General features: G+C 37.0%; 1 pseudogene; it reads right to left on the reverse strand.

Moving 5' to 3' along the window:
• Positions 1-58,980: 58,980 nt before the first annotated feature.
• On the reverse strand, positions 58,981-59,786 carry LOC127543990 (aldo-keto reductase family 1 member C1-like; annotated as a pseudogene).
• Between the last annotated feature and the right edge of the window lie 84,393 nt (positions 59,787-144,179).

Here is a 144,179-nt window from a genome sequence, read left to right on the forward strand (position 1 = left end):
ACGTATGAATATTTTTCCTATAGTTTAACTTTGTAAGTAATTAGAATTTTTCTTTCCTCATGATATTTTTTACCTTTTAAAAAATTAATTTCTTTTAATTCAGAAATTCTTAACATTGGATCAATGCAGTCCCAAGTACCTGTAAATAGTTTTATGGGGATCTGTAAATTTGGGTGGAGAAAAATTACATTTTTATTTTCATTAACTTCAAAATGAAATTTCCTTCACTTATGAATATAAAAAACAAACACAGTTAAACATCATTCTTAGAAAAGGTCCATAGGTTTCTCTAGACTGCTAAAGAGGTTCTTAAGACACAAAACTCGTTCATTCCACATTGAGATTTTTGCATTGTATTATATATTTGTGCACGAGTATGGTGTGTTTCCTTCAGATTTGTAAACCTGAAAAGGGCAGAGACCTTAATTTATTTAACTTCTTGTTACCTTTTTTTGTATCCCCTACCCCTGGCATTTAGCACAGTACTTTGTATGTAGTAGGTACTCAATGAGTCATTGTTGAATGGAAGGAAGGAATGAATGAATGAACAAGGCAATTACTGAGAAGGCCCATTTGAGGAAGCCAGGTTTCCTGAATTTTCTTTTTTATCTGATGGAAATGTTTGCTTCCTTCTGTGTTCTGCAAGTATTGCCCAATATTTCTTCTTCGAAAATGCCTTGCCATAGTCAAAGCCATCTATTTATCAGGAGGGGAGTTCATTTAAAATGCTCTCTTGGTAGCTGGATGTGGAAACCTGTGCTCCCTCTTGGCCCCTCGCCTATAGAGAAGGGAGTAACTCATTGCTTCACAGCCTTCCCAAGATGCCCCCAGTCATGTGCAGAAAAATTCTAAGAGTTGGCTTGGTAGTGAATAGATTAAAATCATTTGGACCTTGGAAATCCTCCCAATTGCTTCTCTCTTGAGGCAATGATTCTCACCCTGATTTTGTGATGCCCCGAGGTATTTTCAATTATCTCAATGGATCTTGTGCAATTTACACATACATTTAGACACATAACTCTCAAAATAAAATTAATTTTAATTCACTTAACTACATAGTATCATATAACATTTCAGTATTATATATCTATGGAGAACATAGTGGTGGGAACAGAATGTCAAAAAATCAAATGATGGTAGATTATAGAGATGAAAGACAAGGAATTATTGCTCTATAAATTCACAACATTTCAAATTACTGGGTTGCATTTTTGTGCCTATGTATAGTTATGCTGTGGTGAATAGATGCTCAGTGGTACTTGAGGGCTGGGCAGGTAGGTTGCTTGCTATATTTTAAGCAGGACAAGCTAAGATGCTAGACTTGATGCAGGATAATTGGAATAGGCAGCTAGTTATCTCTTGCTTGTGATGGAAAGTGATCCATAAAGTCTTCTTGCCTTGGCAAATTTCTTCCTATTGACTCTGACCCAGAATATGAAATTCATAGCAGAGATCTCCTGCCTTTTGATCAAATTTAAGTACAGATGATAAAGGAAGGGAGGGTCTTGGAGTCAGGAAAATCTGGGTTTAAGCCCTGCTTCTGACTCATACCAGGTTGGCTCTGGCCAAGTCACTTATCAACCAATCAGTCAGCAAGCATTTATTAAGTGCTTATAATGTGCCAGACACTGTTGTAAAAGCATGGATGTGAAAAAAAAAGGCAAAGACAAGGTCCCTGCCCTAAAAGACTTGCTGTTCCAAGAGGGAGACAATGTGCAAATAACTACATACCCATAAAATGAAGAAAACCTCGGGGAAAGCACTAGCAGCTGGGGGAGAGGAGATCATGGAAGGGCTTTTTTTTTTTTTTTTCAGAAGATGGAATTTCACCTGAGTCTTAAAGTCAATGAGTCATTTTTGGAGAAATCAGGAGAGAGAGGTGAGGAATGAGAATGTTTCAATACTGAGATTATTTAGTACAAAAGTAAAAAATGGAGTTTGAACTCAGGTTTTTAAACTCCAGATTGCTAATCATTATACCATATTGCCTCTCATATAATAACATTTATCAAAAGGGGGGAAATATTGTTTCTATTTCTTTGCAAGATATAAATTATTTCAAAAAGTGGTGGATTGTTAGCTCCCTGTGAGAAGGAGTGTTTCATTTATTGTTTTAGTATTTTTAACTCCTACATTAAGTAACAGATGCTTAAAATAGCCTTGTTGATTGATTAACCTAGAAGAATGTTATCAAAAAGCCATTAGAAATCCAGAAGATTAAAGAAAGAAGAAAAGATCCCAATTGGTCACAAACATATTTAGTAGATCTTTTTTAGATCTAGAAAAAGATCTATATTTAGATAACTAGAAACTAACAAAAGTTGCTTTTTCTTTCCACTTTTCTACTTGGCTTGCATGGAATCATAAGATCAAAGGTCTAGAGCTGTGTAGAGCCTCAGAGGCTACCTAGCAAGCTATTCTCATACACACCTCTTCATTTTGCAGATGAGAGAAATGGGGCCCAAGGAGTTATGTGACTTGTCTAAGGTCATACAGATCACAGAATCATAGATCTAGGACTTGAAGGGAACTAGAAGTCATCATTTTTGTCCTTTTACAGATGAGGAATCTCAGACCTAGGGAAATTTATGGAGTACTATATAGCAAGAAATGATGAAAGAATTGGTTTTAGAAAAATCTGAGAATATTTGTATAAACTGATCCAGAGTTAATTGATAGGATCAGAGAGAGGATTCAATCCATGTTCTCTAACTGGAGTTAGTGATTACTGTTGTTATTGTTGTTTTTTGCCCTTTGTTCTGAAAGAGAACATGACATCAGGGAGATAATATCATGAAGTATAAGTGGATTGGATTTAAGTGAGGGGGGAGGGCTGTGCAAAATCACCAGCCTCACTTTCCCTGAGTCAGCTTCACTCAAAGCTTGCAGTTGTCATGAATCAGACCGGGTGCTCTTGAATTTGAATCCTCTTTCCTTTGCATGCATGAAGGCAGAATCCCAAACTACTCATCTTTCCAGATGAGATCCCATAGTTGTAAATGCAGGTTTAATTCATAACACAATAGTTTTTCCAGACTGGTGGCTTTCATATTAAACACACTCACCCTTTATTCCCTTCTACTTCCTTCATAGTTTGGGGTCATTTTTCTTTTTAATTAAATATTTTATTTTCCCCAATTATATGTAAAATGATTTTTAATATTTGCTTTTAAAAACTTTGAATTCCAGATTCTCTCCTTCTTCCCTCGCCCCATTGAGAAGGCACATGTGAAGTTGTGTAAAACATTCTCATAAAAGTCGTATTGCAAAAGAAAATATAGATCTTCCTCCCCCCCAAAAAAAAGCTTAAGAAAAACATTTTTAAAAGTGTACTTCAATCTGTATTCAGACACAATCAGTTATTTCTCTGAGTATAGATAGCATTTTTCGTCATAAGTCCTTCAGAGTAATCTTGGATCATTGTATTGCTGAGAATAGCAAAATCATTTACAGCGGATCATCCCACAGCATTGCTATTACACAGTACATTTCACTTTGCATGTGCTCATGGAGCACTTTCCAGGTTTTTTTTTTTTTTTTCTGAAAGCATCCTGCTCATCTTTCCTTATAGAACAATAATATTTCATCATAATCACATAACACAATTTATTCAGCTGTTCCCAAGTTGATGGGTATCACCTCGATTTCCAATTCTTTGCCCTGAAGAAAAGAGTTGCTATAAACATTTGTGTGTGTGTGTGTGTGTGTGTGTATACATATATACATATATATATATATATATTTCTTTTTCCTTTTTCCCTTTAAAAAATTTTATGAACTACTGGGAAATAAATTAATAACCAAAGAATAAAAGATGAAAAAGATAAAAGAAAAACTCTTTTTCAGGGATTCATGTCTGTTAGTAGTATTATTAGGTCAAAGGGTATGCATGATTTTCCAAGTGAATATGACTTTGAAAGATTAGACATTATTTGGAACATAGAGATTGTATGATTATAGCACCATTGTTTTACATACCAGCTTCTTAAACTGTAGGTTAAGATTACATATGAGATCTTGTAACTGAATGTGGGGGTCACACAATTATGATTTTTGATAAGTAAATGTTTTTGTATGTATGTTTTATATATTCATATACTCAGGATCACATTAAAATTTTTCAGGTAAAAAGAAGTCATAAGTAGGAGAAGTTTAAGAAACCCTGTTATAGAGGAGGCAAGGATATCTGAAGAAATGGAGAAAGAGGAAATTCAGTGGCATGATATAAATGCAGAAATAGAAACAATAGAAGGAATCTGTCAATAAGCAAATTTAAGCTTTAGTGAAAGGGAGCTCACTATCCTGGGAAGGAGTCCATTTCACTTTTGGCTAGCTTTCATTATCATCCAGAAGTGGAATGGGTTGAAAAGGTGTGCTACCTCTCACTAAAGCCTAACATTTGCCTTTTCAAAACTTTCACTGATTGCTTTAGCTTCTGTTCTCCTATGATCATATGTTCTATATTGTGCCATGACTCCAGAGATTGTAGGGATACAACTATCCCTAGGACTTGGTATAGTTTAAGTGAAGAATACATAGTAATCACTTAATAAATGAATTTTCATCCATCCATCCATCCATCCATCCACCCACCTATCCATGCAATGTCTTCCAACCTCTACAGAAGGTCTTTAAGAGCAGACTGGTTGACTCACTTGTTGGGAAGGATATAGAGATAATTCTTTTTTGGGGAGTTAGTTAGACTTGCTAACCTTTCTCCCCATTTACCTCTGCTTCTGACTTTGACATCATGCAACCACATCTGCCTTTTTTCAGCTCCCTTCTGTGAGCTATCTTTCTCCATTAGAAGCAAGTTGCAGGGTAAAAACTGGGTTTATTTATGTTGTTATTTGTATCACTTTCATTTACCCTAGTTCTCAGCACATAATAGGTTCTTAATAAATGCTTATTATCTTGTTCAAGCAGTGGTTAGGCTAGATGGCCCCTTCTAACTTTGAGATTCTATGATTTTGGTCAATTTGGTATTTAGTACAAGTATTTGTATGAGAATTTTGCTGTTTTGGGAGCTATTGCTTCTCCAAGTCCTCTCTAAGCATTGTGAACATTTTTTTTTCAGACAGTGCTAAGGCATTCTAGACTCTGGGCAAGAAGATCTACTTTCTGAGGAAGTCACCAAATGGGAAAGATCTCCAGAGATGGTAGTTGCATGTTGCCTTGTTCTAACCTAGACTCTTGAATATAAGGAAGAGATAGAAATTGAGATTAGGAAAAATCTAGTTTTAATCTTTTGGGAGGAGGTGAGAGTAGGAAAAAATAGATTAATAATGGGGATGATGAGTGGTAATTCCAGGTTTTCCATGGTGTCACAATCTTTTCATGAAAGGTTGAGCAAGGCAGGGCTTATTCTCTTTGGACAAGAATATTCCATTACCAGCCATGTTTGAGTTGACAGCTCACTGGAAATCTTGGAGTGATTCCATTTGGATGCCAGTATAAGCCTTGGCTATAATAATGAACAGATCCAGATCACTCTGAAATGTATTTTTAAAGGTTTTGATTGGCCATGGGAGGGAGGAGAAAACAATCCCTTGTGTTAAAATTAATCTTGTTAAGGACTTGAACTTCTTCCATTCTCTAGACTAAACAATGTACCCAGTAGGTTCTCACTCATGTCAAGTCTTCTATAAGGAGAGGCTTAGTTCTAGGTGAATGTATGTTCATTTTCTGTCTCTGAATGACAAGGGTAATAGCTACACATGAAGTCAACAAGAGTCTGTACTATCTGCCAGACTCTTTGTGAGGTTGACATTTTACTGAATAAAATAAATATATATTGATGACTTACCATTTTATCCTTCCCTATTTGCTACCTAATTCTAGTCCCAAACCTTTGGAGCCAAAGAGAGATGGACAGCAAGATTAAACAGTCTCATTTTAATTGCTACCTATTTTATAAGGACTTATTTCTCCTATCCAGGAGAGAAAAAAAAGGCTGGAATGGACTTTGAAAAACAATTTAAATGGTCTGCACATCATTTTTCATAAAGTTAAAAAAAGAAATGTAAAAACCCAGCAGGCTTGAAAAAAGGTTTATCTATTTTAAAATACTTATAATTTTTAAATATGATGTCAAATTTAGTGAATTGTCAAGTTCTGGGAAATTCCACATTAAAATGAACTGCAATCCTCAAAACTGATGGGAAAAAAGGAAATTAAGCAACAAGATTTTTTGGGCCAATTTCAAAGGTTCCCCCCCTTTTTTCCTGGTATATGATGGTTACAAAGGGCACCATGACAATGAGCTACAGATTAAGTTAACGGTCTTCAAAGTATAATCTGCCAAATTGCTTAGTTATGCTAGGAGGCATTCTGGCATTTTGCAGACAATAATGAACTAAAAGTTCAGTGCTAGAATGAAATTCCTCATTTTCTGCCCAAGCTTGTCCCTTCTTCTCACTCATTTATTTCTGGGCAAGACATCACTATATTCACCTAGATTCACGGTTTTGAAATCATGGAGAATGGCCTCCAAAAGCTAAGGAAGAAATCACTAAAGTAAATCTGTCAGTCTTTATAAGGTGTATGATATAACATAATAATATAATATATAATGCCACCTAACATATCACAATATAACATAATACTATATAATAAACCTTATATATGATATTATATGACACAATATAATTATATAACAATTACATGTAGCATTTTATATATAATATATATTATGCCAACATAATATATTCACATAGAGAATTATGAGTCTTAATAGAGAGATTATAATTATAATAGAGAATTATGTCTATAGTAGAAGAAAACTTGAGGATCACTTAATTCAACTCCTCAATTTTTCATTTTCCATCCCTTTCCCCTTAATCTATCAGGTTACTAAATCTATCTCTATAAACATCCTTTTCCCCCTTCCTATCTTCTCACATGGCACCATCCATTTTGAGCCCTTATCACCTCTTGCCTTCCATCTCTTTCCTCTGATTCTTGTCTCTTTTCTCACTACTTTATTCTTTGCATAGTTGCTAAAATAATCTCCTCCTGACTGCTTTGTGTTCTAATAATGCTGGTTTTTCTGCAGTTCCCCATATGAACCTTCCATCTTTTCCACCTCTGTGGTTTTGTAGAGATTGTTCACCCTGTCTAGAATATAGTTTCTCATATTATTGTTCTATAAGAAATGGTCAACAGATTGATTTCAGAAAAGCCTGGAGAAATTTGGATGAACTGATGCTAAGTGAAGTGAATAGAACCAAGAAAACATTGTACATGGCAACAGCAAGATTATATGATGAGTAACTCTGATGGACTTGTCTCTTTTCAACAATAAGGAAATTCAGGCCAATTCTACTAGACTTGTGTTGGAGACAACTATCTGCATCCGGAGAGAGGACTATGAGGATTGAATGTTGGATCACAACATAATATTTTCCCCTTTTTGTTGTTTTCTTGTTTGTTTTTTCTCTCATTTCCCCCTCCCCTTTTAATCTGATTTTTTTGTATAGTGTGATAAATGTAGAAATATGTTTAGAAAAATTGCAAGTATCTAGGGAAGTTGGGAGATGGGGAGGGAGGGAGAAAAATATAGAGCACAAGGTTTTGCAGGGGCGAATATTGAAAACTATCTTTGCATGTATTTTGAAAAATAAAAAGCTATTATAAAAATGAATGTACACTATTGCCCGATTCTTTTTGAATAGCAAAATAACTGTTTGGACAGGTATACTAATATTGTATTTAATTTATACTTTAACAAATTAAACATGTATTGGTCAACCTGTCATCTGGGGGAGAGGATGAGGAAGGAGGGGAAAAATTGGAATAAAAGGTTTGGCAATTGTCAATGCTGTAAAATTACCCATGTGTATAACTTGTAAATAAAAAGCAATAATAAAAAAAGATAAAATTCAAAAAAAAATGAATGTACTTCTCCTTTTTTCTATTTTTAAGGCTATGGATCTCCTTTCAAAATTCAGTTCAAATGCCCCTTGCTACACAAGATCTGTCCAGATCCCCTATTAGTATTCTACTCTTCTTGAAATTACTTTGCATTACTCCTCTGGATATATGTTGGATCTAACCAGTAGTAAGTAAGCATCTGAGGGCAAACAGATTTCCCCTTCTGTATCTACAGTGCACAGAATTGGCTTTTAATTGGCTCACTGAATTGAATTAGTTCTGACCTAAATTTGGGTTTTATCTCAAGCTTGAGCTGAATCACCTTGAATGAGTTCATAGAACTATCCTGCCTCAGTTTCCTCACCTGGAAAATGAAGGAACAATTCCTTCCTTTCCTACCTCCCAAGTTTGTTGGGAGAGGTGGATGAGCCTAGATAGGAAAGTTTCTTTGGAAAAGTCCAGTGTTTGACAAATCTAAGGAATTATTAGATCACATTCAGCTCCTGGTCACATTTTATCAACGATACCCATGGTGTAAGTGTGAGATCACCAGCCATGAAATCTTGCCATGGAGTTAGTCAGCTAGCCCTGAAAACAGCTCTCGAACCCCCAGGCCTGGCTGTGCATAAAGGCTAGCTAATGGGAAGTCTGCTGCATGGCTCCAAAAGAAACATATTGGACGAAAGCCATACTCAACATGCCAACTGTTAGTTCAGTGAAAAAAAATCTACCGACAAAGTTATTTGGCAAACAGAGACCAATAGCAACTGGGATTTTTATTTTATAAGCACTTGTGTTGGTATCATGTACAAAACAACCTGGATCTGATGAGGTATCACACCCAGACCTAGAAGTATATGGTTAGTGGAGGACTGCAAAAAATTTGCCCTTGGTCCAGCAATTAGTTCAAAAAGCCTTTTTGTACACACATTTCATCTGGAAAGGATTGTTCATCATGTGCCGTTGTCTTTCATGGGTTCTTCTAGTTCCAGTTTCTGTTTGAGGATCATGCTCCTGAGAACGTTGCTATCTGTGGTGACCTAAGGGACTGATGTGGGAACAGAAGGTTTTATGTTCTCCTATACTGGAGATGCAGATGCTACAGAGACAAGACTTGAGTTTTTGCCACTAAGGAATATTTACTTACTTTGCTACTCCCACGGTGATGTTTCCTATACTTTCTTGAGGTTTATCCAAGCCTTGGGATAATTTGGAGGGCCTGGTTCTCTAGCTGGGGTGGGGTGAGGTAAAAACAGGAGTAGGAAAGGGTTTTCCCTCCCAGGTTTCAAAAAGACACAGTAGGAGTTCTGTCCATGTGGGGAACACACTTCCTTTCCTTTGATGAGGGAGAGGGAGAATAATGGAAATCAAAGTTTCTAACTTGACTGGGAATAAGGACTGGGAATTGTTGGTGAGAAGGCCAAATTAGCCCTTCCCAGCCACCTGATTCTTTTGTGTGCCAGTCTGGCGGAACTATGGGTATGATTGCAAAAATATGCTTTTACTCCAGAAATTAGTCTTTATGTATGCATATTTCATATGGAAAGGATTTCCATATTTCACATGGGAAGGAAACAAAAGAACTGGAATGGAAATGTATTAACTCGGCCAGTGGCATGTTGATCTTGGTTCTCTCATTATGAAAACATTATAATACTTTACCCACAAAGACAATCAGTGAGAAGCAGATGGGTGTGGATGGCAGTAACAGAGGTAGTAGCTGTATGTCATTGGGAGTGGTGGTGTCCTATTGGTGGGAGTGATGTCCCATTGAGACTGGTGGGATCCCATTGGTGAGGGTGATGTCCCATTGAGAGTGGTGGGGTCTCATTGGTGGGGGTGGTGTCCCATGGGTGGGAGTAATGTCCCATTGAGAATGGTAGTGTCCTATTGGTGGGGGTGATGTTCCATTGGGAATGGTGGTGTCCTATTGAGAGTGCTGGGGTCCCATTGGTGGGGGTGATGTCCCATTGAGAGTGGTGGTGTCCCACTGGTGAGGGTGATGTCCCATTGAGAGTGGTGGTGGCCCATTGGTGGGGGTGACGTTCCATTGGGAATGGTGGTGTCCTTTTGAGAGTGGTGGTGTCCCATTTGTGGAGGTGATGTACCATTGATAATGGTGAGGTCCCATTGGTGGGGGTGATGTCCCATTAAGAGTGGTGGGGTCCTATTGGTGGGGGTGATGTCCCATTGACAGTGGTGGTACCCTATTGGTGGGGGTGATATTCCATTGGAAATGGTAGTGTCCCATTGAGAGTGGTGGGGTCCCATTGGTGGGGGTGGTGTCCCATGGGTGGGAGTAATGTCCCATTGAGAATGGTAGTGTCCTATTGGTGGGGGTGATGTTCCATTGAGAATGGTGGTGTCCTATTGAGAGTGGTGGTGTCCCATTGGTGGGGATGATGTACCATTGAGAGTGGTGGGGTCCTATTGGTGGGGGTGATGTCCCATTGAGAGTGGTGGTACCCTATTGGTGGGGGTGATGTTCCATTGGAAATGGTAGTGTCCTATTGAGAGTGGTGGTGTCCTATTGGTGGGGGGTGATGTCCCATTGAGAGTGGTCTGATCCCATTGGTGAGGGTGATGTCCCATTGAGAGTGGTGGGGTCCCATTGGTGGGGGTGGTGTCCCATTGGTGGGAGTAATGTCCCATTGAAAATGGTAGTGTCCTATTGGTAGGGGTGATGTTCCATTGGGAATGGTGGTGTCCTATTGAGAGTGGTGGTGCCCTATTGGTGGGGGTGATGTCCCATTCAGAGTGGTGGGGTCCCATTGGTGAGGGTGATATCCCATTGAGAATGGTGGGGTCCCATTGGTGGGGGTGATGTCTCATTGACAGTGGTGGGGTCCCATTGGTGAGGGTGATATCCCATTGAGAACGGTGGGGTCCCATTGGTGGGGGTGATGTCCCATTGAGAATGGTGGTGTCCCGTTGGTGGTGGTGATGTCCCACTGGTAGTGGTGGTATCCCATTGGGGATGGTGGGGTACCATTGATGGGGGTGATATCCCCTTGTTAGTGATAGTGTCCCTTGATGTTGGTGGTGTCCTATTGGTAGTAGTGGTGTCCCATTGATGATAGTGGTATCCCATTGGTAGAAGCAGTTTTCCATTAGTAGTGGTAGTGTACCATCAATGGCAGCAGTAGCACTAGAAGCAGTGGGAGTCCTTCTGGTTGTGGTAGAATATCACCAAGTATGAATCAGTTCATACCTGTTAATACCAGAGATGTGGTAAGTGCAATGAAAGACCAATGAGGGACAAAGCCATGAAATTCAGGAACAAGCACAGACCTTAATCTTTTCTCATGAGGACTGTGTAGATCTGGGGAAAAGGAGTCAACTTTCTAAGATTCTTAGTTCTTTTCCTGCTTGGATTGAATTCAATCCCAGGATAGTAATCTAATGATAGGAGAAGAAACACAGAGAGAGCCAGAGTCAGAAACATTACTGTCCAAAAGACAAATAAAAATACAGACAGAGAACAGAGACAGATGAAGACAAAAGGTCAGCGATATGTCAACAAAGGAAGCAACAAAGGAAGTAACAAAGGAAGTTATCTCTGAGAAACAAAGACAAAGAGAGAAACAGAGAGAGGATGAGAGAGAATAAAAGAGAGAGACAAAATTGAGAATTGAATAGAGAGCTGCCCTTAGAACTAGAAGATTTGCTTTCAATTCCAATTCTAACTAGTTACAAGCAGGTTTGTACAACTCCCTATGTTTTATATGACTTTCTAAGACTATAAATTACAGAGAAAATGCTAACCAGTATTGATAGAGAAAAAATTTTTTTTTAATCTGGAAGCTTCCTACACTTAGAAAATTCCAGGATCAGGTCATATTTCATACAATTGGACTAACTGTAAAGAAAGTTCAAAACTCTTTTATTGTCAATAATATGCTTGTTCAATAATAGAAATTCTTAGTTTTGTGTCATGGACCCTTTCTCAGAAAATGAATGAATTAAAATATATAAGATTACAAATGGAGCCAATTACATCTAAATACAACATCAAAAGAGAAAGAAAAAATATCACGTCCACAGACCCCAAGTTAATTCCTAATTCTTTAAGATCATGGTTTGTCAAGGGATGTACAGTGGAGTGGGGTGCTGGAATACAGCAGGAGATCTGGAAAGAAGCCAAATTCAGATGTTCCTAAGGGAAAACAAACCAAAGACAACTATTAGTGGTTTTATTTTTAAAGTTGGGGGTAGTGTTGGTAATGTAAAAAAAGTAAGAAAATAAGTTATTGAAATATTTTAAAAATACATAAAAGAACAGGTGCATAGGGAATAAACAAGCTGTGTGGCTTTAAAATTAACATCGTGAATTTTCATATGCTTTTTAAAGAAAGCAGGCTATTTATAACAGATTCATGGTTTTATATGCAATATTCATTTTCTGTTCTTCTTTGCTTATTAAAATGGCCATGTAAATTCATGTTTGTCCAGTACAAAAATAATAAAAAAATGAGAATTGTTTTTTAAGCAAAGAGAAACCTTCAACACTGAACCCAGTCCTTATGAAAGTAGGACCGAAAAGTACTGAACTAAGGGATTTCTGTGACCTCCTTTGCTTTTCTATCTTCCCATTTCTACAGAATGGAGCTCAGCTCCCCAGAAAACAAAAGCCTCGAGTAACTTTCTCAGTTGGGTTGCTCCTACTTCTCTTCCCAAAAGCCATTTTAGTCTGTCTATTTGTCCAACACATTTCTATTTCCATAAGGAACAAAATTCAGACAGCTTTTTATGAACCAATAACAATAATCAACACTTCAGCTAAATAAAACAAAATTTGTAGATTTACTAATTATCTTTTCCTGTTTGGACTTTAATATATTCTTGATTTTAATATGATTGATAAGCAAACTACACATTCAATATGGAGAGAAATTGAAATTAATTTTAGGCAGCATCTCAGCCTTTACTTTCTCTTACATAAAAATAGTGACATTGTTAGCAACTCTTATCACATTCATTTTTTTTAATAGGAGAGGTTTTTCACTATTTAAACTGGAAATTATGTGTTTTGGCAAATATTGGCCATTGAAACCAGCCATATAGTTGTATTTTAAAGTCACTTGATCTTTGTCTAAACTTGTATTCTTAAGGGTGAATTTAGAATTAACATACTTTTTTCCTAAATTTCCCTTAATTTTATGTATGTGAAAAATGACAGAATGTCATTCACAATACTTAAAGTCGAGACAGACAGTAAAGACAATGAGTACAATTTAGAAAGACATTAAAAATGCTTACTTTCCCCCAGGAGATAGTAATATTCCTTAGCATAAGTAATAATTAAAGCAATTTTAGATAAAACATTTTGTTCCAGGGTGGCAAGAAATGAGAATGCCAAAAGCAAGCTTTCATAACACAGAGAATAGAACCCAGTGAGACCATTCTAAAAAGGAACATTTGTTTGGTGAAAAAAACAAATAACAAAAATATAACCATTGTTTTTTCCCAATCCCTTCTCCTTGTGCTTATCCCATGCAATTTGATCTGTTGGTAAGCAATATCTTTTTCTTACAATGTTAGATATTTGTGTTGTTTTAGCTAGAATCTAATCTTTATAGTGGATTGATAGCTTTTTGAGATGGAGATCTTGACAGACTCAAAATTTTGGTATCTGTCTCTTGATTAACACAGCCCACTCACTGCCCTGAATCTCATTGTAATCTTCATGTTTCAACTCCACTCGCTGGGTAATTCCTGGCTGGAAGCATATTTTCTTTGAAAATGACTTTATCTTATGTGGTATATATTTCAATAGAAATTGCCTTCTATCTGCATAGTAGAAATGTATTTTCATTCTAGAAGCGAGTAGGGTTTGAGATTAGCAACAGAATTAAGATCAATGAACTCAAATATTGAGAAGCAATGAATTTAGATATAAAATGGACTACAGATAAATACTGACTTTATTCTTTGGATAGGAACTTAGGATAGACAAGGTCTCTATTAATGATATGAGGCAACTGTTGTCACTTGTCCTTTGTTTTCAAAGAGCACCACTGATATCAAGGGATGATGTCTTGACTTGCATATGAATTAAATTTGTGAGGCAGTATTGCACAAAGTTGTCAGGCTCAGTTTCTCTTCCAGAGTCATTGAAGTTTGGAAGGACAAAAGTCAAGGCGACCGGTAATGGCTCTGGATGCATTGGATAATTGTGGTTCTTCAATGTCTGACCAAGCTTCAGCCACCTTCATGGCTATTGTTACCTTTGTTCTCATCCATCCATTCCACTAGGAGAAATCATCATGTACTTGGGGTAGACAATCCCTAACTCACCACTAGGTTTGAGGATTATTGTTTTCCCTCAGCCTGATAGAGCTCAGCTGCTGAGGTTGTTTGGAATAGTAGATAGAATGCTAGGTTGGAGTTAGGAAGACCAGAATTCCTATTTGGCTTTGGGCATTTACTTGTGTGAGCCTAAGTCATGTATCTCAGTTTTCTTCTCCATAAAAAGGGCATAATAGTAGCACTTACCTCCCTGGGTTGTTATGAGTATCAAAGGAGATAATATTGCAAAATACTTAGTACAACCCTTAGCACTTAGTAGGTGATATGTATAAATATATATATATACATATATATATGTATATGTATATGTTTTTTCTTTCATTCAATAATATGAGTCAGCTAGGTGATTCAGTATATAGATTAGTGGATTTAAAATGAGGAAGACCTGTGGTTAAATCTGGCTTCATGCATTTACTAGTTGTGTGGCCCCAGGCAAATCACTTAAATTTCTTCATCTGTAAAATAAAGATAGTAATAGCACCTTCTTCACAGGTTATTATAAAATGAGTTAACATATGTAAAGCACTTTGTAAATCTTAAAGTTCTATGTAGTTTTTATTAAAATTTAATTTTATTATAAAAGAGAAATTATGTTGTTTTTTTCTGTTTTGTTTAATGACTAGTGTTAAAAGAATATTACTTTGCATTTTTAATGATCATCTGTAGTAGCTGAATTTTGTGGGCTAGTCTAGGAACTTAAATACTATTTTTAATATTGTTTCAATAGGAACATTTCAGATTCCAAAATTGTTAGGGAGCATAATGAAACAGAGCCTGATTGATTACAAGGCAAGATCTGGTCCCTTGTGTAGGATATGGAGGAAGTATTGTGAGTAGAGTGTTGGACTTGATGTCAGAAAGTCTTGAATCAAATCCTTAGGCAGACAGTATAAACTAGATTAAATCACTTAACCTTTTCCTGCCTCAGTCTCCTCATTTGTAAAATAGGAATGTCACCTACTTCACAGGATTGTTGCAATGGTTATTTATAAAAAAATGCTTTATAAATCATGAAGTGTCCTATCAATGCTAGCTATTATTATGACGAAGACAGGTTGGACATTCAAACAGTTTTTATTAACAGTCATAAACTTCTGTGAGGGTTCTATGAAGGATAAAATAGTATATAGCTCACACAGACACTAAAAACTGGGATGTCCTCAAAGGACATTTAGTCCAATCTTTGCCATACCCCAAATCACTTCTATAGCCTCCCTCAACAAGTAATCATCTAGTCTCTGCTTGAATACCTTCAATAAGGGAGAACCCATTGGATAAAATTCTTTTTGTACATCCAGTCCAAGTCAAACCCTGTACAACTTCTACTCTTGCTCCCAATTCTTCCCACTAAAACCAAACAGAATCAATATAATCCATCTTCCACATGATAATCTTTCATGCTCTTTCTCCCTCTACCCAAATCCTTACCATCCCAGTCTTCTTTTCTCTATCTTGCCTGGAAATTCTAGATGTGAAAAAAGAGAAATCTGACTCATTAAACAAGATTAGTTGTAAAGCCAAGATTAAAGCTTATATCTCTTGATTATCAGACAAATAATCTTTCTATGATATTATGCAGCTTCTCAAAGTTTCTCAAACCTTGAGGAAGGAGCCAAGATAGTGGAGTACCAGGGAGAAGCTTAAGTAGACCTTCCCCGCCTCCATCCATTTCTTCCAAACTTATCGAGAAAACGCACCAGACTGAATCCTGTTTGAAAAATCCATTTTATTCTATTTTTTTTATTCTTTTGATTTTGTTAGATTCTTGATATCTTATAGAATCATAAACTTCCATTTGCTTTTGATTTTTAATGAATTATTTTCTTCATCTAGCTTTTCTACTGCTTTTCCCCATTTGACCAATTTAACTTTTAAAAGAATTATTTTCTTCAGTGGATTTTTTTCCCATTTGGCCAATTCTATTTTTTTTAAGGAGCTATTTTCTTTAGTCATTCTTTGTGCTTCCTTTTTCTAATGGGCTGATCTTTTTTTTTTCATAAATTTCTTGCAAAATTCTCATTTCTTTTCCCATTTTTTCTCTCTCTTACTTGATTTTTAAAATCATTTTTGACTTCTTCCAAGAGAATCTTTCTAGCTTGAGATTAATTCACATTCATTATTTGCATTTTTGATTTTCTTCCCGAGTTATTTTTACCTTCTGAATCCAATTCTCCCTGTGCAACAGGAGAACTGTTCGGTTCTGCAAATATGTATTGTATCTAGGATATACTGCAACATATTTAACATTTATAGGACTGCTTGCCATCTTGGGGGGGGGGTGGAGGGAGGGAAGGGAAAAAAATCGAAACATAAGCCAGTGCAAGGGATAATGTTGTAAAAAATTACCCTGACATGGATTCTGTCAATACAAAGTTATTATTAAATAAAATAAAATTTAAATTTAAAAAAAAAGAGATTAATTCACATTCCCCTCTGAAGCTTCACATGTAGGTATTTTGCCATTGTTGGTCTTTTTCTGAGTTTATGTTATGATCTTTCCTATCACCATAGTAACTTCCTGTGGTCAGAGATCTTTTTAGTTTAAATTGAGCTCTGCTCCTAGGGCACAGGAGACCCTGTTCCAAGCTTCTTTTGTTGGAGTTCAGGAGCCTTAGAGATTGTATTGGCTTGCCAACCTCACTAGGTTGACCTGGTCTAATCGCATCTGTTGTGTCAGGGTCCTGGGCCGGCAATTTGCCTTCTGTGCCAGGGCTGAAAGCCTCATAGCTGGCCTGATGAACCACTGTCTCACTGAGCTAGGACCAAGGGGCCTCCATTGTTGATCTGTGTTTCATGGGCTAAGAGCCTCTAACTAGATTGTTTGTACTCTGCCTGTACTGGGCCACTTTTACCCAAGTGAGACAGATATTTGCTAGAGTCCTAAATTATCTTAATCTGGAAAACTATTTCACTCTGTCTTTTGTGGATTCTGTCACTCCAGAAGCTTTTTAGAGGCTTGATTAGTATTGTTTTTGAGGGAAGCCAGTGAGAGTTCAAGAAACTGGCTTCTTTCTACCATCATGGCTATGGCTTTGATTGAGAAATCTAAAAAAAAATTGCAGTGTGTTTTCTCAGCTCCATTTGTCATAAAGAACTTATGGGATCAGAAGCACACTCTAAACCCCTCCAGTTCTAGAATGGGGACCTCTTCTTCCCCTGTAGCACAGTCTCTCTCTAACTTTGGTACATCTCCGTATGTTTCATTTTCCATGTTGACTTCATTTCCTCACTCTGCTGTGTCTCTTGCTATCTAATGGACATTTCTAATGTTTTTAGATTACAGCTAATTGAGAGAAGATGTCTATTTCTTCAAGGGGACCAGAAACTATTCCACTGCTTTGTAGCAGGACCCAAAATATATATTTATGATTTGATGCACTTCATTTACTATGTATAGGCCACCAGAAATCTGAGGCTTCAGCTCAACTGTGTCACATTGTATTTTCTTCTACTATCCAATGCCGATGATGTCCTCATAAGAGTGGGAAGAATCCAGCAAAGCTGAGGTATAAAGCAAGATTCTTTGTGTTTCAAGATTCTCTTTCTGTAGGTCCAACTATCCCTCTCCTGTCTCTTTTGCATCCACATCATCCCTAGGAACTGTAGATGTTACCCAAATTTTTGTCATGGGGCTCCCTCTCTTTTTGCTCTACACTAAACTAAATTAATAATTTGATAATCTCATTATAGGCTCCTTTATGAACTCTATGTGATGATTCCCAGGTCTATATACCCAATCCTATCCTCTCTCTTGAACTTCATTACAAATTAACATCTCACATTGGATGTTCCACTTTGCAGTTGTTCAGTTATTTCAGATTTGTCTGACTCTTCTTGACCCCTTTGGGGTTTTTGTGGCAAAGATACTGGAGTGGTTTACCATTTCCTTCTCCAGCTCCTTTGACATATGAGGAAACTGAGGTAAAAAGGGCTAAGAGACTTGGTCAGAGTCATACAACTAGTAAGTATCTGAGGTTAACTCAAGAATATAAGTCTTCCTGATTCCAGGCTTGATGTTTTATCCATTGTTCTACTTAGCTGCCCCATGTTATCCAAACAGATCTCATTGTCTTTTTGAAAGATTCTCTGTCCCAAAACAAATCTCATTATCTTCTAAAGTTCTCTTCTCTTTAGAAATTTTTATTCTTCTCTTTAGAACTGTTATTGTCAAGGGCACCACCATTTTCCCCAGCCACTTGATCGCATAACCTCAGTGTCATCATCTCCTTACTCTCCTATCTAATCTGTTGACAAATTTTGTAGTTTCTATCTTCACACCAACTTTTTGTATATATCATCTCTTCCCCACTCAATGACCACAGCTCTAGTTCAGAACTTTATCATCTCCTCCTTGGACTATTGCAATTGTATTCCTTGTCTCCAGGCTCTCCTCATTTCAGTTCACCTTCTATTCAGCTGCCAAGGTAATTTTCCAGAAGCATAGGTCTGAATATGTTCCCTTCCCTTTCATCCCAATCTCAATGAGCTCTGGTGGTGTTCTATTGCCTCTAGACTAAATATTAGCTCCACTGCTTAGTGTTGAAAGCTCTTCACAATATAGCCCTATCTGATTTTTTTTAGCCCTTTTACAATGTAGTACCTTTCTTTCATTTACACTATGAACCAGCAATTAAGCATACTTGCAATCCACAAATATTCCTCCTGTCCCCATGTCTTTGCTTTTAGTTTTCTCCCTCCCTGGAGTGTCCTGTTGCCTCACTTCCACCTTTTAATCTCCTTGTTACCTTCAGGAAGCAACTTTAATCCCTCATCCTGTTGGAAGTCTTTCCTTCTCCTTTTAAATCCTATCATCTTCCTCTCTCAGATTTCATTCCATTTCCTCTGTAACTAATTATTTACTTGTCTCCCTTATTAGACTGTGATCTTCTTGAAGACAGGGACTGGATTTTGCCTTGTTTTTTTGTATTCTTAGAACTTAGTTCTATGCTTGCCACATAGTGAATATTTGTTGCTGATTGCCTGATTGATTTATCTTTAGATAATATGACAAATTATCAACAACCAGCATTTTAAGTATTGATAGAAAATTTATTCTGACTTGGAAATGTAGAAGCTGGATAAAATGAGAAGTGAGGAGAAAGGGAAGAGAAAGAGAGAAAAAGGTGTATCTTTACAAAGATGGTATCTTAAGAGATCATTTGGTTTATTCTCTGACCAAGGTGCTAGCCCAGACAGGTAACTATTTTCTCCCTTTCTTAGAAATTTAAAGAGGGATGCCCTTATTTGGTGACCCTTCCATTCACCTCAGAACTCCTTGTATTGTACAATTATCACTGATTTAACACATGAACCCTCTCACAGTTTATTACTGAGGATTCAAAGCAACAATTAGCAGGCAGATGCTAAAAGGAGTTGAGAAAATTAAGCATGTGAAACCAATGTGAACAAGGCATATTAAAAGCAAGCAAGCTTAGACTCAGAGAAATTGTTCTCTGTAGTAGCTATTTTTAATACAAAGAATTAAAAAATGATTTTATTCAACTCTATCACTCTCCCCCAATGGCAGTTCCAAACATTCAACCTCCTTAGTATCCAACTTCTTCCTGACCAAATTCCAGGAGAAGAATTACTTTCTTTAATGAGAAGATGTGACTTTCATTTTTGCTCTTTCCATTAGCTTTCTCAATCTCTAGTTATATCTCTACATTCCCTTTTTTTACTTCTTTTTGATGTTGGCCCTTTCTTCTGGGTTCTCCCATTTCTCAAATTCCTGATCCTGGCATTCAAAGCTTTTCATAAGATGTTTCTTGAAGCCTTATTTGTGCCACTTCCTTCTTTGGATTATGCATAAAATTGTATTGTTGGTCATCATTGTGATCCTATTTAATAAGAAGAATTGGGATTTGGGAAACCCATGTTTTTCCCCAATTGAATGGAATTGTCAAGCTCTCGATGGTTCTCAGAGAGTACTCAAATATACACTCCCTAGCTCTTCTTCTCTCTGAGTGGCTGTGTTAGTTCACTAGCTCAGGTGGTATAACTAATGTGGATTTTGCCAGTCAATTAGCATTGAACCCTATAGCATCCAAAGTTCATAATCCTAGAACTAAAAGAGATTTTATAGATGATGGGACTGAGGCTTAAAGAGGTTGCATTTCTTATAGTCATGCAGGGAGCAAATATCAGAACTGGGACTTAAATTTGTTTTTTTTAAAAATTTAAATTTAATTTAATTAAATTAAAAAATTTTTGGGGGGGAGGGGGGGACTTAAACTTCTTTCTCTTGACTCCAGAACTAGTATTCACTATACTCTATAAAAACCCTTCTCTTCGTTTCCAATGTCCATGAGTTGTATTCCATCCCTCCCAGTGTCTAAGTCCTTGATCTTATATATTTGGCTCCCTCATTGCCACATTGCCCCCTGCATGCTTCCTCCCTTGCATTTGAGTTTTATCTTGGGCATTTACTGTAACCTTCAACTTCTCCTCCTCAGTCTTCTAGTCTGTAAAATGGTGACAATAATACTATTTACTTCAAGTTTATGCTGAATAAATGAAAGAACATTTGTAAAGCATTCTGAAAACTTTAAGCAGTAAGAAAATAGTAGTTATCATCATTATTACTGGGCATTTTCTCTGTTTGCCATTCCTATAATGTTCTCCCTGTTTATCTCCATCAAACTGGTTTCTTTAAGACCAAATAGGAATTCTACTTTCTATAGGAAGCCTTCCCCAACCCCTCTTAATTCTATTGATTATTTCCTATTCTGTATATAGTTTGTACATGGTTGTTTGTTATCTCTTTATTTAGAGTGTAAGCTCCTAGAGGGCAGGAACCATCTTTTGCTTTTTTTTTTTTATATCCCCATCATTTAGCACAATACCTAGCACACAGTAGGCATTTAATATATGTGTTTTAATGGAATAATTACTATGCATTTAATATATGTGGCTTAATGGAATAATTACTATGATTCTTAGATTTTATTCCAGTGCTAAATGAATCTATCATCTCACTGGTAACCAAGGTTCTCCCCCACATAGCAACAGACACCTGGCCTATTCTGGATCTCACTTTTCTTCCTATCTTCTCCTGCTACTTGTTTTCATTCTTTCCTGGAATGGCTTCCACCTGCTGTTTATATCCTTTCCTTTTTCCAGATACTGCTTTCTCCTGAATCCCTCTTTCTCTCTCCTTCCTGTGAAAGTCATCTCCCTCCCCTCAGCTGCCTCACACAATTTTGTCCTGTTTTCCTTTGGCACTTGTCTCAGTCTCCACTAGATTGTATCATGAGCATTTGAGTATTTGTAAAGGGAGCTGGGATGTATGGGGTGTTCTATGAGGACTAGAACCTCTGGTGTGATCTTGCTCAATCTTTGTCAGGACTGTCCATCTATCTCTGGTATCCATCTTTCACCAGTGTTCACCTGGAGCTCCAAGGCTTAGTCTGCATAGGGGCCACACTCTGGTAAACTGGGCTACAACAGGTTGAGGGCTTACACTCTTTGATAAGTTAGGGGGATTGCTGCCTGCTTTAAGCTTGTGAAGACTTTCCCTGTTATGAATGGATAAAAACGCTTTGTTTCTGGTGGCTAGAGTAGGCATTGTGGAGTGTTTAGAGCTTGGCCAAACATCTGGGATACTAAGGACATCCACTGCATCCTGGATCATGGCCAGTCATCCTGACTTTTGTCTAGCCACTAAACTTACAAGCGCAAATGAAGCTGATTACTTTGTGCAACTCTGCCTTACTTAAATCCAATTCATTTGCAAGTCAAAACATCATCCCCTGATGTTACTGGTCCTCTGAAAACAAAGGACGAACAACAACAGAAGAGAGGTATAGGGGTATATTTAGAGGGTTGAAGAGGGAGGGTAATGGAGAGATCATTAGGCATGATCTTTTCAATAAAGCCAGGGGACGATAATTCATTTGTCCTCCTCCCCTGCCACATTTAGCTTTAATCGGCTCATAGCATCACAAAGTTAGGGGTGGTGAGGAACTCAGAACGAATTTAGCCTGGAGCAGCTAGGTGGTTAAGTGGATAGAGCACTGACCCAGGAGTCTGGAGGACCTGAATTTAAATCCCGATTCACACATTTACTAGTTATATGACCCTGGACAAGTCATCTGGTTGGGATTGCCTCAAAAAAGGAAAGAAAGAAGTAAATTTAGCCCCATCCTCTCATTTTTCAAGTAAAGTAATTGATAAGCAGACTGATATGCTCAGTCAATGATATTGAACCAAGATTTTGATTCCAATTTCCTATACACACTAGGCACTCAAGGAACAATTGTTTATATCCTCAATGCCTGGTGTAGTGTCATATACACAGTAGGCACTTTATAAATGTTCATTGTATTATATCATACTGAATTTTCTCCCATCTCATTCAGGATTTTGTTTCACTCATTTTCTTCCTCCAGAATCTTTAGTCTCTGATAGTTTCTCTGATAGTTCCTTTCTTTCTATCTGCTAGCATCCTATTTCTCTTTCTTTTTTTCTGCCAAACTTCTCAACCTTCTACCTTTTCTTCTCTAGGCAGTATCTCCTTAATAATCTGCAATTGCTTCCACCTCCCCTGACTCCCTTGCCTGGAAATGCTCTCTCTCAAATGTGATCTATGACCCCAGAATTGTCATACCCAGTGGTCCATTTTCAGTCTTCTTGCCTGCCTTGTAGCCTTTGACAATATTAAACAGCACTCCTTTCTCCACCCCTACTAAAATTGAGCTCCTCCCTTGCCTTCTATCTCAATCACTCTCTTGATTCTCTTCCCACATTAGTGTCTTTTATTGGGTTCTTTCTTTCCCCACCTTATCCCTCAAATGTGGCACCTCCCTGTGACTCAGTCCTTTGCTCCTTGATCTAACTTAAAAAAAATCTGTAGAGATTTGGCCAATTTCTGACTTTCAATATCCTACAGAAACACTCCCAATTATGTCTCTCCAGCCCTGAACACTTCCTGAGCTCCAGCCCCACATTTCCAACTGCCTCCCAGACATTTTCATTTGGATTTCTTCCCACCACTTGAAATTCAACATGCCTAAAATAACTCATCACATCTCTCTTCCAATCAACTCGTTCTCTGACAGTCTAGAATCAGAATTTTAGAATGTTAGAGCTGGAATCAATCAATCAGCCAATCAACAAGCACTTATGAAGTTCCTTCAGTGACCTCTAAGTTTCTCATTATAATGAAGTCCTATCTTTTCAGTCCTTTTTTTTTTTTTAACTTGTGTTGCCATATGGCATTGAGACTTGCAGCACCATTGTGATTAAATAGCTTGAGGTGGGTATCATGCTGAAGGCAATGGTCAATGTGAGCAGGCTGAAACATCTGAGGAGATGACTTCCCAAGAACAGGAACAAAAGGATATCATCCTACAATTATGATAGGAAGAGATGGACTAGTCAAGTTGTGAGAACAGGAGATAGATGGAGGTTTGGAAGGCCCCATGGGGAGGTTCCCTTATGATGGTTGGAAAAAGCAAAGAGGGAAGACCTAGTGTTTGCTGCCAACCTTGTGGGGACTTTTTGAGAGAACAGGATAGACCAAAATCAAGACCAAAATCAAGCAGTCCCAGCTTTTAAAAATTTTATGTCCTTCTATTAGAGTGTGAGCTCATGGGGTTCATGGTGTGCTTCTCTTGTTGCAACAAAGAACAGCAAAAGAAAACTCTTAACTTGCCTTGAAGGAGCTTACATTCTAATAGGTGAAAGATAAGCCCCAAAGCAAAAAAGTCTTGACTAATTTAGCTGGGAGAAAAACTGGACCCTTATTATCAACTCATCTTCCTCCCTTGTTCCCCCATGGGTAGTAAGTCACTAGATGATGCTGGCTGCAGCTTGGTCATACTTCTCACCATTCATCCCATTCGTCTCCTTTCCATTTCTGCCACTAGATCCCTAACTACTCCCCTCTGCCAATGGTCTGACACTAGAGTGATACTGGGGCTGGGGTGGTGGGAAAGGGAAGGAAGGAAGGAAATGAATGTAAGAGGCATAGATTTCCAAAAACCTACTGGACTCATTTAATCTTCATACTGTCATCTCCTGTTTTAATTGAGCCTTGGGGGAATTACTGCAAGAAATCCATTGGAAATACAGGTCATTGGTGCCCTAATTCATCTATTTTGTAAGTTAGTATTCAACTACATTTTTCAATTCAATTAAGCAAATACAAAAAACAAAATAAACCCTGCTCTCAGATGTTTACATTAGTCCTGAGGGGATATAATATACAGATGCACATTTATATGTACATATGCATGTACACATATATAACACATACACACACACACCTCTACACAAGGAAGCCATGTAGCATAGTGGAAAGAACTTTGGCACTGAAGTCAGGGGTGCTGAGATCAGATCCTGTCTCTGATACTTAGTGTTTGTGTCACCTTTCACAAATCACATCACCTTCATGGGCTGATCAGTTTCTCCATTTGTAAACTGAGCAAGTTGGTTAGATCAGGGCTTCTTAAACTTTTTCCACTTGTTCCTCATCTCCCATCTGAGCCGACGTATTTCTAGCAGCATTCGTGCATGCAAAGTATGCATGTTGTATGTTCATAACCAAGTGAAATTGCAGGTGCAACATGGGCAAGTACTGCCAGAAAACCGAATTTCATTATGCATTTGATTTTGAATTCAGTTTTGGTCACTACATTCAAAAACCTTTGACTGTTGCCAAACTTTTTGCAACTCTCATAGTCAGTATATGGACACAGTTTAAAAGTTTTGGTTTAGATGGTCTTTAGAGTCCCAGATCTATAATATTAAATGAATGCAGAGTATTTTTAGGGACAGACCTGCCTTTTCATTGGTACCTGGAACTCCTCAGGGAGGCAACTCCCTCACTTGCAGCAGATCAACAACTAATCTGCAATTTCTAAGCATAAGGGGGTTGCCTAGAGTTAAGAATTCAAGATTTCCTGCCTCTAAGACTGGCTTTTTAGTTGTGACATCAGGCTTCCTCTACTGAGTATAGAGTGCAAAGGAAGTAACTTGAGGAGGTACTAATCCTTGCACAAATAACTCATTTTCTTCATCTGTAAAATGTGAGAGTTGAAGGAATTAGGAAAGCTTTCATGTATGAGATTGTATCTTCCCTGTGCTTTAAGGAAAGATAGTCTTTTTTTTTTTTCCTTCCATAAGTAAGACACACCCATATTCTGCAATATGGAAAAAGAAAAAAAAAAAGACGGGATCAGGATTGAGAGAGACTTAGCCTAGTTGAACTGGTTTCCTAAATCCAGTCCAACTAGGCTATAACTCTTGGGGCTGGCCTACACAGTGGGGTGTTTAAATTGGAGGATTTTTAAAGGCAGTGGGACAACCAGTCCAGTGTTGTATATGGGACGGCTCCACTCAGCACCTAGACAATGAGCATCACTCACCAGAAGAAGCACGTTAAACCAGAACTCAGCAAGAAAACCTCAGTGGAAAGTTAGCAGTGGTCCAAGAAAACAGCTCAGCCAGATGCCTGTCGCCTCCATCCCTTGTGTGTATGGGGGCTTAAGTATCTCCTGTTTGATTTTTTTTTTAAGTTAATGAAGGCTGGTGTTAATGAGGGCTGTTTGTCACTGTTCAGTTCCTCATGTAATCACCGCAGGCTTCTCCCTGGAAAACATCCCTCTGCCTCCACTTCTCCCTCTGATTTTAGTCTTTGATAAAAGTTAAAGTTCCCTGCCCCACCCCCTGGGTTTCTACCTCATATTTATCCACTGAGCAATACTTGGAAAGCTGATTTAATTGGTCTGAATATTTCAGAAATGCTATCTGCTGATTAATCAGCACACCGGTGTGGAGTAAACCAAGCTGATCTTGATTTGATTTGGGTGTTTGCAAAAGAAGCCAAAGGGAGAATAATTCTGGACAGGGCAATGGATGGACTCGATGAATTCTCCCAGGTTGACTGCAGCCCATGTGAAAACTGTTAAATGCTGCTTTAATGGAACTCAATCTGCTAAGAATATGATAGGGGGAGCTGAATGGAAAATTCTGTAATTACAATCTTCATATTTCATGCAAAAACACAGTCAAGATTAAGTTTATACTTTCAAGCCAGGGGATATGCATCCAAGTGGTTTTTTTGGAGGGGGGAGGGCATTGACTAGTGTGGAAAGAAAGAAGAATAATTTAATTATGTGGGAGAAACCATTTTCACAGAAGTATTTCTTGCAAAGGCCAATTTCAGATTTTGGGTTTTATAAATCTGATGCCTTTGAAAAGCTGTTTTGGATGTCATCGGCAAAGCGAGCTGCTCATGAACACAAACCATTAGATTACACACATTTACTTTGAGGTCCCATGGAATCCACTGAAAGGTGTGTGTGTGTGTGTGTGTGTGTGTGTGTGTGTGTGTGTGTGTGTGTGTTGCACTGTAGGTGAAGGCACTGGTTACATTAGTAGAGCTCCTCAGAGGGTTTTGCGAGTCACCCACTGGATCTGGAAACCAGGCGATTCTTCTGAAAATATACACAACCTAAGCCACAGGCAGAGCATTCTGCATGTTGTAAACATTCTCACAGTGTGGGCAAAAATCTCTTCTCTTTGATTCATCGCCTGCCAGAGCTTCCACTGAGGAATGACCAAAAGGAGCAAAGAAGTACGGGGGAAGGGGATAGACAGAGTCAGAGACAAACGGAGAGATAGAGACCAACAGAGAGAGACACACACACACACAGATAGTGACAGAGAAACAGCAAAAGAGAGACAGACTGACAGAGAGACAGAACTAGAGACAGAGACAGAAAGAGAGAGACAAAGAGATATAGCGACAGAGAAACAGGAAAAGAGAGACATACTGATAGAACTAGAGACAGAGACAGAAAAGAGATATAGTGACAGAGAAACAGGAAAAGAGAGACAGACTGACAGAGAGACAGAACTAGAGACAAAGACAGAAAGAGAGAGACAACGAGATATAGTGACAGAGAAACAGGAAAAGAGAGATAGATTGATAGAGAGACAGAACTAGAGACAGAGACAGAGACAAAGAGATATAGAAACAGGAAAAGAGAGACAGACTGATAGAAACAGAACTAGAGACAGACAGAGACACAGACATGTTGATAGAAAGAGAAACACAGAGACAAAGAGACAGAGATAAAGTGACAGAGAAACAGCAAAAGAGAGACAGAGACTGACAAAGACAGAAATAGAGACTAATAGAGAGATAGAGAAAGAAACAAGAGAGCAAATGTGAGAGAGGAACAGAAAAGAGGAGGAATAGGAAAAAACAAAAGAGTATATATGAATCAACTTATTAAGAAACTTGATTTCTTTCAGTACCCAGAAAGGAAAGAGAAACATCTCTCCCTTTTGAGAGCTTCAATGGTATCAATTTAAAGAAAGATCTTCAAATCATGTACAATTTCAGAACTTCTGTGCCATTTGGAAGAGCTCTGTGAAGTTGTGCACAAGTTCTGTCAATAGGGCAGCTGGGTTCCATGCAGACTTCATTTCCCCTCTTTTCTGGACTTTAGTTCTTAAGGATTGCATGAATCTGGAGATGAAATAAAGCCACAGCTGGCAGGGAATATGGAATTCCCAGCAGATCTGGGAAACTTTGGCGTTTTCATTTTGAAACGCGGGAGTTTCCAGGATTTCATAACAAAATCCTTAATGCAGCTTGCCATTTTGAGGCCAGCTCTTAAGTGTTGTCTCTTATAGAATGAAGACCAAGAGGGAAAATGCGTCCAAAAGAAGTGATGTTGATGATATTTTAAGTAAAGCTAAAAAAGCCCCCCAAAGCTTCTGTTTAATTTCATGACACTTTTCATCATATTACACAGATCTCGGAACAGCTCAAAGCTTTTGACAGACTTTGATTCAGTCACTGAGGTGGGCCTTGCTTAAAAGCAATTTGAGAAATTAATTCATTCAAACCAAATGAGGAAGATCTGTTTTTATTTACTTTCTCCAGCAGTGTTTGAATGACCCATCCAAAGGCTAGTACAAATGAGAAGAGGAATCAAGGCTGGTTTTAGTTCTTGTGACCCTCGGAATATTAGACACTCCATAAAACAGGCATAGTTCTATCTCAACCAGACCCCCACACTATTTGGGGAACCTTTGAGGACACTTGGTGAATTCTTTTTTTCAATAGTATTTTTTCCAATTATATGTAAAGATAAATTTTAGCACTCATGTCTACAAAATTTTGACCTCCCAATTTTTCTTCCTCCCTTCCTCTTCTTTGCCCTCTTCATAAAACTGTAAGCAATTTGATATAGGTTATATATGTGTAATCATGTAAAATATTTTCATATTAATCATAGTTGTGAAAGAAAAAACAGACCAAAAGAAAAAAAAATAAAAAGTAAAAAACAATATGCTTTGATTTGTATTCCATCAGTTCTTTCTCTGAATATGGATAGCATTTGCCACCATGAATCTTTGGGAATTGTCTTAGATCATTATATTGCTGAGAAAAACTAAAGTCATTTATTGTTGATTATCATGCAATGTTGCTTTTACCAGGAAAAATGTTTTCCTGGTTCTGCTTATTTCAGTTTGCATCAGTTTCTACAAGCCTTTCCAGGTTTTTTCTGAAATCTACCTGCTCATCATTTCTTATACAATTGAATTCATTACATTCATATAATCACAGCTTGTTCAGTCATTTTCCAGTTGACAGGTATCCCCTCGATTTCCTCTTTTTTTTTTTTGTCTCCACAAAAAGACATATTTTTGTACATGTAGGTCACTTAGTGAATTTTTGGGGACTTGGGAGCAGCCTACATGAGAAATCCTATGGGAGGTTACTGAAGGGACTCAAATGTAAACTTGCTACCCACAATTTTTAATATGAAGAATCTTCTGTTTTAACTGTTAAATCTGCTTTTACTTGGATAGTTGGTTCTTTCATTTGCATTTCTAAGTTTTTGTTACTGTCTATAATTTATAAACTATTCTATACTAAATATCTTTGGATTGAATAGGTCATTGTATATATTTAAATAATATTCATATATTTTAAATTCATTCAATATATTTAATTAATATAGATCATATATATTCATTTGATAATATTTCCTACCTATAAAGAGGCAGCTATGTGGCACGGTGGATAGAATGCTGGATCTGGAGTGAGGAAGATTTGAATTCAAATTCAACCTCATATACTTACTAGCTGTGAGACTCTGGGCAAGTCATTTAACTCTGTTTGCCTCAGTTTCCTTATCTGTAAAATGAGTTAGAGAAAGAAATGGCAAACCACTCTAGTATCTCTGCCAAGAAAAATCCAAATAGAATCTTAAAGAGTCAGAAATGACTGAATAACTACTGTTACCTGATTAACGTTTACCTATTTTAGCTCATTTGAACCTTCCAATGATCTTGTGAGATTGGTTCCATAGGTTTTACAGAGGAGACACTTTGTCTCATAGACCTTAAAAGATATGCCGGTGGTCATGGAGTAGTAAATGACATTCAAGATCAAAAAGCAGAACCTTCTGATTCCAACTATTACATTCTCTTATCTGTATCACATTCCCTCGTGCTGATTTTGTTCCCCCTTTGTCTTAGCTGTATAAAGCAACCTGAATTCAAATTCAGTCTTAGACACTTACCATCTATGTGACTCTGGGAAACTCACTCTGTTTGACTCAGTTTTCTTATTCATCAAATGGGGATAATAATAGCACCTGCTTCCTAGGATTAAATAAGATAATAATTGTAAAGTACTAAGCACAGTGCCTAGAGCATAGTAAACACTCTATAAATGCTAGTTATTTTTGTTATTATTATTATCCTTCATGTGGCTGAGTAGTCTCCCTTGCAAGATGGAGTTCTGTGAGGGAATTTTTATCTATCTTTGTAAAATATAAAATATGGAATTATATACAAATAAAAATACCTGTGATAAGTGGCAGTTTTCTTGTTTATTCTGAAATGTCTCCTAATTTATTCCATTTTATCTTGCCGCATTTCATACATGTAGGTCATACTTCTGGATTCTATATATTTATTTCATGCCCCAAGGTATCCTCGAGATTAAAATATTTGGGAAATTAGTTGAATAGTACCTTTATAACCTTTTTTCTCACATTTTAAATTACCTAATCAATTATATATGAAATATCTACTTTGGACTATCCCACTATACTGGGAGATGGGGATACATGACAAAAAGCTGCATTCCTGTCTCAAGACATAGAAAACAGAAATTATAGAAAAAAATTTTTATTGTTTTGGAAAAAGATAATGGGATTTATCCTGTTCTTTGTGGGGGGAATGGAAGGAGGAAAAGAATTAAAATTAGAGCAAAAACATGTCTGTTGCTCTAAAAACATTCTTATGGAAGGACTGTGTGATAAATATGGTTTAAACTTGATCTTATCTGATCTTATCATCACATGTGGCTGACAAATTCCTCCTTACACACCCTAAAAAAAGCATACCCCAAAAAAGAAGGAGCAGAGTAGATTCCTGAGCATCAGACAATGCCTCAATACACACTCCAATGACAAATAGTCCAGCGTAGTATAAATATTTGCTGCTGATGTTGTAGGTTGGACAGGACATCCTGTTGCCAACCAGCAATGGAGTTTCTACATGTGTGGGTTGAAGTTGTATTCAAGTTTCACCCTCCTTTGACCATCATCAATTTGTGTCTTTGTAAGATGTCAGGGAGAAAAAAATTCCTATTTTTCTGTGTTTTTAATTTTTTTTTCTTTTTTTGTTGCATTGGGCTGTACGTTTATTCAGAATTATTTGACAATCCAACCTCTTGGCTGCTTGCAGAGAATTGGAGAAGCTGGCTCTCCAGAGATCTGGCTGACATTTCCCTCTCAATGGAATTTCCTTTTCTGCAGAACCCATGGCAGGCACATCATGCTGTGTGCAGACTCTGCAGCTTCTTGGGGAAGATTCTTCCTCAAACTGGCCTCCATGAAACAAGAGTGAGAAACAAGGCCTTCTGTCCTTGTAAATGTTTCAGGGGCAACGCCAGCGTCGGGCAAAGCTGCTGCGCAGTGTCTGGCTACAGATGACAACTTGTTTTTGTCCCCGAAGGCTTCAAGGAGCTGAGGGATGGAAATTGCTAGCATGAGTCATCGGTGTCCCTTTAAATGACTTGCAATGAATCAAGTACAATGGAGAAAATCAAGCTGTTAAAGGTATCTAATAATAGTAATAACAACAACAATAATAATTTTTTAATCGATTGTTTAAAGGTAGTTCTTTATAATCACAGGGAAAAAGACTGGCATTAGTTTCAAACCCTTCCCCTAAAGCTGGCTGCCATGACATTTGTGGAAATATGTATGGAAGAATTGCATATATTTAACATATATTGGATTACTTGCCATTTAGGGGAGGGAATGGGGGAAAGGAGGAAAAAATTTAGAATACAAGATTTTGTAAGGGTGAATGTTGAAAATTATCCATGTATATATTTTGAAAACAAAAATCTTTAATTAAAAAAAAAGATGCACAAAGAAAAAAATAAAGCTTGCTGAATGTGTGTCTAGGGGTGAGTCACAACATCATTAAATTCAATTTTCTATATAATTTTCCATAAAATGGGGGTGCATGGACTAGATAGGTCTCTCAGTTCCTTTCTAGCCCTACATTAATGATTTTTTTATTAAACTTTATTAACAATTAAGGAGTAGACCTATTTCAAATTCATGAATCAGAGGATCATAGATTTAGAAACCATCTATTTCAGGCTTTCCATCTCACAGGTGATAAACTGAAGCCATGAGGAGTGAAGTCACATAGACAATAAATAACAGACCATGTATTTGAACACAAGCCTTCTAAAATCCATGATCCTTTCCAATATTAAATTGCTTCTCATGAAAGAGGTTCTAGGATGGGCAGACTGCAATGTGTTGTGATTTGTATTGTTAGAGGCTTATCTATAACAATAAATCACAAATTCCTTGGTGCATCAGAGTCTATCCATCTATCCATCCATCCATCATCCATCTCTCTATTGACCTATTTATCTATCTATCCAGCATCTATCCATCAATATATCCATCCATTATCTATTTACCTATCCATCCAACCATCCATCCATCCATCCATCCATCTATGTATCTATCCATCTACCCATGCCTCCATCCATTCATCCATACATTTATCCATCTCTCTCTCTATCCATCTTGTATGTACAGAGTATATATTTTATATATGCTATGTATTTATAGTCTTTATATATAGTTACACAATATACCTATATCTTTATGTGTATATATTTATAAAATACATCAGTATATATTATATATGTTACATATCTACATATTTCATGAGTATTTATAAAGCACCTACTATGTGCCAGGCACTTTATTAAAGACATTAATGAAGTCATATATCCATTGTTTTATTGGAGCATTCAATTATACACACATGTATACATGTACATGATATGTAATACAGATATGTACATCAGCAAAAATGATATATATTTACCTGTCTTATGTTCTTGCATATATAGCATGCATGTAATATATATTTGTGTGTAAGTCTGCAAACATATTTATGTGATATATATGTTGGTGCATCCCATAACTAGTGGAGTCAGAGACTAGCTTTAAGATTGGGGAAATGAGGAGGGCAGTATCCCAGATTACTGTACAGATCTGCCACCAGAAACGTTTCCCCTTTCTCTCTCCTTTACCACCTGCATGAGAATTCAGCTCTTTAGATCCCTCTCACTTATCCATTCCTCTGGAACAAGGAGGACACATGCAGGGATTGTAAACTGACACCTCAGCATGGCCATTTTCATGACTTATGGGCGCTCATCAGACATGCAGTTGCCAGATTTGCTGAGCATCCTGCTATGAAACGAATTTTTCTCTGGACCCAGCTGCCCATGTGACCAGAAAGTAACCTCAGGCCAACTCCTCGGTCACTCCAATAAACAGACCCGGATCACCTCCTCGGCACATGCTTGATGGCTGGGGCTTTTGGAGGACGTCTGGCTTGACCCTGTTAATCCACTTGGTCATCCCTGTGCCAGCTGTATCATGTCATTCACTCTTTCTGTCCTTTCAGACTGGGAAAGTCTTCCAGACTGTTCACTAGGCCCAAAGAAAGTCACAGAAGCATCAATGTTATCCCTAAGAGCAAAGAGCTGAGGACCACGTTATCTGAGGCACAAATGATGGGTAACTCAGTGATGACGTCAAACTGATTCTTATGACGTACTTATGGTGGTATAATCCTGGGAACAGTTATCCTCTGTGTGAGTCAGTCAACAAGCATTTAATCAGCATTTTACAAAAGTTAGGTGCTGAGCTAAGGCCTGGAGATACAGGGAAATCCTGCCCTGAAGGGGAGAAACAATATGCAAACAACCATCTTCACACAAGTTATAAGCATTGTAAACATGAAATAATCTTAGAGGAAAGACATGAGCAGTGTGGAGGAACAGGGAAAATCTTCCTGCAGAAGGTGGGATTGCTGTCTTGGAGGAAGCCAAGTATGGAAGCAAAGATGGAGAGGAAGCGTCTTCCAGGAATGGGAGAAGCCCACGAAAATGCCCAGAATTGGAAGATGGAGCAATTTTGGGAGAAAGAGTGGAGAATAATCTCTATCTCAGAGCACAAGGATGGAAAATGTGGAAGGACTCGGGGATTTAAATGACAAATGCAGCAGTTAGTAGGGAGTCATGGAAGTTTATTGAATGGGGGTGATGGTGACATGGTCACTTTAATGAGAGGAGGATGGGTTGGAATGGAAAGAGGCTTGAGGCAGGGAGGCTAACTAGAAGGGTCATTGGGAGGATGACGGTGCTTAAAAGGGGACAATTTTGGGGAAAAATAATGAGTTGTTTCAGTTATGTTGAAATTAAGTTGCCTTATGGGACAAGCTGTTCAAGATATTCAAAATGCAGTTGTTTATATGAGATTGGAACTCAGTGAATGGATTAGGGTTAAATATTATAGATCTAAAAATCATTTACATAGAGATGGTCATTGATCTCATGGTAGCTGATAGCTTAAGTGAGATAGTAGGGGAAAGAGTTTCCACATCTGTGGAATAGAGATAAGAATTATACTCAGCTACATAACAGGGAAGATTTTAAAACACAGAAATAGGAATAGTCATTAGGGGAACATCATCTTCACTCCCCTTCTTATGCTTTTGATGACTGTCCCCTTGTTCCTAGGATTCACTCTGTTTTAGTATATTTTAAGCTCAATTCAGCTCCTATAGAAAGCCTCTTCTTATTTCTCTTTCCCTAGTTCTCAAAGACCTCCACCCCAGCATGATAATATTTTATAAACCTTTTGTATTTATTTAACTGTATACATGCATACCCCCCTGTTCTTTTCCTCCCAGGAGAACATAAGATCTGAGTGGAGATTTCTTTTTTTTTAATAATATATATTTCTAGTACATTTGATAAATATTTCTTGAATGAATGAATATCAATATGACCAAGGTACAAATGTGTTCTCATTCTAGAACCAACAATGGCATGGCTTTAGCCAGAAATTTAACAAGTATCTGTTGCTGGTCACAATGGGATCTAGTTAATAGTTTTTGTTCATGGTTAACCAAAGCTCATCATTACTATTAGAAATCAACTCAGAAAGGACTATCATGATCTTCTGATAGTGAATCACTATTATTATCTTTTAAAAATATTCTTTCTTAAAAAATTGAGAATGTAATCATCAACAAAATAAACTTTTCAATACACAAATTGTTACAATCATACAGTTACATATGTTATAAATATGTTACATATCATACAGTTTCATAGTCTGCTTTTACAAAAATACTTAAAATGTAACAGAGCAGTAGCAAAACTGTTCTGTTTATTTCTATGCTTTAAAATGTTTTATTGATACACTTTTTGTTTATTTTTTTATTTTTTTGGCTTTCAATTGTATTTTATTTTTTCAAATTCATGAAAAGATAGTTTTAAACATTCATTTTTGTAAGACTGTTTCAATTTTTTCTCTCTACCTTCTTTACCTCTCCTCTCCCCATGCTTTTTTTTTTTTTACATATCTATGACTGTTCAATAACCCAACAATTTCTCTCCTCCAAAAAGAAGTGCCTTTTGTGACAGATATGTATAGTCAAACAAAACAATATATTGGTCATGTCTAAAACTTGCATGCCTAATTCTTTCTCTTCAGAACTCTCTGGGGTGGCAGAATGGGTTCAAAAACAGAGGCCAACAGTCTGTTGCTGGCCAGAATGATACTTTTCATTTAAATTCAATAAATATTTATTAAGTACCTTTATGTTCCATGCACTGGGCTAAGTGTTAGGGGTACAAAAAAGAAAAAGAAAAATGGTTCCTGGTCTAAGGGAGTTTATAACCTAAAGAAAGAAGACAAGACATAGAAGAAGCTGGAAAGGGGGAACTTGCTAAATAGATGGAAAATGGATAGTGAGCCCTTTAAACATAAAGAATCCTTTCTATTTATGAAGTGAGGCTAGAGTGGAATGAACCTATTGCTTTTCAAATGTGACCAGCCTTCTCTTCAAAATTTCCCTTTCACAAGATTCTACTCCGGCCAAAAAGTTTTCATTTACTGTTCTGAAACAGATTTTGTGCTCACCTGCTTCTGCCTTTGAGTTCACATCCTTCCCCTCTCCTATAATGAAGTCCATCTTCCCTTTCTCTTCATTCAAATCCTAATGATCCTTCGACCATCCGGTCTGCCAAAAACCATCCCAGGGGCTGAGCCACCATTCCCATATTTCCAGTTCAGTCATGAAAAATGCTAGATTATAATGGCTCAGGGATAACCTAATGAATCCATGATGTTTGAGTAACTTGGGTAAAAATAGTGACTCATTATTATTTTCACTCATTTTCCTTATGCCTCAAGCCTGATTTTGAGTTTCTATAAAAGACCAGGCCCACTTCCCATGTCTTTCCCACATTAATTAGCATGACTAGCCTTTAGCACAAGATTAAATTACTATGCTTTTGCCCACATATACATATAAAAAATACTCACATACACATATACACACATAGAGTTGCTCCTTTCAGATACCACTCACATGGAAGACATGAAATTCTTAGGCTTCAGACTCCTCCTATGGGATCTAAATATTGATCCCATTCATCCCAAATTCAAATTATGGAACAGAGATATCGAATCTTTTCCTCCTTCCTCTTCCTGCCTTTCTTTCATCAATATCTTTCTCTCCCTGGTCTCCAGTATCTCCATACTTTCCTGATCATTTGATCCTGGCCCTGAAGTGACTTTCAATCAATGAAATAAACTGAGTTTATCTGAACAGTCATTCTCCTAGTAAGTAATACTGCCATGGGGGAATCCCTGCCCTGGTTTTGTGCACAGTTATATAAATCAACAAGCATTTATTAACATAAAAAAGTGGATAGAGCACTAGTCCTGAAGTCAGGAGGACCTGAGTTCAAATCTAGCTTTGTATACTTAACACTTCCTAACTGTGTGACCCTGGGCCAGTCACTTGACCCCAACTGCCTCCGCAAAAAAACCTCCAAAAAACAAAAGATGCACAAAAAGGCAAAAACAGTCTCTCTCTCTCTCTCTCTCTCTCTTCTCTCTCTCTCTTCTCTCTCTCTCTCTCTCTATATATATATATATATATATATAATATATATATATATATAAAATAAAGTGGAAATAATCAAGGAAACTAGCCAAACAAAGGCTCTGGAAATGAATAGGGTGGTACATGATCAGATCTGTGCTTTAGGATAATTAATTTGGTAATTGAGAGCAAGATGGATTGGGGTGAGCAGAGATTTGTAGTTCCAACCCATCAGCTATTGCGATAGTTCTAGGTGTGAGGTGGTGAGGGCCTGTCTCATGATGGTGGAAGTTTCAGAGCAGGGAATAAGAGAATATGGGAATAATGAAGTACCCAGCATGTACCAGGCGATTTATCTCAATTGATTTTCACAATAACTCTGTGTGAGGTGTTTATTATTTTTATCTCCATCATATAACTAAAGAAACTAAGGCAGATAGTATTTAAATGACTTGTCTAGGTTCACAAAGCTAGTAAATATCTGAAGCATAAATTGAATTTGGGTCTTCTTGATCCTAAGGTCAGTGCTTTATTCACTGTGCCACGGAGAGCAAGGTTACTTAACTTTTTTTACTTGTGATCCCTTTTTACGTGGGAACTTTTTATGTGACCCTGGATATACAGATATATTAAAAAGTATACAAATCAAATACTTACTGATAATAAATCATGATTTCATGATTTCTATATTTAGTTATACAAACCCAAATGGGTGACCACCTACAGTTTAAGAAGCTTTGACCTAGAGAAATAGTATAGTATATAAGGGATGTTTCTAAGGTAGAAATCATGAGACAGCACCAGCTTGGATGTGGGAAATGAGAGGAGCCTAGGGTAACTCCTCAGTTGTGACTCTGAGGGACTGGGAAGATGGTGTTGCCCTTTACAATGATAAGGAAGTTAAGAGGGAGGAAGGTTGGGGGAAAGAATTCTGTTTTGGACTTGTTGAGTTCAAGATGTCTACTGGACATTCATTTCAAGAGTTGGGTTAGCATTTCATTCAGCATTTCAGATCTTGATGTCTTGACTTTCCATCTACAGGAGATTATGCCTTTTGAAGGAAAGAAACATTTGGTTTTTGTCTTTGCATCCCTAGCAATTAATAGAAAGCCTAAGAAATACTTATGAAGTGAAAGTGAATAGCCAAAAGATAAGATAAATCACATCACCCCTGTTTATCTAAATTTTCTCACCTGTAAAATGGGGATAATAATAGCACCTACCTCCAAGGGTAGTTGTGAGGATCAAATGAGATAGTAATTGTAAAGCACTTAGAACACTGACTGACACAAAATGTTATATAAATTTGAGCTATAATTTTTATTGGTTTTGTTACTACTATTGCTATTATTATAATAGCACAGAAATACTTATTGATTTGATTGAATGGTTTTATTCTCATACAACTATTATTATTATTACCATTATTGTAAAATAGGCACAGAAATATTGATTTGGTTGGCTTTATTCTCATATAATAATAATTATTATTATTATTACTATTACCATCATTGTAAAATAGGCACACAAGTACTGATTTGGCTGGTTTTATTCTCATATAACTATAATTATTATTACTATTACCATTATTATAAAATAGGCACACAAATGCTGATTTAATTGGTTTTATTCTCGTATTGTTTGATTTTATTAATTGATTTCATTCATTGATTGATTGATTTAATGGTTTTGTTCTCATATAATTTTATTTAAATTAGAATATACTGAGAATTTATTCAGGTCTCTATCACTCCTTACCATGACTAATATACTAGGCTTCTAATCAGTCTCCTGCCTAAAGCCATTTTATACTTAACCTGGCACATAGTAGAAGCTTAGTAAATGTTTATTGATGACTTGAATCTTTCTCCATTCCAATTCATCCTCCATACAATTACTAAATAGGTATTGCTGTAATGGGCTGAGGCTTGAGTTGATGCACTGAGGTCCCAAGCACATGAGGCTAAATAGTAATTGGACCATACTCTATTAATAGATAAGCTTGGAGAGAGAATGGCCCCCACCCACTCTTTGTGCAAGTCCTTATGTGTTGTATAGGAAATGACGATTTTGGTGGGTGGAGGCAGGGGAGTGGAGAAGGAAGGGGAGGAGAGACCTTTGGGACGGCCATTGCCACAGTTGCCTCAGCTCACTTTTTCTGTTAGCTGATTTGTTTCTCTATCCCACAAAGTCAGCAAAGGGTTCATTTGGCCCTTGTGTTATTTTTGTGAAGGCCCCCCTCTTGTCGTCTTTACTGTGGAGGGAAGCCCACGCTTTGATAGCATTAACAGCAATTATTTCAGGAGGCCCAGGAATCCCATTCTAAGTACCATCAGGCTGCTCGAGCTTTGCGTTTACAATTTGGGATTACAAAAGAGGAAGCTAGGAGCATAGTAAAAAGCTGTACAGCTTGCCTTCCTTTCCATGCTCCTACACTGCCTCCAGGGAAGAACCCTCGTGGTTTGAGACCCAATGAAATCTGGCAAATGGATGTGACCCATTATAAATCTTTCGGTCGTCTGTCTTTTATCCATGTTGTGGTAGACACCTTTTCAGGATTCACTTTTGCCATACCAGCAGCAAAAGAGACAGCCCGAGTGGTCACTGAATTCCTCCTGCAAGCATTTGCCATTATGGGTGTGCCACAAGCAATAAAAACAGACAATGGTCCTGCATACACCTCCAAACATTTTGCACACTTTTGTGCACAGTATAAGATTTTACACACCACTGGCATACCCTTTAATCCTCAAGGACAGGCAATAGTAGAGAGGAGAAACAGAGATATTAAGACGCTGCTCCAAAAACAAAAGAAAGGGGGAGCCACAGGTAACCCTAGAGAGCTTCTAAATCTAGCACTTTATACTATTAACTTCTTGATTTTTGACAAAGATGCACTGGCTCCGGCAGACAGGTTTTATAACCCACCGGAAGGGCAATGTCCAGTGCGAGCAGCTCCACTATCTTTAGATAATCGCCAGGTGATGTGGAGAGACCCAGAAAGTGGTGAATGGAAGGGACCAGATAGGCTAACTGCTTGGGGGAGAGGGTTTGCTTGTATCTCTACAGGTGGAGAAGGAATCAGATGGGTGCCAACGAGCCGTATTCGCCTTGTCCATCGCAGAGAGACGGAGCAGACCCTTGAAACGAAGGAGAAGACCCAAGAAACATCGGGTGGTTCTGTTGCTGATTGTGCTCACCATTGAAAGAGTGTGGCAGTTATGGCGTTTGACTCATGGACATAGAAAATCACTGGACTTCAAAACCCTCAGAAATCATTGGATTCTCTGAGACATAAGATTGTTGTAGGACTTTAAAGCCCTCAGGAATCATTGGATTTTCTGAGAAATGATAAGACTGTTACAGGACTTCAAAATCTGCTGGAATCATTGGATTCCCTAAGACATAAAAAGACTTTTGCTGGACTTCAAAAACTTGGGGGGATCATTGGATTCCCTGATATGTGAAGCAATGGACAATAGACTGGTTTTGGACTATCTCTTGGCTGCTGAAGAGGTGTATGTGTGACTGCTGTTTACATACTCTCCTTCTAGGACTTCTGGCAATCTTTTACATCATACTGTTGATTTATGTTGTTTGTTATACCGTTACTTGGGTGCATAATTCATGTTTGTTACACCACATCAAGCCTGCACTGACTGTGGGGAGAGTCATCACTAATAGTCTCTGCGTTGTTGCTATGTGCTATGTGTTCCCATGCTGATGGGTTTGTGCATAATAAGACCCTTGAGCCCAGAAACCTGCTAGCAACCCCCACTTCCCTTTGGTGCTTTTCACCTCCCTTCCTGAGAAGTCAGGGGGGTCGTGATCACTTCCTTTTCGGTGCTTTCACCTCCTTTCTGAGAAATCAGGGAGGGTGTGATCACCTCCCCTTGGGGGCTCTGACCTCCCTGAAGAGTCAGGGATGGCATGATCACCTGTGTTCTAAAACAAAAGAAAGCGGGAGATGTAATGGGCTGAGGCTTGAGTTGATGCACTGAGGTCCCAAGCACATGAGGCTAAATAGTAATTGGACCATACTCTATTAATAGATAAGCTTGGAGAGAGAATGGCCCCCACCCACTCTTTGTGCAAGTCCTGATGTGTTGTATAGGAAATGACGATTTTGGTGGGTGGAGGCAGGGGAGTGGAGAAGGAAGGGGAGGAGAGACCTTTGGGACGGCCATTGCCACAGTTGCCGACACAGTTGCCTCCATGGTTGCCTCGGCTCGCGTCCCTCTCTCTTAGCTGGCTTCCTGTCGCAACTGCCTATATTTGCTATCGCAATCTTTCTTGCCTATATTTGCTATAGCAATCTTTATTCACCTCTTCGCTTCAATAAATATTGAAGATTTTCCCCTTAACCTGAATTCCTGACTCCGGCTGACTTTAAATACGCGGTCATTACATATTGCTAAAGTGGAAGTTTGACCACATTGATGCTCTTCTCCTAGTTATCCCTAATTGCTTCAAGGATTAAATAAAACTTCCTATATTTGGCATCTAAAACTCTTCATAGGTTGACTCTAGCCAACCTCTTCAGGCTTATATCACATTACTCCCCTTCATATATTTTATATTCCAACCAGATAGACCTCTTTGCTGTTCACTGCACATGTCATTCCATGTACTCAGCCTTGCCTTTTTATAGGCTGTCCCCCATGCCTCTTTTTTACATAAAGGAGCTGCTAATGGGACTCAGAGGGGCTGGGTTACTTGGCCCGCCCAATCTCTATCCAACCATGTGGTCCTATACTGAGTTCAGTGGTAGTGGAGCCTTTTTCAGTACGGGAAACAGGTCCCATGTTTTTATGTTCTTTGGCTCATTAAACTCCCACCCTGGCTATCATGAGGGAAAATTGACTTATAATCCCCATCTAGGGTTTCTCCTCTAAAAGGATGGTGAATAACAAGAGTATTCAAAGTGCAATATGAGATAAGCATAGGAAAGTTAGTTTATTTCTAAACAGAATAGAATACCAAATATAAGAAAGAAAGAACTATTAATAGATTGATTTAAGTAGGATTAATAAAATTTAATAACTAATAACTACTATTAGTAATCCTTTGAAAGACTAATATTGCAGAGCTAATAGAACATGAAGCTGTTCTCAAATACTTAGTCATTTTTCATTTTCTTTGGCTTTGTATCATCCAATTAACTCCAGGTGCTAGGCTACTGCAAAATGGCCAGATGAAACCAGTCTTCTCTACTCCTAAAGTCTAAGACCACATAATGCGAGTATTTTTCTTATCAATGCTTAGGGTTGCCACAATCCAACTTGCCTCTGTTGGGGTCTTGCTGCTGCAGCAGTGCTCATTGCTCTGGAATACACTAGCAACAGTTTTCGAGTTCTTGCAACGTAGTTTAGGAATCACAAAAATAAAGGCAAAGTACCTTGGTTCTGGCTTTCTGGGCAGGGTTACCATGATTTTGGGATATGGACCGAAATTTGTCTTTTTCCAGTCTCACTAGAAACATGTCTTGTCACCTAGAAATCTGTATCCAAAAAGCATCAGATGGAAATTCGATTCTTTTTTTTTTTTTTAACAATGCGACACTTCATCCCCTTGTTGCTGTCAAAATGCTTCAATTTGGTTGGGGAGAGCACATAAGCAAAGGACCACACAGGTCCTTCATTTCATATTAGAATGTCAAATCATTTCAGTGATGGGTCATACACCGGGAGATATCTATATATGCTGGGGCTGAGGGTACCTACTCCACCTGCAATAGAGGCTCTGTCTGCTCACATTTATTTCTTAAAATCTCTAACTTCCTTCAAAGCTCCTGTCACCTCCCACCCTGATTCCCCTACTTTCTAATCCACCTCCTCCCCTAATTACTTTTCATTTCTTTTGCATATATTTTGCATGTATTCATATTTGCATTTTCCCTAATAGAATACAGGCCTTTTGAAGGAAAGAAACATTTGGTTTTTGTCTTTGCATTCCTTGCAATTAATATAAAGCCTAAGAAATACTTATGAAGTGAAAATGAGAAGCAAAGAGATAAGGCTAAAATCTCTTGGAAATAAGGAGTCAGCAAAATCTTTAATATATAATATCTCATTCAGTCTTTCAAACCTAGGAACCTACTGTATAAACTTATCCAAATGCTATCAGAAAGATTTGGGTTGGACAGGGAGAGAGAAGTAGAAAAAGACAGAGATAGAGCAAAGCAAAGAAATAGAGACACACAGAGAGGGAAAAGAGAGGTAGAGAGACAGAGACAGAGAAGACAAGGAGGGAGACAGAGACAGAGAAAGAGGAAAGGAGAAAGAGAGACACACAGAGAGAGACACACACATAGAGAAAGAGAGATGGGGGGAGGGAGAGAAAGAAAGAAAAAGAAGGGGAGGAAGAGAGGGAGAGGAAGAGAAAGAGTTAGAGGGAGAGAGAAGCAGACAGAAAAAGATAGACAGAGACAGACAGACAGACAGAGATGAGAGACAAAGAGAGACAGAGTCAAAAGAGAAACAGAAATTGAGAGACAGAGGAACAGAGACAAAGAAATAGAGAGAAATATACAGACAAAGACAGAGTGGAGAGGAGAGAGAGAGAGAGAGAGAGAGAGAGAGAGAGAGAGAGAGAGAGAGAGAGAGAGAGAGAGATTTTACTTGTAGGCCACATGGGCAAATAAAACATTTTTTAGTATACTGGAAGTGAAAGTCAGATGCAATTAAAAATATACATTGTACAGATGCCTGGATGTTGTTCAAATCCCTGAAAGTGTGATAAAAGATCCAGTTGCTCTTCAGATTTTTAGGGAGGGGGAAATGGGCCATTGGAGCCCATGAGCTTCCTTTTCTGAATTTAAGTGACAAATTTTGTATTTGTAGTGTTATCTCAGCTGCTTTGGTCCCTCCTGTTAACATGACATCCTGTTGGTTGCCCAGAAACAAATAAACAACAAATAAGTTAAAAAGAGTAGTTGAAAGAGAAACTTATCACTGGAAGCATAAAATCCTCCTTATTTTTAGTAAGTACTCTTTAATCCTATATTACATATAGCACACAAATACAAATTTAATTAATGTGACCAAGATTTCTGAAATATTCAGTACTCTCTGCCACCAAAATAGAGTACTATTTTATACACACAAACATACATATACATACACACACACACATTTTCCTTTACTTGCCTCCCTCTCCAGACAGAAGTGATTTTAAAATAATAATGAAAAAAAAAGCACTTCATTTCCCCCATTTGGCAACATGGCTCGGTTTGTAGAAACTTGGCAATTTATCTACTAAGCCTGAGTATTTTGTTCTTTTTTTTTGCCTCAATTTTCTCAAGTGACCCTGAAGCTAAGTGTCCCTGTTCATTCTCCAATATTAGTTTTTAGCTTGGACTTGTCACCACCATTTTTATTCTAGGCATTGATGAAGAGAGAGAAGAAATAGAACTGATCTAATCCCACACAGTTTGCCTTTAAGGGAGGCTACGTTTAATTAAAAAAAAAGTTTCTTTTCTTTCTTTCTTTTTTTTAAGTTGATTCTGTTGCAGTTGGAGATGAAAATGGGGCAAAGAAAAGCACATTGTTTTGTCAGACAAAGACAGACTATCAATTTTCATAAATCTGCATTCTCAAGACAACTGTTCGTGTCTGGTAGAAGGTCTATTTCCTTGAACTTACATACCAGAAAGTATTTTTTTCCTTGTCCCAAAAAGTGGAAGACACCATGTTAAGAGTATCTGATATATAAGTTTGAATGGTATGGGATAGATCATTATATTAATTAAATTTTTTTATACCATTAAGAGAATCGTAGTTTTCTAAGAAAAAAGGAGGTGGGTGGGGGAAAAGCCCTAGTTATTTTATAGGGCCCAACTACATTTTCTTCTTATATTTAATTTTAAAAAAAATTTAAAAAAATAATATTTTATTTCTCCTCCTCAATTACATGTAAAAATCGATTTTAGATTTAAAAAGAAAAAGAATGCAAATTGAAAACAATGTTTTCAACCATCAAAATGTTTTGGACAAGGATGTTCATAATGATAGTATATCATTAATAACCACTACTTATTGTTAGGATATATGTAATGCTTTAAGGTTAGCATAGCATTTTACAAATTAATATTTGTAATTTTTCTAATTTCTAAATTTATAATAATAAATTATTTTGTGTATTTGTTTATAATAATAAATTAATTTGTAATATTTTACAAATATTACTTCATATGATCTTTACAACCACTTTGTAAAGTAGGTGCCATTATTGTCTGCATTTTACAGATTTGGAAACCAATGCCAATAGTGATAACTGAGCCAGCGTCACACAGCTACATGAGGCAGGATTTGAACACAGGTCTTGATTCCCATGTTCAGTGCTCACTAGTGATAGTATAAGCTACATATTGAAATACAGTAAAACTAGATTAGAGAATGAGATGATTCAGGCCAATTCCTATAGACTCATGATAAAGAGAGTCATCTGCCTCCTGAGAGATAACTATGGGGACTGAATGTGGATCACACATAACATTTTCATCTTTGTTGTTCTCCTTGTTTTTTATTTCTCTCTTTTTTTTTTAATCTGATTTTTCTTGCACAGCAGGATAAATGTAGAAATATGTTCAGAATAATTGCACATGTTTAACCTATTTTGGATTACTTGCTATCTAGGGAGAGGGAAGGTGATGAGGGAGAGAAAAAATATGGAACACAAAGTTTTGCAAGGGAGACTGTTGAAAACTACCATTGCATATATTTTGAAAAAATAAAAAGCTATTATTAAAAAAAATAGGACTAGAAAATGTTTCCATGGTTGCTAGACTGAATACTCAACCAAATCTCAACAAATACAAACAAAAACAAAACCAAAAAACCCCCCAAAGTACTTACTATGGTCTAATTATTGGGAATACAAAGTAAGAACGAACTGATTGCTAAAACGAGTTAAATTGCTGCAGGAGCATACTGGGTATAAAGAAGTAGTTTATGCAGAGTGATGTAAAGTCATTTCAGTGAGGAAAGAATGCTAGCAGCTTGTTGGCAGGGGAGTGGGACAGAGAGGCGAAAGGGAGCCCTTTCTCTTGACCCTGGGCACTTTTGGGTACCACTAGTATTTTTCTGTGGACATTGGTTTCTGGATCTGAGGAGATGTGTTGACTTGGAAAGGATGGCTCAGTAGGGTAGTTTCGGTTTGGGCTTGGTGGTTTTGGTTCCTGTCTGTTAATTGTGTTGGTGTTTGTAAACACTGCGTCCAACCCGGCCAAGAGGCCTTGTCAGTGGGCACCACGTGTATAAATATAAACAAACAAAATTAAGTCAAGGCAGCTTGGGCGGCTCAGCCCCGTTTCCCAACAGCCCAGCCTTGGCAGGGTTTGGCCGAGGAGCGGAGAACACTGGTGAGGCTCTTGTGGCTTGGCAGGAGCTGTTTTGCCCGGAAGGCGGTCTCTCTGATAACTTGTTAGAGCTGTGACTTTCTCTTCTGTATAGGTCTGTCTGACTCCATTTAATATTCTGGCTTGACAAGGTCCAGAAGTTACAAAACGGTTTCAACCTAGCCAACTGCCAACTCGATCCAATGCGCGAAACTGTCTAGAAGGGAGTAAGTGCCGGACATAGGCCAATATTCTGTGTATATGAAATCCTGGTTTCCTCCCTCTGCAATACCATCTTATAGCCTTATATATTTGCTAAGCGAGAGTAATAACAGCTGAGTCTCAAAATTTGCAAAGCAATATCTCTATTTCTACATGTATATATTATATCTTCATTTTATCAGTGAAGAAACTGATATTAAGAGACATTAAGAGATGTGTCTATAGTTAGTTGTTGTTCTATAGTCATTTTTCAGTTACATCTGACTCTCTGTGATCCCATGTGGAGTTTTCTTGGCCAAAATACTGGTTTGCTATTTCTTTCTCCGGCTCATTTAACAGATGAGGAAACGGAGGCAAACAGAGTTAAGTGACTTGCTCAAAGTCACACAGCTAATGAGTATCTGAGGCCAGATTTGAATTTAGGGAGATGAGTCTGTCTGGCTTCAGGTCCAGTGCTCTAATCTGAGCCAGAGTCACAAAGCTAATAAGTGTCAGAGGTAGGAGTCAAAACCAGGCATTCCTGCCCCTTATACCCTATTCATGGCCTCCCTTTGGCAAGAGCCTTATTTATTTATTTCACTTTCTAAAATGCTCTTCTCTGTTTTACCTGTCTAAATTTGGTCTCTTTCTGATGATTTTAAAAAATATTCATTTTAAAATATATTCCTACTCAGTGGTGAGGTCTCTGTGTAACAAAGATTAAAAAAAAAAACAAAACAGCTTGACAAAACCAGCCAGCATAGTAACCTTGGTGACTATGTGTGCAAAATTCCCTATCCATAATTCCTTCCATCTCTGTAAGGAAAAGAATGAGACAGATTTTCTCAACTTACCTCTGGGCACATTGTATTTGTCATTGTACTTATTCGGTTTCAACTTTAAATTTTATAACTTAAAACTTCACTAAGCTCATTGGGACATTGAGTTTTATTTTCCTTCTTTTTTTCCACTTTGCATTAATTCTTATAGATTCTCTTGTTTCTCCAAATTCTTCATACCCATCTTTTTTTATAGTGCAATCACATTCAGTGAACATAACAGAATATGATTGCACCATAAAAAAAATGTTCATTGGGACATTAGGTTTTGTTTTCCTGCTTCTTCGTATTCAAGTCTGCATTAATTTTTATATATTTTCTTGTTTCTCCAAATTCTTCATATTCATTATTTTTTATGGTACAATCATATTGTTATGTTTACATGTCACAATTTGTTTAACCAAGTAAAATCAAAGACTTAGAACTGGAAAGGACCTTCGAGGTCCTCTAGTATAACTTCTTAATTTGGTAGATAATGAAAATGAAGTAAAAGAGATTTAGTGATTTGCCTTAGTTCCCAAGGCATTAAGTACCAAAGAGAATCCAACCCTCTTTCCATTACCTCATGATGCCTTTTAAAGTTGGACTAAATTAAACAATGTCCACACCCACTTCTTACTTTCAGTCTGAGGCTAGAAAAGGAAAAGCAATCATGGGATGAAATAAGAGAGCAGAGTGACTCAGAAACAAGAAGATAGTCCGTTTTTATGCTGCTCTATTGGAAGGTATTGTGTTCCATTCTAGAGGTTTTGTTTTAAGAAGGACATCAATAGATAGAAGAGCATCTCAAGAGAATATCTACCAGGGAGGTTGAGAATGGTGGATCTCTTGGATTCAAGACTTCTTGCTGATCAGCATTAATATGGTTAGCCCCTGGAAAGGGTCTTACCCGGTTGCCTAAAAATAGGCAAACTAGTGCAGATCAAAATCTGAGATCAGTGCTCCCATGCTAATCAGAGTAGGACAAAGCCTGTGAGTAGGGTAGATCTTGATCAGTGAGATAGGGGAATCCAATTTTTTTTCTAATTTATTATTTGTTTTTAACATTAAAATTTTTTTTTTGAGTTCCAAATTCTCTCCCTCCCTCTAGGCCCTTCTCTATGCACTAAGGAGACAAGCAATAGGATATCCCTTATTCATGTGAATTCACAAAAAAATGTATTTCCATACTAATAATTTTTTTTAAAAAGCATAAAAATAAAATGAAAAAATTACCCTTCAGTCTGCATTCAAGAGTTCATGTGTTCTCTTTAGAGAAAGAATTTTTCATCATGAGTGCTTCATCACTGTCTTGAACCATTCTATAGATCAGAGTAACTGAGAATTTCACAGTTAATTATCATTATTATAATATTGCTGCTACTGTGTACAAAGATTTCCTGTTTCTTCTTACTTCACTCTGCATCAGTTTATATATGTATTGTCAGGTTTTTTTTTTCTACAACTACTTCCTTTATCATTTTTATAGCATAATAATATTCTATCACAATCATATACCACAATTTGTTCTGCTATTCTCTAATTGATGGACATCTCCTCAATTTTCAATTCTTTGCCCCCACTGAAAGAAAGATAAATATGTTTATATACATCTAGGTTCTTTTTCTTTTATCACTTTGGAATAGAGACCTAGTAGTGGTATTGCTGAATCAAAAGATATGAACAATTTTATATCCCTTTGGGCATATTTCCAAATTGTTCTGCAGAATGTTTGGACTGGTTCACAACTTCACTAACAATGCTTGAGTGTACCTATTTTTTTTTTTTTTGCATTGCTTACCCCCTTATATTTGTCATTTTCCTTTTTTGGTCATGTTAGTCAGTCTGATAAGTGTGAGGTAATCCCTAAGAATTTCTTTAATTTGCATTTCTCTAATCAACATTAATTTAGAACTTTTTTATTGACTATAGATAACTTTGATTTCTTCTTTTGACAATAGTGTGTTCATAATCTTTGGCCATTTATCAATTGGGGAATAGCTCTTATTTCTATATGTTTTATTCCATTTTTCTATATATTTGAGAAATGAAACTTTTATATAATTTTATATTACTTCATTGTCTATGTTACCTTCTAGCAAAATTTGTATGTGTATATATATAATTTTATATTACTTTGTTCTCTGTTACCTTTTAGCAAAATGTAGTTTCCCTGCTTTTAATTAAATCTACTTTTGCTTTACTTTGATATTATGATTGCTACACTTGCCCTCTCCCCCTCCTTTTGTTTTTCACTTGAACCATAACAGATTCTGCTCCAAGTGCTTAATTTTAACTCTGTATTCTTGTCCTTCTCTTTCAAGTGTATCTCTTGTAAACAACATACTGCTAGATTCTGATGTCTACTATTTACTTCTATTTTATGGCTAAGTTCACCCCATTCACATTTACCATTATGATTACTGAGTATTTTCCTTCATCCTATATTCTCTTATTTATCCTTGCCTCTCTCTTTTTATCTTGTCCCTCCTCAAAAGTCTGTTCTGTTCATTGCCTCCCTCAATCAGCCCTCTCTATTATTATCCTTCTCCCCACCAATTTTCTTAATTCCCCTTTCCTACTTCCCTGCCAGGTAAGATAGATCTCTATACCTACAAATGAATAGTCTTTCCTCATTGACTGAATTCTGGCGAGAGATTCAAGCTTCCCTGCCACCCCCACCCCATTTTGTCCTCCATTGTCAAAGCTCCTATTTTTTATGCATGCCTTTTATGTTAGATAATTTATCTCATCCTTCTTTCCCTTTCCCTTTCCCCTTCTCCCAGAGCAATCCTCTTTCTCTCTTCTTCATTTTTTTATAAGAGATCATCCCAATATACTTGATTCACACCTGTGCCCATTTAATGATGCCTTAATAATAAAAAAAGTTCTTAGGTATTACATGTATCATCTTCCCATATAATTTCTCTTTTTTGTATACCTTTTTTTCTTTCTCTTGAGTGTTGTGTTTGAATGACAATTTTTTCAATTTATTTCTGGTCTTTTCATCAGAAATACTTGAAAGCTCTTGTTTCTGAGAAGGCTTACCAAAGAAAAGGGGGACCTAATCTTAAAAAAAGAAAAAAAAAAGCATCCAGGATAGTGAAGGCTTTCAAGGTCATTCTAGATAAGAATCAGTTAAAATAACCGAGAATCCCTCGTTCAAAGTAGAGAAGACATGGGAAGGCAGGATGTATTGGGAGGCGGGGTGAAGATGGGAAGGGAAGAGGAAAGATGATATCTGTCTTCAAATATCTGAAGAACTACAAATGGAATATTTGAATATTTGAAGAACTGAATGGAATAGATTTGTTATGCTTGGATCCAGAGGCCTAAATGGCAATTGTCCATTTCCCACCAAGTACATGGCTTTTGGACTTCTTTAGGTACCTCTATCACATCTTTCTTCTCTAAGAAATTCATCATTGTGAAATCTCATTCTTCTTCATGATAGGATTTGCCTGATATTCACTTCTCATTAGTACCTTTGGCCCTCCAACTGCATCCTTTGATTGGAGTTCAGAGTCATGCATTGCAGGGAGTCTATTTGAGAGACTTCTCTCCGTTTCCCATCAGCTATACTGATTTTGGATTTCAGTATCATGCTCCCTAAGCCAGATACCTTCCCCTCCTCTCTCTTCAGCTTCCTTTGGTGTATTTTGTGTGTGTCTATCTCTAATGAATTTTCTATGGATTGAAATAACCCATCTGTACTTTGGACATTACCTCCTCTATTTTCCATATTTGGTAGAACATAATTCTAAGGGTTACTGAAACTTTACTTAACATTTTCCTTGAGTTTTACCCAAGGAAAGTTCAAGCAGGACCTGAAAGAAAACTTGAGTTTTTGTGGTCCAACTCCTTTGGACGGCCATGGGACCTTTTGAGCCAACAGCTGCTTGAGAGAGGAGCACTAAAACTCAGGATAGGGTGACATTTAAGTATCTGACTTGGAAACTAAAAAGAAAATGAATGAAATGGTACCTGGCAAGGAATTCATAAATCTTCCCTTGTGTTTTTTCAAAAAATTTCACATTTATCAATGAAATCTAGAGTTAGAGGAAATGAGTTCAAATGCAGCTTTAGACAATTACTTATTGTTGTTCATCCTTCCTTCTCTAAGACTACTAATGACATCATGATTTGCACATGAATTGGGTATGAGTGGGTTATCAGTGTCACTCTACTTCAGAGTCATTAAAGGCCAGTGGCCAAAAGTCAAGATGACTGATATGACCCAGGATCCAGTGAGTGATCTTGATGTTACTACTTGCTTGACCTTGGGCAGATTAAACCTCCTTGACTATAAAATGAGTCGTTGATCCTTGATTACTTCAAGACTTCTTTCTAGCTCTAAGTCTCTAATTCTATGACAGGTAATTCATTAATTTTATATTTAGTAAATTCATACATTGCAAAATAAGGGTATGAGCGAATCTCTACCTCAAAGGAACTAAACTTTAGTGAAGGAAATAAGACAGATATTGTTACAAAAATGAATACATTTTTATATTTGGGTAAAATTTTTAGATAGAAAAGACTACTAATTAATTTAATAGCATGCTTGTGATTGTTAAAAAGTGATCTCTTTCCCCTCTCCCATTTTCTTGCTCTGCCCCTACTCATTTCTCCTCTTATATCACTAAGAGGAAACCTAGCTTGGGGTTTTAGAAAGAGCCTTGGAATTGCCCAAATCTGAAGTGCTGGATTAGAATCTTACCTTTGCCATTTAACTGTGTGACCTTAGGCAATCAGCAACCTCTCTGGGCTTTAGTTTCCTCATCTGAGGAAAATTTGACTTGATCATCTCTATGGTCTCTTCCAGTTCTAAAATCTGATGACTTTTCAGGACAGTACCCAATGAATACCAAGTTTATGGAAGGATAGAGTGACTACATATTATATAAAGAACCAGAAGACCTGAGTTCAGATATTACAGATATGATCTAGACTTGGTCTCTCAGAGTCCTTCCAGCTTTAATTGTATGAACCTGATGGAAGCCATTTTTAATTAGGGGAGAGGAGGCTTGTAGGAGAAGATAGCATTTGGGGTAGATTTTGAAGGATGGATAGGATTTCAATATGTATAAACTCTGAACAAGAATATTCTTTTTTTTTTCTTTCACTTAATGGTATTTTTATTTTTCCAGTTACACGTAAAGATAGTTTTCAATATTAATTTAATCAAATTTATCTACTTTTCATTTTATAATATTCCTTAGTTATTCTTTGGTCTTAAATATCTCCTTCTTCAAAGATCTGGAAAATAAACTATGCCTTGCTCTCCTATGAACAAGAGTATTCTAAGAGGAAGATGCAGTTAATCCATGTTTGTTAGGTGAATTGAATGAAGCTCACTTGCTTAGAAATCAAAACGCTAGATTTTGGATTTAGTACAGTTGAAAATTCCAGAGTAATTATGAAAAAAACAAACAAATAAATAAACAACCCATAGGTTAATTGTTTTTATGTAGGTTTTCCTTTCCTAGCATTGGAGTTATCTGACACTGTCTTTCATTAACTTCCCTTAGCTTATAGATTAAAATACCCATTCCATTGTCTGGCATTTGAGGTTCTTCCCAATTTGGCTCCCTTCTACCAGAACCCTTCCATTCGATAATTGGCTGGACTTTTGAGTTTAGGAAGACCTGAATTCAAATCTACCTCCAGACACTTAGTACTCTGTGACTCTGGGCAAATCATTTAACCTGGATCAGTCTCCTTTATCTAAAATAAAGGTGATAACAACAAAAATACTCACCTCCTAAGGTGATCAAATAAAATAATAATTGTAAATCACTTTATAAAGTTTATAAAAGTTTTATATCAATGTTAGCTACTGTTATTGATATTATTCATGAACTTCACATTATAACAAATTGGGTATTTTTTCTCCATTTTCTGCTTCTCTGCATTTACACTCAATTCAGGTTCTCCTCTTCCATGAAGCCTCCTTGATTTCCCCAGTTGTTAGTGCTCCCTCCCACCTCAATTTTCCTTGTTCTTGGGTATATATCATTGTAGGCCTTCTAAAAGTAGGAGGCTGTTTCCTTTTAATATTCCTATCTCTAGCATCTAGCACAAGAAAGGCACTTCATAGAAATGTCTTGGAATGTATATAATTTGTCAAATTTTTGACATTTTTGGGGGACTATGGAATACTGAAAAATGGATTTTTCCTCCTTGTCCTTAAGAAGCTTACATTTTTTGGGGGGAAGATACTTATTGTACATAAATAAATAAATGCAAACTCTAGACAAAGAAATTTCTGGGAGGGTGAGAACTGATAAGTGGGAAGGGGTGGAAAAGGCAGTATTTGATTGGTTACTTGAAGGAAACTAGAGATTTTAAGAGGTAAATGGACGTGAGGATGGAGGATATTCTAGGCCCACAGGCCAGCCAGAACAAAGAAATGCAGGTGGGAGACGTGGTATTGTACTTGACTAAAAGAGTCTCAGTGTGCTCTCATTATCAAGTAAATCTATAAATTGAAATGTTGGAGGAATAAAATGACCTCCCTCATGAGCTGAAGTTCCCCTTTCTTTAACCAAGTTTTATAGCAAAAGCTCTTAAATGATGAGGCTCACCAGCATGCACTCAGCACAGTACTAGGCACTTTAGTGGGCTCAGCACAGGGTCTGGAATTGTTCAGTTGAAAGGTTTCCTTGGAGATCTGAAGTGCAATCCATTAGCGAATTCCAGAAGTTCACACTGAGGTAAGCTGGAAGGAGATAGTAAACAAAACTCTGATGAAATATTTCCATTAGGGTAGATAGGAAAAGAATAAGGGAGAAAGAACATCCGTGGGCTCAAACAAGAGTGTGACTCACCATGGAGAACCATTCCTTAAGCTTCTCAGGCCATCCTCAAAGAATGATCATTTCTCCCAGGAACAAGGGGCTCAGGAAATGTCAATGGAACAGAGCAAACCTATACATTCCATTCCTTCATCTTTGTCCCTTTTAGAAGTCCGGTCCTGCTAGACAAGGGAAGGAGGAGGATGGATGGTTGTGCTGGCTAAAACTGGGGCTTTGGGCATTCATAGCAGAGAGTGCTCCCCAGGATGTCTGTGACCAACTGGACTGGGGAAAGAAAGCTCAGCTACAGAGGTTGTGATCTCCAGCAAAATATGGTGATAAACTGACATTATACCTGTCAATGGATTGTAAAGGCCTGTGTGTGAAGGAGAAGGGAATAATTTGGAGGCAATATTCTATTGGTCAGATTTACCCTTAAATCCCACAATGATCAGATTAAAAGTGTTATTGGTTGGTCATTTTCCATTCTCCATGTCCCATATAGGGTTTTTTTGGCAAAGATAGTGGAGTGGTTTGCCATTTCCTTTTCTGTATCATTTTATAGATGAGGAAACTAAGGCAAGAAGGGTTAAAATGACTTGCTAAGTGTTCCACAATTAGTGTTGGAGGCTGGATTTGAATCCAGGTCTTCCTGACTGCAGACAGTACACTGTATAAGTAGCTTCCATTCTATTGGGGACAGAGAGCAACATGTACAAGACCAGTCTTGGACACATTAGGGATTAGATGGAGTTTGTCTTTAGGATAACTTTGGCTTTTAATTTGTCCCTCTCTTTCACAGGGTCAGGAGCTGCTTGACTCAGAGGCTGCTGAGTCTTTCTCATGCAATTTGTCTTCATACACTTCTCTGCTCTGTCGCTTTAAAGACTCTGGGCTTCTCATCAAAGTGTATGTAGCCTGTGTCACATTTTCCTGGAGACCCTGCTCTCTTCCAAGTCAAAGCTAACTTGTTATGTAAACTATTCCATGTTATCGTGCTAATTGGTGCTAAAATGTTATCTCTCCAGGTGACTTAATTTTATTTTAATTGAGGCCATCTGAAGGCAATGTTTTCACCCAAATGCATAATTAATCAGGCAAATTCCAGGTACTGGAGGAGTGTGTGTGTGTGTGTGTGTGTGTGTGTTGTGTGTGTGTGTGTGTCTATGGTGCTCATCAAATCATATTATGAAGAAAATGAAATTTCAGAACCACCCAGTTTTAAAGCTGATAAGAAAGACCATATGTGTCTATGTACACACACACACACACACACACACACACACACTCTTACATATTTGTGTATGTAAATCAGCTTTAGAACAAATGCAACATTGCAAAGTTAGACAATCTGCCCCAAATGTCCATTGGGACTATTTGTGTCTGACCTGTGGCAGAGCTTTCCAAGCTTGAAATGGTCTGATCAGCCACAGTCAGACACACTAACTTAACTCAAACACAGGGATGAGTTTTTGGTCCTCTGAGAATGAAACCATATCCATATATATGTACACATGCATAAAAATACACATGCATAATAATATTCATATATATGTGTGTATATACATGTATACATGTGTATCTATATATCTCTAATCTCTCCAATGAGAATGTAAAGATAGAGGCTGATTACCTTTTGTCTTTGTATCTCCAATGCCAAGTAGATTTATTACAGTAGGTGCCTAATAAATGCATATTGATTGGTTGATTGATCACAGCCAACTAATCAGCTCATGCCCTCCAAAGAAAGCCCACTAGAGCATACCCGCTAATTGATCATACAAGTTTTACTTGAGGAGGAAGCTACTGCTTCTAAGATGTGTAGTGGGTCCCATGTGGTACTTGCAGATTATACCATTCCTGATTAAAAGGCTCTAGGTCCAGTAGTATCAGGTCATCTTACAGGGGTCCTCAAACTTTTTAAATAGGGGGTCAGTTCATTGTCCCTCAGACTGTTGGAGAACCGGAGTATAGGAAAAACAAAAACTTTGTTTTGTGGGCCTTTAAATAAAGAAACTTCATAGCCCTGAGTGAGGGGGATAAACGTCCTCAGCTGCTGCATCTGGGCCACAGGCCTTAGTTTGAGGACCCCTGGTAGGAGGTCTAGACACTACTGGACCCCAGTATTCTCCCTGAGCAATGGCACAACTGGGGGAATGATGCTGGATGGGGTCATGAGGGCATTGGGGAAGGTGACTTAGAGTGATGATAAACTAATGAGGCAGGATGGGCCAAGGATCCCTAGAGAAGAACCCTGGCATTGGATACCTCCAAAACCACATCTAAAAATTATCTTTGGAGGACTCTTTGGTTAGGGAAGCAGAATGGAATAGTGGAATAGTTTCAGATGATATGGTTCTGAATTCTAACTCTGCTACCACGTGGAATCCTGTCTCTTCCCTGCTTCTTAGTTTCTTTCTCTATTAAGAAGTGTGTGCAAGGGATTGGACTATACCCATATGACCCGTTTTAATTCTAATCAGACTGGATCCTACTATATAGTGTTGATTTTCAATTACATTGAGTAAATACCTATTTATGGTCTACCACGGGTAAGGCATATAGTTACTGAGATGGGACAAATGGAAAAAACCAGTCCCTGACCTTGGACATTTTAAATTTTGCTGCAGGACATCCATTTGATGCAGGAATAAAAATAGAAAGATCAAGGGATTAGGAAAGTCAGGGTAGATCTGAAATAGAAGGTGGCAGTGTAATTGGCTCTAAAGGAAGGTGACAATTCCAAGAGACTGACAAGTGCAGTGAGTACCTTCTGGGAATGGGAACAGCCCATTCTGGGGAGCATAACAGCAAACCCTAGAGACCCAGTAACTCTACAGGAATGCAGAGGGCATGAAAAATATTGTGAAATAAGCCTGGAAAGTTAGGTCAGAGCCAGACTGTGTGTGTGGTGGGAAGTGGGGGAACTTGAACTGCCAAGCTGAACTAGAAGCAATCTTTGTGATTCTTCAGATTATCTATTCTCTTGGAGGCAAAGGCTCCAGGCTGTGGCTATCCTTCCCTTTTAAAAATGATCATTTTTGCTTTATTAAAACAAAGTAACTATTTCCCAAGCAACCCCAAACCTTGGTCTCCCCTCTTCTCTCTCTAGTCTAATTCAGCAAATCATAAGGAGGGTAAAACAAACTGCTCAGTGAGGGTAACCTCTTCATATTAATATGGAGATTCATACAACTTTCACATTTACAACACAAAAATAAAAGGAACAAAAAAAGAATTGATGCGCAAACCACAGATTTCACTTCTATATTCTTTGAACAATCAACTGCATTTGACAAATTTTAGCTTCTCTCAAGCTCATATATGTAAGAAGGAGAGAATGAATTATTAGTGCTTATTAATTGCTAGAAGCCCAAATCTGCACCTGCTCTGTCTGTTTACATGCCAACAATATCCTTTCAGAAATGGAGTTTCATGATTTTAATTGTGTAAGAAGAGAACTGGCTGTCAGTAGATATCCTAGGAATATAACCTCCAAATGAATGAAAACTTCCTGTCTGTGGTAGTAACTCCTGGAACTGGATTTGAAGACATGAAACAAATGAAGAAGGACTCTACCACTCTAAAATTCGAAAATCACAACTTTGGGAATACTAGGAAATTTGCAGATTAACCATAGATCATTGAATAATGGCTAAGGTTCACAAAAAACCCCCTTAGTTTTAATTCCAGTACCATTGCTGAGGCTCTTGTTCTCAACAGAGTGTGTTCCTTTTGACCCATAATAAGAAGACTTTAAATAACAAAGTATTAGCTTGACAACAGTGTCTTGGTTAAAAACCAAGCTGAAAAATCTCACGAAAGCTGAGAAAATTGTGCAAAGACAGTCACTTTGGCAGTGTTCCTAGCTGACAAAAAGAGATTATATGCTACCCTCATCTCCTCCAGAACTAAGGTAAAGTTTTTCCTCTCTTGTATACAATTAATGTGAATTCATTTTTTTTAAACTCCTACATTATAGTCTATATGACATTGGGCAAGTTTTGACCTCCCTCCTGTTTGCTTATCTTCTAATCAATCAATAAACTTTTATTAAGTTCCTGGCTGCCTTTTTATTGAATTTGATTATAGACTACTCACACAAATAGCTGCCATTTCCATAACACTTTAAGATTTATAAAAAACTGTATGAATATAACCTCTGTCCAAGAGCTCATTAAAATTCAACTCCCTTCTTTTTGGTGGAGGTAAATGCTATATGCTGTATAAGGAGTTGAGTTGGAAAGAGCAGGAGAACTCCAAACTGCCTTAATCTTGCTCCAGATTCTTTAAGCATAGAGTTCTATTTTAGGGAGTTAGGCTTAAAAGTTTATTTTATAAAGAATGATTTTTATTTGATAGATTTGATAGTATTTATTTGATAAATTGCTTGGCCTTTAATTATTAAAATCATGAAAGTGCACCCGGAATAGTATACATTCAAGTTACATTTTCTTTATTAGACAAATGCCAGATTTAAAGATTTTTTTTTGCCTTAGGGGTTACCTCAGATGTGGATATTTGTCAGCCTCAGAACTTACAGTGGCTTGTGTTCTTCTGGGTTTTGAATGATCATATTCTTATATATATATATTCATTGTTTGTATATAATCACATGATGTGATTATTTTCTTACTTTCTAATTATTGATTTCTGTTCCAGGAGGGCTTAAAAAAAGAATTTCTAAACATATATATATAAATTGACTTTCTTTTGTACTCCATAGTATTGACAAAATACATTAAAGTTACAGAAATTATTGCATTCATGTTGGATATGAAAGCAGCTAGGATGAAATTGTAGAGAACTGAAGGAGATTGCCATTCCTAAGACAGTTCATGTGTAGTAGATGATGAAATGAAGAAATTGTCCATGAAAATTAAGGAGATTAAGGAATTGAATAGTTATGATGTTGGAGGGGATATCAACATACATTTTGAATTATATAGTATAATGGTAAGATCCGAAGAAGGAGGAAGACTATGAGCCAATACTTTCTTTCATGTAACCTCTCTGAGTAAAGGTTACCTTTCTTGGGAAAAAGTAGATAATACTTGCATTAAAGCATGTCAAGTGCCTGACAAATTTTGAAATGCTCCATAAATGTGTATCTGCCTTATTGAGGGCAAGAAAGGCAGAGTTTATAATGGAATAACTACCTTTAAACTATGTCTTGATATGGTTTAACCATGATACTGGACTCAATTTCCATGAAAATCAACAGAATGTAGGCTATTCTTTTGAGAGACGCATATGCCTCAGAGTCACAAATCTTCTGATTCCGAACTCCATTAAAGCTCTCTGCCATGACTATCACCCTTCAGTGAACCTGGTATTGCAGAATAACCTAGGCTGGGGTTTGTTTGTGCTTCTTGGCAATGACTCCCGGGACAGTTATCTGGAAGAATGGGAGACTTTTCATCTATCCATGGAGCCTCTCTGTAGAATCCCAAAGCACTGTATATCATTTAGTCTGCAGAACTCCAACAGTTTGCCCTGATTCAGTTAAGGATGGCATTCTCTATCTGATGGCAGATAGGTTTATATTTAAACTCAGTTTTATTCAGGATCATCTCTAATTGTCTGCAGTTGAAATTAGACACTCCAAATGGACTTCACGAGACCTGAAACCTTACATTTCACCATGGCTTTCCAAGTATCACTCAAATCCATAGTCACTGATAATTTTGTGATTTTTATCTATTGGGTAAAAATCTTTGCCAGGTTTAAAAGAGATAAGATAGAGGAAAATATAGAGATCAGGATAATCAATTTGGAGGCTATTAAGGGTCTTTCCCAGGGCAGGTCTGATCAATTCTGGGCAGTGGTACATATGCCAAAGCTTCCCTGTGTGGTCCCATCTGCAATCTTTGCTTAGATTGCCTGTCCAATTTCTTTTTCATCTTCATATTGGAAAGCCCCATCAATATGGTGGAAGTCCACTTCAATAGCCAACTTTGTGACCATTTCATTTTCTCTTTTGAAACAGTTGCCTAAGTGCCAAGTCCCATCATTTGGAATGGTATCCTATCATTTATTGTCACCCTGGGAAATGTGGAGTCATTTCTTTTTGCCTCACAGTTCAGGAAGTCTTGTGCACAATCAGAAACCTCCCATACAGTGGCCGAGCCAAAAGTTCTTAGGAGCTTCTGTCATCTAGCTTCAAGAAGGAAGACAGACCATATTAACTACCAAAAGAAAAAATATAAGGTACATTTCCATCATTCCCTTGTCCCCAGCTTTCTGTACTAGAGACCTGAATAATTCCCTTTGGCTAAGATCTGGAACCTCTCAATTGAGCGGAGTCTCCCAATGGGAGAGCTAATCACTCTGTATTGTCTGGTATATATCTTTCCTCTGATTTCTGTTTCTCTACAACTTGGATAAATAGGTTTCTTTGTTATTTGCTACATGCATTAATTTTGGAATTGATGGGAAAGGGGTCAAGCCTTGAATAGAGAGTTTGGAGAACTTTCCCCCCCTGATAATGACAAAATGATCAGTAGTTAGCTTGAACCCAATCATAGACTTATAATAATCAAATGAGAAGACAGAAATAGTTCTAGCCAGGTATCCTCTCTTTCTGAAGAAAGAAGAGTAGCATATGGCCCCTACTTCCTGCTTTTTCTGGCAGAAATGAGTCTCCCTTGGAGAAAGACTGGGGAAGAAAAAGCAATGATGTTTACTTGTTTCCCTTTGAGCCACACCAAGACAGCACATGAGACCTTGTCACTTGTGGGACTCTCCTTACATCTATATTATCTTACTGTATATTCCTTTTTCATTTAATAGTATTTATTTTTTTCTGATTACATATAAAGATAGTTTTTAACATTCACTTTTGCAAGATTTTGAGTTCCAATTTTTCTCTTTCTTTCCCTTTTTCTTCCCCAAGACAGCAAGAAATCTGATTTACATGTATAATAATTTTAAACATATTTCTGTATTAGTCATGTTGTGAAAGGAAAATTAGAATAAAAGGGGAAAGCCACAAGAAAGAAAAAAAGGTGAAAAGAACATACTTTGATCTGCATTTGGTCTCTATGATTCTTTGTCCTGATGTAGATTTCATCCTCCATTATTATCATTATCTCCATTTTATAGATGAGGAAACTGAGGCTGAATTGCCTAGGACAATATAGCTAGTGTCAGAAGAAGGATTTGAATTAAAGTCTTCTTGATTCCAGACCAGCTTTCTATCTATTAATGGCCCTCCCAACCTCTGACTACAAGTTTTAACCTGTTCTCTTTTCTCTGGCTGGTAAAAATCTGGTCATAGTTCATAGATAACTCTCTGCATCTCAAATGGAAGAATCCACCAATCTGGCCTGAAGGCATTTCGCTATGATTTGTTTAATTTAGACTCTGAGAGGTGAAGTCAGGAAACTTGAGTTGTGTCCACTTTGCCATTCATTGGCTGTGTGACCTAAAATATGTCTGAGTCTCAGTTCCCTCAGCTATAAAATGGTCTCTAAGGCGATTTCTAGTTCTAATATTCTCTGATTCTATAAAGATCTCCATTTAAAACTCTTATTTTTTTTTTTTTTGCTTTGTTCTCTGGCAAAATATTCACTAAACTGTACTGGGAATATAACTTTTCCCCTTTGACATTTTTATAGCTTTTCTTCCCCTTTATGTCTGTGCTTATAAAGAATCCTACTTCATAGTTTGTTATCTATGTTCTCATAAAGACTATGGTTGGTAGCAGTCTAAAGTTAACTAGGTTAGTGGTTTTAATTACTACAGAGCTTGGAGGGAAATAAATACATGGGTTTGATGGGAAAGCTTTCTTCCCAGGCCTTTGAGCCTATAGGAAATTCCACTAAGGGCAAAGGATGATAACACACTGTTCACTCATTTTAATTTTCTTTTTCCCCCCTGAATCATCTCTTTCAAAATTTGTGGCCAGTAGAGCATGTTCATATTGTACACGGGTGGATTTCAATTCTCAGCTGGATTCTAGGCTTTTAACTCAATCCTAACTGGATTTACAACAATTCTTTTTATATACCAGACATTGTGCTAATTCTCCCAGGGAGATACAGAAAAGGCCCAAATAGCTAGGCTGAGTACCCGGAATAGAAATAAATACAACAGCTTATATTTTTTAGCACCTGAGGCAAAAAGGTGGTGATATGGATAGAGAACTGGTCTGGAGTCCAGAAGAATCATCTTCCTGAATTCAATTTGGCTTCAGACACTTAACTGGTTATGTGCTCCTGGGCAAGGATTTAACCTTATTTGCCTTAGTTTCCCCATCTGTAAAATAAGCTGAAGAAGAAATGGCAAACCCCAAATGGGGTCATGAAGAGTTAGATATGACTGAACAACAACAGCCAACATGACACCTCTTCTATGCCAGGGACTATGTTAGGCACTTGACAAAAACTATCTCATTTGATATTTTGAGAGTGATGGATTTGAAATTAGAGGATTTGAATTAATATCCTGGTGCTACACATACAATTTTTGTGAGTTTGTTTAAGTCATTTATCTCTCTGAGCCTCAGTCTCCTTATCTATAAAATTAAGGATTTAAATGTTTTTTCCCTATTCTTGGCCTATAATTCCAATTGGCTCACAATAAAGGTGACATTCAAAATTCCACAGAAAATTGTCCTTGTGAAACAATTCTCTATCTATTCTTTCTTCTGAATTCTCTGGTGCTCTTGAAATCTCTTTTCTGTAGGATTTTACAACTGTGTTTCTACTTTCTTTATGCCATTATGTTTTTTAAAAAAAATTAATGTAATATGTTGTTGCTTTAAACATATCTTAAAGATGAAATAGTAAATAGCTCCTGACATAGCAGAATACCTCATTGAATTTAAATTCCTTTACATTTGTTAATCTTATCAAGTTTTGTTTTGCACGAAATATATTTTCATATAAAACAGATTAAACAAAATGTGATTTAGTTCTCTATATGTCTAAAAGTTATCTGATCAACAGGGCGGGGAACACTCTACGAAATAACTCTGAAATATTTTTTAAAAATAGTAAGGGAAAATGTCATGATAAGTGAAAAGAAAGGGGCTTATAGGATTTGCATTTGGGAGGAACATTACAGAGAGAACCAAGGAGAGGAGCAGCACAAAGTCACATAGTTAATGACCAAAATGACATTTAAACCCTGGTCTTCTGATTAAATCTGGTTTATATATTTGCTATACTTCTGTACCTTAAAGCTGGCAAAGGAGTTGGTGCTGATGACAGTAGTGAGATAGCTGGGTAGCAGAGCTTTGTGGTTGGACAAGGTCCCTTTGCAAGAGATTGAGTTTGAGATTTATACATTTTTATAATTTATTTTTAATGTATTTTTTCGTTTAGGTATAGTGAAGTGGAAAGAACTCCATACCTGGAGTAAAAACACTTGGAATCTAGTTTTGTCCCTGCTTTTAGGAAGTCATAGAGGACTAAAAATCAAAAGACATCTCAGAGGGTCAGAATTGGAATCAATCCATAACTATTTATTTATGAAATCCCTACTATATTCCAGGCATTGGGGTTAGACAGAAACAGATGAAACAGATCGTGTCCTCAAGAAGCTTGCTGATATTATAGCAAAGTATGGTCTAGAGAATCCTGGGGATCTCTGAAACTCTTTTAGAGGATCTACAAATTCAAAAATAGTTTTTATTTCTAATATGGTAAATGTCTATAAATATAATCCAGATAAAAACACTTTGAAGATATTCTCAATAATTTTTAACAGGATAAAGATAAATAAATATCTTTGAGTTTGAGAACCATTGTATAGGATCTGCAGACCAATATTTTTATTTTGTACTTGGAAAGACTGGGACCCAAAGGGGCAAATTTTTTTTCCTGAGACAATTAGGGTTAAGTGACTTGCCCAGGGTCACACAGCTAGAAAGTATTAAGTGTCTGAGGTCAGATTTGAACTCAATCCTCCTGAATTCAAGGCTGGTGCTCTATCCACTGTGCTATTTAGCTGCCTCAAAGGGTAAATTTTTGCCCACAGTTATACAGCTAGTTAGTGGCAGAACCTAGATTAGAATTAGGCATTTTTATGCCCACTCCCATATCTTCCCATTTTTCTATGCTATCTAGAGATACGATCTTGGGCAAGCCACATTTGAATTTTCTAGGCTTTTGTTATTTGTAAAATGAGGGCATTAGACTAGGTGACCTCTAGGGTCATCCAGACCTAGCTAGGGTGAGGGACAAAGGAAGATTTGACCCAAGGCACTGAATTTACAGGGAGTGACACTATATGGACATTTTTAGTAATCTAAAAACAACAGATCCTAGTTCTAATTAGTTAAAAAAAATCCAGATGACAGATTGGGCTGAACCCCCTTCCCTAACTCTGCCCTGTTCTGTCTCCTTCTTTTCAAACTCCTCCTCCAACAGTCATTTTCCTGAGTGAAGAATTCTGATTTTTGGTACTACCAAAGAGAAGGAAGGAAAGAGGAAGGAAGGAAGGAAGGAAGGAATGAAGGAAAGAAGGGAGGAAGAAAGAGAGGAAGGAAGGAAGGAAAGAAAGGAAGGAAGGGAGGATAGAAGGAAGGAAGGAAAGAAAGGAAGGAAGGAAAGATGGAAGGAAGGAAGGGAGGAAGGAAGGAAGGAAGGAAGGAAGGGAGGAAGGAAGGAAGGAAGGAAGGAAAACAGGGAGGGAGGGAAGAAAGAAGGAAGGAAGGAAGGAAAGAAGGAAGGAAGGAAGGAAAGAAGGAAGGAAGAAAAGAAAGGAAGAAAGAAGAAAGACGCAAGAATTCAAGTAAAGTTCTACCCCCAAAATACCTTTTAGCTCAAACATCGCATGATCCTATGACCACATTCATACTTCTCAAGGAATTTAAGGCAGAATGTCATATTGTGCCAGAATTCATCCAAGGTTTTACTTAACACTTCAGACCTTCAAGACTCTCTGAGTGGTAGGAAACCCAGAAGTGATTTCTGACTTGGATACCATCTTCATAGGTCCTGAATCCGTTCACCAATGTCCAGACAGAAGACTCTGAACTCTCTTTCCCCACCTCTGGATCTGTTGCCTAAGTAAAGTTTTTCACACTGATCTTTCTAGGTGGGGCATCTGATTGGCTATATTTAAGTGTCCAGATATGCTGTGGTTTATTCAGCATGCCTCCACACAGTCTAGAATGTGCTTTATATAAAATTTTAACTAATACAGAGAATAGTTCTCAAAGTCATCAATTGGCACTATCTGATTTATATCTCACCTTGTTTTGAGCAGCCAATTTGTTTCTGCCTTATACACATTTTATTTTTTCACCATCATAAAGTTAGACTGGTTTTTCTAAAAACAAAACAAATGTGATCCCACATGGGAAGATAATTCTAGCTATAAACACACGTGTGGGGAACTGTAAAACTTAATGAAATTCACGTCCAAACTTTATAATAAAATGGCCTTAGGACTCAAACAATCCAACTGGCCTCCAGTGAGTCACAGATGAGCGATTGGAATCATACACAGGTGGCTGAGGGCACAAGGCCGCTGGCTTCACGCCTCACAGCACACCCGGGACGTGCATTTTATGACCCAACAATGCATGCCCTGTCGTGCTTTATTGTTCACATATTTCCGTCCGAACCTGCCCTGGCAATGGAGCTGCATAGAAATTACAGTCTACAAACCACACTCATTAAAAGAAGTTAGCAAATATTTCACTGCCTGAATGAGGACCGATTCATCTGCAAAGCAATGGGATGAGCTAAGCCTGAAACGTTGGATTTCCTGGCAAATCTTTGGAGTTCTCTATGGAAAACTGCAGAGTAAATTCTTCTGTGACTCCTCTTGGAGACTTTTTCAGGATAAATTTATTCCTTTGTCTCTTTCTTAATTCTTTATTTTTTTCTTATCTTCTCCCTTCTTCCCTCCATCCTCCATCCTTCCTTCCTTCCTTCCTTCCTTCCTTCTTTCTTTCCTTCCTTCCTTCCTTCCTTCCTTCCTTCCTTCCTTCCTTCCTTCCTTCCTTTATTCCTTCCTTCCTTCCTTCCTTCCTTCCTTCCTTCCTTCCTTCCTTCCTTCCTTCCCTATATATCCTTCTTATACTTTGTCTAGAAATTCATGGAAAAGTCCTAAACAAACCTTTTTATAGCCCCCAATTTTGTACTACTGTAGTCTTGCATAGCAAAATCTATATTCTTAATAAAGATTATGCAAATATTAACAATGCAATACTAATGAGGAGGTAGCTTAAGATAGGTCAGCTACAGTACTGCGTCAAACATTTTCCTCTCATGATACCTTTTTGTTTGAGAACTTTTTCATGATCAGGGTATACAAGTATATAAAATAGACAAATCAAACATTTACTGATAATAAATCATAATTTCATGAACTTCACTTTCAGTTATGAGACCCCATATGGGATCATAAACCACAGTTTAAGAAGCTGGTTAGCTGGAGTATAGCTTAACAATAATTTTTCCTTTATTATGACAAGGATTTCTTGTTTTTTTTTTTATTATTATTTTGTTGATCAATTTGGTCACATCTCTGAAGGGATTTGATCTTCTTATTTGCGGCTCTCATTTCTGTTTCACACTGGGGCTTTAATACCCATCTTTATCTTTCTAGATTCCATATCAATACAAACTTCAGTGAATAGGTGATCCCTAGATGTGATACCCCTCCAATCTCAATTCATCTCCTAATCCTGTCTCTGTTCTGTTTTTCTTCCTCATAATTCCTTCATAAAAAAACCTACCCAATGCATCTGGAGTCCTTTCAATATTAATTGGATACCATTGAAAAAGTTAAGTCGTCCATTTGATGTTTCTTCAGTCACCATTTCTAATCACACATTTTTTAGATCCATCTTTGTGGTAATTCTTCAAATCATCAATTGTAATATTCTGTGGAGTATATATGCTCTGTCTCACTCTCCCAGAGTCAGGAAAGCTTGCTATATCTCCCCCTCAGGGTTCTCAGGTCCCAGAGAGGTTGACATATCTTTCCTCTACCTCCATTGATTGGCTCAAACTCCCACAGGTCATGTGTAATAATGTGCATAATGTAATAATGGTAGTGCATGGTTTAATTTAAACATTAACATTGAATAGATTTTGCAAAGAGAATTTACTTTGAAGATGTAACAAGAAAAAAGTACAAACATTTCCTCTAAGATCTAAGGCATAATCTCTCCTATGTATATATAATCTGGGGAGAGGTGGGATTAAGCTCATAATTTAACTCAGTTATCGCATAGCATTGTGCAGATGTGTCGTGACTTTTGGACAAGTTCTTACAATGCTCTAGAGTCCCTACAAGGAGGTCACTCTTGCAGATTGCCTCTTGCTCCTCAGGGCATCAGTGCTATACTAGCTGCAAAATTAAAACTGAATTCCACTTCTCAGATTCCTATTATTTAATTTTCTGACCTCTGAAATTCCCAAGGTCAAAGACTCCTTTACCTAGAGTGGAAAAAAACAAACAAAAATTCCAAGAACTAAAGCCTTATATAAAATTTTAACTAATACAGAGAACTAATACAGAGACCACTTCTTGTGGTCATATGGACACAGATGGAAGAAGGCCCTAAGGTTCTTACCCCATGGTCTCTCTCTGGACACCATTAGTAGAGAAGTCACAAACTATGAAGGAAACAACATGTCCAAAGCTGACTCAAATGTCTTCGAAGAAGCTCAGTTCTGTCTATGTAGTCATTCAAAAAAGACTCCTCTCAACTTTGTGGTTAGTTAAATGGAATCAAATACGGAATATCCCCATGCTCCACAGTCTTTCCAAGATACTTCCTTGGAAGCCCTTCAGCAAGGTCTCCCTTCCCTCCTTCCCTTTCTCTTCATCTGACATCATTCAGATGCCTTACCCAACTATTTCTCCTTTACCTCTTTTTCACAGGAAGAGATTTCTGACCCTTTTCCTTGTCTAAGTAAATCCCTTTACTTATGCAAATAATCCCATTCTGTTCTGTCTTTTCCAGTAAATTTGCTCCTTTGTCATTTCCACTCTCACCCTGATATTCAATTTCTTCCAGTTTACTGGCTGCTTCCCTACTGACAACAATCACAGTCATCTTTTCCCCACCCTCCAAAAACCTTCACTTGATATTTTCATTCCTATTAGCTGTTGTCCTATATCTTTTCTTCCTTTTATAGCTAAACTCATTGAGAAAACCATCTACAATTAATATCTCCCCTTCCTTTCCTCTTTGTAATCTCTCTTCTCACCTCCTTATTCAACAGAAATTGATGCATCCAAAGTTACCAGTGCTCTCTTACTTACCCAATCTAGCCTCTTCATGGTTTTTATCATTCTTGATTTCTCTGCAGCTTTTGATACAGAATATCACCATCTTCCCCTTGAGATTCCCTTCTCTCTAGGCTTTTATGACATTGTACTCTCTGTTCCTTCTACATGTCTGACTATTTTTTCCTTTGCTGGACTTTCATCCAGATTGTGGCTGCTAATTGTAAGTTTCCTCCAAAGTTCTGTTCTGGGCACTCTTTTCTTTCTATAATATTTTTACTCTTTAATTTTATCTGCTCCTATGGATTTAATTGTCATCTCTCTTTAGATGAAAGCCCTAAACCTCACTAAATGCTACTCATTTTTAAAAACTTTTTATTTTCAAAACATATGCATAGCTAATTTTCAACATTTACCCTTTCAAATCTTGTATTCCAATTTTTTTCCTTCCCTCCCCCCACCTCTCCTCTCGATAGCAAGTAATCCAATATATATTAAACATGTGAAATTCTTTTATACTTATTTCCACAATTATTGTGCTAAATAAGGAAAATCAGATAAAAAAAGAAACAAGTGAAAAAGAAAACAAAATGCAAGCAAACAACAAAAAAGTGAAAATACTACATTGTGATCCATACTCAGTCCCTGTAGTCCTCTCTCTGGGTGCAGATGACTCTCTTCATCATAAGACCATTGGAACTGGCCTGAATCACCTTGCTGTTGGAAAGAGACACGTTCATCAGAATTGATCATCGTATAATCTTGTTATTGCCTTGTACAGTGATCTCCTGGTTCTGTTCCTTTCACTTAGTATCAGTCATGTAATTCTCTCCAGGCTCTCTGAACTCATCCTACTGATCATTTCTTATAGAAAAATAATATTCCATAACATTCATATGCCATAACTTATTCAACCATTTTCCAGCTGGTGGGTATCCACTCATAAATTCTCCTCTTGTAGCTCCAATTACCTAATGGACATTGTGAATTGGATTTTTAAAAAATGGTGCATTTTTTAAGCTGAAAAGTAAATTTTATTTTTGAGAAAAAGCATTCTTTGACATGTTCTTTTCAGGGATGCTTATGAATCTCTTCTCTTCAGGGATTTCCAAGGTCTTTGGTTGGCTCTGGAGTTTAGCATTTCTCTCCAGGAAATAGTCGGTACCTTTGAGAATAATGGAGAAATTTTTAATGTTTTAGGGGAATAAATTGACTCTTCCTTCCTGAGCCTAAAAGGTATTATTTAATTGGGAAAAAGTGAACAAAATAAAAAAGCAAAATCCTGTGGAAACAATAATTGAACTTTAGATCTTTCAACATACTAGAAAATGTGTGTCCCCCCCATCTAATTTTTCTTGCACTGTTTCATAAAATAATTTGGAGCTTAACACATTCAGGTGTTTTCCACTAAGGCCTACTTTAATGTTTCAATGAAGAAGCTAACATCCATTTCTGTGAGTTTATCTTTTCTCCTTTTTTCTCCCAATTTTAGGTTTGTTTAAAAAAATACATTTTTATTCTGAATTTGATAAGCCACAAATTAAAAGGGCATTTTACGGAATAAAAAATAACTCCAGTGCCTTCTCTCTGTCAGTTATTTCCAATTTGCCTATATATAGCTTATTTGTATGTAGTTATTTGCTTGTTGATTCCCCTGTTATTAGAATGTATTTCTTGAGAGTAGAAATTGGCTTTCATCTTTCTTTATTCCCTACTTAGCATAATGCCTGCCACATAGTAGATATTTAATTAATGTTTATTGTCTGATTTTTGAAACTACAGACCTGTCATTTTTTTAAGTATAAAATAAATTTACCATATAGATGTCTATTGCTTTCTCTGCATCAGTCTCATTTTCTCAGTGTCCAAGAATTACCAAATCTATACAACACTATAAATGAAAGGAAGTGAAATTCTAAATGCTGGGTGATGGGTAATTATGATGAACAAGCTAAGCTTCAGAGAATCATCATGGATTTAGAACAGCCATGACCTCATATCCTTTTAAATCCAATCCCCTAGCTTCAGAGATAAGGAAACTGAGGTCCAGGGAAGAACAATGATTGGTTTTCCAGTAAGTCATAACAAAGGCCCTCCAGAAACAGCACTCCCAGATTTTACCACACTTCTTTCCAAGAAGAAAGGAGAAAACTGGATCCCTTCCTTTCTTTGCAGAGGTGACTACTAGATATAAAAATGAATATAAATTATTGCACATGTAGCCATATGTAGTTGATTGGTTGGTTAGATTTGCTGAATTGCTCCTTTTTTCTCTTCCAATCTTTTAAATAAGATATTCTTCTCTATATAGGCAATGGAAAAGGGATATATTTGGAAATGAAGGTGATATAAAAATGAAATGCATTAATAAGTTATGTATAGGATAATTTTATATTTACACACATACATAAACACACACATAAACATACACATATATGAATGTAGGTTGATAGATATACAGGTAGATAGATAGATACACACACTCAAATATATAATTATTTGTGTCTAAATACAGCCATTCCTAGGGAGTAGGGGGAGGACAGAGGGAAGAAAAATAAAGGGAAAAAAGAAATTTACATGATAAGGAATATTTGAAAGAAACAGCAAGTTATACATAGTAGATTTGCAGCTTCATCTGCAATCATCTTTTTTATTGTATTATGTAATGGTACAGCTTGTTTTATTCTATAAATTAAAGCAAAAACAGAACTCCCAATCTGAGCCTTTTTCTAGAGCCAGAGTTTGTAAGCTGCTCTATATCCTGGATCCCAAGGATAGCCTGGGAAAGCTTAGGGACCCCTTCTCAGAATAATGTTATTAAATGCATAAAGCAAAATGCAAAGAATTACAAAGGAAACCAAATAGAGCGAAATGAAGTTATCAAAATGCAGTTGTGCTCTGTTAAAGTTCTGGGGCCTTCCAGTGAGATGAATGTTTGAGAGGAAGTGCTTAGAGAGACTTGTAAACAATTGCAGGGGTTCCAGATAAGCTCCACAGCCTGGCTTCCCCTGGGAAATAAGGTTTTTGGAATGCTCTTGCTACTTTTCCAGAGTGGGCTATTAAAGGGACCTCTGGGAGAATGTGGCCATGGGGCTGCCATCTCCTCCCTGTCTGGGTCCTGGGATTCGGCTTTGGGTGTGAATGTCCTCACCTCCCCTGACTTTCCCCAATTCTCTTGAAAAGTGACACTTTACAAAGGTTCTGGCCTATTTGGCAGCTCCCTTTTGGGCTTCCTCAGTTTTTGAGCTTTGATGTGGGGGCAAGCTGGGCCCTGGGAGCTGGGGGAGTCTGCCCCAACTTCTGCTAGCCAGGGAAAAGCCTGGAGGATTGATGATTAACACTTTCTTTGCCTGAGCTCTGCAAAAGAGCCATTCACCCTGGCGAGCTCCAGATGGCCACAGGATGTGAGCGAGGTGCCTGTTTCCTGAAATTCTGATGTTGCTAAATGGAAGACCTTTCAGAAGACCCAGGACCCTGCATGTCCACTGGCTTGTCCAGGGCAAGCCAGCAGGGTTTTAATTGTATCTTTGGGGCATTCTGATCTTCCTAGGGACATTTTCAAACTTGGGAGCAAGCTCACCATTCAAAATGGAGAACTCATTGTTTGTTAAGTGCTCACAGTCCTGTGCCTGACCCTGTGGTGTTGGGAAAACAAAGGAGTAATTCAAATCAGTTTAGGGGAGAAAAAGAGAGAGAGAGAGAGAGAGAGAGAGAGAGAGAGAGAGAGAGAGAGAGAGAGAGAGAGAGAGAGAGAAAGAGACAGAGAGACAGAAAGAAGAGACAGAGCGAGACAGAGAGAGACACAGACACAGACACAGAGAGAGACAGAGAGAGAGAGAGAGACAGAGAGAGACAGAGAGAGAGACAGAGAGAGAAGAGAAACAGAAGAGAGAGACAGAGAGAGACAGAGAGAGAGAAGAGAGAGAGAAGAGAGAGAGAGAGAGAGAGAGGAGAAAGAGAGAGACAGAGAGAGACAGTGAGAGAGAAAGACAGAGACAGACAGAAACACAGAGAAAGAGAGAGAGACAGAGACAGAGAGAGAGAGAGAGAGAGAGAGAGAGAGAGAGAGAAGAGAAAGAATAAAGCATATTTAACTTTATTTCTTCTTTGCCTTTAAAAATTTACCCACAAATGGCAGGGGACAATGAGAGACTGTGGTCATCCATGTTTGTTAAGAGTTGACATTCTGTGGGCAAAGATGACCAATGTCCCTAAGCTTAAGGTACTTGTACTAAGATTGGGTTCCACAAACATTCACTGAGCACCTATAATAAGAGAAAGAACTGGGGAAAACGAATAGTGTTGGAAGAACAGCCTAGGGGAACAAAGGAGGAAGGAGGATGCAAGAATAAAGTACCATCCCAACACTTAAAAAGTTTAAAATTTAGTTGAGAACAGTAAAGATACAAGTGAAATGAAAATGTTCTTTAATAATAATAATGATAGCTAGCGGTTTTATAGCATTTAAAAATTTACATATATTTTATATTTTACATATTATAGACTCAATCAATTCTGTGGTAGCTGCTATTATTGTTATGCCTATTATATAGATGAAGAAATGGAGGCTGAGAGAAGTTAAGTGACATGTCTAGACATGAAGCTTTTATTGATCCATGGTACAATGAAGGGGAAAAAAAATACCCAAAATCAAAACCACTGGTTTTGCAGTAAGAGAATCTGGATTCAGATCCTATCCTGCATCATTTGGAGAAATCTCTTAAACCTCCTTGAGCCTCAGTTTCCTCATCTGTAAAATGAAGATCATGGATTAGTTGGCATCTGGGGTCTCTCACAGCTTTGCCCCTGAGATCCTTCCCCTTCCCCTTGGTAGCAGCCTTCTCTCTAAATCTGACAGAATATTTTATTTTCAATCAACCAAGAAAAATTCATTAGTTGCTTGCTATGTTCCAGGCACTGTTCCAAGTTTGGAAATACAAAAAGAGGCCATGGACAGTCCCTGCCCTCAAGGAGTTTACAATCTAATGGGGAAAATGAGATATAAACAAATCTATACAAAGCAAGCTATATTCAATATAAATAAAAAATAAATAACAGAGAGAAGTTACTATAATTAAGAGAATTGGGGAAAGCTTCCCCCAAAATATAGTATTTTACATGAATCTTAAAGGAAAGAGTAAATGAGTGAGAGCATTCCAGACCTAGGGGACACAGATAATATATAAATATTAACATCTATAAATTTAAAGAAATAATCTAATATTAATTCTTGGAGAGGGTAGAGAAGATTAGGTGATGTGATTATTATGTAAAGTTCTTTATAGAATGGAAGCCCTTCGAGGGTAAATACTGCTTCATATTTTGGTTTTGTAATCTTATCATCTAGTATTGTAGCTGAGACACAGTAAGTATTTAATAAATGTTTATTGATTCATTTTTGGATAGGAAGGATTCATCGCATTTGGATTTGGGGGATGGTAAGGGATAATAATGCAGTCCTGGGTAATAATTTATGCTGTGAGCAGCTGATTTCATTTGTTTTATTAGGATATAATCTCAATATAAGGTTAGGGTGTATTTGTGTGAATGGTATACTAGAATTTGGATAAACTGCCAAGTTTTTTAAAGTAGAAATTGTACATAAGAAGAAGAGCCCAGAAAAGGGCCTGAGTCTGCCACGATGAAGGCACACTTGCTGAAGATGACAGAATTGAGGAATTAATTTTCAAGATAGCTCAAAGGCTGTCCTTGGATGACAAAATGAGAATTGAACAGATAAGACTTTCACAGATCAGTTTTTTAATTTCAGACCAGACTTGCATAATTAAGAGAATAATTCAGGCCATACCTGCATAATTAAGAGAATAAATAAGAGAACAATGGAGAATATCAGATCCCACAAAATATTTCATTTATTCTGATTAATGGAGAATGTGTATATAAATACACATAAAATTTCACTTGATTTCAACCAATCTACATATGTACATATAAAGTACTTTGAAACTTTAAAGAACCATATAAACCTTAGCTATCAGTTTATTTTAAAATGTCCTGTTAGAAAAAATGCAGCTTTAACATTTCTCCTCCAAAAGACCATAAGATCAGCCAATCAGTCAGTAAATATTTATTGAGTGCCAACTGGATGCCGGCACTGGCCTAAACATTGGGCATTTAACAAAAGAAGTCCTTTTCTCAAGGATTTCACATTCTTTTGGGGGAAACAACGCATGTAGAAACTATACACAGATTAAATTGGAGATCATCAACAGAGGATCATGGTCCTAGAGTTGGAAGGAATCTTATAGATCACAGAGTCCAAGACCTGCTATTGCTGTCAAGGAAACTGAGGTCCAGGGAAGCTGTGTTTTGGCCAGTTATGCAAGGAGCATGTGTAAGAGGCAGACTGGAATGGAGGACTCTAGTGATGACTGATTCATTTATTCAATGGAGTTACTTAGACCTTGTCCAAATGTAGTTCACATCTCTGATTGATACAGCTGAGAAAACTTGTCCCCCTTCCCTTATATAAGTATTAAGGAATGAAACAGGAAGAGAGAGACAGAGAGATACAGAGACAGAGATAGAGACAGAGACAGCGAAACACTGAGGAGGTACTTAGGTGGCTCAGTGTTTAGAGTGCCAGGCCTGAAGTCAGGAAAAACTGGCCTTAGGCACTTACTAGCTGGGTGACTCTGGAAAATTTATTTAACCCTATTTTCCTTAGTTTTCTCATCTGTAAAATGAGTTGGAAAAAGAAATGCAAATCACTCCAGTGTTTTTGCCAAGAAAATCCAGAAGTGGGTTATCAAGAGTTAAACACAACTGAAGTGACTGAACAACTATGAGATCATTGACCCAAGGTACACTTTGAAGAAATAGCACTTTTCTGTGAAAAAAACAGGTGGGAAGCCAGTCATTAGGAGAACTTTTGTCCCCTCAGGATTTGTATAAGTGAGCCAAACACATCTGTAAAATAAGAATATTGACTAGATAATCTCTTAGGCCTCCTTCAGCTTCAGACTGCTTTGTTTCTTCATTCATTTTTTTTCTCTCTCTCTCTCCATCTTTTAAAGGTATTTTTTATAGTTCCCAGAGAAGCTATGACAAAAGAGTAAGGATCTCATTTACACACTTATAACTCATATGGAGAGCAGGGATAAGTTTGCAATGAGCTGTAGAGCATGTGCGATGCTTATATTTCTGCCACAGCCAAGTGATGGATAAGTGTGCTGAAACTACAAATTTGTCTCTCTTCTAGAAGGGAAACTAAAGAGGCTCTCCATTCTCCTGAATATCAGTGAGAAGAATATTTCATTATGTAGCACACAGGGTATTTTCTCTCACATATTGTTTCCTGGAAATACTACTTTAGGTTCTGTGGGTCAGAATCCACTCAAAACCCAAACTCGTAAGCCCTCTCTTATTTGTTTCGTTATATGAGCCAGGTAGGATGAGTTAGCTTGTGCCAGTCAATCAGTAAACATTTAAATATTTACTATGTGCCAGGCACTGTGCCAGGCAGTGAAGGCCCAAAGAAAGACATAAAATGATCCTTGTTCTCAACATGCTCATAGTCTAATGGGGGAGACAATATGTAAACAATGATGTACAAACATAAAGGACAAATTGGAAGGGGAGGAGGGAAGGAGAGAGAGAAGGAGTGAGAAAGAGAGAGACACAGAGAGAGAGAAGGAAAGAAGAAGAGAGAGAAAGAGGGAGGGAGGGAGAGAAGGAAGGAGAGAGAAACAGACAGAGAAGGAAAAAGAGGAGCGAGAAGAGAGGGAGAACTCACTAGAATGGAAGGAGTTTGGGAAAGATTTCCTGTGAAAGGCAGAATTTAAGAATTAAAATTAAGAACTAAAGGGAGTCAGAGAAGCCAAAAAACAAAGAGGAAGATGGTAGCCAGTCAAGATGGCTAGAGTTGGGAGATGGAGGGTCTTATGAAAAGACAGATACTGACCAGAGAATGGAAGACAATATCATTTGATCGTAGAGAAGATGGTGGGGAGAATGTGAGGTGTAAGAATACTGGGAAGATGGGACAGAGGTAAGTTATGCAAAGTTTTAAATGTTGAATATGTTTTTATATTTGTTCTTGGAGGTAATTGGGAACCAACGCAAGTTATTAAGTAGGGGATGACATGGTCAGACCTGTGTTTTAAGAAGAGCATTGAACAGCTGAGTGGAGGATGGACCCTGGGAGATGGGTGCTATTATTATCCCCATTTTATAGTTGAGAAGACTGAAAAAAGACAGAAGTTAGGATCACATAGATAGTCAGTGTCACCTAAATTCCCCTCAGTGTATATCCATCAAACAACAGATCATGGAGAGTAGCTAGCTATCACATAGGAAGAAGATTATCAGCAAAGACAAAGGTTCATAGGAAATGAAATCCAATAAAGGAACTAGTAAAACTCATGGCCCCAGATGTCTGGACATAATTGTATAATCTATGGGTAATAAGGAAGGTGAATCAATGATCCTAATGTGATGAATGTGGTAATAATGAAGGTGATCCTAATGCAAGTAGACACATTTGGCCTCCTAGGGATTCCTGAGACTTGGCAGAATGAGATTTATAACTAGAGTATGTTTTAGAAAGAGTACTATTCAAAAGACACGAGATAAACAAAAAGGGACAGGGTGGAATAACATTGTATATTAAACTATAAAAAGAAATTCAGAATCGACCAATGAAGAGAATCTGAATGAAGAATAATGGAGGAAGAAATAGCAATATTATCTATTACTACAGCATCACCAGACCCACTTCACAGAAAAGGGGAATAGAAGGAAGTTTAGGATACTGGAGTCATAGAAGTGTGTCATAGAAGCATGGTATACTAGTGATGGGACATTCCAATTATTTTGTCATTCCAGAGTTTGTCTGCTTCCAAAAGTAGAATGACACATGTTCTTCCTTGGTATTTTACCAATGTCAAGAGAAATAGACCAAGCCTTCTAGCACAGTAGGTGGACCCCCTTGGGCAAATGTAGGATAGAAAGTGGGCATGAATTTTATTGGATGGGCAGACAAGAGTGGATTGTAACCTTCATTGGAATCAATCATTCAGTGAGATGATGGATGGCTATTCTTCAAGTAAGGAAGAGCTGAGTTTAAATCCCATCTCAGAAATGTACCAGCTTCTATTGTCAGACATCTCTTTAAACTTTCATAGATTTCTACCTCAAGGACCAGTGAGTTAGTATTTGTTGACTTATGGGAAGAGAAGGGAAGGGAAGGGAAAGGAAGGGAAAGGAAAGAAAGGGGAAGGAAAGGGAAGGAAAGAGAAATGAAGGGAAGGAAAGGGAAGAAAAAAGGAAAAGAAGGGAAGAGAAGGAAAAAAGGGAAAGGAAGGGAAGAAAAAAGGGAAGGGAAGACAAGGGAAGGGAAAAGGGAAGGGAAGGGAAGGGAAAAGAAGGTGAATCAATGATCCTAATGTGATGAATGTGGTAATAATGAAGGTGATCCTAATGCAAGCAGACAGATTTGACCTCCTAGGGATTCCTGGGACTTGGTAGAATGAGATGCATAACTAGAGTATGTTTTAGAAAGAGTATTATTCAAAAGACACAAGATAAGCAAAAAGGAAAAAGGGAAGGGAAGGAAAGGGAAGGAAAAAGGGAAGGGAAGGCAAAGGAAAAAGATCCGTTATTCAATTCAGTTCCAGTTGTGTCCAGAGCAGGGTAGCTCCTATTATTGTTTGTTATTGTTTATTCTTTGTTCTCAAAGAAGACCATGACATCAGGGAGGTGATGCTATAATATACAAGTGAATTGGATTTAAGTGAGGCAGGATTGTGCAGTCACCAGTCTCATTTTCTTTGGAGCCATTTAGGTCCAATGGCATGATATAGATCAGGATGATTGGAGATGGTCCTGGAGAATATAATTATTAATTATTATTTTAAGTTCTTGGAGAAAGTTGGATAATCATGGACAGGGTCTCTTCCTAAAATAGTTAGATGTAGTGAAAGTGAAACAAGTTTGTAGAAAGTTTGAAGAGAATCATCTGTACCAGATCAGCCCAGGAACATATAAGGATAAAACTGAGAAGATAACAAACATTAAAAAATGTCAAAAATTTGTCATGACTTGTGTAACAAATTATTCTCCATCAGTGATAGTGAATCATCATATTTTGACTCAATCAGAATCTTCTGTTCATATCCTTTGTCTGAGAGATTACACTGCTAGGTATGTACCCCGACACTGTTGAAGAAAGGCTCTCTATACACCAAAATATTTATAATGCCACTTTTGGTGGTAGCAAAAAACCATTAGGGAGACTTGATTATTATACCTCAAATGCTTACTATGTGAGCATGGTCAAGTCACTTATGGGATCTCCAAGGTCCCATTAAACCATAAATTTATAATCCCATGATCCTAAAAGCTTAGACAAAGTAAAGTAAGGGAAAAAAACCAATATGAATACAACAATATAAATGGAAAGAACCACCACAAAATAATTGAAACAGAATGCTAAGAAATTTGAACAATCCAAAAAAAGAGAAATGAGAAAGAATCTCATTTAATTCTCTGTAGAAGTGAGAAGAGCTTTTGGGTATGGAACACTGTAAATAATGTTAGGCTTTAAGATGTGCTGGTGGTCTTTGCTGTATTGTTTGTTGCTTCTGTTATAAAGAATGATGCTATTGTGGAAGAGAGTGGGATTTATTAGGAAATGTAAGTATGTTGCAAAAGATGTTACTAAAATATATGTGTGTGTGTGTATATATACACGTATATAAAGTGAGAAATGCAAAGAAACATATTTCTTTAAAATTTAAAATTATATTTAAAAATCCCTTGATAAAATGACAGAGGACAGCACAAAAAATTAAGATAGAAAAAACATGTATGTACTCAAGAGCTCTCATGGGAAGCAAAACAGAAAAGGTCTTCAAAAAGGAGAGTCTTCCCTTTAAGTTCCATATTTACAGTTAATGTTTCAGCCAACTGGAAGGTTTGGTCATTTGCCATCATGAAACAAATGTGTGCCTTCCCAGATGATTGCAGGAGCTTTGCAAAGCTCAACTCCTAACCCCAGAAACCAAATCTGAAAGCTAAGCAACTGTGCCCCCATTTAGTTTCTTGGGTGTTTGTGGTGGAAACTATTTGCAGAGAAACCACATGGGTTCCACTTGATTTTTTTTTCCCCTTTTCTATCCCTCTGAACTCTGACACCCTGAAAATATATCTGTATAATAATAGGGAAATCCAATAATAGTTCAAAGCATCACGTTCAGTTGGAACTCTTCAATATTTTTGTGAGTTTTCTATTTACTCTAAAGACATGGTGTCACAATGATTTGCAAATTTCTCCTCTTAGTCTCTGGATATTAACTCCATCTAGTCTCCACCTCCCTTTTTCTCAATAAATTTCTTAGACTGATAAAATGACAGGCACTATGAGTTCCCTCATCTTCCCTCTTTCATATCTCTTAACCTCTTACTTATCATTCTCGTTTCATCCTATCTCTGTAGTCTTCCCTTACCAGTCTCTTGATTTGTGCCCTTGATACCATTTTGCTTCCTGCCAGTTCTCTTGAGACCTTACCCCATTGATCATTTCATCTTATCTCAATTTTTCTTGTGTAGTAGAGGTGGTATATATGCTAGGTAGTCCTAAAGACCTTTTCTTTTTAGAGCAAAGCCTTTAATTTTGCCCATCCCCTCAAAAAAGACATTACCTTGAATATACTATTCCTTTATGTTGTCAACCTATTTTTCTTTTGTATTTTACTGTCAAACTTCAAGAAAGGTGGTTAGCATATTGCCTACCTTATCATTCCTGTACTCTGTGTAATGCCCCTTGTAGGTCATCCACTTGACTGAAATTTCTCTCTTCAAAGTTACAGTGAATTCCAAATTGGTGAATCCAGTATCCTTTCCTCAACCTTCATTTTCCTGCTCCTTCTTGCATGATTTGACTATTTGACCAACGTCTCTTCCTGTATACTCCCTTGGCTCTCGTGATTTGACACTCTCTTGGAGCTTCTTCTAGGATCTAAGATACTAACATACTAAGAGCTCCTGGTTCTTATTGGGTTTTTCGCTGCCGTTTTCTCTTCCCACTCTCTAAGTGTGAGTATACACAAAGCTCTGAACCACATTCTGTGATCTCTTTTCTCTCCATTTGGAAATCTCATTTACTCCCACATCTTTAATTTCCTCCTTGCTTCAAAAAACAAAACAAAACAAAACAAAAAAAAAAAAAAAAAAACAAAACCTTCAAAAATCTAGCTCTCAGTCTCTTTTGCAAGCTCTGGTCTTATATTTCCAATTTCCTGCTCACCATCCCTATCTAGAATTTCAAATACAACCTCTGCAAAACTAAATTTGTCATCTTCTGTCATGAATTTCTTCTTCATTCTAGCTGAATTATATCCATTGAATTCACTGGGCAGCTAGGGAGAGTTAGTGAATATAGTGCAGGGTTAGAGTCAGGAAGACCTGAGTTTAAATTCAGTCTCAAACACTTCCTAGCTGTGTGACTATGGGCAAGTCATTTAAACCTGCTTGCCTTAATTTCCTTATCTGTAAAATGAGTTGGAAAAGGAAATGGAAAATCATTCCAACATCTTTATCAAGAAAACTCCAAGTGGGACCATGAAAAATCAGACATCTCTAAAATGACTCAATGACAACCACAACAAAAATTGAATTCACCTAGTCACCCAGATCTCAATGTTCCTATTCTCTCAGATCTGAACCCAAAGCTGGGTATGCTAGAGCCAGATTGATTGTTAAATTTTCATTGTGAGTATTTGTAGCTTGAAATCATGAAATGCTACATATGGGAGCTTAATTTATTGTTCTGAGGATTGTTTAGACTTAAGAAAGTTATGGGAAATGTTAATAATAATAATAAAAGTGTGCCCTGAAATCCACCCCCTCTCCTACCCCCCATTACCAAGAGCCTGTTGTTAAACATTTGCCAGCACAAATGACTTGACTCCAAGAACCATGTTGAAGCCTTCTCCTTCCCTCATCTCAACATACAATGAGTTGCCAAACCTTGTTGATTTTACCCCTACAGCATCACTCATATCTATTCCCTTCTCACCACTTACACTGCCAACACTCTTAATTCAATATATCATCACCTTTTGCCTAGATCATCGTAATAAACTTCTACCTGGTTTCTCTCCTATGAAATTCTCCTCTCTCAAATCCACCTTTTACAAAACTGCCAAATAATTCTTCCTAACTTATAAATCTTATGTGTCACTCCATTTCCCCCAGACCTTAAATCAATCCCTACCTCTTCCAGGATAAGTTAAGAACCTATCCTTTTGCTTGCCTATTTATCTTGCATATATGCTTGTTCTCTTTACACAGAAAGATGAGAGCAGTACACAGGGGCAAGAAAGGCTTGAATAACTTAACAATCCATAGGCAATCCTCAGAGAAACCATACCAGTTTTTATGTGTACTCCCATTTGGTTTCCTTCAGACTTGTGTATCAATATGTGTGTATGTATGAGTGTACCTTTGTGTGCACATGTGTATGTATAGCAGATTTCTTGCCTGAAATTGGTGCATTTGAAAGAACATTGACTTTATTTATTCCTGAGTGTGAATATAATCTTCAATGTTAAGGATGAGTCACCACTCATCTGCAATCTTAGTAAAGTGGACTACCTTCTGATTGGATTTCACATCCAAATCAAGAAAAGGCAGGGAACTAATCAGTCACTTATTCATTTTTTATTTATTTCATAAATTATAACATAATTTATAAAATATAATAAATTATGATTTATAATTATATAATTTTATGATATATAATAAAAATAAAATTATATTTTATAAATAAGCATTCAATAAGCACTTATTATGTAAGAAAAAGAGAAAATAATCCTTGTTTGAAAAGAACTTACTTTCTAAAAGGGGAGATACTCACATATGAAGGTATATCCAAGATACATATAAAATAAGTACTAGGTAACTTTAGAAGAGAACACTCTCAAAAACAGAGGATAGAAATCTAAAAAGAAGGAAGAGTTTGAGCTATGTCTTAAAGGAAATCAAAGAATCTAGGAGGTGAAGTTGAGGAGGGAGAGTATTTTAGGCCCAGGTGACAGCTAGTATAAAGTCACAGGAATGAGATAGTGAGTATTGTGTACTTAGAATAGAAAATCAATCAATATGGCTGAAATCAATGTAATAAATGAAATCAAGTAAAATAAATAAAAAATAAATCAAATATATAAAAGAGAAATACTGTGATAAGAAAGTATTAGGCTGTGAAGAGTTTTAAAGGCATACTGAGTCGATTACAGAAATTACTGGAGTTCATTGAGGAGGGAATGATGTTGTTAAACCTATGCTTTAGGAAAATCACTTTGAGAGGTGAACAAATGAGGGATTGCAGTGGGGAGGCACTGGAGGGAGAGACATCACTTAGAAGGCTCTTTCAAGATCCTGATGGAAGGTGAAGAGTTCCTGAGCCAAGATGGTGGCTGTAAGAATGACAAGGCAACAAATGGAAGAGATGATTTTGAAATAGAAACAAGATTTGGGAACTGATTGGATAAATTGGAGTGAATGATATTGAGAAGTTGAGGATGGCCTTGGGGTGGTGTCTGTGTGATTAGAAAGATAGTGGTGCTTGTTTAAATTAGTCCCTGGCCAATTATCTGGCACACATTAAAATTTCTGACTCTTCAGTCCATCCATCATGTGTGGATCACATTCACCTCATAGCTGTCTCTTGAAATTCCTTCTTCTGAGGCTCAGTTTAAATATTATCTCTTCTACAAAGCTCTCCCCCCAAAAATGGCTTTTCCTCCAAAAATGCATTTTACCTGCATTCTCCTTTGTCCTTATCACATTTTATAATGTATCAGAGTTATTTTTGACCTCTCTGACTTCACATGGCTTATATTCTATTGTGGAGTATGTATATACATAATGAGACCTTCCCTTCTCCTCCTTCCCTTCCCTGGAAGAAATTCTGTCTTTTTCCAATGGACCATGTACACAGACCAAGAGCTCTGTGGGACCAGCTTCGGGCCATTTGAGACTTTTACTGAGGGTTTGTGGATGCACTGATTGTCTACTGAGTCTAAAAAACTAACAATATGGGATGTCATAATTGGAAAAAAGAGGTAGTTTCTAGGTGCTGGCTCTCTCGGGTACAGCCTTTCAGACAGTAAGATGTTTTCATTGTGGGATGGAAAAATATAAGTCTTTTCTAAGCTAATATAACAATGGTGGGAGAGGGTATTGTACTAAGGCCCCTGATTTCCTTTGCTATCATTTGTTTCCTTTAGCAGTGAGAAATATCTGGAGAGAAAGCAAATTCTCTCCTCCTGGGATATAAACAGCTGGGAGAGGAAGTAAGCAATAACCAGGGTATGTTGGTACCAGGGAGACCATGAACTCAATCAATCAACCAAGTAATCAGTTAAACAAGTATTTGTTAAGGTTCTGTTATATGCCAGGCTCTGTGCTAGCCACTAGGGATATGAGCAGGGATGTGTTGACAAATTTTAACAGTTGACTCTCTGAAAAAAATGTGTGTATGACACACAAATTTAATCTGCATCACTACCATTTTCTCCATTACTTTCTTAAGATGAGACAAACAACAAAATCACACACAAAATCACAAAAAATGACAACCCCCCCCAAAAAAATTATATTCAAAAAAAAAATTGGCCCTGATTTGGATTATTCTCCTTTTTCTGAGTTATAAATGTTTACACTAAAAATTTAACAGTCAACCTTCATGAACTAGTTAGAGCTGGCTCCAGCATATCATATAGCAAGAACACAGAATGAAACATTCCCCACTTGCAATGAACTTTTATTTTAATGGAATGGTCAAACTTTTATGTTTGATTGGACAATGCTAACCAAGGTGAAATGAACCATGCATGGTTAATTAGTTGTCTTGACAAAGCTGTTTTATGTATCAACAAAACTCAAATATTAGCTTTCCAACTAATTACTATAGTAATAAGCTAAACTATTGGGTCCTATTTAAATAATTCAGTTGCTGCATGCTGTGATTCTCATCTATCTGTGTAGGAGTAGATGATGTGTCTTATATAAATATTGTGAAGGTGATTTTTTTTATTTTCCCATTTTTTGGGGAACCTTAAACTAGAACCAAAAATTACACTTATTCTGGAAGAAGTTGAGATGAAAGGGCCTTATGAGCAAATAAGCTTGAGAACTGGGAATTCTATTATTGAGAAGTTAGTCTTCCCCTTTCAGTGAGTCAGGGAAAACAACAAGATAGAGGTAAAAGTTAGGAGTCGTGACAGATTTGGGGCCCTGGTTGCCACTAGTCTTCATGCTAGACATGGAGGACCACTTATACAAAAATGTGGAGATAGGAGATGGGGTGCCCAGGACTGAGTGATACATAAAGAATGTGAGGGAAAGTAATAGGAAATAAGACTGTAAAAGCTTTGGGAAGTGTTTTGTTACCTGGGCATTGGAAATACACAGAATTATAGTATGTCTTTCCTGCTAACAAGATAGCACCCATGTATTAAAAGATAACTTACATTATGGGGTAGCATATGGTAAAAACAAACAAAAATCAGAAAAATAGAAATGATTGTGGATGGGCACAGTCACACAAGGCATCGGGGAGCAGATGGAACTTGGATTGGGCCTTGAAGGATAGACAAGCCTTAGGTGGGTGCCATGTTGGATAGCCTGAACAAAGAAAACAATAAAGGTAAGATTGAGAACAAATTTAGGGTTTGAGACATGAGTAGACTAGAGGCTTCCTGGGGGGGACCTGCAAGATGCTGGGTTGGTCAATAGGATGTGGATCGATAGAGTTGGTCTTAGATTCAGGAAGAACTGAAATCTTTGTTCTGAAGGAATAACAAAAAGACTGGTGAGAGATTATGGATGAGGAGCAGTTTACACTTGATCTGATGATCCAAGATGAACAATGGTAGGTTTTGAACCGGAAGAGTGACATGATGACTCCAGGATAAATGATGTTGATGGACGGTCCTTTAGTACAAGGGCTCACAGAAGATGCCCCGTACCCTGATTTTTTTAAGGGACAAAAAGTTTGTGACATGACACTCTTTAAATGTATATGGAGTAATCATTAACTTATCTATTTATTCATTTTCTCTTAATTATCAAGTATCTACTATATATAAAATACTAAACTGGATGCAGAGGAAATAGAAACAAATTGGCTAAGTAATGGAAGGAAAGGTATAACCCTTTCTGCTTTCAAAGTCAGTGCAGGATGAGGTACTTAGAGTCAATCTTTTTCTCTCTTTCCAATTTTTCTTCTTTCAGACCAGGCTTAACATCCCCTCCCCCCAACTCCCATCCTCAGCCTTTTGTAGGGCATATAGTTCACAGACCCCCATTTTCTCTCTCTTATTTCCTTCCCTCTATTTCTTTACTCTTATACACATTTGAAACTCAGCCTTCTCTCTCTCTCCCCAAAGTGAAAGTTTCTTTATTTTGGTTGTCTCAGAACTGGCAGGATAAATTCCTGGGAATGTCATGTGCTTTTTATTATTATGTTGTTTATTCATGTACTTGAAACACATTGATATTGTTAAGCTATTCGTGGAATAAAACAGTCCAATGAAAAAACAAACGAGGCAGTTTGGTAGTTGCCTTGAGAAAACAAAGAGGGGCCTTGGAGCCAAGAAGGACTAAAAAAAAAAAAAAAACAACTCTTTTTGTATCTTTTACTAATTCAGGGACCCTGAAACCCTCCACTGTGGCTGAAACTGATCCTGGCCTTCTCCATGTGAAAGTCATCATGGTAAATGATGAAGAGTTGGTCCTTAGATGTGTTAAGGGAACATGTTGCATCAATTTTACTGGATGTGAACACAGAGGGTGTCCCTTTTCTCAGGCAGGACCTGGGGGTGCTTCTCTGTGTTTTTTTCCTATCGTCATTTATTGCAGTTATATGGCAGATTTATATACACCTCACACACACACACACACACACACACACATCCCTATGTATGTATATAATTTACATAGATATAAACATAAATATATGCTATATATAATAAACATATGTATATGTACATATTTGCATCTGTATTTGTATATTTATATATGTATATGTACATAGAGCTATCTATCTATCTGTTTATCCATCCATCCATCCATCCACCCATTAATTCTCTCTCTCTGTCTCTGTGCATGTCTCTGTCTCTCTGTGTGTCTGTCTTTTTCTGTCTCTGTCTATCTCTCTGTGTATCTCTGTCTCTCTATGTATCTCTCTCTGTCCCTATCTCTCTGTCTCTCATTTTGAAACGATTTTTGATCTCATCTGTGTGAGAAAGTTCAAGTGAAGAAATTCCCTCCACTGACGTAGATGTGCAACTTTTCTTTAGAGCACTTGAAGAGTTTCCTAGGAGTGCTGAGAACATCCAGTGACTTGGTCACTTGTGTCACAGACAGGACTTCAGTCTATTTTCCTGATTCCAAAGTGGGCTCTGAATCCACCACCTCTTCCTTTTTTGGAGGGTGAAAGCTTTCTGGATTTGTGCCCCTCAGTTGTCCCAAAGGCCGATAGACCTAGCTCCTTCACATTTCTTTCTGAGTCCGTGTGATATAGCTAAACTGTTTTATCTGGGACAGAAATAGCTGGGAACTGGGCAGTAATCTATCCAACTTACTCAGGACCTCCTACATCCAGGCCAAAATTCTGATGGTTTTTGGTTCTTAAAAAAATACTAAGCTTTACTCATTCAGCTTCCCCCCATTTATTAAATGGACAGAATAAGGCTTAATAGCTCTAGCTGGAGCAGTTCCAGAGACAGGGAGCTAAATCAAACAAGGGAACGAGAAGTCTGACATATGAGGCCAGAACAAAATGAGGACGTTTCACTCTGGAAAGATGAATGCTTAGAGAAGGCATAATATGGTAGTAAGAGTATTGTAATAGAAATAAAGAGCAAAGGTTGCCCCAGCTGTGTGGCTTTGGGTCATTTTTACCTTTGGGGGCTATCTTTCTACATCTGTAAAGGTAAGAGTCTAGATTAGATTTCCCAGTTCATTTCTGGCTCTAAATATGGATTCTCCCTATGGATATGCTTATGGTCAATACATTTAGAAAGTGAACAGAGAGTAAGTCACTCATTGAATTCTCTCTCTCTCTCTCTCTCTCTCTCTCTCTCTCTCTCTCTCTCTCTATCTGTGTTTCTCTCTTTCTCTCCCTTTCTCTTTCTTTCCCTCTCTTTCTCTGTCTCTCTCTTTGTCTTTGTCTCTGTCTCTCTGTCACTGTCTCTTTCTCTGTCTCTGTCTCTGTCTGTCTTTGTGTGTCTATCTCTGTCTCTCTCTGTTCCTATTTCTCTGTCTCTCTGTCTCTCCCTCTGTCTCTCCTTCTCCCTCCCTCCCTCCTTCTCTTCCTTCCTCTCTCCCCTTCCTCCCTCCCTCCCCCCTTCCTTCCTCTCTCTCCCTCCCCCCTTCCTCTCCCCCCTTCTCTCTCTTTTTCTCCCTTTCTCTTTCTTTCCCTCTCTTTCTCTGTCTCTCTGTCTCTTTTACACACACACACACACACACACACACACACACACACACACACACTCCCTGAACAAGCTGGTGCTCCCTGCTCCCTGGGACTTACTATACTGGTACTGATCTTAGTGCAGATATTCTATTGGCTTAGTAAAACTATAGCTTAGAACTCCTGAGGTCAAAGAGCCGTCAGCTTCCTGCTATGTAGGGATAACCAGCATGGGCCACTATGTCTGGTAACTCACTGAACACTTGCAACGTTTCTTAAAGCTTGAAAGAAGTAAAGTTTGAAGCTAATAAAAATTTTAAATAGGAGTAAGTAAACTCATGTTTACTGGTAACCCTAAAATGTCATACAGTTGACAATATAAATTAAATTCAAAAGCTATTTTGGTAAATTCATGAATAATAGATCCATGATGGGTTATAAAATTGAGATGAAAACATTTGAGTCTTATGTATCTGATGTGAGAGTGATGTTAATGAAAAGAAAGAATGTTTTTACTATGATTTCTTGAAGTGCTCTTCTAGGGAGAATGAATTTTGTGTTGGAAGGACTATGGGCCTACTTCTGTATTAGCTTTTCTTATGCCTTTTTAAAGTACATTTAGCTACATTTCTCACAAATAGCTAGGCAAATGTCTGTGTCCCTTCAAAAGTTCCTTGGTAAAGGATTTGTGAGCCAGTTTCTCCTGTTTGTTCTCTTAGTCTCTGTGACAGAGGGTAGAACTGTGTCAAACATGATTGGTGACAGGAAGAGTCACCCATTCTGGGAGCTACAAGGAGTGAGAAAAGATGACATTTGGCCCCTTTTGAGATGGTCTGTTTGTTGGGATATAATCAACACCAGTTCCCCTTCCTATGTCTAGTGAGAGAAGTGGGAAGTGAATTTCCCTACCTTTCTCTCCTGCCCCAACATTATTGATTCATTCATTTGTTTAACCTGTGCACATTTGTTGAATGCTTACTAGGTGACAGGTTCTGGGCTAAGTTGTAGAGATATAAAGGAAGGAAAATATAAATCTTTTCCTTAATGGAACATAATTCTAATGATCATTTGTAAATAGCTAGGTGTTTTTAAGATCATATATCTACATCTCTATCTCTCATCTATCTATATTGAGAGAGACAGAGAGGATAATTTTGGAGGGAAAGGCAACAGATAATTAGCTGCAGGTCAGGTTTCCTTCAGAAGGTGAGATTTAAGCTGCATTTTGAAGGAAGAGAGTGAGACTAAGAAGCAAAAGTGAGAAGCATTCCAGGCATGGGTGATAACTAGTATAAGGTATAGAGATGGGAACTAGTATTTTCAAGGAACTGCAGGTAGGTCAGTATACCAGAGTATAGAATTTGTGGAGGAAAGTATAAGAAGGCTAGAAAGGTAGGAAGGGTCCATGTTATAAAGAGCTTTGAATGCCAAACAAAGGAGATTTCTATTTAGCAAAGGAGATAATAGCCAGAGCTCTTTGAGAATCAGTGGCAAAACTGCCTACCTATGGCAGCAAAAATATGGACTTACAAGTCCCTCTCTGGCTTTTCTGTTTTGTATTATGAGATTGTAATCATAATGAAGCAAAGATAATTTCTTTTACCTCCCCACCCCATGCTTTGCACAGTGTCCTGCCCATAGAAAATGATAAACTGGGGATTCATTTAATGAAACATAATCTTATGGGCTAATATGGCAGAAAGTATATTATTTAGTAAAAGGAAATTAATTTCCCCCCACCCTCCCCCTGCAATGGAGCATTCTACAATCCATTATCTGAAGGGTTTTCAGTAATTTTTTTTTGGAGGGAAGAAGGTGGAATGGCAAAAAGTATGACAAAAAGGCTCCATTACAAAGGACTTTACTCATTTACCATGGAATCAGAATCTGGATTCAAATCCTAGATTTGCTACTGTACTGTCTCTGTGGCCTAATGCACACCATTGAACTAAGTAGCCTTCATTTCCTCATTTGTACCAAGTGGGGTTTGATCATATTAAATATTTTCTGAGTTTCCTTCCGATTCCAACTTTAAGATCTTAAGCAAGAACGGAGATTGCCTGTGACAAGCTTGGTTTAGTTATGTTTTCATCAAATGACTTCATGAGTTGACTATTGTTGAGGCATCTGTCCCAAATTGGGAAACAAGGCCTTTCTGATTCCCAGGGAAGCAAACCTGGGTCCCTTCCCTTTCCAACATGATTCTTCATCAGGACAAAGAATCTTATGATTCATTACCCCAAACCAAGCAACAGAGGTGGGAAGAGGGAATTAAAATGGGACATCCTTGTTATTGTTTGTTGATGGTCCTTTCTTCTCAAAGAGGACGATGACAATAGGAAGATAATGACCTTTTATGAGAGAAAGGAAAGAAGGAAGGAAGGAAGGTAGGTTAGAAAAAGGGAAAGAAGGTAGAAGGGAAGAAGGAAGGAAAAGAGGGAGGAAAGAAAGAAGGGAAAAAGGGAAGAAAAAAGGAAGGAAGGAGGAAGAAGCATTGCCCAATTGGAACTGGCCAGTTGATTCCTCCGTGGGGAAGCTAAAGCTACTTGCAAATTGTTGTTTATCCTTAATTCTCTATTATTTATCCTTCTTTCTAAAAAAAGGACCAATTTATTAAACTGGGACATACAAGTATTCTAAATGTCTCAACATTTAGTGTGGAAATAACCAGGACAAATAGTTATATTTTTCCCTTGGAAAGGAAATGCTTACTTGAATCCCACTGCCTCCTTTTACCTTTATTGAAAGACAATGTGTTTTTGGAACATCTGTCCTCAAAGAGCCGATTTTTCTGAAAAGGGGCTTTTGTAAATCCAGCTGTGTTCTACATTCAACATGTGCCTCCAACTCTTTTCTATGTCTCAAGGCCAGAGAAAGCTCACAATATTTCCCCTGAGCCGTTTTCTTCTTAATTTTTAAATATATGTACATTTTCAGTAATTTAATCCAAAGGCTTATGATTCATACTTGCTTTGCTCATCAAAATGCTGTTTTGTAAGAGTCATTTGAAGTCTACCAAGTCTTCCTAGTATTTTTTTCCCCTAAGCCTTTTATCTTAGTACCAGGAAATCATATTTTGCCAGCCTCTATGAACTGTAACCACAAAAAGTTTGAGTTTGGTTCAAAGCTTAGGACCCAGGAGGGTTGAGTGGGTTTGAAACTTGGCAAAACATGGTCCCCTCTCTTTCTGGGAGTCATGCACATCTACATGGGCTGATGGGAAAGGCAAGGTCATAGGGTAATACAGCTGATGGGCTGTTCTCACAACCTGAGGAATTTATTAGGAAAGCACTCTCAAGCTGCTCCAAGTACAGGACAGTTCTCCACAGGAGGTCATTTCCTTTTCTCACTGGGGCAAGAAATAGCATGGTACCCCTCCCTTTCACCTTGCTATTCCTCCTTCTCAAATGCAAAAGAAGAATCACCTCCATATGTGACCTGCAGTGCATTTTTCAGTCTTTGCTTTTATTCTATCAAATAAGAAAATGTTATTAAAAACTCTCCTTGCTTTTCTTCACTTTTTTAAATTTTAAAAATAGATTTTTATGTATAGATTTTTGGTTTTATATCACTGAGTTTTCCCCTATATCCTTTCTGTTATCCCTTTCAAATAATCATATTAAACAATTTTTAAGTGATTTGCAAAATAATCAGCAAGACCAATTAAGATTATTAAAGTGTTTTTAATGTTAATTAAATGCTTTGCAAATGTCAAATAGACATATAAACATATTAGAGTGAATAGAGGCCAGGTCTGATGGCCCAGGAAGGCTGGGTCAAATCCTTGCTTTGATACATATTGGCTTTTTGACCATGGACACATTACTTGGCCTCTTATCATTATAAGTAATTTTCTAATCCCAGATTGTAAATTTTGAATGAATTAATGATTAGTGGTGAGGTTGCCCATATTGGGAATTTCTCATACAAATAAAGCCATGAGATATGAACTAAAAAAAAAAAAAGCAAAAGAGGTAAGTTATTATTATTGTTTTATATTTTATTATATTGTACAACTGCATCTAAACAGCTAAGTGTAAGTTATACACTTTACAAAGAAAGTGTGAATTCACACTAAGTATTCTCATATTAAAAAAAGGATTTGTACTAGATCATATTTCTAGATCTAGAGCTCATCCATGCTGTCTATGCCAAATCCTTCATTTTCTAGATGTGAAGTCTGAGGCTCAGAGAAAAATTTGTTCAAGATCACACAGGAAATAAACATGAAAGGTGGGATTTGAATTCAAGTCCTCAGGGGACTCTAGAACCAGAACATTGTCCACTGTTTTAAAGCTTCTAAAGCTGTACCCCACTCTAAAACTATGAATTTATGACTGTGCTTGACCTCTAGGGCCTGAGCTGTTAGGAAAAAGTATGGATGTAAAAAGAAAGAAAGAAAGAGAAAAAGAAAGAAAGAAGGAAGGAAGGAAGGAAAGAAGGAAGGAAGGAAAGAGAAAGAAAGAAAGAAAGAAAGAAGGAAGGAAGAAAGAAAGAAAAAAGAAAGAAAGAAAGAAAGAAAAAAGAAAGAAAGAAAGAAAGAAAGAAAGAAAGAAAGAAAGAAAAAAGAAAGAAAGAAAGGGAGAGAAGGAGGGAGGGAAGAAAAAAGGAAGGAAGGAAGGAAGGAAGGAAGGAAGGAAGAAGGAAGGAAGGAAGGAAGGAAGGAAGGAAGAAAGAAAGAAAGGAAAGAAGAAAGAAAGAAAGAAAGAAAGAAGGAAGGAAGGAAGGAAGGAAGGAAGGAAGGAAGGAAGGAAGGAAGGAAGGAAGGAAGGAAGGAAGGAAGGAAGGAAGGAAGGAAGGAAGGAAAGAAAAAAAAAAGAAAGTGAAAAAAGAAAAATGAACCCATTGCTTAGAGACTATGGACATATTGAATGTAAAAGTAGTGACAGAATGAGGAATACATGACTTTGGCTTAAAAGAGAAACGTAGACTTAAGCAGCTGATGTAATAGAGTAAGCATTTTAATGTTCAAACTCTGTTAGTACCAGGTCATCCTAAGATTTCTAGAGTAGAAGAGAAAATGGTGGATATAAGGCTGCCATCTACTGGTAGTTTTTTTTTTTCTTTTTTCTTTTTTTTTTTTCTTTTTTTTTTTTTTTTACAGTTGGATCCCAAATAGCCCTTGGTCTTGACTAGTTAATAAATGTTATAAAGGAATCCACAGCACAGGCTGACATTACATGTGTCAATCATGTCATCCCTTCCCTTTCCTGAGCAGGATGTGTCTCTGAAGCTTTCAGGCTAGTTCCTCCTGGGGAGAAAATTGCCATTTTTCTAATTTCTTTTTTATTTTAAAGGTAAACTTCCATATGCGATTTTCCCTCCCTTTTGACTCCTATTCAGTTTTTCCACTTGGAGAAGGACTTTGGTGAATTCTTAGCTGAATTGTTCCAAGACAAATTTAACCACCAGGTAGGCGATTTGAATCATATCTTGAGCTGCAAAAAGCGTCAGAAAAAACCTAAGGATTTATTCCACAATCCAGTGAGTATTTCCCCCTTTCTGGATCAACACTGCTTTTGTGCATGTGTTAATGGATGCCCCAGAAAGGATGTGGTTTTGTCTTTGAAAAAAAGCACCGAGTCAAATGCTCTCATCTTAACACAGCCTCAAAGGAAGTTAAAGTTGGAGCCAGTGGGTGGATTTGCCAATTCTCTGCCTTTAGATGTCCTGGCAGGAGTGAGAGCATTGTGGGAAAGAACTTTCAAAGCTCCAACTAGAGCAATAGGGCTTTGCCAACAAGGTGACAAAATAGAGAGGGGGAATGGAGTGACAGATTCAGATCTTTGTATTATCGAAAGGATCCTACTTAGTAAGAACAATTAGTTGAAGTTAGCAGATGGCAAGCCAGCAAGAGTTCATCTCTGAGGGGTGCTTTTCCTAATCCCACTTACCCTAACCTACTCACCTCAGGTTAGGTTCCCTACTAAAAGCTCAGAGACTTCCTGGGGTCCCTAGCAAGTCATCCATATACCCCAAACTTAATCGAGGAACATTTTTTACCACTTGCCCTTTGGCACTTGAGCCAAAGCTTTACTTAGATTTGCCACCATATTTTTTTTGGGGGGGTATAGTTACAAACTTTATAACAGTTGGGCAATTCAATACCTCTCTCTTCCTTCCTCTCCTTTTCTCCTTTCCCTTCCTCTATTTGAAATAATATTTCTTTTTGCAAGTGCTCTGACCAAAGGAAGATAAATTCCAATCACTGAAATCTTCCATGATTTCTTGGAGTTTAAAGGCTAGATTTCTTTCTTAAGGACCATGCCTTAAACCCAAATCACTCTGACTCTTTTGGCTGACCAAAGATTGGTCCTAGCATACATTTCATTTGTTCTCTGTTTGGATTCTGATGACTCAGAGTGATTATAAATAGTAAGTGTTTCTGTTTGGTCAGAAACTCTGAGGGTCTTCCCCTCCCATATTGATTATTTTTGGACTGCCATTCTTTGCCTCATTTCTTACCTAGACTTAAAAGCACTGAATGGGTGTTGCCTCAGGCAAATTGAGATCTGAGAAATAACCTCAGCATAAAAAGGCCAGGGTCTCCCATTGCATCCAAGGATGCCTCCAGTCATTCTGATCTATATCTGGCCACTGGATAGCTTTAGAGGAGAAAATGACTTTGCACAGTCCTGCCTCACTTAAGTACAATTCACTTTGCAAGTCATGGCATCATTCCTTTGATACCGTGGTCTTCTTTGAGAATAAGGGACAAATAAAAATTTTGAATAAGAATGAGAAAAAGTTTGAATACTAACTCGGCCATTTTCCTGTGTGATTTTGGGTAAGACATGACCTTTTGGGTTCTCACTTGTAAAATAAAGGTTGGTCTAGATGAATTCTATGGTCATTTATATCTCTAACTCTGAGTCTATAATAGCAGACTCTCTCTCTATATATATATGAAAGCATGTCAAAATGTGAAAGGATTGAAAATGACATTGAGATAAAATGATTTAAGAAAATTTGAGAGAGAAAAGATCATTTCAGCTGAACTGGTCCTTAAAGGAATCACAGATATAGTACATGGGGAGCAATCTGTAAGAATATACGGTGATGGGAAGATTCAATTTGGCTGGAATGTAGATTGGGAAGAAAAACAGTAGAAAACAAGTTTAAAAGGGCAGGTTGGAACTCTATTGTCCAGAGAGTCTTTTATCTAATAGTCAATAGAAAGTCACTGAAGAAGTGACATGATTAGAGTTTTGAATTAGAAAGATTAATGGGGCACTTCTTTGAAGGATAGTTTGGAAATGGGATGCAGTGGAAGCAGTGAAAACAGTGGGGAGGCTATTACCATTGTATTAGACAACACATGATGAGGACTTGAATTATGGTGACCATTTTGGTATAGGAAGGAATGGAGTGGGAAGGAGAATAGGAATGACAAAGGTCACAAAAGGTCTCTGGTTGGGCTGACGGTCACTTGGCCACAGATTGGCCAACTCTAGTCTAGGCTCTACTTGTATTCTTTCGTATATTTACTGAATGTGTCTCAATAGACATATTCCTAAGAATTTATGATGTTCTCTGATGTATTTGGGTTAGCTCTGTAATAAGAATGCTGGCATATGGAGCCATATGTCTGGTTCCCACACATTTAACACTAGAGAGCGTTTGGATACATTTTCTTAAGGTCAGCCCACTGACTTCTCCAAAGATAAAAGACACCTTCTGATTGAAGACTTTCTTAGAAAACGTTTCTGATGATGTGTTTCCATCTCTTGGGATGAGCCAATTGAGAAATGTTTCCTCTGTTAATTTGACTAACATATTTTGGCAGGGACATGCATCCTTTTCCTTTCTCATTTCCAAGGTTTTCTAATCACCCACAAAAAACTCTTGCAATCAATGAGGATCATTTATCCAGAAGATTATGCTAAATATCAGTGTCATTAGGCAATAATACATTTAACACATAAGTTACAGGGAAGAGAGCGATATCAACAAAATGGCAATCTAGGTGTTGGGTCCTTGGTAAAGAATTCTTAGGCTAGGGAGGGCCTCAGATGAAATCATTCAGTTCTATGATTTCTTTTAGGACAAAATAGGCAAAATCTCTATGAGACTATTGTGTTTCTAAAGAATTTTGGAGATGAGCAAGCTCTCAATTTTTTTTAATCCCATATGCTTATTCTAGAATTTAACAGCCTTGACAGCAGGAATGTACATCTTCACATCTATCTAGGACCTTTCATGTTTTCATTTATAACAATTTCCTCTAGTTCTTTCTTCAAAGGACATAGGGATCAGCTGGTTTCAGAGCAAGGGTGTGTTCATAAATGTTTAACAATTGACTTGTAGGGAAAAAAGGGGAAAAAAAGAGGTCTTAGGTATATTTTTAAGTTATTTGCTTTATGAACATTTTCTTCATCACTTTCTTAAGTCTAGACAATCAATAAAACATAAATCAAGCCCTGATTTATAGCATTTGTGTATTTCTGAGGTGTATATGCTCAGACGGAAAATTTAACAATCGGTTCTCCTAGGCTGGCTTTAGCACACAGCTGCCTCTAAATAAAAGGCCTCCAATATCTTTAGGAGTACCCCACACTTGAGTTTCCAGGCTCTGAGGCTGCAGAGGCAATGGGATATCCTAGAGCTGGAACCACAGGTTCTGGGTTCTACTACTGATTGCTAAACTAATCACAATAGCTATCCCTCATGAATTTTATGTTTCAGTCATAACCTGCTTGCTAATTTGGGTATATGTCATAGCATTTCCTCCCACTTGCTTTGAATAATTTCCCTTCTTTCTTTGGTTTCTTGAAAGCTCTACGTCAATTAAAATTCATCTCAAGAGCCATTCCCTTCCCCATTTCCCAGATGATTCAATTGATTATTCATACCCCCCAACAATGGAATTACTCATATATGTTTTGCATTGACTTATCCAGGGACATATTCATGCTTTTCTGTAATGGAAAAATCACCCTTCTCAGGGCAATGAATATTTTCTTTTTTTTTCTTCTTTGACTATCCAGTGTCTAAAATGTTGTCTTGTAAGTCTTTGGGCCGCCATGTGGTACAGTGGATAGAACACTGGGTCTGGAGTCAAGAAGATTTGAGTTCAGATTTATTCTCAGACACTTCCTATTTATGTGTCTTTGGGTGAATTGAATTTACCTCAGTTTCCTCATCTGAAAAAGGAGCTGCAGAAGAAAATGGCAAAAACACTCTAGTGTCTCTGCCAAGAAAACTCCAAATGAAATCATGAAGAGTTGAACATGACTGAAAAATGATTCTTTATTGAAATAAAATTTTTAAAAAATGTGAAAATTTAGATTTGTAAGCATGCTGAAGAAATAAGATGATACTAAAAAGCATGCTGGAAAGATCCCAACAAACCCTAATCATTTCATTATTTTACTTTGGGTTAGATGAGATTTATGAAAGTCTAGATAGAGAGAGAGGTCTCCTGGAGGTATCATCCCCAGTGTAATTCAGGACTGATTGTTTATATAGAATTGATTTGGAGAGAGAGAGAGAGAGAGAGAGAGAGAGAGAGAGAGAGAGAGAGAGAGAGAGAGAGAGAGAGAGAGAAGAAGAAGAAGAAGAAGAAGGAGGAGGAGGAGGAAGAGGAGGAGGAAGAAGAGGAGGAAGAGGAGGAGGAAGAAGAGGAGAAGGAGGAGGAAGAGGAGAAGGAGAAGGAGGAGGAGGAGGAGAAGGAGGAGGAGGAGGAGGAGGAGGAGAAAGGGAGAGAGAGATAGAGAGACATAGAGAGATAAAGAGACAGAGAAGGCCCTGAGGATTCAGTGCCATAGACCTTGAAAGCATTTCAGAAGCCATCTAGTCTATAAGCTTTCATTTTTATATAAGAATAAACTACCTAGAGAGATTAGGTTATGTGCTCAAAGTAACATAGATAAGAGAGGAAGAGCTAGGCTATGAAACTCAGGTGTCATGACCCAAATGTGAGGTATCATCAAGATTCCAGGATCAAAATGCATTACTATGGGTATTCCTTTTTCCTTTCTGTGTTTGTGTATGAGGGTGGTGTGTGTGTATGTGTGTCTATGTACACATACATACATACATACCTATATATTTTCCAGCTAGAATCAATAAAAGTCTATATTTAGTAAGATTTTGATACCTGGCCCCTAACTTTCACAGAGTATTTTGAATTGGGGAACTACCAAGATTCAATTCTTTATGAGTAAAAATGAAAGAAAAAAAACTAGTCTGATAGGGAAAAAAACCAATCCAAATGTGTTTAGTTTTTGAAAATGTCCTTGGATGCAATACTGAGGAAAATGAGAAAAAGGCTTTTAAAAACAGCCAAGGCAGCAAATATTTTTGGTCATATATAGTTAAGTACAGGCAGACTACAGAAAAAAGGTGACTATATGCTGAGGAAGTGTGATATTTTGAGAAAAAATAAAAGCAAATACTAAAAGAATAAGTTTTACAAATTGTTGATTGTAGGGGATTTCTCCTTTTAAATTCTGCATTCCTGTTGGTTCCCCCTCTCCCATCAGAACGATTGGACAGTCTACACACATATATACACACAAGTGGATCAACTTCCCATGATGAAGACAATAAGTTAGAAGTCTCAGGAATAGCAGATTATTTCTACTCTTTATAGATGTTCCAGCACTGTAGGATACCCCATTGGCTATGGCATAAATGCCCCTTGGCACTCCTGGGGCTGGGTAGGGATTGATCCTGCCGCCTAGAGCTTGTCTTCAAAAAGTACTATGCCTTAGATGTGGTTCTGAATTATTTAGTCTATTTGGTGGTGATGAGCTCCAGGACTTTTGTTTATGTGTTTGTCTACGTTCCTTTAAGGCTGGGTGCGCCATTTTCGTTGAGTTACGGGACACAATAAGCTCTCAGTATCTCGTAGTGCTGGAGGCATCTGGGGTGGGCACTTGGCCAATATGGTTTAATTGTACAAGGTTTCTTTTCTAGAATGGTTCCATTATAAATCATCTTAATATGGGATGACTCTCACAAACAGAATGTGGCTGCAATTATTATAATTAAGTGCCTCCAAATGCAACATTCCATTTCCCTTCACTCCAGAAAGAACTTTCCTAAACTTCTAAGACCTTCAGTGATATCAATAAGCCTAGGATCAGTGAAAAGAGCTCTGGCTAAAGAGTTATGGAATTCAGGTTCAAATCCTGACTTGGACATTCACTAGACATTTGACCTTGGGCAAATTAGCTTTTGAGGTTCCCTCAGCTCTATATTTATGATCCTAACTTACTATTATCTCTCTGCTTCTTAGGTTTTCCTCTGTTAAATTAAAGTATTGGATTGGATGATATCTTAAGTTATATCCAGCTCTAGACTTAAGAACCTGTGTACTAGACATTCCCTTCTAAATCATGACTTTCACCATCTCCCAGTTCCAATCTATCACAGATTAACATTAGAAATTAAATAAAAATTTTGGGGAATTTTGTGGAAATTGTAGATGACTTACAAAGACCAGCAGATGACATAGAAAAAGTTTAGAAACTCAGAAACGCAAAAAAAAAATAGTTATTGTATTTTATAATATCAAGATAATATCAATTTATAATGTCAAAAACCATAATTTTATACTTAGGTACTGTAAACTTCTCATGAAAGAAAACGAAACAATTCAGTGTTCTTTGGTATGAAAGAGGAACAAAAATTTTATGGGGATTTTTCAGACTGTGGGGCCACCTCATAACTAACTTCCAGCATGTGGAAGAGATAACTGTAGATTAAAGAAATGAGATGTTGAAACAGAGATGAGATCTTCCAATTTCCTGGGATTGTTCTTAGAATCAAAGTTTGGGAGATAGGAGAACGGGCATTTATATCATCTAGTCCAATGCTCTCTTCTTAGATTTGAAAAAAAACAAAACTTAGGAGTTTTGTGGAGTGTTTTGTTGACTTTACCAGAGTCACACAGTGAGTTAGCCATGAAACTAGGACTAGAATCTAAATTTCCTCATTCTCAGTTTTATGCTCCATCATAATATCTTTCCATTTATTATATTTTCCCATAACTTTTACCTATTCTGAACAGGGTACCCCAACAATCATAGGGAAGTTTAATCTTTAATAGGCATTGTATTTAAAGACTGTCTCTCACACTACTAGAAAGTATACTCCTTGAGGGCAGGGATTTTTGTTGCTGTTGTAATTCCAGCCCTTGGCACTATAGTCCAATTGGCACATGGGCAGAATGTGAACTTTAAAGACCTCTTCATGAGGTTAAATCTGGCTTCAGACACTTATCTCACCTGTGGCAAATCACTTAATCCTGTTTGCTTTAGTTTTCTCATCTGTAAAATGAGCTAGAGAAGAAAATGGCAAAGTATTCCAGTAGCTTTCCCAAGATAACCCCAAATGGGGTAACAGAGAATGAGACATAACTGAAAAAAAAAACCTAAAAACAACTGTTCTTGTTATGGGGATTGGGATTCCATGACTCCTTCCCCCTCCAAAATAAAAAGTTTATCTAGATAGCATAGTGAGTAGAACTTAGATTCAGGAAGCCTCCAATCTTATCTCAGATGGCAAGTCACCTATTTTTCCTTTCTTAGCTGTAAAGTGAAGATCTTGGACTAGATAGCTAAGTAGTTCCCTTTTTACTCTAAATCTATGATTCTGATATCACCACAATTCAAACATGAATAAATTCTCTTTAATGGTAACTTCCATTTTCTTTCCTTCCCCTATGGTTTCAGTAGAGTGATTGAGAAGGCTGACATCATGAGTACTTTTGTGCTTTTCCTCCCTACTCCATGGCACTCTACTCCATCTGTCCATAGACTTGACTATCCAGGAATGACTTGGGATGTTGAGATGACCAAAATCACAAATGACAAACTTATTTAAGGAGCATAATAATGTGAAGAGAAAGTCTTTGGCTAGCGACAGACAGAAGGGGAATGTTTGGAATAGTAGCATCAAAAAATGAGGTTCAAAACTACCCCCTCCTTTCTTCCCAACTCCAACCTTTTCAGAATTGATATTTCACAATTAGAAATTCAGTCCTTTAGATTAAAAAAAACTAAAAGCACACAGAAGGAAGTACAAACATCCTGGGTTGACATAACACACACAGTTTTTCACAAGCCTTAATTCTTTTTTTTTTAATTTTAATTTAATTTTATTTAATAATAACTTTGTATTGACATAATCCATGCCAGGGTAATTTTTTACAACATTATCCCTTGCACTCGCTTATGTTTCGATTTTTCCCCTCCCTCCCTCCACCCCCCCCAAGATGGCAAGCAGTCCTATATATGTTAAATATGTTGCAGTATATCCTAGATACAATACATATTTGCAGAACCGAACAGTTCTCCTGTTGCACAGGGAAAATTGGATTAAGAAGGTAAAAATAACTCGGGAAGAAAATCAAAAATGCAAATAGTTCACATTCGTTTCCCAGTGTTCCTTCTTTGGGTGTAGCTGTTTCTGTCCATCATTTATCCACTGAAACTCAGTTAGGTCTCTTTGTCATAGAAATCCACTTCCATCAGAATACATCCTCATACAATATTGTTGTCGAAGTGTATAATGATCTCCTGGTTCTGCTCATCTCACTTAGCATCAGTCCATGTAGGTCTCTCCAAGCCTCTCTGTATTCATCCTGCTGGTCATTTCTTACAGAGCAATAATATTCCATCACATTCATATACCACAATTTACCCAGCCATTCTCCAATTGATGGGCATCCATTCATTTTCCAGTTTCTAGCCACTACAAACAGGGCTGCTACAAACATTGTGGCACATACAGGTCCCTTTCCCTTTTTTAGTATCTCTTTGGGATATAAGCCCAATAGAAACACTGCTGGATCAAAGGGTATGCACATTTTGAAAACTTTTGGGGCATAATTCCAGATTGCTCTCCAGAATGGCTGGATTCGTTCACAACTCCACCAACAATGCATCAGTGTCCCCGCTTTCCCGCATTCCCTCCAACATTCATCATTATTTTTTCCTGTCATCTTAGCCAATCTGACAGGTGTGTAGTGATATCTCAGAGTTGTCTTAACTTGCATTTCTCTAATCAATAGTGATTTGGAACACTCTTTCATGTGAGTAGTAATAGTTTCAATTTCATCATCTGAAAATTGTCTGTTCATATCCTTTGACCATTTATCAATTGGAGAATGGACAAGCCTTAATTCTTAATGAAATTTTAACTTTTAGAGCTAGAAGGGATCATCTTATACAAAGAAATTGAGACCCAGAGAGGTACAGTAACTGTTTGTTCTTGCTCCCCAAACTATCACTTGATTGCATATGAGTAAGTCAAATAGTTAACCAGTCAAAGGCTGTAGCAAGATCCTGAGGGCATGGGAGATTAAGTGGAAACATTTTGCTGGGGGTGAGACTTAGAAGAACAGAGAGGACTGCAAAAGGGGCTGCTCTGTGTAAGATCAGCTTAGGTCTGGAAATTGCAGCGTGAGACTCCATACAATGAACGGGTAACTTGAGAGCATTGTAGATATGTGAATAGGTGGGACAATCCAGGAGTTCTCAAAGTGGGCTCTTAAAGCCAGAGGGGAATGAGAAGATGGCAGATTAGACAGCCCAAAAGACCATGTGGTATTGGGGAAAGAGCACTGGTCCTGGAGTTAGGAGTAAAATGAATTCAAGTCTCACTTCAGATACTTATTAGCAGTGTGTCCAAGGACTACATTTCCTATTTTTCCTGTATACAGTTGTATGTATGTTGCCTTCCCCATTAGATTATGAGTTTCTTGAAGGCAGGAACTTCTTTTTATTTCTTTGTATCTCTATGTCTTAACACAGTGCCTGAAAAATTATAGGGCTTAAATAAATGTTTATTGATTGACTGACTGAACTTCTATGAACTTTATTTTCTTCATCTGTAAAATGGGCATAATATTACCTGTATTACATATTTCCACAAGTTGGTGTATCAAATGTGTTTAAGACTTTCAGTGCCATACAAATGACAATTATTATTGAATTGTCATAATGCTGTTCCCCAACTAAACTTCAAAGAAGAAGAAAAGGAGTAAGGAGCACAATAAAGAATGTTCAATTTGGAGTCACAAAAGCCATGTCTCAGGCCTTGCTCTGACACTTCGTTGATCTATAATGTTGGGTATGTCACTATTTCTGAGCCTTTGTTTCCTTGTCTTTAAGATGAAGGGGTTAGATTACAATGCCTATAACATTCCTTCCCATTCTAACATTTTATGGTTCTGTAAGTTTACGTGGAAGGTTGCTATCTGTTAAAAATGGCATTTATGAGAAGTGTGACCATTTAGGATAACTCAACATCTGAAATCAACTTTGAAAGAGAATGTTTGTTTTCTGGATTTTTTCATTGGCCAACTGAACTTTGCTGGAAGGAAAAAAAAAGACAAGGAAAAATCTCAGATTTCTCCTCCTTCCCTTAAACAACAACAACAATAATCACAACCACAATGACAATCACCACAGCAAAAATTCAATCCAGTTTTTTTGGAAATAAAGTATGACAATTTTGAATGACTGTTGAGTTATGTCAGCTCACACCTTCTCATCCCTGGAGAAAGAACATGATTAACATTTCCTTTGCTGGCACCTCAGAATCAACTTTCTCAGGCAGATATTTTGCCAATCTGTCCACTAACTTGAAATTCAAATTCACTACCATAATTTATTTGTCCTATACCTCTCAAACTCTAATGCTGATCTGTCTCAAAATTGCAAAAGAAACATATTTTGGGGTCAGAAGACAAATAATGATGAAATTTATCTCACAGAGGTTCTTAACCAGAGGACTTTTGTTTATAAAAGTGTAATGGGCTGAGGCTCGAGTGGATGCACTGAGGTCCCAAGCACGTGAGGCTAAATAGTAATTGGACCATACTCTATTAATATATATGCTTGAAGAAAGAACGGCCCCCGCCCACTTTTTGTGCAAGTCCTGATGTGTTGTATAGGAAATGAGGTTTTTGGTAGGTGGAGGCAAGGGAGTGGAAAGGGGAATGGAAAGGGAGGCGGAAGGAGAGACTGCTGGCTGGCGTCTTGACACAGCTGCTCTCATTGCCATTGCAGTGGCCCTTCAGCTCAGATCTCCCTCTGCTAGCTGGCTTCCTGTCGCAGCTGCCCATATTGCTATCACAATCTTTCTTGCCCATATTGCTATCGCAATCCTTTTTCACCCTTCACTTCAATAAAGATTGAAGATTTTTCCCTTAACCTGAATTCCTGACTCCGGCTGATTTTAAATACATGGTCATCACATAAAAGTATTTTAATAATTCCAATATATTCCAATATAATTCCAATACATTCCAATATAATTGATTTCCTGTGTAATACTATTTTGTTTTTTCCATTAAAACATTATTCTAAATGCTAATTATTAGTTGCCAATATTAAATGCTTTTTTTTAGATTCTAGAATAATAGTTAAATAAATCTAACAAAGCTGAAAAAATTCTATTTGACAAATATTCAATACTATCCTAGTTATAATCCAGCTACTAAAGAAGAAAACAGAAGTATGGAAAGACAACATGAATGGGGTCTTTATAATTCACATTTTGGAATCCTCTACTGATTTTTTAAATGTGAACATTATCTCATTTTTAAATTTCTGCTATTAGCTTGTATACTTTTAGTGAAACTTTTTGAAATAAAAATGGTTCCATGCAAAGTTTTTTTTTTTATTATTTGTTTGCTTTGGTGACAAAAGTCCACCTTTGTGATTTGATTAGCAATAATACAAAGTCCCCTATATAGGTGGAAATCTATATAGCCAGCTTGGTGAAATGCCTTCCTTCTTAGAAGCTCAGATCAAGGAACTACCTAGATCATGAAACTGTCCATGATTCCCCCAATTGTGGATGGTTTCTTGGTTTCAGGTTCTCTTCAAATACTCTGTTTAATTTAGGGGAGAGATAGAAGGTAAAGTTTCAAGTATTCCAAAACATCCCCTCCCCAAAAGAGCATAGCAAGATTTTTCAGGACTTCAAAATCTTCCTCATTCCCAGGACTCCTCTCCTTTGCTTTTTACCCCCTTTATATATTATCTTCCCACCACACTAAATTATGATGGTTCATCTAAAGCTGAAGTTATAGTTACACAAGAAAATACTGATTGCCCATGCCTTGAATTATGCCTTGCATGTAATTGCATGTTTACTGCTATACATGTGAATTAGCTTGTTTCTTATTTTGCTGTTATGTTCAGGAATGGTTTTGGATGTGTTTACGCTATAGCAAAGCCTGTTTTTTACATATATTAATGGGCTTATAATGAAGTTGTATTTCATATATAATTCCATTCATTGTATTATTGCTGCATCTTTCTAGTTTTGATTTATTAGCTAGTTACACTTACTGTTTTTGATTGATTACTGTGTGCTATGGATAGGCAAGTACTTTTAAAATGTGAATTCTTTCCCTCCTTCCCTCCCTTCCTTCTTTCCCTCCCTCTCTTTCTTTCTTCCATCCTTCTTCCCTCCCTCCATTCCTTCCATCCTTCCTTCCCTTTCTCCCTTCCTTCCATCCTTCTCTCCTTTTCTTCTTTCCTTCCTTCCTTCCCTCTATCCCTTCCTTTATGTACTTAGGAATGTTGACACAATAGTATATTACTATGTATAGTGTCATTTCTAATTTATGTATCATATATACACATTTGTTTTATGTTGACACAATAGTATGTTACTATGTATAGTGTCATTTCTAATTTATGTATCATATATACACATTTGTTTTGTTCATTTCAATAGTGTCATAAGTTGGTTAGCTGAATCACTAGGAAAATGGCTCTTGTTTTAAAGCAGTGATGTTTGTGTTTATACAGTATAGTTACAGGTTTCAAGAATGCTCTATTTAATTTTTGCAAAGTACTGCAAAGAATTTTGGCCTAAGGGAGTAATGCAACCCTTACCTCAAAGTCCATATGCATGAGGCTCTCCTCACTGTTGGAGATTGATTGCTTAGTGTTCTTTGCCTGTATAAGGAGCGGATTTGGTGGGAGCTTGGGAGAAGAGAGATCCTCAACTTGTTCCAGCTTCAAGGGAGAATACACATTGTTCCAGACTTTTTCACAGTCCTGAAAGGGAAAGGAAGAATGACTCTGAGAAGATGTTGTTTTATACAAAAGCCAATACCTCAATTATGTCCCTATTTCTAGTCTGCCACAGTTGGGACTTTAGGAATTTTTTCCTTTGGGTAAGATCAGTGATTCTCTTTTTTGGTTTGGTTGAGCTATCTTGTTCTCAAGGAGAGATCTGTTCATTCTGTATTGTCTAGTAGGGAAGTGTCAAACACGAAGTCTTGAACATTCCCAAGTGTGGCCCAAACCAGATTAAAATGCAATTGGTAATTATTTTTTAAAAAGATATAAAAATACAATGAACCATGGAGAATGTTAAGATATGATTATCTACGTCATTATATAACCTACAGGGAAGCCTATATATGGTTTCAGTGGCTCCCAGGTTTGAGTTTAACAACATAGTCTAGCATATTCTTATATGTATATCTTCTTTGATATTTGTTTTGCTATCAACTTGAAAAATATGTTTATTTAAAAAAATAATCAGCTTCTTGAGGGAAGAAATAGTCTTTTTGCTTATATTTGTATCCTTAGCACTTAGCACAATGCCTATAATTTAAGTGCTTAATAAATATTTTTTCTTTCATCCTCCCTCCCTTCCTTCCTTTTCTCCCTCCCTCCCTCCCTTCCTTTCCTCTCTTTCTCCCTTCTGTCCTTCCTTCCTTCCAGTTCTCCCTTCTATCTTTCCTTCCCTCCCTCCCTCTCTTCCTTCCTTCCTTCCCATCTTCCTATCTTCCTATCCACTCTGCCCATTCTAGTTTCTAAAATATTTGTTCCAATCATATCAGTTTAGAAGTGAGGAAACTGAGGTCCAGAGAAAATGGCTTGCTTAAGGTCACCCCATGAGTCAGGAGCTGGATCAGGGCTGGAAACTAAATCTCTGGCCTCCTAGATCTCACTTCTTCCACTCTCCCACACTATCCCCATGGGTGGATAGCAGAATTCTGTTCACTTTACTATCATCATTGTCCAAAACCCTTCCACTTAGCCTCCTTCCCACAGGAAAACAAACCAAAAAAGCAAACAAACCAGCAAACAAAAACCATACTTATGTGGCAGACAATGTAATTCAGTGAAAAAAAAATGGCTGTATTTGGAGTTTGGCAAGCTGACTTCAGGTTCTTCTATGACTCTAGTTTTGTGGATCTTGGGCAAATTCACCTACTCTCTCTTGATCTCAGTTTTTTATTTGTAAAATAAAAAGTTAGGCTAGATAAGGGTTGTTATCCCATTTTGGGACTCCCACCCCAATCCTTCTGGTAGGATGCTGAAGCCCATGGACTCTTTCTCAGAACAGGGCTTTTGAAATGTATAAAGGAAACCAGTTGTATTGAAAAATAATTATACAAATATATATTTTTTAAAAATCCAAGTCCACACTCCCCTGGTAGATGGCCTTTAAGAAACTTTCCAACTGTAAATCTGTGATTCCTATGATAGAAAATAAGTGAACCACAGTGAAAAGGGTCTTTGAGCCATCTGAGGTAGGCGTTACAATCCCCTGCAATCAATCCTTGTGCTTTTCTCCTAAATGCCTCATTCAATGCCTTATTAACTCTCACTGAAAATACTGTTCTTGATAATAAGCTTGGATGCTTGACTTCCCTGGACCAAACCATCAACTAGAAGGCCCAGGAAGGAAAGCCTGCTAAGCTGTGGGGCTGCTGCTGACAGGAGAGGTGGCAGCCTGACACCTGGGGAAGGGAAAGGATATAATCACAAGCAGATGCACAACGGGATAACATAGAATAAAAGCAGGGGTGTTCATTCAGTAAGTATGATTTCCCATATCATCTGTTTAAAAAGGCAGGGAAGTGGTGATTGCATTTGAGAAAGAAAATCCAAAGCTTGAGTCTCGTTATCACTTGACAGATACCTTCGTCGAAGGATGTAGGTTCAAGTCTAGGTCACTTAAATTCTCTGGGTTCCAGTTTGCCTGATACCATAAGGAAGCCAGACGGAAGAATCTCTAAAGTTTATTTTGGTGCTTACCCTCTATATACACTGTTTTCAACAAGAAGTGACAAATTGTCATCCACAGAAGAAAAAAGTTTGTTGACTTAAATGGTACTGAATGGCTGGCAGTGAGCAATATACTTCCCCTTGGTTCAACACCAGTTAGTTGGTGGGGTTTGGTGATAAAGAGGATGTTTGGATGCTGGGTACAGACTCCACTATGGAGGCTGAAGGGAAAAGTGTTTCCATGACAGCTAAATGGTGTGAGATCCTGGGCAAGTATTTACTTAACTTTTCTCAGCCTCAGTTTTTTCCATTTATAAAATAGGGATAATAATAATATGTTTTGTTGTGAGGATCAAATAAATTCTTTTATATAAAGTACTCTGCAAATCTTAAAATAAATAAATGTTAGCTGTTCTTACTATTATTACAGGGTACTATAGAAATTGGAACATGGCAAGTTGTCAGATGCAGCAGGGAAGGCTCTATTTGCTCCTTCTCTATGCTAGTGCCTTGAGGCAAGGTCCTACTACTTGTAGTTAAGCTTTACTAATACTGAATGAGATTAAATTGCTACTCTTATTTTTGTATGTGGCTTCTCAAGACACCCTAATAGAATTCCATTTTCAACTTGGTTTTTCAGCTAGATTTACTCTTGAAAAGTATTTTTCTCTGGAGTCCTCCTCAGGTTTCTTTCTTTCTTTCTTTCTTTCTTTCTTTCTTTCTTTCTTTCTTTCTTTCTTTCTTTCTTTCTTTCTTTCCTTCTCTCTTTCTTTCTTCCTCTCTTTCTTTCTTCCTCTCTTTCTTTCTTCCTCTCTTTCTTTCTTCCTCTCTTTCTTTCTCTCTTTTATTCTCTTCCTCCCTTTCTCCTTTTCTTCCTTCATTCCTCCCTTTCTTTCTTTTTCTCTTTTTTCTCTCTTTCCCTTCCTCTCTCCCTTCTTCCTTCCTTTCTCCTTTCATCCTTTCCTCCCTTCCTTCTTTCTCTCTTCTTCCTTCCTTCCTTCCTTCTTCCTTCCTTCCTTCCTTCCTTCCTTCCACCTTTCCTTCCCTCCTTCTTTCCCTTCTTCCTTCCTTCCTTCCTTCCTTCCTTCCTTCCTTCCTTCCTTCCTTCCTTCCTTCCTTCCTTCCTTCCTTCCTTCCTTCCTCCTTCCTTCCTTCCTTCCTTCCTTCCTTCCTTCCTTCCTTCCTTCCTTCCTTCCTTCCTTCCTTCCTTCCTTCCTTCCTTTCTCCTTTCAGTGACGTAATTGGGGTTAAGTGACTTGCTAGGGTCATACAACTAGTAAGTGTTAAGTGAGGCCATATTTGAACTCAGGTCCTCCTGAATTCAGGACCAGCACTGTCCCTCAGGTTTATTTCAACAAGAATATAATAATAATTTAATATATATAATATAATAAGGGCTAGAATTTATATAGTGCTTTAATATTCTAACAGTGACAGACATATAGATAAACATATGCATGCATAGATATGTATGTATATACATATATGTATGTAAATACATATTAATTCTTTACAATAATTTAATTCTTACAATAATTCTGGGAGACAGGTGCTGTTATTAATAAATTTTATAGCTGTGTAAATTTAAGCACAGAGAGATTAAGTGATTTGCTGAGGGTCACATAAGCTCTGAGGTTGGATTTGAAATCAGATTTTCCTGCCTCCAATCTCAGCACTCTTGCTCTGCAGAATATTTATTGAGAGTTTATTCAATGCTATGGAGATACCAATAGGAAGGCAAGACAATTTTTCTTGAGAGCTTTGCCTTCCATTAGGAGGGATGCCGCATATAGGAAGTTCAGCTGCAGAATAGATGGAAGGTCCAGTGGTCCTTAGCAGCAAGGCAAATGATGAATTTTAGAGTCTTTAGGCGATCATGGTAGACCAGAGAACAATTTTTGTAGATTGCCTCATGGTACTAGGATCTAGCAGAGGGATGTATGTTCTCCACTCTCTTGTCCACACACCTTAAGCAATCTTTGGTCACAACTAAGAACTCACTTTTCTCTTTCTCCTCCTCCACTCTGTTCTTCCTTTGGTCTCTAGAAAATTGGACTCTCAGAGCCAATTCTCTCCTTCTATTCTTGCATGTTCTGCCATTCTTGGTTGGAAACATCATCCATGAAGTTTTGTGGAATGGGATCTGGGATAACACATGGCATTACAACCCAATATTTTCTTTTTTGAGTCCTAGATAGCAAAATCAACTTCCCTTATACACTCACAGTAATGTATAATGAATAGGTCCAGTCATACCAATGCCAGAAATGGGATTCTATCAAACATGTGCACACACACAGACACACAGACACACAAAACAAGCATCGTTATGTAATGTTAGATTAGCATCATAGATTAGAAAATAATTAGTAACAATCTTATTTTGCACCAGTCCCCTGAGGAAGTTTTTGATAGGGTGATAAGTTATTCAAGAAAGAGTTCTGTGCTAGGAGGGCTAACAGAGTTGTAGGAAATCACAGTGACTGCTTATAAATGGAAAGCTTTTTGTGTTTTGATTGGAATCCTTGGACTGTTTTCCCACTGAGTCTAAACTCAGATTACCCTCTTTCCCTCCTTTTCCCAAAATTCTTGCCCACAAATAGAAGAATCTCATTTCCTTTCTTTCCAGATGTGGTCTTTTAAATGTTCTCCAGGGCCGTGGTTGTGGTGAAAAGTGGAGGAACACAGGTGAGAGCACCGTGAAAAGAGAAACAAAATATGAACAGGTATATCCCTGAAACTTCCCCAAGATCATTTTTCAGTTCTGGGTGTTGGTGATATGGAGGAGGGTGGGATGGTAGAGGGGGGCAGCTCTGCCCCACTCCCATGGAGCTAAGTTTCCCTTTGATTCCAAAGAATGATTTTTCCATCTCCCCACATGTATCAGCATCACCATCCTCCATAGTATCATATGGATCCAAGAAGTTTAAAAAACTGTATAAAATTATAATCTGCATGATTCTTCTTTCTATTCTTTTCACATACCCCCAAAGCAATAATTTCCATGAACCTTTGATATAACCTTGGGTTATAAATGAATGTGAGAAAATGCTGGGTCTTATTTTATTAGGTGAAGCCATTGTTTTGGAGGCAGTTAAGTGTGAGGTAGGGGAGTCAGACAAATCTTGAGTTCAAATCTACTCTACATACTCGCTCAATCTGTTTGTGATTTTGGCCAAGTCATGTCAACTCCAAATAGTTCCCTAACACTTATCTGGCTTCAGATTTGAAGTCAGAGGTTTCAAATTGAATCCTAACTCTGTTAGATATCTTGATCCCATCATTTAATATTTCAGAACCTTGATTTGTTCAATTGAGAGGCAGTTCAGATCCTGAATATCATCTACTACCTTGTCAAATTAAATTAACCTCTAGGAACCTCTGAGTATTGTCATCTCAAATATGAAGAATTGGATTAGATCAAACTAGAAAGTTCCTTTTCAGCTCTAAAATATATTAATGCATTGATAGGTTGGGATGTGATCTGTGAGAGTGGAGGGGGAGCAGGGAATCCCCATACTAATAAAGTCACAAAACCTTCATATATTCAGAACTTAAATCCCTATTTCATTACCTCCACATTTATACTATATTTATATGTATATGTGTAATATACATATTTACCTCCAAATTATATACAAATTTATAATTATTTTACTGCTCTGATCTCTATTCAGATCATGAGGTCATAGATACTGAGCTGAAGGGATACTTAGAAATCACATAGTTCGGCCATATTTTTTTTACTGATGAAGACACAGAGGTCCAGAGTAAGTTTGTAGAGTCTAGATTCCCTCTTTTAACTAATAACAAGGATGAATAAGTCAAAATATATTAGGATAAGCTTGTCTGAGAGGAAGCAATGGGAGGGGGACAAGGGATAGAGCTCACAGCATTTTTCCATTTTATTGGGGGGGAAGGGATAGGTGTTATTTTTAGAGCATCCATATTATGCTATTTCTCTAAAAGGCATTTCTAAATATTTCTATCTGAAGCCATCTTTATGATTTACAGGAGTCACAAAAAACACATATGAGTTTTTCATTTCTGAGACCCCATTATGTGACTACATGGCCTTCCTCTCCGACCCTGTCTAGAATTGTGGGGTAAAAACCAAAGGAGCAACATAAATTTGCTCCGTGCCCTGCGGTCGGGATTCAAAGCCTTGAAGTATTTGGCACCCATGATCTATGCACCAAGGTGATATTCGAACAGAGACAAACCATGCTTCAACATCTGCAAGTCATCACTTCTCCGCATATGCAGGCATTTTGGGGGAAAATCTACGGGAGGATCAAAACCGAGATTAAGCCACATCTGCTGGGGTTTAAACGACATTGTCTATGTAGTTCAAAGTTGTTCCCTTTTTTTCTGGTCTCAAAAAAACTGCCCAGCTGTTTTTTATCTTCCCTTCGCAGCCACTATCAAAGAAGTGTTTTCATTGGCTAGTCCGTGTTATTTCTAAAACTTGAATTAGTTAGGAAAAGGGGGCTAAGTAAGAAAGTATGCTTTATTCATCAAAGATTTACCCCCAGAGCTGGCTCTTGGCACTTGGAGGAAGAGAAGGCAGAGATTCCTCAAGATCTGAAATGGAAGCGATGTATCTACCGTATGTCATCATGTCGTAAATTAGGTCTTCAGTCTTTTTATACAAGTAATTGACTACAACTGACTCTGATAAGAAACATGAAACAGAAAATGAATTTGAAAAGGCATGAATTATTTAATAAATAAACACTCTGCCACACAAATGCGCTGCACCAAGGCATGGGAAAGGCAATGATCTGGAAAGCTGCCATCCATCAGTAAATGGAATTATTTGGTAGAGACATAGGGTGGGGATCGGAGGGTACCGTATTTCTCTCACAGGATGTTTCTGTTGGACATCTAACACATTTTTATATTAAAAAAATCACAACAGAAAGTGAAGTCCTTGTGTTTTATGAGGAATAATAAACAATAAAACAAGCTCACTGAAATTACCACTAAAAGGTTCATTAGGATGGAATTGGAGACCGAGAAATGAGAATGATTCAAAAGAATATAGGATGACAGCTGTACCATGCTAAGCAATGGCTGTAGATTTCAAGTTATCTTATTCTTCATGAAATTTCTAGTCATATTTTGATATAATAACTCTAGAAAATATAAATGGGTATGTGTACATGTTTGGTTTCTTTGTGTACCCTGTTTCATCAAGATGCAAATATAAATTAATTTAGAAGAGATTGACAGATTACTTAAAAATATTTGCATTGAATTATAAAAAGATACACTTCCCCCCACCAAGAGAATATAAGCTTCTTGAGGTCAAGGGATATTTTTATTTTTGTCTTTATATTTGAGCAAGTAGAGTTTAGAACAATGCCCAGTTCATTCTGTGTTCTTAATAAATGGTTATTGATTGATTGGTGTTTAATTTTTTTTCAATACACAAGGAAAGTTTCAATGTTTTCTTCTGGTTTTGTAACATTTGGATACCTCTCAAACCTTATTTGTGAGAACAATCTTGATGTTAATCCAATGTTCCTGGCATTTATTAAGGGTCTATTTTGCATTATCTGAGTGTCCGGCTGTCAGAAGAAGTGACTTGCTACTTTGTCTTACATGTGCTCCCTTCACAAAGCTGGGCTCAGAGCTTACAGGATTTCCTGTATTTATGTGTACTTCATTCAATCTAGCACTTTAGTTAGCCCTGTAGTATGGAGACAAGTTTTATATTAAAAAACTGAAAGCTAGCCTTGAGTTTACTTTGATTTTTTGTACATTTCTCTGCACAATTCCCTTATTCCTCACTTCTCCACTTTTCCTTTCTCCAATAGTAAAAAAAAATCACCTCCACTCTCAAACCTTACATAGACTTTGCTTTCATCTCTGTTTCATCTCTATTTGCTATTCATCTGCTATTCATCATCTTATGATATATTTTTATTATAATTATTTGTATATATGTTTGTTTCCCCTTCTAGACTATAAGTTCCACAAAGGAAAAAACTGTGTCCTATTTATTCTTTGTGTGCACTTCAGTACCTAGTAATAATTGACATTTTTAATAATACTATAATATTTGCAGAACAGTTCCCTTACAGTAATCACTGTGAATAACACAAGTGTTATTATTCTTTTAACCACTAGGGGATGGTGATAGTCACTATCTTGAGCCAGTTCAGCAAAAAGCAACAAGTTAAAACAGTTTCAAGTCATTCTGATACTCATAAGGTTCCTCCTTATTGAGTGGAAGTATCAAACTCAAAGTTTCTCAGAAAATGCATGTTCTTCTGTCCTTCAGCTCTCATTCTTTCTGTATGATTCAAATAAACTGGGTTTATTTTATTTTATTTTTTTTGGAGTCTGTGATTAGTATGGTTTCATGTGATATGAATCAGTGAAAAAGAGATAGTGTAAAAAAATGAAAAGAAAGCGAATAAGCGCAATTGTCCTTGTAGTGTTTGTACTGCTCTCCCCCTGCTCTCCTATCTTAGACCACCATTTCTGCAGCCCTGACATTCATCATCTGGAGATATAACTCCTATGGATAAGACCAGCTACCAACCAACTGTCATGAGCCAGCAACAAATGATCTTGGGGGAGCCACAAGAGATAGAATGTGTCAGGCAGGTCAAATCATCACCCTCTCCCTTGACTACCATCTCTCCTTGGATCCTGATGGAAACAGATCCGGGCTATGAACTTGAGCCTTGTCTATCGTGATGCTTTTGGCCTTCTGTCCTCAGCCATCAACCTAGAAGATACAGTCTGGCAGCTGTTTTTGCAGATGGTATAGCCACAGATAACAAAGTCTCAGAAATTTCTTGTCACTATAGTGCTGAGCATTGTTAAATATACTTGAATATCAAAACTCATATGATTTTATTAGTGGAAATGACACTAAATAATCATTGTCTTTTGCTTTGTCACTCTAGCCTAAAGACCCTGGAACCTTTCCATCTGATTTGCACTGAAACCTTTCATATGCATTCTCTTCCCATTAGAATGAATTCCCTGAGAAAAAGTACCATTTTGCTATTCTATTTATCTCCCTAGCACTTAACAAAGTGCTTTCCACATAGTAGATGTTTAATAAATGCATTTTTCATTCATTCCGCCATATTGACTCTACATTCAGATACCTGGATTCAAATTCTGCACTTCATGCTTACTCCACATGTAAAACTGAGCAAATCACTTATTTTTGTGCCTCAGTTTCCTCACATGTTTAACGAGGGAGTTGAACCTGATAGCCTCTGAAGTTGTTTTTATCTCTAGAGTAATGATTCTAGGAACCTATGAAGGTCTGAGCCCTCATCTTGTAACAAAACTCATCTTGCTCTTTAAATTTGGTATATTTCTCTGAACAGTAGTTTTATAATCTAGACATAATGAAATCTCTTCCCCTAGAAACAGATAGAACATTATTTTACTTTTGACACAGAATCAATAAAGGCAATCAGCCAACACATAATAAAACACAGACTCCTTTGCTGAACTCTTGTCTTCTATAGACCTAGGCCATTTCCAGACGGTATATAAGTGACTTCTAAAGCCAGGAGTTTTAGGAGATGCACAATTCAATTTGTTTACCCTGTATAGCTGCTCATCTTGCAAGCAGACAGAAGAGTATAGATATCATACATTTTACAAATGATTCACATATTCAATAGATCTAGCCTTTAGACTCAGGAATTTTGGTTCTTCAGTAACAAAAGGCATGGATTTGGAAGCTGCTATTTTACCATTTGTTGTCCTATTGGCAAGGACTTTGAACTGTTTCTTGCTACAGCTCACACAACAAAGAGAAGCCTGTTAAACCACATTTCCCTGGGTTTTCTTTAACCTGGAAATCTCTCCTTTCCATTTCCAGTGAACAGGAAGTATGTACCATCCTTTCTGCACTCTCTCTTATCACCTTGTCTTGATATCTCCTTTTTGCCCCAATACATCCTTGAACACTCCCCACTCTTCGTCTAAAACGTTGCCATTGTCTTTGGGGGAAGCAGAATGAATGAGAGGAAGGCTAACCCCTTCCCCCCTTTATAGGATTTTATACATACTAGATTTTGCAAATGTTGAATTAATGAAAACAAGATAGCATTTATAATGGCTATTACTAGCATTACTCTAACAGCAATAGTGGTTAAAGGGTCTGCATTGAGATCAGGAAGAGCTAAATTCATGTCTTGCCCTTGCCACCTATTAGTTATATGGTCTTGGATAAATCCTGTAATCTAGCACTGCCCTAGAACTCTGGCATCAAAAAACAAAAATGGAGCCTTGTGGGTCACATGTTGAATGAGAAAATCAGAGATTAACATTATCTATGTTATATTGTTTTTTGTTTATGTTGTTAAGTATTTCCAAATTACATTTTAATTTGGTTCAGACGTCACTCTGGAGTTTTGCAGACTTTTAGTTGCCTACTGATACAATTTGACTTCTCTGCCCTACACAACTCTTTAGGACAAAAACTTGTAGGTGTTAGGTTATATCCAATGGAGGGTATTTCTATATTTGAAAATTCCCTTGACACTGAAGAAATCACAGATTCAGAGGGAAAAAAAAAGTTTCATTAATCAAAGAAAAGCCACGTTATGCTTAGATGAAGTCAGCACAGAATTGGGTTTACTACTGCTAACCTGAGAAAATGTCTACCTACAGATGTCAGGGGCAAAATTAGACATGTCTCAGAGGCGAATAAAAGCATTGTTTAAGGCATTTCAAACATTTGGCCCTAAATGTAACATTTCCTAAATAGCTTCTAGTGGAATTAAAGTCTGTGGTTGTTAAGTTGAGAAGTTGGAGACTCAATGGCTCTCCCTCCTTGTGGGAAGAGAAGGAATGAATTTTGGCCAAGTGCTCTGAGCTTTGGAGGAATTGAGGGGTGAGATCACCTCCACTGGTAAGTGTTGGCACTCTATTTTCCTAATATGTCCAACTTATTTTGTGAATTCTTACTTTCTTTGAGCAGTTGGAGGTGGGGGAGAGGGAGATTCTCTTTAAACCAGAATAAAACCTTCCTCTGTTCTGTGTTTTCAAGAAAATGAACTATATAATAATAATAATAATAATAATAATAGTTTGAAAAGTTCTTAATAAACATTTTCTCCTTTGATCTTCACAAGAACCTTATGAGGAAGATGCTCTTAGCCCCATTTTCTAGATGAAGTCTATTAAATGAATTGCCAAAAATGATAAAGCTAGTATATGTCAGATATGGGACCTGAAAACAGTCTTTTGACTCTCAAAAAAGGCTCTCTGTCCATTCTACCAGGTTGGCTCACTAACTGGTGACATAAGGGCATCAGTGTTTAATTACTAAATTTGTACTTATTGGTGATGAGAACAATTTTATCAGAAAGAAAGAAAAAAAGAAAAAAAATAATTCTGTTGGGCTGGCCACATTGTTCAAATGCCAAATGAATATTTGCCAAAAAAAATATTTTATGGAGAACTCTCACAAATGCTCATAAGGTGGTCAGAACAAGTGATACAAGGACACTCTCAAGGTCTCTCTTAAGAACTTTAGAATTAGTTGTATGACATGAGAGACACTGGCACAGGACCACCCAGCATGGTGTGCTCTCATCAGAGAAGATGCTGTTCTCTATGAGCAAAGCAGAATTGAATTAGAAATGTGAGGGGCACAAGGTCAGAGAGTCTACCCCAAATATTTATAGGGACTGTTTGTGTCTGACCTGTGGCAGAGCATTCTGAGCGCATATTGGTCACATCAGCCAGTTGGACACTCTGTTACTTGACTCAAATATAGTGATATTTTTGATCCTCTTCAAGAGTGAAGAACAACAGACAAGTTATTCCCTAATTGATAGGCATTCCTCTAATTTTTATTTCTTACCCACCAAAAAGTGCTGCTATAAAAATTGATACAAATAATTCTTTTCCCTCTTTTTTGATATCTTTGGAATATACAGCTAGCAGTGGTTTTGCTGCTCTTCAGAATGGCTGAATCAATTCACAGCTCTTCCAACAGGGTGTTAGGGTCCTAGTTTTACCCCCTTCTCTCCAACATTTATCATTTTCAAAAGACAAGACTTTATCTGGGACTTGAAAGAAGTGAGATAGTATAATAAGTTGCTATAAGAATGGAAGGGATGGCAAGAAAACACTGGACATTCAGGGATAAGCGGTGCTGGAAGGTGAGAGGGGCTTTTATTCCTGTGATTGTAATTGCAAATTAGGTAGCAAATAGCACATGATTTCCATGGAGATTCTGATAAAGACAATCCCCTATTTCCTTCCCTGAAATCTTCCTCTGGCTCCTCAGCATGGCACTGGTGATGAACCTGGTTTCTAAAAGACTAGATCGATGGCACATCCTCAGTGTCAGTTCCTACAGAAATGGAAAGGCTTCCAGCACATCTCAGGGAAGGGCTGCAAATATGTTGTCTAAGCATGAAGAAGTTGCTCACTGGTTTGGCCACAGCATGGTGACATTTTGGGTCACACAATCTCTGAAATAGAATTTATAACTCACAGAAGGTCTGTGATCAGCATGGAGAAAATGCGTCACCAGTGAAATCACAGGTCCCTGAAGTACCTGATTAGAATGCTTCCAAGTTTTGTCTCACAAGTTATTCTATACGGTTTTTTTAAGTTTGGACTGCATTTTATTTTCCAAAGAAACACCATTCAAACTAATGTGGTTAGTTTTCAGCCTAGTCCACAAAAAAAACCCCATTTATACTATAATCTACCTGGCATACAGTAGTGTAGTATTAATAGAAGTATAGAATTATATGCTGTATTTCAGAATTTGAGGGAAAATGGGTTCCAAGCTCCAGCGTGATATGCCAGGAACACATCTTACCCGCTGTAATCCTCACAGTGGGAGCTGGGACTCCACTTTTTGGTGACTCTAGGGCTCTGAAACAGGGGTTTCACTGGAGGATGGTGATGGGGAGATACTGTTGATCCAGGAGATGGGATAAAGGTTTTGGAGCCTTAGCAGTGAAGGGAATGAGGAGGCAGAAATAGGGAGGGAACTACTGAGAAAGACTAGATGGATTTTTTTTTTCTTTTTTTTTCACCATTGCCTATCCCTGTAACAAGTGATTTTTGTGCTTGGGCAAGTGGAAAATGAAGGGTATGGACTATCCTTCTGAACGTGTCTGCAGGTGGAGGAAGCTTGTCTTGCCTTTTATTGATAGATTGGTCACTGCTGGAGAAGGAAATTAGTAGGAGTAAAATTGGGCCAGGAGATGAGAAAACACTCCAGGAGAGTGAGAAATTTCCTAATGATTGAAAATAAGGGGAAAACACTCATGGGATAGGGCTGTGCAGAGGAAGGGCATGCCCTAGGAAAATACTAGATGGCAACTAGATGGCACAATGGATAGGGCACTGAATTGGGAGTCAGGAAGAACAAAGTTTATATCTGACCGCAGATACTTATTTCCTGTGTGATCCAGAGCAAGTCACTTAACCTTTGTCTCAGTTTTCTCATCTGCAAAAAATAATAACAATATTTACCCTACTCTGGGGATCAAATGAGATAATAATTGTAAAATGATTAGCATGTTACATATAATGCGCTATGTAAATATTAGTTATTATTATTAATATTATTGCTGCTCTTAGAATATTGCCTGGCACATAGTGGGTGCTACATATAAATGTTAATTATTATTATTTTTCTTAGCCTGGTACATAGCAAGTCTTACATATAAATGTTAGTTATTATTCTTATTAAAATTATTATCATTATGCTTAGAACATTGGTTGGCATAGTGAGTGCTATATATAAATGCTAACTATTATTATTATTTTTAGCATAGTGCTTGGCTCATAGCAAATCCTACATATAAATGTTAGTTATTATTCTTATTCGTATTATTATTATCATTGCACTTAGAACATTGCCTGGCACCTGGTGAGTGCTATATATAAATGTTAGTTATTATTATTTTTAGCACAGTGCCCAATATATAGCAAATCCTACATATAATTGTTCATCATCATTATTATCATTATACTTAGTATAGTGCTTGGACCACGTAGGTGCTTAATAAATGTCTATTCCCTTGCTTACCTTCAAATTTCCCGCTCTGAGATAAAGTACCATGGCCCTCACCTTAGTTTTGGTGCTGTTGCCCAGGATGATAGATAGGGGGATAGGGGTGTGTGTGTGTGTGTGTGTGTGTGTGTGTGTGTGTGTGTAAAACAAGAGGGAAGGATCCAGGAGAGATTAGAAGGTAAGAATGTTGATGGGGACAATCTGCTGGAAATGAAAGGGGAGATGGAATCAGTGATACAGACAGAGTAGTTAACTTTGGCAAGGAGAAGGAACACCTCTTTCTAGGAGCACTAGCGTGGAAGATACAGGGGGAAAATCTCAATGATGTGTGGATAAAGATAGGATAAAGAAGGAAAAAAAGGGAATTTTTTGGAAACTGTCTCATTTTTTTGAGAAGTTTCCCAGCTAGGAGGGTGGGGAATGAATTATGGAACAATCCCTGTGGAGGATGGCCCCTCTAACCTGTCAAGGAAGAGCAGGAGGACGGGTAGCAACTTGCAGGGCCTTGTGGAGCTGGGACAAACTCCCATCTGGAACTCACCCTGAAAAGGGGCCGCGTGAGCAGCTGGTGGCTTCTCCCACTCTGTTGGCCCTGATAAGCTATCATGCACATTATTTGATAAGGTAAAACAAAGCAAACCATGGCAGATAAAATGGAAATCACCTGCCTGTTGAATGTGATTAAACAGCTGTTAGGTCTGGGGGGGAGAAAGAAATGATTAACATCTCCCTACTGACCTTTGGGGGGCTAATCTTCCTGCCCATTTTACTCCTTATTATCATGTAGATCTTTTGTTTTCATGTCACTCATTAGCAGAGCAGCACCTGCTTATGTTGGCTTTTCCCCTCAGTCTTAAACTTGGCCTCCATCAGGCAGCAATACCAGCAACACAGGATTCCGGCTCCTTTCCAAAAGCTCCTTCTTTTCCAATGGAAAACCATAGAGGTAACTCTGGAAAAAAATAAATTAAAACATTCCTTTCTTTGTCCATTTTTTTAAGCAGGTGAGAGGGAAGGAATCTTAGATCAAGAGTCACATTCCACATATAACCCTACTTGATCCCCCTATTTTTTAGGCCTTCTCCAGCCAAATTATTTTTAATTTAGTAGGTATGCATATTGATATATACATATTAATACATGAACATATATATGTCAATACTGTTAAGATATTTGGAGATACCCTGTTTCCCATAGCTAACAACGATCCTTTGTGCTCTGAATGATCTCACTCTCTGGCAAAAGGTATTGCTTTGACCACTACTACGTGTTCAGTGAGGGATTTATGATTTTCATATTAATCAATAACTGTTTAGATTTGTTGGAGCTCCCCCTATTTCTCAGTCCCGGAAAGCCAACATGCTACAGCCTAAAGCCATCCTTCACATCTCTTAACATGCTCACAATGCCTATTTCTTGTAACTGCTAAGTAAACTGAACGAGGCACTTCACTCCTGTTCCTCTCACATTAACTCTGGTCCTGTAACCTGCTGAATAATCACAAGAGTCAACCTTAAACAGGAGACAATCAGCCTGAACCCAGGAATGAGTCTACTGTGGGAACTGCTACTCAAGACCTAAGAATGATTCTGTTCTGGTCCAGCCCCATCATGTTTTTTTTTAAGGTATCTAAGTCCTGCCTTTGCTGCAGCATGTTGAGACTTCCTTCTCAAGAGGGGAAGCTTTCATTATACCATTTCCTGTACTGAGGTCAAGAGTAGATGGATTCCCAACTTTCCATTTGGAAACTTGGTTTGCTTCTACTTTATTCCCCTTTGTCCAATGATTCTGGCCACCTGGCTGTTCCGTAAACAAAACATTCCACCTCTTGGCTTTGGGTACTCTCTCTAATTGACCCCATCCTTGGAATGTTCTCCCTTCTTATCTCCATCTACTTATTTCCCTGACATCCTTAAATCCTAATTCAAATCCACTTCCTCCAGGAAGCCTTCCCCAATCCCTCTTCATTCCAGTGCCTCCCCTCCTTTAAATATTTCCTATTTAACTGGTATATTGCTTACTTTCTCTCTCTCTCCCTCACTCTCTCTCTCTCTCTCTCTCTCTCTCTCCATATATATATATATATATATATATATATATATATATATATATATATATATATATACATATATATATGTGTGTGTATGTGTGTGTGTGTGTGTGTGTATATTTATATATATTTGTGTGTTATTTGTCCCTTTGAAAACAAAGACTGCCTTTACTTCTTTTTGTATCCCCAGGATTTATCATGGAACCTGACACATCATGGGTACTTAATAGATCAATTAATTTCATTTTTCACCAACTTTTCTCACTAACTCTTATTTTTTTGTTTCTGAAGAATCGTGAGTGCTATGTGGGCTCTCTAACTCCAGAATATGGGGGACAAATCTCCAGTCAACCTGCCCTAGTTATGTCTCTTTCTCTGGGCAGTAATTTTCCTAATTGCTAAATGGGGAGAAAGGGAGTATGTGGGGGGAACTATTTTTCAGCTCCAAGATCCTAAGCAACAGTCAATATTTTCTCTTAGTTTGCAAAGTTTTGAAGGTTTCCTTGGCCCTTACTGTAGCCAACATGTCCCAAAATCATATGAGAAGAATGATTCCTGTAATTAGGTCTTTGAGGGTCATTTTTTCCTCCCCAAATGTTATATTTTCAAGTAAATTATATTTCTGGGGGAACATTCAAAATGTGGCTTTTTTTCATTAGAAGAAATTTTTCAAGTCCCAAGTCAACTCCAGAGACTAAACCTTATTATTAACTAAAATCTGAGAACTGCCAACTGAAGAAACTTTTCAGATCTTTGTTGTGGCCTACGCCTTGGATGATACCAAGACATCTCATCTCCAGTTTTTGTTCTACTAACCTTCGGGGAGGGGCGGAATCACTGAACTCTTCAGTTCCTTGGTTTCCTCCCAAATGTGACAAAAGTCTCTTGGACCAGAGACTTAATGAAACTTCTTTTGAAAACAAATACGTGTCTGCTTTCTTACACTTTAGAGTCACATATACCAGGTGACACTCTACAAATTTAAAAATGGGATTCCTTCCCCACACCTGTGCTGCTTGAAAATGATTTGATATGGGAGGGAGAAGAGGGGGAAGAAAGTCAGTGATAAATAGCAACTAAATATATGGTAGTTTTGAAAAATCCCCTTCTTCCTGGGCCCTACCCCCTACAATGATCTGCATATTCAGGGTTGAAGACAAATACTTATTTATGAGGTGGCCAAACTGTGAATTATTAACTGTTGAACAATCTTTGTTGGGTGACCCAGGATGATTGGTGCTCTGTTTATGTTAGCAAACAGCTGACTCTCTCACTACATTAATAGTGGAAACACAAAAGAACTCCACAATGTATTTATCTCAATATGTTTTTCATTTGGAGTCATGGCAAGGAGAGGGCCTGTTCTATTTCCTTTATGCAGTGGAGCCTAGGCTAACTCTTTGGGGAGAAAGAGGAAGAAACTTTGGTCTTCTCTTCAATTTAGTTTTAGGTTTAGCTGAGGTGAAGGAGTCATTGTATAATTGAGTTGAATCTCTGGCCCTAGTTGTGAGATCTTTGTCATATGGTGATTAAAAAGATAATTTTTTTTTATCAATTTAACAATTTTGTTTATAAGATCAGCACATTAATAAAAGGGGGCTGTCTCTCTTAGTCCAAAGACAATCATAGTAAGCTTCACGATGTTTAGACCCTTTGAAGAATAAGTATTCCCCAGAATGGGAATCAACCCTGATTACTTAACAATTCATGAGAGAATGAATATTACAATGAGGAGCTGAGAGTGACATCATGTTCCCTTTGGTCTGAGAGACTATCCCCAGCCTTTGTGCAATCTAATCACAGAATTCATCTCTTACCCACACCTGAGCAGGACACAATGGCTAATCCACCTGGGCGGAATCTGAACAAAAAAATTAGGCACTCTCATCATCCTTGTCCTTCAAGAGACAGAACTTTTAAAAATCAATTCTTTAGAAAAAGGGGAAACTCTAGATTTCCCAAATCATTGCTTATTAATAATCATTTCTCTCAGTTATTGGGTAGAGATGAACAAGAGAGTCTTCTGATTGATTTGAGGAGCTCTCCAATGTAAAAGGAAACATATAAAGGGGAAATGGTCCTGAATCAGGAAAACCTGGGAACTTGCGATTAAAGAATGAGAGCCTTGGTTTAATGGATATAGGTCCTTTATACAATGGAAAGAATGAGCATGTTCCTTTTGGGGAAGACAGAGACAATTCTTGATTGATCTTCAATGACTGGGGCTACACCAAAGATATTTGTATTTCAGGGACTCAAAAAGGATGGGATTTGGTCAGATGAAATCACTTCTCTTCACTACCAATAAAAGGGAGCGGTATTCTTCTCTCAAATCTTTTTTGGCACTCTTTTTTGGGGCTTTTTTCCTTGAATCTTTAATCAGAAATTAAAAGAAAAAAAAAGGTTTATTCCTAATCTCTTTCTTTGCCCTGCCCCAGCAATGGTTAATGCTGATTTGTGGGAGAAGCTGATGTTTATATGCCCACATTGCTGAGAGTTCCTGAAAGTGGCTTCTCATCGCCCTAGTAATGGTAGCAGAAACACATGGCAGGAGACATGTGCTTGCCCATATGGCTCAAGAGGGGAATTTTTGTTCCTGAATCCCAACCTCTTATGTTGAGGGGGGGGGGTATTGCCATTTAATGACTCCAAAAATATTTTCATTTTAGGGAAGCTGAAGTCTTCAGAGTTTCATTGAATGCAAGAATGGTGATGATATTGTCAGTTAAATAATGCTTAAGGATCTTTGCCTCACAATTGGGGAAGGGAAGATCCAAACTAAAAAATAATTCTTCATGTTTGAGAAAGACTACAGAGTATTATGTGGGATACCTAGTGAACCACCAGAATTTCTAAGGACTTCTTAGATGGCGATATTTATTTCATTTTTCTTCTGTAGGGACCTTATGAGCTTCTGTGAATGGTGTGTGTGTGTGTGTGTGTGTGTGTGTGTGTGTGTGTGTGTGTGTGTGTATTTGTTTATAAGCCCATGTGAGTTTTCTTTATTTTCTATGGGATAAAATGAAGATTGATTTCTATCATAAGTATTCATTATCTTGAGTGTGTCTTTATGAAAACTGGGTATGGATGTTTGGTAAGTCATTTTTGAAGATTTTCCTGGAGTAAATTATCAGTGGGAACAATGAGTAAAAAAGGAAAAAAAAATAATCTTATTGGTTCAATCCTAAGGATCAGACTTGATTCATGTGACACTTATCCTGTTGGATGGTGGTGGTATGGGGTGGGTGGGTGGAGTTACCAAACCAAGAGAAAGTAGGGGACTTCACCTCCCTTGGGTGCTAAATATAAAACTGCCTTGGATGAATAACATCTGCTTTCTCTTTAGAGGAATCTGCCATGGGAAGGCACGCTAAGTACTACATACATCAGGAAAAGTTTTGTGTAAGCTCAAGGTTTTATTTGAGTTTGGCCATTGCAAGAAAAGGGGGAGGGATACTAAAGGTTTTTAGAAATATAAATGAGAAGGCAGATACTCTAGAAAAGGAAAACATGATGGAATGATGTTTATAAGGAACAACCAACAGGTCAATTTGGTGAGAACAGGATGAAAGGATGTAATGAGTAACCAGTCTTCAAGGATGAGATAGAGTCAGATTACGAAGAACTTTAAATGACAAATAGAGGAATTTTCTGAAGGGAGTAGGGACTCATTGAAGCTTCTTGAGTGGAAGAGTAGCATGATTTTTGACCTTTGCTTTTGGAATTATTTATAATCTATAATGATGTTCTCTGAGGGACGTTTCAGATCTACAATATTGTTCCTTTGAGATAGAGTGAATTAATTAATATCAAGAAAATCAATAAATTTCTCTTTGACCAGGACCATCATGTTTGTGAGGTAGAGAACATATTTCCCAGCTGTGTATCAGTAGTACTGAGGATTTATAGTAGTCTGATTGCTGCAGAGTACCATAAATTTCTGCCTGCTAACTGAATTATTCTGCCAACATTTCACCACCAGAGCGTCAAATTGGAAGTCTTCATGGATAAGGACTTCATGATACTTTTGTCCTGCTTGACAAAATTGCTAACAGATGGTAAGAGCAAACTGCTGGTACCTACAAGCAAGACAGACAGGATGGGATTCTGTCTAAGATGACCAGGTGGAACATTCTTAGGATGCTTTTGTGAAGCCACAGAAAGCTGGAGAGTCTTGTCTGTTTTTTGTTTGTTTGTTTGTTTGTTTTGTTTTGTTTTATTTTGTTTTGTTTTTCTACAGAGAGCAGAAGCCCAGGCTATCAGATGGCTTAAATACTCTGGTTCTTATTTCAGTGGGAGAAAAAAAGTAATAGTAGAATTAAAGGACCTGGATTCAAATCCTTGCTCAGCACTAACTGAATGAGTTTAGATGGATATTTTAACTTTTCTGGGCCTCAATTTCTTTACCTGTGAAATAAGGAGGTTCAAATAGATGATCTCTAATTCTCTCCCCACCTATAAATTTATATTGACTCTCACTTTTGTGGTACTTGACTCTGTTTTGCAATCGAAAAACAAGGTATTATCATTTGAGTAGTCCAGGTATCAATAATGTAAGCTCCATGAAAGCAAGGACTTTTGATTTCAGCATTTAGCACAGTGTCCAGAACATAGTGGGTGCTTAATGATAACTATGTTGTATATTTTGTTGTGCATGGTAGATTTGCAGTTTCATAGATAATCATCTTTTTATTGTATTATGTTATGGAAATGCTTGTTTTTATTCCATAAATTAAAAATATAACTTTTAAATATTAATTAATATTAATTAAATTTAATTAAAATATGGTACTTTAAGGTTTACACAACTCTAGTATATATCATCTTATCATATTCTCACAAAAATCCTATGAAGAAGGTGTTATTTTCTTTTTATAAATGGAGACTGAAGCTGAAAGGGGATAAGTGACTCACCCAGGGCCACATAGCTAAGAAAAATCCAAGATTGGATTAGAAATCAGCATGTGCTGAGCTTGAGTATGGTGGTCTACTCACTTTGCTAACTGGCTTCCTTAATCAAGACATTTCCTGAATTGAAATTAATTGAATCACCAACCTGAAGATTTCGGCTCCTTATTTTAAAGTCTATTGAATGGACACCATGAATAGTTGTGGGTACCAAGTGAGTATCAAGTAGGTACTATTGGTTATACATGTGCTCATGTGGCTCCCCAGAAGAGGTTGGGGGCCAGCTTGTGTTCATGAATGCTCCAAGAGATGGTCTTCTCTACCTTCCCCATGTATATAGAGATCTAGAGAGATAGTTATATAGACATTCATGGGTCTGTGGAGATCTCTATATAAATCTACATATCAATCCATCTATAACTGATCTGTAGATTTATCTGGGCTAAGTGCAGAGAAGGACAAGAGGACAAGAGAAACAGTATTAGATAACTGGGAAAATTTTGTTCCAAATTAAAAAAGAGAGAGAGAGAAAAGAGAATGGAAAGTGAATTATGGGTAATTGAACTTCACCTCAAATGTTAGCAGAATATTAGAATGCATCACTAATGGGATAACTAGTGAATAGTAAGAAAGGCATCTGTTTATTACAAATAGATAACCATTTATCTCTTATCTATTTATAGATAACTCTTTCTCTCTCTCTCTGTCTCTCTGTCTCTGTCTCTCTCTCTCTCTGTCTCTCTCTGTCTCTCTCTCTCTCTGTCTCTCTCTCTCTCTCTCTCTCTCTCTCTCTCTCTCTCCACACACACACACACACTCCATACATGTGCAATGTGCTTTTTTCTAGGTCTTGCAGAGATGCAGTAAAGGGCTTGTCATGTATTTATTCTTTGTTGCATAGATGGTGCACATTTTTACAAGTCAAACATGTCTTGGGCGGGAATTTATGTTAGCCCTGTTCTGTAGTCTCTTTCCTCCCACCATTTGTGTCTTCATTGCTCATTGGGTCCCCTGTAGTTTTGAATTGTCTGAGATTGTTCTGTTCTATTATTTCTTGCCAGAAAGTACCATGGGAGCAATGTTGGTGGATTTATTTAATTTTTTTCCCTGAAAGAAGCTTGGAATCATTAAAAGCATTTTGTTTCTGAATATGATCCAACCTGTTTGCATCCTCTTGGTCATTTCTGGATCCATCTCTTTCTTCATCTTCAAAGACTGTAAAAATTTCATAACTGGCAGATAAGTTAAATGGGCATAAAACTGTATATCACAGCCTGGAGGAAAGATAGTCTTTATTTACTTGAACTCTTTAGAATGGTCATGGGGCTCATTTAGAAGGTCCTATTTTGTTCCAAAGTTCAGTGTCATCAATACAGTTTCATATGAAAACAGGAACCTCTGGAAGACCTTATTCTCGATAGACTGTCTCATATAAATATATAGGAAAATAGTAATTTATGTAAATGTATGAGATATAGAATAGCATAATGGATAGAAAATGGCTTTGAAACAAAAAAAAATTGTGTATAAATTTTGCCTCTGATACATATTGGCTATATGATTCTAATCAAGTCTTTTCAACTTTTGGCATTGCAAACAACTCTTTGGGACCATTAAGTAGCAAAAAAGTTGCTGACTTGCATTAGTATTTGGAATTTCCTGATTTAGGGAGTAGAATCAGTTTGTATCCATATATATATAATATAGAAGTTGAACATATTTTATATAGACACACATATGTAAAAATGGGCAAACATTAATCTCATATAAAATAAATCATGTGAAGTAGTAGATGCGTATGGTATACATACATACAATATGTTCTATGCATATTTTCCATATATTTGTTCATGGGAAACTATTTTTTTATTTGTTCATTCTTTCTTTTGTCTCTCATTTGTTTCTTCCCTCCTTCTTCTTTCTTTTCCTTCCTTTCCTTTTTTCCCTTCTTCCTCCCTCCCTCCCTTCTTTCTTCCTTTCTCCTTCCCTCCCTTCTTCTTTCCTTCCTTCCTTTCCTTGTTTTTTCCTTCCTTCCCTTCTTCCTTTCTCTCTCCCTCCCTTCCTTCCTTTGTTTTGCTTTCTTTTTTCCTTTCTTTATTTCTCTTTTTCTCTTTCTCTCTTTCTTTCTCTCTTTCCATCTTTGTTACAATCTATTTAGATCCATATCATACCTGTATCTCTATATCTTTAGAGCTCTTTGTCAGTCTCTCTATCTACTCTGTATCTACATTTTTATGGGAGTATCAGGTCAAAGATTAGTCTCTACTTGAAGATACTACATCTCAATTAGATAGATGTTATAACTATAAATAAAGATATTACTATAGATATAGAATATCATGATCAGAAATCATTTGCTTAGTATCCTCCCAATCATTAGTGCCAATAATAGCTTTTTAGTCCTGGGAGTTAGAAAAGCAGATGGCTCCCAGCAGTTCTTGATCAAACAAAGTCAGTTTCTGCTAGGCCACATGCTTTGCAGATTTTTCTTTGGCCTAGTTGAATTGCTCATGTGCTTGGAACCTGACTGCTGATTTGATTAATGCTTCTATTTTAAGACCCTCTGGGTTCACAGAACCCATAATCCTGACCCTCACCATACTTCACATGAACCAGAACCAAATGCTATAAATATTTTCATTTTCTCCTTCCATAACCCTCTCACCCAGAGTCCATTCTTGAGCTTCTCAGATAGGCTAATCAGATCTTATATCAAGTTCAAATACCTCATTCTGTCCCTCAGATGGCATCAGTAAGCTTTGACGCTTTATTAGTGATGATTACATTATAGATTTAAAGCTAGATGAAATCTCCAATGACATCTAGTCCAAACTCATCATTTGATGACAAGAAAACTAAGGCCCAGGGAGGTTAAGGAGATTAGACAACTTCCTCAGAAATACTGGGAGAAAACATGAAAGTTAGTGCTTGAATCCTGGTTATATCTGTAGTGATTTGAGCTATACAGCATATACCAGAGCACCTAGAAGTATCCAAAACATGCACAGAGTATCAAAGAAAACAGTTGTCATTGAGCCCATGTATGTTTCTCTCAGGGAAACTTTTGGTCTTATATAAAGGCCTTCAAAACTTCTGAATAAGATTAAAATATAACTAGAAATATTAACAAAAAGTTTAAATATATATATATATGATAAAGCATAGATAATGCTAAATTGTATTTTTTCCAAATCAATATGTACCTTATTTCTTTTTGAATTTGACAATAATACCTTAGACTATATAATTTTGTCTAAATGAACTAAAAGTATTAGAAGACACAAGTTGGGCATTGACTTTTCGTTAGAGTAAGGAGAATGACAGGAGAAGACAGCAGAACTTGGTCCCCCTGCCTTTAGCATTAGTCTCCTGTAGTGAACTTTAAGGGTAGTTACCAGAATTATAAATGACACAGGGATGCTCTTTATATCTGTCACCCAAAGACCAGCAAAACTAAGTACAGAGAAGAACATGGAGGACAAGAAAAACAGTATTAGACAATTGGGAAAATTTTGTTCCAAGTTTAAAAAAAGAGAGAGAAAAGAGAATGGAAGGTGAATTATGGGTCACTGAACTTGACCTCAAATCCTGGCAAAATATTAGAATGTATCACTAATGGGATACTAGGGAACAATAGTAAGAAAGGCATCTGGTTATTACAAATAACCAATATGGCTTCAGCATGAACAAGTTTGTGCCAAACTCACCTCGGTTTCTTTTTTGGACATGTTTACTTGACTTATAGATAAGGGAAATGATGTAATTACTATTTATTTAGACATTCGTAAAGTATTTGACAAAACTTCTCATGCTGTCATGGTAGTAAAGATGGAAGATGAAATACGGATGTGAGAATAATTCAGTTCATTTGGAGCTGGTGAATGATTGAGCTAAAAGAAAAGGAGGTCTTTGGTGTATTAACAGGGATTTGTGATTAGCCTATTGGCCAAGAATAGATGCTTGATGAATGTGGCCGAGTCAGAGTGAAGTTTTCTGGTTCTCATCCCTAATAAGGCAGTTCCGAGAATAATCTGGTAGTCTAGGTTACCCCACTGCTTTGCTTCAGAAGTGATGGGGTTCCAAGAGAGCTTTTTGTTTGAATCTCATTATAGAATATAAAATATAGAGGCCCTGAGTGACTTGGAACTTTAAACTAGAGGGTCCATCTTGCTGCATGGCTGAGCTGCCAGTGTGCTTGGAGAGTTTGGGCCAATGAAGACCCAATACCTATGGTATCTGTTCCCCCATTCTGTCATCTTTTGTGGCAATGTCACCCTTTGGAACAGACTCTCCCCACTTTTGCCCAACAACTTTATAAGCTGAGAATGGAGGAGACACGACTAGAAAGCAATGTGTCTGAAAAATGATATGAGTGTTTTAGAAGATGGAAAGCTCAGTGTGAATCAACAGTATGACATGGTAGTGAAGAAAATGAATTCAAAGAGTAATGCTCCTGGTTTTCTATTCTACATGGATCATTAAGCTTATTCTTTTCCTACCTCTCTTCCTCATTCCCTCAGCCATTTTATTTTTATTTATGAAACCAGAAGAGATATCTGAGGTATCTTTTTAAATTTTTCAATGAAATATATTCCATTCTTTTTGCTTGTACAATATTTATGCTTTGGAGTTTTTATCAAGGTCTTTCTCCTCAAGAAAGTCTTCTTGGACAATATTTATCCACCTTAGAGCCTTCATATTTCAGTGTCCTTCCATTCTCTCTCCCTTCCCCCTTCCTTTCTTTGTTTTTTTCTTTGTTTCATCCTTTCTTTCTTTCTTTTTTTCTCTCTTTCTTATTTACCTTCCTTCATCCTTTCCTCCCTCCCTCCCTTCTTTCTCCTTCCCTTCCCTTCCCTCCTTTCATTCCTTCCTCCCTCCTTCCTTTTCTTCTTCACTTCATTCCTTCCTTCCTTCATCAGTTCTTCCACCCACCCAATTAATTCATTCCAAGTCCATTTCTCATTCTTGACAACCTTTCAATTTCTCAGTAATTTCAAATACAAATCCATATTATTGAGCATCATTTTGGATGCAACAGAGTTGTTGAAGAGTCTGTACTGGAACATTTACAACAGTCTAAATGCATGAACTGACTTTTAACACTACCCTCAGAGATCCTATTATCCAGAAGTAGTCCTTGAGCAAGTAGTCTTTGCTCCTCAGGAGCAAATAAGGAGACAGCTAATTATATGATGATTGGATAATTAGTTTCCAATTGATATTTACCTCATTAAAGGCTTCTTTCTGAAATTTATTTCAAGTTCAATAAAAAAAGACATCATTGACAGACCCAGAGCCTAAGGTCTTCTGTTAGAGCAGAGAACAGTTCTAAAATTGGCAAGGTCTTGTCTGTGTATCCTGACAGCATGTCTCAACAGATCCTTCCCCAACTCATCTCTACTTGGGCTTTTAAGAATAGTTGCCAAGATGAAGTCAGGAGTTGCAAATGATTTATATATTTTATTTATATTTAAAATTTTTATATTTTATTTGAGAAATATATATATACATATATATATATATGTATGTATGTATATGTATAAAGAGATGGCTTAGAAAAGAGGACTAGCGTTACTGTATTCTAAGATCATAGGATTTTTTATTTTGAGCAAAAAGGGATCTAAAAGGCCATCCAGCCCAAACTCCTCATTAACCCAGGGGAAAAGTGAAGAACAGTCAAGTGAAGGGAATTGCCCAAGATCACATGGATCACCATCAGATCTAGTGTCCTTGTTCTCTGACCCCAAATCTAATATATTTCCCATTGTGCCTCACTGCTATTCATTCTACAGTTTAGTTCTTTGTCTATAGATAACTGGAATCCTACAAGACAAAGAAGTACCTTAAGAATTTATATTTATATTCTAAGTACAGAGCAATCCCATCCCCATTCACACCCTGCTGCTTGCAGTCTCCCCACCCTTATCCCTTCACCCATCCCTATCAGAAACTTAGGTTCTATTCCTAGGACAATTGGTTCTTATAGGGGAATATGGCCTTATCTTACAGGGAACAAGGACTAAGCATCAGTTCTCAGTCATCACCACACTATTCTCAGTGGATGCCCATGTATGTCCCCTTACCTTTTCTTGCTCCTCTCTATGTATGGTTTCCACTAAGAATGAAAGCTTATTGAGAGTCAGAATTGTTTTGTTTTCTTGTATTTGTGTCTGCAGTACTTACATAGGACTAAATATTTAGTAAATTATTGCTCCATCTATCTATCTATGCATCTATCTGTATCTAATTATCTATCAATGAATTTATATTGCTTTGCATTTATCTATGTTTGTGTGTATCTATCTATCACCTATAACTATATCTATCCACATTTATAAATATCACCTCTTTCCTTCTTTCTTAGTTTCTTCTCCCTCCCTCCCTTTGTTTCTTTCTTTCTTCTGGAACCCCTCATGTATGCTTCCCTAAATTGTACCTTCTCTGATAACAAATTAAAATAAATTTGCAAAATTGAAATGCAAATTTATTTGCAATACTCCATACCAGTATGCTGAGGATGCTTTATGATCTGTTCTTTGGTACCAACAATGGTCACTGCAATTAACAAGTTTGGTTGCTCTGAAGTACTGTTTTTATTTGCAGTATCATAAATAGCATTATCTTGGTTCTGTTTACTTCATTCTGCATCAATTTATGTAAGTTTCCCCCATGTTTCCCAATAGAGCAACATCAAAAATATAAAATAAAAATACAGTCAGTGAAACACTACTATTTTCATTTATGCTGATCCCAACAATATGTAAAAGTTGTTGGACAGCCAACTTTTTGAATTTAATTCATCATAAAATCTTGAATTTTCTTTCTTTAATAGTGAAATCCAGGAAGGGACACATCCGTAAGTGGAACGGGTCTTGTTTTCTGACATAATTTACTGTTACCTTTTAGGTTTTGGTTCAAATTAGGCTCTTGCTGCTAAGAATTAAATGTTTCATTCTGAGTTTGCCCTTCATGATGAATTTCATTTGGACTGAAAGATTATCTAATCGAAGCTTTAGCCCCATTCCACCCACATCAAGGAGTTACCAGAGAGCAATTTCATACATTCACAACACTGATAAATGGAGTGGAAGTGCTCTTTTATTAAAGGCAGGTTACAAAAGGTGCTTTGAAAGAAGCATACACTATCAAAGTGGAAGAGAAATCTTAGAACCACTTGGAAGAAAGCCTTTTGACATTTATTTGATGCTCAGTTCAAGCTCTTGGCCACTCAAATATCACAATGCTTCCTCTGGAAGGATATGTTTAATAGATTGTCCTGAAGGATCTTAAAGACCTATGGACTCAGGTTGACATGATGACAGCAGGCAAAGATTTATTCTTGAGACTTTCAATGGAAACATGAAAACACTTGCACTGAGAGGAGGTTAATCTTGAAGTGAGTGTTGAAAGATTGTTAGAGAAAGCATTGCAGTCATAATAGTTTGGGTTAAAATTTCCAAAGATCCCAAAGACAATTAAATTAAAACCATTCAAATTAAGTTAAAATCTGGGACTTCCAGGTCACATGGAGCAAAAAGATGGAGCACCAGACATTTTCCCCAATCCCCATAATCACTCAAACTTCTTCAAAATATAAATTATGTGCCAAAGATAAAGCAACTTCATCTATCTCCATGGTGTAGGACAAAGCTTCTTAAATTATGGGTCACAGCCCCATATGGGGTCCTATAACTGAATGCAGGGATTGTGTAAAATTTGGCAACAATAAAAATTATCAAATGTTCCACCAAGATTTAATTCTTTTTATAAAAGTAAACAATCACATCCATCTAGTTACTATGCAAATATACTTTTGCTTTTAATAAGTGGTAAAAGTATATGTATACCAAATAATTGTTTTAAAATAAATTTCATTATGATTTATAATCAGTCAATATTTGAGTAATATACTTATTTTTATTTTATTATATTTTATTTTTATTTTATATACCTATATACCCAGAATCATGCAAAAATTTCTGGGGTTAAAAGGGGTTGCAAGTAGAAAGAGTTTAAGAAGCCATAGTAGTACTTATAACAAATGAAGATATATTAAAATAACAATAACTCATATGCACTGAGGATGCACCAGCAGACCTGACATTGTCTTTAAAAAATCCAGTCCCCTACTCAGGTCTCTCCTTACTCTTTGTAGTAATTAGAGACTCCAACTCTAGGCAGGGCACAGGAAGCTGCCCCAACCTTCCAGCATCAATGTAATAAAACTGTGAACTGCTATTACCACGGCAGACATCTCCATGGCACCAGCATGGCAAAGCTCCAAATTTCTGTTACCCTGTAACACTAGCTCCAAAGCTCTCTGTACTGCTTTTGCCAGTTAAAGAAAAGAACTGAGAGAATAGACAGGATACTTGGATAGTATGCCGTGTGTGTGTGTGTGTGTGTGTGTTTGTGTTTGCACACAAATACACCTATGGAGTACCTATGTGAAGCAAGCAGTCCTACTGTACTGCACTAAGCCTGAGGGAAAGAGCTCAGCATCCACCTAAGACCAGTTCTGAACATGTCATCTGGGACAGACACATAAGTTGGCAAACTGTATCCAGTATTAAAGGAGATTAACTTTGAGTTTTAACCTTAAAGGAAATCACCATTAGAAGGGACATAGAGAGTATAAAGGAAAAAGTCAGGATAAAAAGTCTGAGATTAACAAAGATCTCAAGAAAAAGCAAACTCAGAGACTTTGAATATAAGCAGATAAATCAACAGAGAAAACATTAGCAACAGAAGGAAATTTGGCCTCCAGATCAAGTAAAATGAGTTCAGGTATCTATAATAAATATTGTAAAACAAAGAGAAAATCTCCAATACTTGATGAGACAGAAGCTTATGAAATGTGAGGAAAACATGGATCCACAACACAATATAACAATGAGTGATTTAAAAAAGAAAGGAGAATTATGAAAGAATTTCAGTCTTACACAACAAAAAGAAAGGATAGAATAGAAAACCTGGAACCTGTAATGTGTCACCAAAGAAATAAAAGAGAATAGTAGATTAGGAGTGCAAACATATAGAAGTAAAGGACAACCTAGAAGTGAAGCAAAAAATAATAATATTAAAAAAAATATTCTCGTTATGTGAGCAAACCATAATGATCTCAAAGACAGCATCTGTAGAGACTACCTAAGGATCAGAGGTCTAAGAAGAACACAAGTGAACAAAAAACCTTAATATTTTGATGCAGGAAATAATAGAACTCTCTAGAATGTCTGAATATAGAAAATGAAATTCCAATAGAAAGAATCCATAGACCATCTTCAGAAAAAAAGACTTCAAACTTCAAGACACATAATGGTTACATTTAATAATCCAATTCAGAAACAACAAAGTTCTGCAAGCCATCAGGAGAAAGCCCTTCAAATACAAAAGAAAGAACATTTGAATAATACAAGACTATGTTTTATCTACCACAAAATGTAGGAAGGAAGGAAATAATGTATTCTAAAGAGCAGCACAATTCAGCCCAAGATAATGTACTTTGCCAATCTCAGCTTAGATAAATATGAAAAAAAAGATAGATGTTTAATAATAACAAACAGTTTGAAATAATTTTAGAAAGAAAACCAGAACTAAAAAGATTACTTACTTCTTGAACACTTTGAACAGTAGAAATACAAAAAGAGTAAATAAATGCAGCAGCCAAGGACAAGAGCAATCGAGAGATAACAGAGAGACCAGTAAGAGATTTCTTTCTTGGTGTACAGCAAGAAACAGGATGAAGGCAGAAATGTGGTAGAAGTAACAGTGAAGAGACAGACAGGAGACATTACAGAAGGAACCTGGTGATACTTTGCCTATAGGGATATCAATTGCGAGTGTGTGTTTGTGTGTGTGTGTGTGTGTGTGTGTGTGTGTGTGTGTGTGTGCTGTACGTGCATCCTACATTATAACATGAGAATGTAATTGAAAGGGCAGAGAGGCATAGGGAATAGAAAGGAGTATGTGATGATGTGCTAGGACCAAATCAAGGACTACCTGTGGGGGAAGATAAACACCTTCTAATCTTAGAAAGAGAAGAGCTCACATCAAAGCAATTAAAGAGGAACAGGATAAAAATTGAAAAAGGGAGGGAAGGAAGAAGGCCTTGCTTTGATGAAGAGAGGGATTCCATTGATGAATTCTTCTTTTAGAGAAGAAAGAGGGCATTTAAGAGATTTAGTCTTGTGCTGGGCATGGCCTGAGACAATTGGTGTTTGAGCAGCCTATGACTCATACTCATACAGGGTAGAAGAGTGGAGGAGAATTGGAATTGTTGGGGACAACTGGTACAATATTGGAAGAATACGGACCCAAAGAGATTTTGAAGCAAATGGAGGAAAAATTACCCAGATGAAGTTTTAAATCAGTGATGGATTTTATAGTCAAGGATGTAATGAAGGGAAAAAAAATAAAATTAATGAACAAGATTAGTTGAAAGCGAGGAAAGGAAGAAGAAATCTCCTTGACTAACTGAGAAGGAAAAAAAGAAAGGATAATGATATATCCAGATAAAATTGGAGAGAAAAAGGAACTAATTAGGAAAGGAGTAACTAATAAGAGTAAAGGGGTAATAAATGAGAGGAAGAATCAAGGTGAGGGAAAGAGAGTCAATGGGAATAGGGCTATCTTGTAAAGGATTAAGGTAAAATAAATGAAACAACATAGTGCTGTGTTTATAGAAAAATGGAAAAATCCCCAAACTTCAAAAAAAAAACAATATTTGAGACAAATGATAGCTAGTATACATCCAATTTTCATAACTTTAAATGTGAATGGATTAAACAATCCAATAAAATGAAAAAGACTGGCAGATTTGCTAAGAAAACAAACCCTTACACTCTGTTGCTTACAAGAAATATATTTTTAAAAATACTCAAAATAAAATTGAGCAGATAGAAAAAATTACTATGCATCAAATGAATAAAAATACAGTATTTATAATTGTGTTATCTGGCAAAGCAAAACCATACATTCAGAAAATAAAAATATATAAACTGAGAAATTGTATTATGTTGAAAGAAACTATAAACAACAAACCAAAATTAGTAAGTAAATATGTGTTCCAAATTCTCTATTATTAAATTCATTAAAAAAGCCACTCGAGTTCCCAGAAGACAGGAACAGAACCAGAATAGTTAAAGAAAACTTCAATATCCCCCTCTCAATTTTGGATAAGTCTAATAGGAAAATATAGAACTGAGCAAATTGCTGGAGAGACTAGAGTTAGAAGACTTATGATATCTATATGAGGAAGAAAAGGATTATGTATATTTCAAAGCATTACATGGAACTCTTATAAAAATTGACCACATATTAGGGCACAGAATATTGCAGACAAATATAAAAAGATAGAAGGGGTTAATATATCCTTTTTAGATCAAATGCAATAAAATAGTTATTAATTCAAAGACCACAAATAATAGAGAAACAAATGGAGACTTAAAATGAAATTTTAAATAATGAGTATGAAAGAAGAAAAACATAATAACTATTTAAAATAATAATGATAAGATTATATGTCAAAAATTTTGGAAATGTAGCTAAAACAAATCTCAGAAGAAAATCATATCCTTACAAACATACATTAACAAATTAATATGAAAGGGAATTAATATATTGTCCATGCATTAAAAAATTAGAAAGCTAAAAGATAAACAAACCTAAAGTAAGCACAAAAGAGGAGTTATTAAAGATTGGAAGATAAACTGTATACAAAACAAAAAACTGCATAGAAATGATAAATAAAGCCAAAAGTTCATTCTCTGAAAACATTAATAAAATTGTTTGAACCTTTAGTTAATCTGATTTAAAAAAAGAAAGAAAAAATCAAATCAAGAAAATATCACTTCATAATGAAGTGATTCAATGAACAGAACAACCAAAGAAATTTAAAAGAATAATCAGAACATTTGTAATTATATACCAGCAAATACGGAAGCAGAGAAAGACCTTCCACAATATAAAATACTCAAGCTATAAAAGATAGACCTTAAATAACTCACTCTCAGAAGAAACAAAAAAACAGTTAGTATCCATACTTCACAAATTATTCTCAAAAATTGAAAAAGCAAGCCATCAGAATCCCTTTTTGAGATATTATTCTAATAGCTAATCCAGAGAAAGCTAAAACACAGAAACAAAACTACAGATGAATATCATGAATGAGCATTGGCTTAAACATTTTAAACAGAATCCTGTCATGAAACTATGCAATTCCTCTAAGAAATCATTCATTATGACCAAGTGGGATTTGTATGATGGATGCAAGGATCACTCAATATTGGGTAAACAGTCAACATAATTAATCCTGGGGAGGATTCTGGGAAGATGAGGGAGTAGGTTGCTATATTGCAAGCTTTCCTGATTTTACCCACAAATAGAACAAATTTGCATTTCAGGGCAAATATAGAATGGTAAAAAATCAAGAAAAGTTGGATCAGAACAGGGGTCTTCTTGATACAGCTGGAAAAAATCTAAAGAAAGAACCTGGGTTGGGGATTAACCTATCTGAAATGCAAATACTACCCTGCCAGCTCCACAAAAACATTGTTGGACCCCTTGGGCTAGCTAGGTGTGACTGGAGCCTCAGTAGGAACCACAGAGACTTTCACCTCCCAAACTGTTTGTCAAGTTGGGGTCTGAATCTGGGAGGATTGAATGAATCTTGGCTGATTAGGAATGTTAAGTCCAGTTATACTGCTGAGATGCGCCTGGGTGAGAAGGAATCAGTACTTGGTGTACAGTGAGGCAGTGAGGCAGGGATACTTCTGAAAGGGTGGAACTCTTGGTTTAGGATTCCTGGTCAGAGGGAAGAGCTGAAGGGAAGCTCTAGTCACCATCATCCTTTACATGATTTGAGGTGCTTACACTAATGCCTCTTATTAAAAAAATGAATAGGCAAAGAAGAAAGAACCCCACCATTGAAACAAATTATGGGAATAGGGACCAGAGTTCATCTTCAAAGAAGGACACTTTAGTTAAAAAAAAAAAAACTTGGACCCCAAAATGTAATGTGAAATGGCTCCCTGCCCAAAGAGAATTTATAGAAGAACTCAAAAGAATTTTAAAATCAAATGAGAGACATTGACAAAAACCTAAAATAAAAATATAAACTATCCAAGAAAAACAAGATTATGAAAAGAAAAGCTAATGAGCCAGAAAAGGAGGTACAGAGTCTCAAAGATGAGAATAATTCTTTGAAAATTAGAATAAGGCAAGGGGAAGCCAGTGAAGCTATATGAGACCAAGAAATAACAAAACAGATTGTAAAGAATGAGAAAATAGAACAGACTATGAAATATCTTATAAGAAAAATGACAGATCTGTAGAACAGATCAAGAAGAGAAAAAATAAGAATAATTGGACTGCCAGAAAGTTGTGATCAAAAAGAGAATCCTGACATAATCATGCAGGAAATAATCCAAGAAAATTTCCCTGGAGTGATAGAACATGAGGGGAAAGTAAAATAGAAAAAATCCACCAATCACCACCTCAAAGAGATCCTTTGTGGAAAACACACAGTAATATTATTGTCAAATTTCAAAATTTCTAGATCAAAGAGAAAATTTTGTTAGAAACAAAAAAAAATTCTAATATGCTGGAACTACAATTAGAATTGTACAAGACTTATCAACAGCCATAATAAAAGACAACAGGTCCTGGAATCATATCTACCAACAATCAAAAGAACTAGGCCTGCAACCAAAAATATCATATCCAGCAAAATTATCTATAATTTTGAATGAGAAAAAATGGACATTCAACAAACTTGCAGATTTTTAAGACTTTCTATCAACCAAACCCAAATTTAACAGAAACATATAAGAGCCAATATCAAAGATCAATTTGAAAGAACTCAATCTGGACAAACTTTTAAACAAACACAAATTGCTTATGTTTTTTTTTACACGAGAAATGTATACTATATGTTTAAGATTCATATCAATAATAGGGTAGCTCAAAAGAAAGATTGGCAAAGTTGAGGGGAAAACAGTAATCATAATAAAGTGAGGTACAGGGAAAGAATAGAAACAGAGGCACTAGAGAGGGGAGGAGGGCTTGTAGTTCTGAAAACCTACTCACATCAGGAATGGGTTCAATAAGCAACACTACACATATACCATAAAGGATATAGCACCCTCAAAAATCTATGAAGAAATAAGGGGGGAAGAATGGGTGGATGAGGAAGCAGAAGATGAAGAGACAAAGGGGGGATTCTTGAGTGGAGGGAGATTAAATAATAGCAAAGCAAGTTATGGATCAGAATTTAATGAGTCAGCAGGATATTAAAGATGTGTGGGTATGTGGGGTGTGTGTGGGTATGTGTGTATATATCGACATATACATGCATAAATACATCTTTTTCTAACTGTAGCTTGCTTGGAGGTGGTGGGAAGAATGAAAGGAGGAAAAAAAAAATAAATGTGCATAGCAGAAAACCAAAGAACAGATTACAAGGAAGTAAAGAAAAAAACGGACATTCATGAGTATAATTTCTTCTACATATATATATGTATATGTATACATATATATATAATATTATATTATAACAACAGATTACCAGATTGTGTGTGTGTGTGTGTGTGTGTGTGTGTGTGTGTGTATAAAAGCAGAAGTAAGAAAATGTATAAATGTATAATGGGATACACTAGAATTTTTCTCAGTATATATGTGAGTGAAGCAAGGATACTCATTGTCCCCACTATTATTTAACATTGTTCTGGAAATGCTAATAGCAGAAATAAAAGGAGGAAAAAAATTAGAGGCATACAAATATGTAAAGAGGAAATAAAGCAATTCATATTTGCTGATGTTATTATGATGATTACTTGGAAAATTCCAAGGGAATTAGTAAAGATACTAATTGAGACAATAGTTTTTGTACAATTGCAGGCTACAAAATCAACAGCATTTCTTTATAATAACAAAATTAAAGAAACAATGTTAGAAAGGGAAATCCCATAATTGTACAAAGCATAAAATATGTGACATCTACCTACCAAGCATCCAAAAGATTTGTATAGAGTCAATTAAAGAAATAACTTAAATATGTGGAGGAATATCCTACATAGCCATATTCATATGATAAAAATGATAGTACTGCGGAAATTAATTTATACTTTTAATACTTTAGCAATCACATTACAAAAGAGATATTTAATATAACTTGATAGAATAAATTTATTTTAAAAATATCTAGAGTATCAAGTGAAATGATGAAAAGATGAATAAAGGGGGAATAGCACTTCCAAACCTCAAATGACATAATGAAGCAACAGTCATTAAAGCCATCTGTTATTGTTTAAAAATAGATAGATCATTGAAATGGAGTAGAGATTGGACAATAAGAAAGCAGAGAACTAAATAACCCAGTATTTGATAAAGTAGAAAACATAAATTACTTAAGAAAAAACCTTCTTCTTTGAAAAAAAAAGTTGTTGAGAAAATTGAAAAGCTTTCAGGCAGAAATTAGAGTTAGACCAACACTATATTTTATGATAAAATCTAAATAGATTCACAAACTCATCAAAGATCATGCATACTATACAACAATAAGAAAAGAAATAGAGCATGTAGCTCTCATAGTTATGAACAGGAGAAAAAAATCTTAATCAAACAAGAAAGAGAGACAAATACTAAAATAAAGTAAATAACTTTGATTACTTGATACTGATTTTTTTTTCAGAGACAAAATTAATACACCTGGGATAAAAAAGTCATCTAATGGGGAATGGGGGAGTAGAGGGTGGATGGATTGGAGAAAATCTTTGTATTAAATTTTTCTGACAAGGGTTTGGTTTTTAAAATATAACTTTTCCAACAGAAAAATGGTCAAAGTATATGAACAAACAGTTCTTGCACAGTATTCACAGCTACATAAAAAAAAAAATACTCCAAATTACAAATAGTAAGGAAAATGCAAATACAACAAACCTTAGGTATATGTTGGTGGAGCTGTCAAATGGTACAATCATTTTGGAAAGCAATTCGGATTCATGCAATTAAAGTAATTAAAATCTTCATACCCTTTGAATGAGAGATCACATTACCGGGTTTATATTCCAAGGAAGCCATTGATAAGAAGAAAATCCCCATGTGCTTCAAAATATTTATAGCAACACTTTTTGTGTTAGCAAAGTCTTGGAAACAAAGTAGATCATCATCAATTGCAAAATGGCTAAACAAATTGTAGTTCATGAATATAATGGAATATTACTATGATATAAATAATGATTTGGGGATTGATACAGAAAAATATGGGAAGATCTCTCTGGAATGATGCAGAGTAAAGAAGTACAATAAAGAAAGCAGTTTGCCCGATAAGAACAACAATATGAATAGAACTACAGACTAAAAAAATTAAAAAATAGATGTAACAAAATAGATCAAGCAGGCCACAAGTGAAGAGTTATGGGAAGGTACCTCTCTATTCCCTACATCTACTCCTGAAGGTAGAAGATCGACAGTATTACATATTGTACATGATTTTGGATTTTTTTTTCAATGGATTGTTTAGTTCTCCTTACTGTTTTTTCTTCTCTTAAAAAATCCTGTTTTTCATATGTGATGATTCCATGGTAAGGAAATGAGGAGAATTGTAAGGTTTGACTATGATGGTAAAAGAAACAGAAGACATTAATAAAATCTTATGTAAAAGTAGAGTCTAACTCAGAAATATGAAAGAAAACAAACTACGATCAATTATTTTTTCTCTCTAATTTAATATTCTTTGTCATTAATCATTCTCTATAGTCATCTGCAACAATTGTACAAATAGGGTTTAAGTTCCCATTTAATTCCTTCTTCAGCCAAAGACCAAATTGAAGGGAACATCAAGGAAATTCAGATAGTAGAATTAATTGCTTCCTTTCAAAACATTTCTCTCCCTCCACTCAATTCCTCATATGTGACAGGGTAAAATTTCTTATAGAACCAGTAGGAGAGGAAATAGTTCCCAGACAATTCATACTCTAATATCACATTATGGTTGATAGACCTTTCATGATTTTTGCTTCTGGCAGAAGCTTACTAGAGTTTAAACAGATTCATGAGAGCTGGTTGTTTGATTTTTCACAATGAGCATTTATATTTCAAAAATCAACAAACACTACAAACTAGCACTTGATTTATTATTTTGATGTAAGAAAGTGACAGAAAATACCAATAATGGAGATGAAAGTTGGTGTGTTGTGGAGAGCTGATTGTTAAATATTTACCAGCATATTATCAGCCTCAGGCAACTATCTCAATTATGCCTCTTTATCCACTATTCACTGCTCTTCCACTAACCTGCTAACACAATTTGTTGGGGACTTTATAAGTTGGTAGCATATAAGGTAGTTGGATCACTTTTGTATAAATTGTCTCAGTCAGTGCATCTGAGAGTTAATCAGCATACTTTTTCCTTTCTCTTACTTTAAAAAAAAATTCATTCCAATAGCATACCAGAATAACATACAAAAGAACCCTGGAGATAAATGTCAAGACCTTTTTACCACTTGACTTTCAATTCCAGAAGTGGGACACTTCCTCCTACTTGGGTCAAGATAAGTAAGTTCCTTCATCATAATCCTGGCAGTTAGTTCCTGGTGCATGAGAATTACCTTGAAGCCTCAATAAATTTTAAGATTCACACATTAACAACACTGTATCTAAAGGCATACTTGCTGATTTTTTGCCTTCATTCCTTCTTCTGCTCCTTAACAGCTGTTGATTTTTGCCTTGCATCTTG

The sequence above is a fragment of the Antechinus flavipes genome, chromosome 1 (genome assembly GCF_016432865.1).
Source record: "Antechinus flavipes isolate AdamAnt ecotype Samford, QLD, Australia chromosome 1, AdamAnt_v2, whole genome shotgun sequence".
NCBI classification, from domain to species: Eukaryota; Metazoa; Chordata; class Mammalia; order Dasyuromorphia; family Dasyuridae; genus Antechinus; species Antechinus flavipes.